Here is a 120,452-nt window from a genome sequence, read left to right on the forward strand (position 1 = left end):
AATGCCATCTTAGTTGGAGGAGAGAATCTCTTTGATTCTGAGAGATGATGAACTTTCAGACTTTTGTCTCTTGGGGCAAAAACAGAGTGTCTTTTAACTTTTAAAAGGTCTGAGTCACAGAATTGTGGATGCTCCATTCAAAACCTGAACAGCACTTTTTAAAAAATAGCTTTTACTTAAAGGCGGGAAAAACAAAAAAGGCAGGGATTATCACTGAGAGTTTGAAACAAAACAGTGAGAATTATGTTCAAACAGACAAATATCTCTCTCGGCTTGACTTCGCGAACGAAGATTTAAGAAGGGTGCAGTAGTCCATGTCTGCTGCAGGCTCGCTGGTGGCTGACAAGACCAATGCGGGACAGGCAGATCCGGCCACAGTGGCTGCAGGGAAAAAATATTTGCAGACAAATATAATGTTTGGGTTAATGTGCTTCTGACTTCTGGTGACCCTATGAATTAATCCCTCTCAAACATCCTATTGTTAACAGTCTCAGGTCTTGCAAACTGAGGGTCATGGCTTCCTTGACTGAGTCAATCAATTTCACCTCAGCTTCTTCCCTCTGCTTCACCCTTGGAGTCCACCCTGTGCTTTCTCCTGTCCTGTTACCAGGCAACTACTCAGCCTCCCTGTAGAAATTACCTCTTTCTAGAGGTTTACACAACAAAGAGTCATGTAACACCTTAAAGATTGCCAAATTTATCTTGGTAACTGCTTCTAGCAGCCAGAGCAGCTGAGTGAGTAATTTCAGTATATCATGGGTAGAGAGAAAAATTGACAGTTTTTTAAAAATAAATGAATCCATCAAGTTGTGACTAACTCATGGCAACCCCATCTGCAGGACTTCAAGGCAAGAGATTAACAGAGGTAGTTTTTCGATCAGCTTCCTCTGCTTAGCAACCCCAATCTTTCTGAGCCAATTTGGTGTGGTGGTTAAATGCATGGACTCTTAGTGTTTGACTCCCCACTCGTCCACATGCACCTGCTGATGTGACCTTGAGTCAGTCACAAGTTCTCACAGAACTGTTCCTCTCAAGGGCAGTTTCTGTCAGCTCTCTCAGCTCCACCTGCCTCACAGAGTGTCTGTTGTGGGGAGGGAAAGAGAAAGGAGATTGTAAACTGCTCTGAGACTCTTTTGGGTATTGAAGAGTGGGGTATAAATCCAATCTCCTTCTTCTTCATGATGGGTCATCCAAAGTACTAACTACAGTTGCCAGGTCTATGTTGGAAAATACTTGGAGACTTTGGGGATGGAGCCAGGAGGGAGAGGGTTTTGGGAAGGGGAGGAGCCTCAGCATGGTACAATGTCATAGAGTCCACCCTTCAAAGCAGCCATTTTCTTCAAGGGAGCTGATCTTTGCCAGCTAGAAATCAGTTGTAAAAGTGGGAGATCTCCAGGTCCAACCTGGAGACTGGCAATCTCAGTGGCTGACTATTGCTTAGTTGGCCAGTTTTGATGAGTGCAGGCTAAATTGGGCTATTCAGGATAAAGCTAGGAGGATAAGGGATTTCAGGATATTGCTACAAAGTATACAAATGTCAACATGATCCATTCCAAAGAGCCAGTGACTTAAATCACAATCCTTTTTTTCTTTCTGTTTCAGTGGGAGGAGAAACATAAACATAAAGGCCCGTAGGCATACAGCTAAAGTTCATTTGAAGAAGTGGATTGGCCCACAGGACAAGAGCTACAACATTAGTTTCGTTTCCTTTGACAGATGTGTTTTTTCACCCAGAACTTGAACAGTTTGCGGTTCAGTGAGGTCACAGTGACCTTGGAGTCCTTCCTCCACAGAGTATGGCAAGAATTTTATCAGTATGGTTACACAGTGAATCCTGGTAAATAACTTGTCTGTTTTCTCACTGACAGAAGATTCATGCCATCTGTGGGTTTGCATGAAGGACAGATGATGGTGATGATCATAGATTAGACCTTAACAGGTCATACGAAATTCTCCCCTCCTCTACTTCGTTCTCACAGCAATCCTTTGAGAAAGGTGACCCAGCACCAAGCAGTGCACTTCACTGAATGACATTAGTCTGAAGCAGATCTTATTCTAACATTCTCTCAAACTGGGGCTGAGGGTTCTCTGAAGGCATTCCTGAGGGTCCTTGAGTCCTTTGCAATATGGATCCATGTCCTTCTGGTTAATGGAGAATGGAGCCCTTTGGGGGTTTAGGAAGTGGGGAAGTGGGGCCAGAAAGGGAACAGAAGCAGCTTCCCTTTTGAAGGTGCAAGTTTGCATAGCCACTGACACCATAGTCACCTTAGAGCACTCACCAGCGGGGAGAGGGGGGGACACACGGGCTGATTACTGGGTGCAATAGTTCAACCCTAAGAATTCTGAGTGGCACCAAAGAGGCACAATCCGGATACATAGTGATTTCAAGTATACAGCTGAACTGGTATTCTATTTGCAAATGATTTCAAGGGTAGAGATAGATGCCATAGACAATATTAGCTACGGTATTCATCATAATACCAGAAGGTCAACTTTAGTCTGAAACTGGTCTGTTTCCAAGTGCAGCTCTTGAGAGTTTATCCAGGTCACTTCTACCCCTGTCTAGTCAGCCTCTGGCTATAAATTATTAACCAGTAAAGATGATTACTGCTGTGTCCACTGCAATGTCTCTTTCAATCAAGGAGTGAGATTTATTAGAACATGGAGCTGGACATTTTACATTGTAGCCCTTCAGAATCAGCTATCCTCTGAGACCTGAGACCATGTCTGGGCAATGCATGGATTTTCTTTAAACTTATTTTCAAATTATAACCAATCTGGTTCTCACTGCATTGTTCTGAGGGTACCAGTGTGTTGGCGTTTTTGTAATAAACACATATACTTTTGTCCTTCACTATTGATGTTTTTAACTTTTGGCCCCATAATATTCGAAACTTCATTTGGAGGTTTTTGCTTGGTTGGTTTAGTTTTTCTTCCCTTGTCTTTGTGGTTATCTTTGGTTGAAATGACCAGGCAGTAGATACTGTGAAAGACCTCTGCTTCAGACCTTGGAGAGCAGCTGCCAGTCCAAGGAGACAATATTGACCTTAATGGATCAAGGGTCTTATTGTATAAGGCAACTTAACATGTGTTCATGTGACCTTGAAGGATCAAGGGTCTTATTAAGTACCAGGAATAAGGCCCGTTGTGGAGAAAAAAATACAACAGGCTCTAGAAAGAGGCTCTGTGTGAGTGCCCCTCACCCATGCTGTCTTCCCATCCACCCAAATGAAGGCATTCATTCCCTCCCCACCTCAAGAGGAGCTAATCTCTGCCATCTGAAGAACAGTTGTAATACTGAGTGATCTCCAGCCCTCACCTGGAGATTTGCAACAGTGGTTTTCCAGGAGGAAATGGCATTGTACTTACCTGAGATCCTACCCCCTCAAACCTCACCATCTCCAGGCCCCACCCCTTAAATATCCAGGAATTTTCTAACCTGGAGTTGGCAACCTTATCTTCCCTTTATCTGCCTTTCTGACTTCAGGTTTCCATCGCCTTCCTCCTCCCTTGAGCCTCTACATAGGAAAATGACAATCTTTCTTCACAATGTGGGGGGGGGAGGGCAAAGCAGTTTACATCATTCTCCTTTCCCCCATATGATCTGAATAACAACCTTGTGAGGCAGGTTAGGCTGGGAGTCTGTGACTGGTCCAAAATCACCCAGTCAGATTCCATAGCAAGAAGCTGGGTCTGGCAGATCCTGCTCTGAAGCCTTAACTCCCATGCCACAGTGGCTATCATGAGGGGCTGCTGCTGAACAGTAGCAAGCAGCCAGGTGTAGGATAACCAACCTCAGGTGGAGCCATCCCTTTACCTGCCACTCTGACTTCAGATTTCTATTGCCTTCCCCTTCCCTGTGGCCTCTACATAGGAAAAGAACAGACTTTCTTCACAGTGTGTGTGTGGGGGGCCAGAGCAGCTTACATCATTGTCCTCTTCCCCTTTGATCTGAACAACAACCCTGTGAGGCAGGTTAGGCTGGAAGCCTATGACTGGTCCGAAGTCACCCAGTCAGCTTCCGCAGCAAGAACCTGTATCTGGCAGATTCCACTCTGAAGCCCTAAATTGTATGCCTTCCTCAAATTCCACCACAGAATCAACAGGAATTTCCTACCAACCTGGAAAGGTATCACTATAGGCCTCTGGGTTAGTGTCTCCCCACCCTTGCTGTCTTCTCAACCACCCAAGTGAAGGCATTCACTCCCCCACCACCTCAAGTTGAGCTGATCTCTTCCATCTGGTGAACAGCTGTAATTCTGAGTGATCTCCAGATCTCACCTGGAGATTGGCAACCATAGTTCCCCAGGAGGAAAGACCTCTCCCTCAGAGGCCTGTAGTGACACCTTAGGAATTCCCCAACAACTACTAAAGGCCTCTGGGTTAATGCCCCCCAGCCTTGCTGTCTTCCCACTCACCCAAGTGAAGGCACCTCCAGGGAAGCTGATGGTCTATCATCTGGACAGTAGTTAATAATAATAATACAATAATAAATTTTTATTTATATCCCACCCTCCCCGCCAAAGCAGGCTCAGGGCGGCTTACAAGACATAATACATATATCATGATATAACAATAAAATACAATAAATACAATAAAATACAGTTAAATACAGATTTGTAGATTTAAGTTAAATAATTTAAAACCGATATAAATTAACGGTGCTACAGTTTCAGTACATATATAAAGATGGCTGGGTATCATTGCCAAGATTCCACCTTAGAAGGCAAGTTGGAAGAGGGCGGTTTTACAAGCCCTACGGAACTGATTAAGATCCCGCAGGGCCGCACCTCCTCTGGCAGCTGGTTCCACCATAGCAGTGGCTGCTATCTGGGCCTCCATTGTCAAGGAAGGCTCCAGTAGCACTCCCAGGCTCTTGACCCTACGCACTGGTATCAGTGACACACTGTCAAAGGCTGGTAGGGGGATCCTGACGCACCATCAAAGGCTGGTAGTTCTGAGTGATCTCCAGCCCTGACCCGGAGATTGGCAACAGTGGTTCCTGGGGAGGAAATTGCTGGTAGCATCAAGGCACCCTGAGGTGCCTTGAACTATAGACAACATATCTCTCTCCTCATCCTGCAGAAAACCACTGCTTTTGGAGGGTGGTCTGTATGCCATTCTATTTGCCTGAGGCCTCTCCCTTTGCTGAGAAAAGTAGCCTGGGTTGCCTAGCAACAAGACACACTCCAGGGGGCAGGAAACACTCCCAGCAGGGCTAGACCTTGGGTAAGCTTGGGACAGAGGGCCGTTGCTGGCAGCCATGTCAAAATTAGGCTGCAGGAGCTGAAGGCCTTAAACTTGGGCTTCAGAGCAGCTTTGTGCCTTTTTTGCTGTGAAGTGGAAGGGCCCAGATTTTTGCCACACATGGTCGCAGGAAATGGAGAAGCAGTGGAGATGTGTCTCCATCTGTGGCAAGTTCATTTTGGTGACTGGGGGAGCATTTGGCAGTCTATAGTGGGCAGGTGACACGGAGTAGAACCAATATGAAAGCCAAAGTTTGCAGAAGATACTGGAGAAGCAGCAGAGATGTGTCTCTGTCTGAGGCAAGTTTGTTTTGGCAGTTGGAGGAGCATCTCACAGTCTACAGTGGGCGGGTGACACTGAGTAGAGCCAATAGGAAAGCCAATCTGGTGACGGAAGCTTCATTATCCAATTGCTGATGCAGTGCAGTCTCACCCAGTCCCAATGAATGAGGGAGCTGGGATTTCCTAACATTAAACCAGTTTTATATCTATAGATAACGCAACTTCACATGTGTTCATGTGTGTGTTCCTAATGAGCAGCACTATCCCTTCATACTAGGAAGTTTTGTAGTATGTGCTAGTAGGGTTGCCAGCTCCAGATTGAGAAACACCTGGAGGGTGGAGCCTGAGGAGGACAGGGATTTCAATGGAGCATAATGCCATAGAGTCCACCTTCCAAAGCAGCCATTTTTTCCAGATGGTAATATATGACAGGTACCGGTGTATATAGAGAGAAAAAACTGCAACTGGATTATTCTTGCAGTATTTTCTCCAGATGAACTGATCTCTGTCACCTGGAGATCAGTGTAATAGCAGAAAATCTGCAGTTACCACCTGGAGGTTGTCAACCCTATTGCTAGGCACCTTCCAACCAAGAATAATAGAGATAGCTTGAGAAATTGGCATTGTACACAAAGTTAACCCCATCTAACCCCTCAGTGTCTTTGAAGGGTGTCGGCTTTGTTTAGGATTACCCCTAGAGCAATCTGAACTAAGAGCATCCCTTGTGACAATGCATTACAAGGGAGAAGAGCCACATTGCTGTAACCTGCCTCCTTGTCTAGGAATTTCCCTGAGCCAACTGCTGTCCTTCTTTCTGGCAGCAGTTGATCACACCCCTCCTCCAGTGACGGCCCCTCCCCATGTGGCTAGGTTTCCCATGCTTGGTTTCCCTTTTTTGTCTCTTTTCCTGTACCACCTCCAGCCCTTCCCTCTTCCTCCCTTTTTACAGCCACAGATTCACACCTAGGTCTTGTGTTAAGTTCTACCCTCCTGTTCTATGCTTCTTAGCCTCCTGTTTGCCATAGCCATGCTTTGCCTGACACCACTTGGGCCCAGCCAGACTACTGTGTGAATTGGCAAAATTCAATTGGAAAGTGCATTATTTAGTGTGTGTGATCACATTGCTTCCTACTCCAGGCTTGCCTGCAACCTTCATGTCTGATGCACTAAGATAACACATAAAAACAAACAGGGAGCTCAGCTATGCTTGACCAGCTGTGCAAATACAACAGGATTCTACTGATAGCTTCTCCCCCTCAAGCTCATAAGCTTTGGCAGTAATAGGGAGGGGAGTGCACAGTCAGCTGGGTGATCAAAACAGGATGTAGGGGATGGTCCTTTGCAATATCATTTCCCAGGATGTCTCTGATTATTTGCTGAGTATATATGAACTGCATACACCAAATAACCTTCGTAGCAAAGTGCATACTTATTTCCTGTGCATGATGCTGCATCGGCATAGGGAAGGGGAAACAACTGAAGGTGGATGGGAATGCAATGCTCCCTCTAAGCCAGGGGTGTCAAACCCATTTGTTACAAGGGCCAGATCTAACATAAATGGGACTTTGTGGGGCTGGGTCATGCGTGTCATAAAATGTAATGCCAGATAGCAAAGATATAAACTTTATGCAAGATGCAGATAAATACAATTATGGATATTAATTTTTTAAACTTAAAATACATACATGATTAAAACTCTTGCAGTATTTTGTTTTAAAACAGAAGGGTGGGGAATTGTGGGATTTGGCAATGTAACTTTTAAAATAAAATATCAAGCAAAAGCACAAGGATCACAGCAGAAACTAAAAATATAGAATGCTCTGAGCCTCAGAAAATATTAAATGGCTGGGCATTGCAAGCTTCTCTTCCCTCCCCCTCCCCAGGTCTACTCAGATGGGCAATGGCTCTCCAGTGTAATATCCCCCTTTGGCTGTGGGTTCCCAGGTTAGAGTACTCACTAGGCACCAGTTCTCAGTCCATTCAGCAGAGACAAATTGGCTGACAGTATCAACCCTTTATTTGCAAGGACACAACTCTGCAAGCAATGGCTTCAATTGGCCATACAAATACCGAAAAGTGAAACTACTTGAGCTCCACTCCATTGAAGCACATTGCAACAAAGACAAAGTTGCAAGGAAAATGCAGAATGGATTTTACATTAAGGTCTCTATCTCTACACCCAGATAGACTACTCCCACATTTTCTTTGAAGCTTTGCAAGCCCAAAAGAGCTTCCCACTGAAGCAGACAAAGACAAAGTAGAAGGAGCTGGGAACTTCAGCAGGCCTGATTAAAGCCCCGAGTAAGCCAGTTCTGGCCCACAGACTGTAAGTTTGAGACCCCTGCTCTAAACTGTAGAGTCTTGTGAGCAAAAATTCAATCTCATGAACTACTGGCATTAAAGTTGTGAGCAAGCAATGTGACTACTGCATAAGTTTGCTCTGGGGCTAATCTTCCTGAGCTAAGGCAAAACTCTGCGAAATGAAGGCTAAAAATCTATGAGCTGGTTCACCCTAACTCAGCTTAGAGGGAACACTGCTTGCAGGATTTGATGAGATTTGGTTAGGCTATCTAGGTCAGGGGAGTTTCACTGTTTAACTGCTACTGTTTAACTGCTTTTTTTTTTTGTCTGATGAAGTCTGCTTAAGAGCATACGAAAGCTTACATTCTAAATAAAACTTAGTTGGTCTTAAAGGTGCACTTGTCTACTGCTTTGTTCTAACTGCTACTTAGTTATATATATTTACTACACAGCTTATTGATCCTCTAATACCTTTTGAAATCTAATTAGTTATATTCATTAAACATGAGGCAGTCATGAACTCATATAATTGACAATAGGTGGCCAGCAAACATCATTATACTGCTTATGGTCAGTTACATTTAGACCAGTGTTTCCCAAAGTGGGTGATACTGCCCCCTGGGGGGGCGCTGGAACGATCCAGGGGGACGGTAGTAGCCTTGGGTGCAATCAGGGGGTGGTGAATAAAAATAAGGGGGCAGTGGAAGCATAAAGGAAGAAGGGACGAGAAGAAAAGAGAAGAGGGTGGTAGGTGTGAAAACATCACGTTTCTGGGAGGTATCCAGAATTTCTAATTTAGAGAAAAATTCCCATTAACAAAAATAGAGGGTTCTCTTTTGTCTGCTACTTAGTGCAAATTCACCTAATTACACTGGTAATGGGAACCAGAACTCCTTCCACTTAAAATATAAGACGGATGCAGTTTATTTACAAGACAGAATAAAAAATAGAGGTGTACAGACAAACAAGTATCACAGAAACAAAAAACCTTACTAGCTGTCCTAGCCAATACTTGCTACAGCTAGCAGCTTCTCAAGGTTCTTTTCAGTTTCTCTCTCAGCAATACAGTTCAAGTCAGGACAGTGGAAGCACTGAGGGAATTGCACATACTTCTCTGAAGAGTTCCGTCCTGCAGCTTTCTCCTCACAAGGTTTTCTGCAAAGCATCAAGCTTCTTGCAGTCCTCTGGTTACCAGGTGGTTGCTTCTGTTGATTTTAGTCAACTGCAGTGCCCCAGACACAAGAGTGTCTTCTGCAGGGGCAATGTGTGGGAGTAGGACCCACCCTGCCAGGGTCGCTGCTGGGCACCCTCTTACTCCCCCTTCCCATGTGGCACAATCTTGCCAGCCAGCAGGCAAGCCAAGAGCCCCGGACGACACTGCTGCGCCGCCACTTTTCTTCACAGGGCAAACACTGCCTGTGCTTGTCAAAGGCTTCCAAGGAAGCCTTCAAAGAGAGCACCATTTTACGCTGCCTGCTGCTTTCAGGCTCAAAGCGGTTGGGCGGCAGCACCTTCCCATTGCGCTAGTCAGAGCTGATGAGTGCAATGGGAAGGTGCCGCCTGCCCAGCCGCTTTCAACCTGAAAGCAGAGGGCAGCAGTAAAACGGGCCACTCTTTGGAGGCTTCCTTTGAAGCATCTGACAAGCACATACAATGTTTGCCCTGTGAAGAAAAGTGGTGGTGCAGCAGCATTTGTTTTCGCTGCCAGGGCTCTCGGCTTGCTTGCTGGATAGCGCAATTATGTCATTGCCAGTGTGCGAAGAATATCTCCCCCCCTTAGGAGTGCCCGGGGAGGGGCATGCCTAGGGCAATGGAACCCCTAGCACCAGCACTGATCTTCTGCTTCTCTTCTTGAGTTTTGATATTTTACTAATCCACTTATATCCCTGACTGGCTGTCAAAGTGCTAGAATTGTGCTACCAATCATTGGTACAAAACAACCAATTTAGCTGGGCCCATCTAGATCTTCTCCTGTTAAATACCTGTCAAACTAGATGGCCTCCTGTCAGTTGGAATTGACAGTTCACAGGTGTTTACTATTTTACAAGTGTTTACCATTAAGAACATGGTCTGTAGGCTTTCTTAAGCACTTACACACATGGTTGATGAAATGCTCAATTTCTTGACAGGAGGCTTCTGCGACTTGTGGATGGGGCACCATGGCAATCTAGTCTGCCCTCCCAACCCAATCCTGTAGCTATGACACAGTCATTAAAAAACTAAGCAATACCCAACTGGCATTGCATCAAAGAAGCCTCTCTCTCTTTATCTCCATAGTAGTAAAGCCTCTTCAAAGAAATTTCCTTATTCTTTCATGTCATTCTGGAAGCAGTTAAGTGTTTCCTGAATTGCCTGAAGCCAGAAGCCCACTGTTGACTGCCTGTTTCATTCATTACTTCATGTTTCCCATGCTCTGACCTTACTTCCCTTGGAGCTGACTGAGATAAACAGAGAAAAACAGCTGCTGCTTCAGATACTACTATAATCTCTGCACTGCTGATGGTAAGAAATTGCAAAAGTGGCCTTTTCCCAACTATTCATGTGGGGGTAGGGTTCCCAAGTCTGACTCAAGAAATATCTGGAGATTTTGGGGGTAGAGCCAGGAGACCTTGGGGTGGAGCCAGGTTGTGACAAACACAATTGAACTCTGAAAGGAGTTCTGGCAATCACATTTAAAGTGACTGCACATTGTTTAAATGTTTTCCTTCCATTTGAAACAATGAAGGATAGAGGCTCCTTCTTTGAGGCCTCATAGAAATGGACCCCCTGGTCTGACTGTTTTGAAACTTGGTGTTTTGAGTAGTGGCACTGGATGCTATGCTGAATGTTTGGTGCATCTACCTCAAAAAACAGCCCTCCCAGAGCCCCAGATACCCATGGATCAATTCTCCATTATACCCTATTTTAATTTTAATATTATCCTTTGTTATCTTAATTTTCTGCGTGTATAAGTTGGAGACTGCAGGGCTGCCAGTTTGTTGGAACTGAATTTATTTGAAAGAGAAGTGGATGAGCAAGTATGAGAAGTAGGACTTAACTGACCACAATGTTTTGCATGCCAGAAGGAATTGGTGAATTGAACTCAGACTGCCTGTTGCTTTTCCCGTTTACTGCTACATGCATATTTCATCTTCATTGGTTTTGTTGCATTGTTCTGTATGATGGAAGTGATTAGGCTTCCCAACCCTCCCGCCTGGCGGAGGCCCCCAGGATTTCCCCCCTCTTCCCCCGCTCCCCCAAAAAATGGAAGCGGGGGGAGAAGGGGGAAACGGCGCTAAGGAGCGTGGCAAGCCACCCCATCCCAGAGCAGGCGCCGCCGCTGCGCAGCTGCCGTCTCTTCTCCGTAGCTGCTCTTCCGAGATGGGCTCAGCCTGAGCCCATCTCGGAGGAGCAGTTACGGAGAAGAGATGGCAGCTGCGCAGCGGCGGCGCCCGCTCCGCCTCTGATGTTAAAATCAGAGAAGGGAAGGCTGGAGGCAGGCCAGGAGCGTGGCGAGCCGCGAATCTGGGTCCTTCTAGGACCCAGACTCGCAGCTCGTCACGCTCCTGGCCTGCCTCCACCCTCCTTGTCACACACCCTCTACCTTGTCACACGCTCTGTCTGCGGAAAGGCAGGGAGAGGTCGAGCAGGGCCGCGGGGGCGACGGGACGATGCAGCCGCTGCTGCTGCTGCTTTCCTGCCCGGGCGCGCAAAGGTGCCCGGCGGCCCGGAGGAGGGCCTTGCGCGGCCTGCTGCCGCTGGGGCGCCTGCCCGGGCCTACTGCTGGGATGCTCCGCCGGGCCCTGGGGGGGGTGGGGAGGCACAGCAGGCGGCAGCTGGGGGCCGGGAGGCGGCAGGGGCTTGGAAGAGGCGCCTTGGCAACCCTACTCCCGAGCCACAGTTTGGCCACCCTGTTCAATTCTGATACTTTTAAAAATGCGCCAAAGAGTCTCGCCTTTCTTCCGCGTAATCAAGCCCCTGCCTGCCTCGTCAATGCCCAGGCTGCAGAGCTCGCTCCGACAAATGGGAGGCACCGCGGAGTCCACCAAGCAGTTCACCGAATTGTCCCGCTCGAAGGCACCCAAGTCCATATTTACATGCGCGCCCTAGAAACGCCGCCGGAGAAACACAGAGCAGGAAACGCGCTCCGAAGGTCTTGAGAACATTGCCTTCTGGCAATAGCTGCCCCTATGAGGAGCTTCAAACTTGCATTCCGACCTGCATAAAAAAGGTTACTGGTGTTTCCATCAATTAATTACGGTATACTGTGCTATGGCAAGAAGAAAATAGCCCTGGTTTCTGCCCCGAACTCTTGAACTCACACATATTGGCACAGAATTCGAATAGTAAGATTAAGGCACAAAACCAGAGTTGCAATTGTTATCATTCCCATTTTAAATCTCATTGCAATTGCTTTTTAACACATGCTCACAAACAATCATAAGAGGCTATTTATTATGCTCTGGATGAGCAGCTTCAAAGTTTAAAAAAAGGTTACTGGCGTTTCCATCAATTAATTATACTGTGCTATATGGCAAGAAGAAAATAGCCCTGGTTTCTGTTCCGAACTCTTGAGATTTATCCCCATTGAAAATCATGGAGAATTGATCCGTGGGTATCTGGGGCTGGGGAGGGCTGTTTTTTGGGGTAGAGGTACCAAATTTTCAGTATAGCATCTAGTGTCTCTCCTCAAAATACCTCCCAAGTTTCAAAAAGATTGGACCAGGGGGTCCAATTCTATGAGCCCCAAAAGAAGGTTCCCCTATCCTTCATGATTTCCTATGGAAGGAAGGAATTGAAAAGGTGTGCCGTCCCTTTAAATGTGATGTCCAGAACTCCCTTTGGAGTTCAGTTATGCTTGTTGCAACCTTGATCTTGGCTCCACCCCTAATGTCTCCTGGCTCCACCCCCAAAGTCCCCAGATATTTCTTGAATTGGACTTGGCAACCCTAGAAGTGATACATTGTATACTATATTTCAACTGCTGTTACCTGCCCTGAGCCCACTTGCAGAAAGGGTGGGATAATAATTATAAAGAAATTTCAAATTCTCTGTGTATGCAAATATTACTATGGTTGATTTTATAACATAATTTTAGAATTTCAAGCTTCAAAGTGTCTTCTTTACAACATCTTTGTTTACCCTGTGTGCAAATATGTCGCTGCATCTTTTAGTTCACTTCTTAAAGGTAGATTTCCAGGGGGGTGCTGAGTAATTTTTTTTCTAAAAAGCGGGCATTCGGCCAAATAATTTTGGGAACCTCTGATTTAGACCTAAAACCAAAGAGAAACTTGCATTTACAAATTGCTTACACATGTTCACCATGCATATTTGCTTCTTATATGAATGTAGGTACTGCAAAGGAAACAGACCATTCTGGACCATAAACTTCAGTAGATTTAGAAGGACATAACTCTGTTTAGGATTGAACTGTTATTGTTTTGTTCACAAACTGGGAAAAGTTTGGTTCTGCAACTTGGTTTCCTCAGCAGCACTGAATGGGTCTGATCCAAGTTTTTCTGCTGGTGAAAAATAAACAAATGCCATCTTTGTCACCATTCGGAAAGGCTATGTTGAAAATCATGTGGCCTGCAGGTTCACAGAATATGTGGGATGGCTGTTGTGGGGGGAGGGGGGAAACCAGGGCGAGATTGCATGAAGAACCCAGCCAGATGGAACTTCGCTGTCTTGTCTATTTCCTCCCAGCAGTTTCTTTTCCTTTTCTTCAGTACAACAAAGCAATAAAGCAAGAGTGCCACCCATCCCCCAATAAAGTAAACTGTGTTGCAACAACACTGACTCATGCTGTTTGCCTTCTCTGCCTCCTCCAAGCTGGATAAAGTTTCTGTTCTTGCACACTGCACAATTGATTGGAAACTATGCACATCCCATGACAGATCATGGAAGAATAGTTAAGGACAAGAAGACAGTTTTATTAGTAGAGATGCAAAACAGGCCTCAAACGTTTTTTTAAAAATTATAAATGTTTATTGAAACAAGACACCAAAGGTACAAATTCCAAATAAACAGACTCACTGGAAATATTACACATACAAAGTACAAAGCACCTGAGAGAGAAAGAAGGAGAAAAAAAGTGTAGTTTTACAATTGCAACAAGTTTATAGGGTAAACATGCCTTGGAACTTTATCTAACATTGTCATATATGTCATATATGGTGACCATATTTTTTGCATTCTCTTTTTAAAATTAAACTGTTAAAAATGATATATAGCAAGTACAGTCAAATATTCACAGAATACTTAACCCTTTAAATCCTCCCTCCCCCCAGGCAAAACCACCCCCTATAATAACACATCTACACCATTATCCTAGGATCAGATTCAGACAGGTGAAATTCAAGAGGTAGATACAACAACAAACAAATAGTTTAAAATAAGCATGGAAGAAAGTGTGGATCCCTCGTTTGGTGATTAAAGGATAACAATGATGGCACAATAGTAAAGAGTCCAGTAGCACCTTTAAGACTAACAAATTTTATTGTAGCATATACAGCTTATGCTATAATAACATGGTCTTAAAGGTGCTACTGGACTATCTACTATTTTGCAGCAATAGACTAACACGGCTAAATCCTCTGGAACGATGACACAGAATTAATTTCAAAGGGGTGAAAACTCTACAGCCACCTGCTTAACTTCTGAAAGGGGGGACAACACCTTGGACAGGTTCATGTGGCTGAAGGCAGTTCTTTAGAACCCCTATCTCAGAGGCTTTAGGTCACACTGAATTATACTGGTACACAAGTTAGCCAGCCACCAATAAAGATCTTTCAGCATTGGAGTGATGTGATCACCATGGTATACCTGTCTGCTTTATTTCGAACCAGCTGAAGTTTTCCAAACAACTTTGGAGGACAGCCCCACATGCTATACATGACACTAATTAAACCTGGATGTAACTAGAGCATGGCTGGCTGATCAGGACACTTCTTCCCTAAAGGAGGCACAGTTGGCGTGCCAAATAAGATTGATGGAAAATATTAGTATGCTGGGCTCTGACCTGGATGGCCCAGCCCTGGGTTGGAAAATACCTAGAGATTTTGGGGGTGGAGCCCAGGTAGAGCAGGAGTTTGGGAGGGACCTCATAAGAAGGGTACAATGCCATAGAGGCCATCCTCCAAAACAATCATTTTCTCCAGGTGAAATTATCTCTGTAGGCTAGAAACAGGGCCAGCCCTGACACTAATCAAACTAGGTGATAGCCTATGCTGCTGGCCAAATTGGGTGCCCTCTCATGTGACTTGGCAATGTTTCAGTGCGGGGGGGGGGCAGAATTTAGCCTTGCCTAGGGTGACAGAAAGTCTAGGGCCAGCCCCTGCCTAGAGATCAATTGTAAAATCAGATCTCCAGGCCTCACCTGGAGGTTGAGCAGCACCTGGAGGTAGTCAGCTGTCAGAAGCTAAGCAAGATTGGCCCTGGTTAATATTTGGATGGGAGATCACAAAGGAATTCTATGACCGTCCTGCAAAAGAAAGCAATCGCAAAGCAGCTGTGAACGTCACTTGTCTTGAAAAAACCCTGCTAGGTCATCATAACACAGCTGCAGCTTGACGTACCTCTCTCTCTCAGACACACACACACACAGAGGACATCACTTGTGTATTAATTTGCACGACTAGATTTAGAATCATTCTAAAACTGCAAAACAGACATCTCAGGAGTGAAACCCCCATTACGGTTGCCAACTTTCCAGTGGGAGGCTAGAGATCTCCTGGAATTACAACTGATCTCCAGGGCATAGAGAGCAGTTCCCCTTGCAAAAAAAAAAAAAGGCAGCTGCTTCAGAGAATGGATTTTATGGCATTATGGTCTACTGAGGTCTTCCCATCTCTCCTATTCTCCCACTTAAAATCTCCAGTAAATTCCCACATTCCCAAACTGGAGTTGACAACCTTAAATCCTACCCAGAATATTACACCGCCCTAAAAACACACACCAGCATTTAGAAGCCATATTAGTTAAATACCAGGGTGACACCTACGTAAAGTTGTATGCGTTGTAATCTGATTTCAGCGTACCTTGATTAGGAATCAAAACGCTGCCACCGTAAGCTTAAATTCATCATGCCTTGTCATTTGGTTGCCTAGACAAGTTACGAATTATGGTTGTATATTTGATGGGAAAGGAATCTATATTACAATTCCACTGTGCGGCAAGTAAAAACCCAGAGATGATAAGCATTACACAAACTGCTTCAAGATGAAATGCTTTGTTGAGTGTCCGCAGCCTGTGATGGAGCTAGATCAAGATGGGTAGCAGCAGGGCTTTTTTTGAGCAGGAACACATTGGAACGCAGTTCCAGCTGGCTTGGCATCAAGGGGTGTGACCTAATATGCAAATGAGCGCCTGCCGGGCTTCTTCTACCCAAAAAGCCCTGGGTAGCAGTGTTAGTCTGTCTGTAGCAGTAGAAAAGAGTAAGAGTCCAGTAGCACTTTAAAGATTAATAAAATTTGTGGTAGGGTATGAACTTTCATGAGTCACTGATCACTGAGGAAGTGAGTAGTGACTCAGGAAAGCTCATACCCTACCACAAATTTTGTTGTCTTTAAAGTGGTACTGGACTCTTTCTCTTTTCTACTGTGACAGAGATGTCTGCAATGAATCAACAAGCATGCCATAAACAGCCATAAATACACATACTAGCATGTGTAGATGACATGAGGCGGAGATCTCAGAGGGTGGGGGACAAGCAAGAAAATCCTGTCTAGTGATATTAAACAATGACGCTTCCTGAAGATTTTGACAGTAACATAGATGATTGGCCTAGGGAAGAATGCTAACCATTTAGCTTGTTATTTCCTAGAAGAATACCTGAGACACACTCTAGAGCTATAGTTACATTTTAGCTGCGGGTCAGAGAAACTGCCTTTGTAAAAGAGCTTAGTTACAAATCCAGATACAAAATGCTTTTACAAAAATTGTTGTTCATAAAACCAGAAATATACATCTATAAAGTAGCCTTATTTTTTTTCAAATCACAGTACTTGTATACATTTGCTGTTATATCCCCACCTGCACTTTTAACTAGAACTGTTGATATGACTGGACATCTCTAGAAAATTTGGAACCAGAATGCTTTATTGTGATGCAAAACCCTACTCAGATATTTCTGTTCATGTGTGTTTTACAAGCTAAAAAGGTTCTTGAATATGAAAACTATGGAATGAACTGTGCAGTTTGATTACTCGAGAAGTAGGTTCCACTATGTTCAAATAAGTACCACTTTGAGTTTGCTGTCATGGTAGAAAGGCAGGCATGCACTCAGGTGAAGCTGTCTCAGGTTTTCCCATATGGATGGCTTGATGGATTACCAAATTTGTAATCAGGAAAAGATATTCCTGGGTCTGATTAATGGTGTTGGCAACAGAGGCACTATCCAATAGGCACCTATGACAGCCAGCAAATATGCAGAAGAGTTCTTCCGGTTTCCACTCCCTCCTGGGTTCTTCAACAGACCTTAAAGTTGGAAAGCTGCTATTTAGTGATACTTTTTGAGATGAAGCACTGCTTTAAAGAAAGAAAATGTTATATCAGGGTTCCCCAATGCGGTTCCCCATTAGCACCATGGTTTCCACCAGTACTTCTGCTGGCTAGTTTTTCAGAAAATGGGCAGGGCCATTGCAAGGTAGGGCTTCGTATTGTCTCCCCTAAGGGAGGAAAAAAAGGCATATGTGTCTATGGCTGCAGTACCACGGTGCAGTAGTTCAGTGCTGTTTACAAGAATCCCAGCACGTGTGCTAGGCAATCTCCCTAAAGTTATTATGAAACTTGGAACAAACACCTCCCAAGGACTGAACAGGGATATTGGGTTTTTTTTATCTCATTACAGATGCTAAACCCACTCTCAGAACTTCAAGAACATAATGGAGAGGGGAATTGCTGAGTTACAAACCATTATGAAACTTGGAACAAACACCTCCCCAGGACTGAACAGAGATGTTTTGTTTTTTTTAATCTCATTACATATGCTAAACCCACTTTCACCAAGTACGGTGATATATCCACAGCATTCCAATGTATTTCTCTTTTAGGATAGTGTATCAGAATAATGCTTTTGTACTGACATACTCAAACAAGGGATATTGGCTGTTTATCTCATTACATATACTAAACCCATCTTCCACTATATTTTAATGTATTTTTTCCTAATGGCAAACTAAAATTATGTATATATTTATGTTACATGTTAAAAGGTAAATTAGTTGGACAGGAAAAACTTCTGGGAAAGAAATGCCTTCTTTTTGACCCAGGTTTATTAGCAATAGAATAATTAACAGGCATTCCCACATTCTGACATGTTACTGTTTTATGGTTTCCCAGGCTAACGCAATCCAGATCAAAGGTTTTCTGAATTTGTTAATTTTACTATTGTATTGGTCTTTAACTTTGTACCACTTGGCATTCCAAACCCCACCAGATATGCTTACTGTACTCTGCTTACCTCATTCCTCATCTGAAGAAGTGTGCAAGTACATGAAAGCTTACGTTCTGAATAAAACCACGTTGGTCTTAAAGGTGCAAATGATTCCTATTTTGTTCGACCACTTCAGACCAACACGGCTGCTTATTTGGATCTCCCTAAAGTAATGATCCTCAATGTGCTGCCTGCTCACTTCGCCTCCCCATAGTATCTCCCCACCCCCCTAAAAAAAAATCAGACCGCTCAGGAAACCTGCTTGGAAATAGCTGCCTGCATCATACTGGGATGCTTGGCTTGCAACAACGGCCCTACATTTTGCAATGGTTCCTATCAACCGTGCAAACCGATTTCGCTATGGAGCTCACTATTTGTTCTCAGAACTCCAAAAGCAGCTCTGCAAGAATGTAGCTCCCTACCTTTAAAAGGTGGCAATGTATCCTTTCTCTCAGTTTACTAATGCAGAATAAAGAAATACAAAGAAAGAGCAAGTACAGGGGGCTATCAAACAATAACCCTTGACGACAGGAACCCTGTATGCGCTCTACAAGTATACAAGGCTTTTCTTCTTTTCACTGCTAAATGCACCTATGTTCAAATGTGACAGGCGTCTGATGGTATAACAACAAAAAAGCGCTTGTGATTCAAACATAGAATTTCAGGGCGAGCTCAACGCCCTCAACTTTATGCAAACGCTCTTATTAGTAGAGAAACGCCGAGCGAAGCACATCCAAACCGCCTCAGAGCAAAAGGACAGCTGCGCCGTTTAAGCCCTTAACGGAAACACTTCCTCACCGCACGCTTTCTCAGTGAGCAGTGAATTGTGGGAATTATAGTCTTTTCGCCTTCTTTCCCTTTCGACGGAAATACGTTATTTGTAGAAAAACCGATTCTCCGCCTTCTACTCGATTGACATCCGCGCGACCCAATTAACAGCACGTTCGAGCGTTTGCCTCAAGCGGCCTGTTGTTTTGGCGGGAGCCTTGTCTTTGCTGCTGGGTCGCCTGCTTGGAGGGTCTCCCCGGGAGGCTCTTCCCACACAGGTGGAGGTGAGCTTTCCGACCGCTGAGGTGAGAGGTTCAGGTGCATTGGCTTTCTTTTCTAGGTTTAATTCGCTTGGCTTGCCTCTTCTCAGTATCCTCCTCACGAGCGACCGGGAGGGTGGGATTAAGGAATAGTTTTCCCCCACCCCATTCTTTTCGTAGCCCTTGTGGACCATCTTGCTTGGTCTTCAGGTCCAGAATCGGCATTTTTTGCAGAAAAAGCCCAGCAGGAGTCATTTGTATATTAGGCCACACCCCCTGACACCAAGCCAGCCGCAACTGCGTCCCTGCTCCAAAAAAGCCCTGTCCAGAACCATTCCATTAGCCTGCCGAACCTTCTCCCACCCCATCACTTATGCAACCCCAAGTCTCTGAACACTCCTCAGTGCATTTGGGTCCCCGTTGCCAACCTCCAGGTAGGTCTTGGATCTCTCCTGCAATTACAGTTGATCTCGATATGTCAGAAAATTACTGCCTTGGAGGATGGCCTGTATGGAGTTATAGCTGCCGAGAGCCTTTCCTTCCCAGACCTTGTGTTCCCTGCCATCCCATAAATTCAAGCTGTACAGGTTATATTTTTTTGCAGCAGGTTTATTTTCTTCTGCTCTCATGATGGCTCTGATGGCTGGTATGATCCGGAGGTTGGATGAGACTGTGGTGAATCGCATTGCTGCTGGAGAGGTCATCCAAAGACCAGCTAACGCCATTAAGGAGATGATGGAGAACTGGTAACTTTGTGCCTGTTGTTGGAGGCATCTGCTTTGTGGCACTTCTGTCTAGAGATGTTATGGTTTGGGAAACTTTTATAACATTAGATTTTTTTGATATGACCCAGCAGATTTATACAAGGAGCATCAAGGTTTCAATATGCTGATTGTAAATAAATTAGCATTTTTGTTGAAACAAGTTGTCTGCTAAGACACTAGGAGTGGATTTCTATGATAGGGCTTTTTATAATCTAAAACCTGTAAACAAGGATGATGTCACAGGCCATAAAATACCTTAAAGTTGCTTTAATAGTAACTATAGTGATTGATGCTTCCTTATGGAGGTTTTGCTTTTTTATGGGGGAAAGTGTTGCGTCTAGATCTTTGTGGGAAAAAGCATTTATCTACATAATAAGTAGTCCTAGAATTGTCTAGTTATTTGCTGTTTCCTTGTGCAAATAAATGGTGAAATCAGGCTCATTTGGAATAGAAATTGAATTGAAATAGAATACGTTGTGACAACTCACAATTTGTTTCTGAAGGCTGAAATCTGTTTCTTGTGCTTACAGCTTGGATGCCAAAGCTACTAGTATCCAGGTGACAGTTAAGGATGGTGGTTTGAAATTAATCCAGATACAAGACAATGGGTGTGGTATTAGGGTAAGTAAATCTAGTTAACACTACAGCAGTCAGTCTGTGTTTAATGCTAGCAACAAACTGAGAAAACTCAGAAGAGGCTACCTACTAACTGTCAAGTCTGCTCTGGTCAGGCCTGCACCTAACATTAGCTCCGGAGAAGAGCACCCTGGGTAAAGCCAAACTGTATTACATTGCTGCTAGCTGAAACTCTCCTTACCCCCTTCTTTTCTTTGTTATGTAGCCTTGCTTTGAAATGGGAATATGTGAACAGTTTATCTGCGCCTTCTCAGGTTTGGCACCGGGGGAGGTTGGAGCCAGGGACGCTCAAGGCCAAACCAGGCCTGAGAACCAAGTTGTAACATCAGTGTGTGAATGTGCCATGCATAGTACCCCTCCCTCAAGAATCCCTTTGAAGTGTACCTTATATGATTGCATTCTACTGTATGATCTTTAGTCTTTCAATCTTACTGCAGGCGAGAACTATGATATCAATAAACTAGTTACTTTGTTTCAACGAAGACTCGTTATTGAATCTACCGACTTGACACTAACATCTGTTTTTTTCTGCAGAAGGAAGACTTGGATATTGTATGCGAGAGATTTACAACAAGTAAATTGCAGACTTTTGAAGATCTATCTAGTATTTCTACATATGGGTTTAGAGGCGAGGTAAGTTAACCATGTTTAGAAATAGGCTATTATGAAAAAAATACAAAGCACCAAAGTTCTACTTGTTCCCTTTTCTCTTTTGTTCCATCCAGAATACATCAATTCCATATAGGAAACAAAACATTGTTTTCAGAAATTTAAATACAGTACATACTTGTTGCTTTGCAAGGACAGTAGGATGGTGCTATCTGTTGAAATGTATGAACTTAACCCCAAATCCATTACTAATACAACAAACTTACACATGTTCACTGTATTCAGTGAGGTTTACTGCCAAGTCAATATGCATAGGATTGCAGCCATAAATAGTGCTTTCCTGTTTGCACTATTGCAGCTAAAACAACTCTGAATGATTGAGATTGCCTCCACTTAGGAAATATATATAAAATATTTGCATAGCATTGCCCCTGCTGAAGGCTTTATATGTGATGGCCAGTACCCTCACCTTTTATTTGCAGTTTTCAAACAAGAAAAAAGTACCTTGAACTGTAGTTTAAAAAAGATATATTAAAATACAATGATTATGAAAAATCCAAATGAGAAAAAGAAACTTTCTTCAGTTGCTGTACACCTTGGTTTCTTTGTAGAGTTATCAAATATCTGGATTACTGTGTTCTTTATTTTTGGAGTTAGCCTTTCAAGAGAACATGAGAAGAGCCCTGTTGGATCAGACTAGTGGTCCTTCTAGACGAGCATCCTTTCTCACATAGTAGCTAACCAGTTATTACAGAGGGCCATAAAAAGGTCGTGGAGGCCAAAGCATCACTGGTAACCTTTAGTTACTGAAGCTCATAGTAGCTGATGGACCTATCTTTCATGAATATACCTAATCTCCCTTTAAAGCCATCTATGCTAATAGCCATCACATATTGAATAGCAGCTTAAAGCCTTCTAAATAAAACATTTTTTCCTGATCTAATGAGATTTTTTTCCCTTGTCTAATTTTGGAGATGCCAAATAATTAGATTATAAGAGATCTGATTAGAAGATTTTTGCTACCATTGTTATTGGTACAGTGAACATATTCCAACAAGGTAGTAGGTGTTGTCTTTTAAGAGTTTGGCAGTACCATCCTAAGCAGAGTCAGACCTCCATTGACTTAAATGGATTTTAAAAACTGACTCTAATTAGGATTGCACTGTTAGTTGACTTACTTTGTTTTAAGCATGCATTTCTTCTCTCTAGGCACTGGCTAGTATAAGTCACGTTGCCCATGTTACCATAACAACTAAAACAAGTGATGGAATGTGTGCATACAGGTACGTATATTTAGTTCTTAAATATAAATCTTCTAAATCCAGTAGCCACCTGCTCAGTGTTTGCAGGCTTCAAACCATGAGCTCTTCGGCTCATGCCAAAAAGACTCATGCCTCTTTCTGCATCTAGACTTTGTAACTACAGGCAGGAATGAGACAGAAACACTTCTGAGATGGGTGCAGGTGAAAAGATGTTTCCAATGGTTCCCCTCCCTTTGCTGTTTCCTGTGTTGCAGGACCAATGCAGAGGTACAGCCATGTAAGCTGGGGACTGCAGTAAGGAGGGGGAAGGGAGTAAGATCAGTCCCTCCTTTCTCCTCCCAATCAAATCAGGCCCTCATCTGCTCCATGTTCCATCTCTGTGCCTCGATCCCTGGCATGCTTAACAGTGCTTAAAGCAAGCGCTGGGATCGGAGGGCGGAGGGAGCAATCCTGGCGCTTGCTGTAAGCGTCAGAGCTGGAGCCAGGCAGACAGGCACGGAGGAAGCACGCTGTCCCCTCTGCAGCCGGCGCTCGCGAAGCGCTGGGTTTGCGGTGGGGCAGCGTGGAGCGATCCCAGCGCTTGCTGGAAGCAGAGCTGGAGCCAGGCAGGCAGGCACGGGGGAAGCGCCGGGATCGGAGGCAGAGGCAGCAGATCGCCCCCCAGGAGGAAGGTGTGTCCTATGGTCCGGAGTGTCTTGCTCAGGTCTAGTCTGATTCTGCTGTGTAATCACAGTCTTTAAACTGAGGACCTCTGTCTATATATTATGATAGTGATCTGCTGTATGGGACTGATAAGAGGACTGTTGAAATAATATATGCAAAAAGACTTTAATGCTCTAAAATACTGTATCAGTGTTGAGTATTAATTGCTTCTTTTACTATAAAGAGCCTGTGAATTGATTGCAAATCTTATGTCTTCAGTTAGAACAGGGATGGACAAATTGTGGCTCGGGAGCCACATGTGGCTCTTTCACACATGTTGTGTGGCTCTCAAAGCCTTCACTGCCCCATAAGCTGGCTTGGAATAAGGCATTTGACTTTTTAAATCACTTCTCCAAGGCAAGCCATCTGGTGGCTTGGATAATGCATTTAAAGTTGCTTTCTTTCCACCTCCGCCAGCTATTTTCCTCCTTCTCTCCTGTTTTGTGGCTCTCAAATATCTGATGTTTATTCTGTGTGGCTCTTACATTAAACAAGTTTGGCCACCCCTGAGTTAAGAGTTTAGTGGCAACTGCTGTAGGGCGTACATTCCTACCATTGTGAGTATTCTCAAATATGATTTTCAGCATTAAGTTAAATGCATGCTAATTTTGCTAGCAAGACTGAGATGCAAATTAGTACATGAGTTCCACTTCCACCCAAGGGATTTGGAGCACTTCCTTGTATTGAAAAGTAAATCACCCGCCCCCTATGTAGATGATGATTAAAACTGCATAACACAACCACTGACGCACAAAGGAGATGTCTCTACTTACTTGGAAACTTTCTAGATGCACAGACCAATATGATTGTAAATTAACAGAGAGAGAGAGAACTTGAAAAATGACAGGGTGAAATGAGTTAGTAATAAGTTGAGGGTAGCTGAGTGATTTTGGAACTTGATCTCAAAGAGAAACTAAGCTGCCCCCTTCGGTTGCAGTCTTCTGCCAATGGGTAAAGACTTTCTTGTTTTGCTTGGTGTTCCCTGAGGAGATCCCTCTTTCCTGAGTTGTTTTTAATTGTTTTTGTGTATGTGTATTTTATTACACTGTATGTGTATTTTAACTTTTTATTTTTCGAAGTGGTTTTGTTTCTGTTTAAATGTTTTTTATTGCATGTTTTTATATTATGTATGTTTTATTCTGTTGGTCCTGATGAGGGCAGAAGGGGTATATGTTTTATAAATAAGTAAAAAAGAAGAAATAGAAGAAAAAAATGGAGGCGAGGAAAAATCAGCCAGTTCAAGTTCCTAAACCTTAGAGTAGGGAGATTGCCGGGGGGAGAGTGTTTCAATATTTTTCCCCCTAGCACAATTCACTGTAGCCCCCCCCCCCCCCCCCGTTTGTTGTTTGCTAATAGGAAAGCCCCATACTATTTTGAAGTATGGTGTGGAGGTCTGTTCAGAGAAGAATTCAAAATTAAGAATACATAACTGTCCTAGATATGAGTTTGGCAATGCAGCTAAAATACTGAGGAGTATAGCACTAGAGTAATATATCATACAGAAAGAACTGTAATTCTGAAGAACTTGCACTGATGGATGCTCCAGAAAAATTAACACAGCTGTGGTAGTTTAAAAAGGGTTTTAGCAAGAACCGGAACTTCAAGGGATCAACAGTCTTTAAGCAGTCAACTTCAGAAAGAAAATTAGCTTCTCCCTTTCTCTTCAGCATTATGCAATCCAGCATTTAACCACTAGAGGTCTGTTGTATTATTGATGCAAAGAACAGCAATTATTTTTCATATGTCCCTTTAAGATTTTTTTTGTACAGTGAATACTAAAATAGTGCAGGTTATATCTAATCCACTGCTTCTGTCTGAATTGAGTGCAAAGTGTAAAATAATCCCCAGCCAGCACTGTTTATTAAATTATAGGTATTCTATGAGGAACTGGGACCTGCTATGCCTAACTTAGCTTAGTTTGCGATTATTCCAAAGTAAGTCACACTGTTTAGAGGGGCTTGCACAGAATTACAGGTCTGGTCCCCTTTTGGGATGAAAAGTTGTTGGAGGCATTTTTGTTACAGTGGTGGTGGCGGCTCTTCCTTCCTTCCTTCCAACTGAACGTATGACTTCATTAATATGAAGTCAGTACTGTTCAGTTACTGCTCTGCGATCTGTTAACTGGCCTCCATATGTCCTACAAAATGTCCTATAAAATTTTGAATATTTGAAGAATCAAGCAAGTTGGCTGCACATGCTGGCTGATAAAAGTCTCTTTTGAAAGCACTGCTAACTTGTCACAGTACTTGTGGAGTAATCTAATAGTGACTTTTTAATTCTGTTTTTAGGGCAAACTATTCTGATGGAAAATTGAAAGCTGCACCCAAACCTTGTGCTGGAAACCAGGGTACTCAGATCGTAGTAGGTTATCTACCTCTTATCAACATTTGCTTTCCAGGGCCAGAGCCATTCGCACTTAGTCTTGTAGCTTTTCTTTCATTGTAGCAAATTCCTAGTATAAGGAAGTTGCTGCTAGAAACAGACCATAAGGGCACTTTGGAATGTCTTATAATTGGAGTTAAAGATTTGGTCCTTAATTTACCAAATAACCAGTGTCCCCCCCTTCCCCGAATTGAAGCTGTAATAATGAAAGTTCTGCAGATCATGCGCAAAAGTTTTTGCCCTCATCAGCATCTCAATTGTTTAGGAAGTGGAGCTTTTAGATCAAAAGATGAGTTTAGGGAAATCTGAGCCCTAGCATCTCTCTGTTCATTTAGAAATGAAGTGTTAGGGAGACTATCCATAACCTTGAGGTTTATGTATCCCATTGTGGAAGTTTATAGCACTGTCTCTGGAAATAGTGTTATTCATAAAAGACACACATTTGCATGTAGTAAAGTGGAGAATTGTCTCTGTATGTCTCAATTTCTTGCAGCTCTCATAGCGTTTTATGGAATTTTTACAATTTTTAGTTGATTTGCATTGTTATACTGAAATAGTCACTCTTTATATTAATGGTGCTGAGAATCCACTAATTTTATAGTTTCAGCCTGCATTTAATTAATCATATTAAAAGCTTTAGTTTTCAGTGTGCTCATCCTATACAAGCTGTACTTAAAGATGGACATTGTATTTTAAAATTTTAGTAAGTTTTAACTTGTAATGGCCAATGACCACATAAAATAACCTTGACCACTATTTCTGTACAAACTGTAACTTTCTTTATAGGGCTCGTACCTGAATATTTATTGTTGAGAATTCATGTTAGATGTCATCAAGATGTAGGATTTTGAGTGAAAAATATTTCACTGTTGGGATTGAGAACTGGAATTTTTCAGTAATCATAGTTATAAAATTCTGGCAGCATCTTTGTTGGGTTGGCTCTAAAGGATATTGTGAAGGTGTCTGTTTTCTGTTTTAATCTGTCTATTTTTCTTTGCAGGTTGAAGACTTGTTTTACAATGTAGCCACCAGGAGAAAAGCTTTAAAGAATCCAAGTGAAGAATATGTAAAAATACTGGATGTCGTTAGCCGGTAATATATTAAAATAAGAGGCTTTGGTTTCTTCTATCTGCATGGTGATGGAAGCTGCTTTCTCCCTATAGGGTAAAAGAATGGATATAAATAGAAGTAAAGGAATAATGAGCCACCCTCCCAAATTGCTAGGTTGAGACATTGTCTTTCTAGTTAAAGCCAAGAATAACGTTCTTGAGTTTTTAAAAAATCATTTATTTCCCACCAACATAAGCATATGTTTGGGCTGTCAAGTCACAAACAACTTATGGTGACCCCAGGAAGGGGCTTTTGAGGCAAGTGACTAAACAGAGGTGGTTCGTCATTGCCTTCTGCTGCAGAGTCATCCATGGCAGTTTCTCATCTAAGTACTGACATTGCTTAGCTTCCAAGATCTGACGAGATCAGGCTATACCATGCTGCCTTCCTTACTGTCTGAAACATACAGTAAAATAAAATGTGTGGTATGATGCCGTTTGATTTGGAGCTTCTCTCCACTTCACTGTTAGAAAAGGGAGAGATGCCAGGATGATATGGCATCTGTGCAGAAGAACTGGATTATCAAGGGGGAGGGGAAGTAATGTCATGGTGACTTCACTGTGGGGGAAATAATGTGTGTTGAAAATCTTTGCTATTTGCTGTTTTATGTGCCCTTGCTCTGAATTTAAAAAACAAACAAACCAAAAAAACCTTTTCTCCCCAGATATGCTGTTCATAACTCTGGCATCAGTTTTTCAGTTAAGAAGGTGAGTTAAATAATTTGCTTCTTTAGTGTTCCTAATATAGATTGTGTCCATGCTTCTGTTGAAATTACAGAGGTACTAGGGGGTCTCTATAGCTACTTTTTAGCCTCCCTATGTTTGTTCTGGTGGGGTGGGTCCCATGGTTCCCCTTGGCTGCATCTGATGAGAGAAGTCATCCAAGGATTCGAGGTGAGGCATCATTAATGTGCAGATGACACCCAACTCTGTAATTTTCAGGTGAGAGAGTGGAGTAGTGTTTGTTGTATCATTGTCTATAAATGGTAATGGACTGGATGATGGCATATTGAAATTCAAGCTATTCCTTACTCAAACACTTAAAAAAAACAGACCCCAAACCAACAACCCTGCACAGCTCAAGACCGTAATATAACAAAAATGCCATTTTGTTTACAGTATGTTAAAATTGTTTGAGTGAGAAACTTTTCCTGCATATTGCCAGGGAGATTGCTATGTAGTCTTTTTCTTCAAGAGTCTAGCAAATATTGGCACATTGGAAAAATGTGTCAAAACAAGTTTGATTTTTCTGGATAGCTTGCCACTCAGTTCTTCATAGCATGCATCATAAATATTAGTAAATGCAAGGTTACTGTTTTCCATTTTCAGCAAGGTGAGACAGTAGCAGATGTCAGAACACTGTCAAACGCTACAACAGTAGACAATATTCGGTCCATCTTTGGGAATGCTGTTGGCAGGTATGCCAATCCCAGATGTAATTTTGCTTGCAAGCAGATCTTGAACATTTTAAAGTAATATTTTAAAAGTTTTGATTGGAAGCATTCTGTGTTGTGGAATACAGTTAGAAGTTGACCAGCAAATTTCATATTGAAATGACCTTAGTGTATAGCATATTTTAGTGTATTTGCCAAGAGGGAATAAGAAAAAGAAGCTGAGGGAAGAACTGTATAGTATTTTTGACTCAAAAGACTCTGCATATTCTCTTCCTTATACATATCTAGAGGAGAGTAGATGGTACTGAAACTTTTAGGAATGCCTTGTTTTATGGGTGTTCAACATATGGTCTGTGGACAGCATGCAGCTTGTGGAGCTTGCTGTGTGCCCCCCTCCACTTCTCACCATGACACTGATCTGCAACATGATGAGAGGTTTCTCCCTCCCTGCAGAGAAGGGTCAGAATGGTCACTATTATGGCCCCTCCCTGCATGAAAAACTTCCTGTATCTCAGAGCAAGGGAGTGGCAAATTTTGTGTGGAGGGGGTGGAAGACCAACTCTCAGTTGCTGTTTGAGCCTATGGGATATCATGGACAAATCTTCTTGGGGGGGGGGGCGGGCGGAATAGAACTCCACCTTCCCCCATGGGAGCTTTCTCTGTTGCATCCTGGGGCTTGCATTCCCCCAGTTGGAGAAGTTAAGAATTTCAGTGTCCCCCCCACACACACATACAGTTACATGAGCCATCGTGGAGCTAGCTGATACGTCAGGGTGGCCCAGTTAGCTCCAGTCAAGATCTGATATGGCCCATATCAGCAAGATCCACAAGCTGCATGCTGAGTTGTGCACTCATGCCTTGATGTTTGTCTGTACAGAATATCCTCTAATTGCACTGGAACTCCTATTGCCTTAATTTACTTATAAATTAACACTTACATTTAAATTAGTATTTAAAACACTATTTAAAGACAGGGTCTGCTTTTAAAAAAAGACCCCTGAGCTGTCCTTTAAGCACTTTGAGACTTTCAGCTGTAGTTGTAGAAAGAATGTCTGCCCTGTAATTGCATAGACGACCTAGAACAAATAAGCAGAATCACTTGCCGGCCTGTTCTCTAGGACTTGTGCCAACGTTGGCAGAAAGGTCAGTGAGAGACAGTTTCTAAATTTAGAAATGACAGTTACAGCTCTAGGGGTGAACAGTCAATTGCATGGCATGCTAGTTGGAGTGCAGAATAGAGGGCCTTGCTTGTCTGGTAGAAGCTGGATCACTACTGAGTTATCAATTCAAAAAGGCTTACATGGCTTTTAATCTCCCTCAGCCTAGTACAGAATCTTGCATGTTGATCACTTGACCATTGATTTTTTTTTTGTCAAAGGATGTATGTGAAAGTTCACAAGCACATAGTAAAGGTTAGCATGTTAAGATATACTGGTATGTAGAAAGAATAGTGTGCTATTATTCATATTTCTGTTCAAGAGACTAGTAAGTCTTCAGTTGAAATAATATCTCCTTGGGTTGCCATTGTATTTTGAACATTACGTTTCAGTGGGAAGTTGTTATAGGAGCAGTGAAAATTTCCACAATGGAAGGATTTTCATGGTCACGATGTGATTTCTCCACTGCTCTCTATGACCCCCTCTACAGCCCAAAATGTTCTCTGAAATGCTGCTGCTTGCGGACAAGTGACTTTCCAGGAATGGTATAAAGAAGGAGATAGAAGTTGGGTGTGGTGTGGTGCAGAAATCTGCAAAAATCATTCCTTCCTTTTATCAGCAGAAATGATTGATCGGCGCCAATTCTTAAGATTCAAGCTATGTATATTACATGAGAGACCTGGGTTTGGATTTTAAATATTTCAAAGCAGCCCAGGGGTTGGGCATTAATTGAGTCATGGTATGTGGGAAGGTTTTTAACCTTTTTCATAAGAAGCTTAATCCCAGAGTCCGCTTTGAAACCTGTGATGTTCTGTGAGGGCACAATTTCAGGGAATGTATAAAGCTGGTGGGTGGGGGCAGAGGCAGAAAAGTTGCTGTTTATGTAGCACATCTCTGTCTGCTCTGTACAGGATCGAGGACAGATGCCAGTGAGTCTGGCTGAAAAGCATGGTCTATGAACATGTTAAATAAACAAATTTACCAAGAATGTATCCTGTACTAGAAAAGCATACCTAAGACTAAGGAAAAAAATGAATTGCCATTTTACTTAAAATATCTCTAGGGAATTGATTGAAGTGGGCTGTGAAGATGATCCACTGGCTTTTAAAATGAAGGGCTATGTTACCAATGCAAACTATTCAGTGAAGAAATGCACCTTTTTGCTTTTTATTAATCGTAAGTATAAAAGTGTGTGTTTCTCTTAGTCTGTTTTAAGGAAGAATATTCTTTTAACAAGAAGCAGCAGTGCCTGATGCAGAGTACTGTTTCTTAAAAAAACAACACTGAAAGGAAAAGCAGGTGGTAATGAATGTTTTCTGCTTGCAGAGTACATTTTGGGGGCTTTGAGAACTGGAGTGCTTTAGAGTCCCAACATTTTGCTGTTTGCATTTGCAATGGTACAAGTTTGCTTTGATAGCAAGGACCATTTCAGGAGTCTGCAAGCTGAATCTATGTGCTAGGCAATGCACATGGATGCTAGCAGTCGGAATTGCTGCCTGATACCCACAGTTATAAGGTCAAGTGGTGTAGCAGCTGAGGGACTAAGCTACAATTGTAGTGCAAGTTTTCCTTGTGATTCCTATTTAGCACTGAAATAAATGGCCGTCTGGAAGAGATTCAGCTTGTATATATGGGGTGTATCAGAGTGGTGGATGCTGCTTCTTTCCTACCACTCAACTGAACAAAGTTTACTTGTTTATTAAAATACTGATACTCCACCTTTCCTTTTGGCTCAAGATTGAAGACTTTCTCCAATTTCAGGAGGTGTCCTTCAATTTAAGAGGCTCTTCTGTTGGAAGGAGGGTTGGATCCACTCCAGTGTTTATATTTTGCTAACTTTACCAGCATTTTCTAATTGGTTGCACAAATGAACAGTTGAAGGCATGCTGTTTTACAGAGATGAGTATAGAAATAAAGTTGCAGAGAAATATCTACTTGTTCATTTATATCTTCGATTTCTAACCCGCCCTCTCCACAAGTGGGCTCAGGGTAGGTAACAACAAATAACATTAACAACCAGGAAGATAATCATAAAACCGTTTATAATTCAAGTAAATTTAAAACCAGTTTAAATCAGTTAAATACTGAGTAAAATATTAGGATGGCACCATAAATTTATCAATATCCAACCCCATAGCTGGGCTATGTAAAACTGTATCTGCTCAATGTTGGTGATTCTGTGGGCACAAAGTGGTGCCATTTTAAGCAGGGAGGCCAGCAATGTTCCCCCTAAGCTGCAGAGTCTTGTGAGCAAAAATTCTACTTTGTAAGCTACTGGCATTAACGTTGTGAGCTGCTGCATAAATTAGTGTGCTTTGGGGACATCCTTCCTGAGCTAAGACAAAAAATGTGTGAGCTGGAGGCTAAAAATCTGTGAGCTAGCTCAGGCTAACTCAGCTTAGGGGGAACACTGGAGGCCAGATGTTTTCTAGTGCACCACCTCAAATAAATAAATAATGTGACCATCTCTCCACTCTATTTGCAGATCGACTGGTTGAGTCAAACGCTTTGCGAAAAGCAATAGAAACTGTATATGCGGCTTATTTACCCAAAAGTATGCATCCGTTCTTGTACATAAGGTAAGTTAATAAAATATCTTCTCCATTAAAGGCCAAATGGCTGAGAAGCAGAAAGAGGATAATGAAGTTAACTGAATGAGCATAGTCACATACTGACATTTATCAAATAGAAACTCAAGTACAGATTGAGAGAGAATTCTAACAATTAAAACAGTGAATATGGGTTTCATATCATTCTGATATCCCAATAATGGCAGCCTTAGTGTTTACACTTCTGGTATGCTACAAAATTAGCCAGAATTCAACAGTATTCCTAGACACTGGACCAACAGTAGAGCACAAAAGTGTAGGGATGTATGCCGAGTCTCCAGTGTTTCCATTTAAAGTATCTGGTAATAGATCATGGGGAGGGGAGGTGTCCTTTCTTTGCCTGTGACCTTAAGCTAAATACTGAGTTGAATGGACCAGTGACCTGACAGTGTAATACAGTTTCGGATGTTCATCTTGAATAACTTGAATAGCATTTTAATGCCTGAGGAATTTTACAATGTAACCTAAAAGCTCTTAAGCGCTGCATTTTTTTTGAGAAGCACAGCTCACCTTGAAATCAATAGGTGATGTCGCTCACTGTGACAGCTCTGCTGCTGAACATGCCAACTTGATAGTCTTACATGGTGATGTTTCAAAAATCCTTTGCAGCCTTGAAATAGCCCCCCAGAATGTGGATGTGAATGTGCATCCTACAAAGCATGAGGTTCACTTCCTTCATGAAGACAGCATCTTGGAGCGTGTGCAGCAGCACATAGAGAGCAAACTGTTGGGCTCAAACTCCTCAAGGATGTATTTCACCCAGGTAAGTATATACTTATAACTAGAAGAAGAACAGTTTGCTTTCTTCGTGGCAGGCATTTATTCTGCATTCATGACTTGCATTTGCTGTGTTGTAAATGGATATTAATGTTCTGACTGAGAGGCACAGCTTTTCAGTGCATGACAGAAGAACAAAATTACTCTTAGGGCCAAACTAAATATTACTGTTTTTAAAGAGTTGGGTCTGGGTTTTGTAAACTGTAATGTTTAGTTGGCCCTCAGCTGAAAAATATTCAAGTGAATTTTGCTTCACCTTGTTGCTGCTTTATAGCCACGTAGTTGGGCACACCCTGGCAGATGTCAAGACTGCAGTAATTCTGAAGCAGCCATGATTGTCAAATGTGAGGGTCTCCCAGGCCGCGGCTGGAAGTGTTTAGCTAGAGATCCATTTATATGAAAGCTCTGCATCTGCTTCAGTATTTAGTAGTTTTTACAAGGGCATGCTGGTGCTGCAAACCAGCTGATGTCTCTTAACAACATAGATTTTCTATACTGCACAGATATATGACATGTGGCTATATGAGAAAACAGATATGGAAAGAACTTTATTTTCAGTAGCCACTTTGCATATTTAAGTTCTGTAAATTATTCTAGCTATACAGTAACCAGTGTTCCCTCTAAGCTGAGTCACTATGAGCTCACAGGTTTTTTAGCCTCCAGCTCACACATTTGGCTCAGGAAAGAAGGCCACAGAGCAAACTAATTCATACAGTAACCAAATAGCTCGCTTACAACTTTAATGCTAGTAGCTCACAAAGTAGGATTTTTGCTAACAAGACTTTGCAGCTTAGAGGGATCATTGGCAATAACCCAGGTCTTGCAAATAAACCCATAGTTCCACCTGATGTTGGTTCTACCTGATTATAAATGTCATTCTTGGAGACAGATTCATACAGTTCCTGACAAAACTAAATTGCTTCCCTTCTTCCAACCATCAATGAAGACATTGCTTCCAGGTATTACTGCCTCTTCTGCTGATGTCATTAAACCTGCAAGCTCTTCTTCAGCTAATCAAGGTGTAAGAGACAAAGTCTATGCCCATCAGATGGTCCGCACTGATTCCAGAGACCAGAAACTAGATGCTTTCCTTCAGCCGGCTAACAAATCCAAGACTTCAGGACTTGCTGCAGAGGAGAGCAATAACAAGCAGGCCTGTGAAGAATCTGGACCACAAGATGCTGAGATGGAAGAATGCAGTGACTTTAGTGTGAAAGCTACAGGAGCAGAAACTGTGGAGAAACCAGAAGGTTCAACAGAAAGACAACAGATGTCTCTGGAAGATACACCTGCTAGGTAAGGATTATCTCTGCTTTGTCTGCTGCTGCATATTATTCTAGTAGTAAATGCTATTACCCTGGGGTGGTTTGGGGGAGTTCTACCTTGTCCTTCTTTCTTCTCAAGCAATGGCACAGACTCTGATTGCTCTTATGTAGAAAACGAAGGTCCAAAAGAAATCTGGATTGTTTCTCCTTAGGACTTGCTGGAATAATCTGGATCCATACAACTTGGGGACAGAAAAATGCTTCTGATAAATGGACTATGAACAATATTCTTGAATAGTTTTCATGAATGGAGTCTCTCGAAGACTGTCTTGAATTCATCATAGCCTTCTACTATAATAGCTTGTATGCCTTTCAAAATGGTATAGGATGTATTTCCTCTGTATCTGTACTGCAGAAAGAAACAGCGAAGAGATGATGATATGGAGATGGAGGAAGATGCAGGACAGGACATGACTGCAGCTTGCACCCCTAAAAGGAGAATTATTAACCTGACTAGTGTTTTAACCCTTCAAGAAGAAATTAGTAACCAGGCTCATGCAAGTAAGCTTGTTGCTCATTGGTCCTGATTCGTATATTTTAATATGTTTCTTGAACACCTTTCATAAATCTAGAAAAACAAGTTTACCTTCTGTTAATGGTTTGCTGCTATCAGTATTTGCATCATATCTGTTTCTTAAGATACATTGGGCAGAGTAACAGGGAGTTAAAACTACTGGCTAGGCTAAGGTATTTGAGGTCAGCTTTGGCATTAACAGCTCTGTTTAAAGATCTGCATCCCTACATACTAAACAATTTACTCTTTAGTCTGCAAGTTGAATTTAACATGCACCTCTACCAGAACTTCTAGGTTAAAGGTCATAGACCAGACTGTTTAGAGGATACTATGCTGATATTTACCAACCAGTTTTTCTTTATAAGGTATTAACTTGTGTTCAGTTGCTAATGGTCTCCAAAATGCTTTCCTGGAAAAGCAAAGCATTATTTGTGTTCTTTGGCTAGAGATACAGGAACAGTGAGGTGTGCAACACTGGGAAGTGTCAATGTTGCTTTTGGAGGCTAGATTGCAGCCACATTCTGATGCTGGTTTTGAAATGCTCATCAATGAAGGAGGCACTAATTGATTGAGAGCATCTTGGCTGCCGCTTGTGCCTAGTTATGGAAGCAGGTCAGAGACATCCCTGGCCCAGCAAATATTTTGAAGGAAAGAAGATAACTTGCGTATTCTTCTTAAGCTTCCTCTTAACTGTTCTTAACCTGATTTCTAAGTAGACATCCTGTGGACATAGAGTTTTCTTCCAAGCAAAGGCTTACTAACGTTTGCAAATATGGTAATGCTTGGAAGCAAGATGTAGCTCCCTATATATGTAGTCTTAAGCAGTTAATTCTTTAATAATAAAGCTTAAGTAGTAAATCTTCAACTGAAAGACATGATAACAGGGGTCAGCTGAATTCACAGGCCAGGTCAGCAGAGTTCTTTGGTTTGAGGCAGTTTAAGATGGCTTAAGTCTACAAACTTTGGTTAACTGTGTTCATGAAATGGGCTTTCTTAAGATTTGTAAGAGCAAAACACCAGCTGTCTAAAGGCAATGGAAACATTTTAGCTTAAATCCAAGAAATTCTTAAAAGTCCAGCACTTTAAAGACTATCAAAACTTATGGCAGAGTATGAACTTCCATGAGTCATCATGCACTTCCTCAGATACAGTGAGCAGTACTCAGGAAAGTTCATACCCTGCCAGAAATTTTGTTTGTCTTTAAGCTGGACTCTTGCTCTATTCCAGGGGCTGGGGCTGATGGGAGTTGTAGGCAAAAAAGATCTGGAGAGCTACCGTTGGCCACCTGCCCTATTCTGCTACAGACAGCTAACATGGCTACCCAGTTTGATCTGTCTTTCCAGCTCATTGGCCCAGTCCCTGTACAGATGGATGTATTTTGAGGGAACTCATGCTTGGTCAGCCTCTAGGTGAAACTAGATTGGCTGCAGTAGTTCTCTACAAAAGACTTCTGGGCCTTAGCAGATTGCCACAGTAAATAAACAGCTTTGCATACTTCATGGGCGGCTGTGGTCATGACAAGTTCTGTTGGGGCTGTGTCTCTGGCTGACACTGAGTTATGCCTAGCTCTAAAGCTAAATTGGCTTCTCAAAAAGTACTTTAAGAGATGCAACCCACATCTCAGTGTGCTGCTACCAGAAGGATTTTGAAGTACTTCCATTTGAATGTGCTATAGGTGATCATTGAGAGCCATTTGGCATCACTGGGCAGAGTTCCTTTGTGACCAGTCTGCCTGGTAACACTGATAGTCAAAGAACTATGAAGCTACCTTGTTTAGTGGACTTTGTGTGTTGTTGAATTCAGTTTCTTTCTACATGAGAATACCCTTGCATGCGACAAGGACACTGGATTTTTCTTGGTAGGAATTGTGTTTATTGGCGGTTGTATATGCATGATGTATGATACACAGGTCCCACATAGACTTTGTTCACAAAATATACCCTATGCACAAAGAAAGTAATCATATGCAAATATAATACAATGTTTTATCTCTTTTGTATCCTACTTGGAAATGCAGGATTTCCACAAAATCCTCAAAGTTAAAATTTGGAACCCTTGACAATGCGTGAAGAGAAGGGAAACGTACCGTATTTTTCACACCATAAGGCGCTCCGGAGGATAGGATGCACCTTCCTCCTGGGGGGCGATCTGCTGCCTCTGCCTCTGATCCGGCGCTTCCCCCGTGCCTGCCTGCCTGGTTCCATCTTCTTCAGGCAAGTGCTGGGATTGCTCCACGTGGCCCCACCACAAACCCAGCGCTTCGCAAGCGCCGGCTGCGGAGGGGGCAGCGTGCTTCCTCGTCTGTCTGCCTGGCTCCACCTCTGATGCTTAAAGCAAGCGCTGGGATCGCTCCCTCCGCCCTCCAATCCCAGCGCTTGCTTTAAACATCACAGCTGAAGCCAGGCACACAGGCAAGGAGGAAGCACCCGCCCCCTCCGCAAACCCAGTGCTTCGCGAGCGCCAGCTGTGGAGAGGGCAGCGTGCTTCCTCCTTGCCTGTGTGCCTGGCTTCAGCTGTGATGTTTAAAGCAAGCGCTGGGATCTGAGGGAGCGATCCCAGCGCTTGGTTTAAGCATCACAGCTGAAGCTAGGCACACAGGCAAGGAGGAAGCACGCTGCCCCCTTCGCAGCCGGCGCTTGCGAAGCACTGGGTTTGCGGTGGGGCCACGTGGAGCGATCCCAGCGCTTGCCTGAAGAAGATGGAGCCAGGCAGGCGCGGGGGAAGCGCCGGATCGGAGGCAGAGGCAGCGGATCGCCCCCCCCCCCGAAGGTACGTGCCTTCGGACCATAAGATGCACACACTTCCCCCCCACTTTTTTGGGGGGGGGAAGTGCGTCTTATGGTCCGAAAAATATGGTATATTCTGAGAAGCTTTATAGAAGGAACAGACAAGTCTAGGAACAGCATGAGCAGCCAAGTGCAAGGTTTTTGTAGTGGAAAGAACTGTCAGTTGGATTATATGAAATAGACTAGCTGCTTTAAATTTGTGTTGTCTCAAGCAGCTGAGCTCTTAAAGAGATCTTTGATCCTGTGAATTGTACTGAATGCAGACACTTTGTCTTCTTCAGGTCTTCAAGAGATGCTTCGCAATCACTCCTTCATTGGATGTGTTAATCCTCAGTGGGCATTGGTGCAGTATCAGACAAAACTGTATCTTTTGAATTCCACAAAACTCAGGTAACCACCTAAGCAGTGTTAGCTGTATATGGTGATAATAATTGGCATTTACCAAATAAGCAGAAATAGGCACACTATTCACTGTTGTGGGTTGTGGCTACACTTGTAGTACTTGGCTTACTGCACTGAAATGCTGGTGTCATGTGTTGCATTCAGGGCAGGTCTGTGCTTGCTGTCTTTGATAAGAACACATTTCAGATATTACGGAGAATGAGGGAACAGTTGGTCATTAGGAACCAAAAGGCATTAGTTGAATTATAGCCAGTTGCATAAGATGAGAACTGAAGAAACTTCTGAAGAGGTGGAATAATGTGGATAGGTGCAACGCATTCTTTAGTTACCTGTGAGAGGTAGGTGTTAAGCTGAGGGTGATTGAGACCCAGAAGCCACTTGGTTTGAATTCTTCTAGAGCAGGGGTGTCAAACATGCGGCCCGGGGTTGAATCAGGCCCGAGCAACTGGCTGTCATCTGCTTCCTTTTCTCTGTCTCTTGCTTTCTTCTGTATAAAAGCTTGCTTTGCAAGGCTTGCTAAATTGCACCGGAGCTACAGAACCAAACCTATTTTCTTTATTGGGCTGAGGCTCCTCCCTTGAAGAGGAAGGGGGGAATGCAGAGCTTGTTTTTCCAGGCTCTCACAATCACGCAGCAGAGCTACTGAGCCAAGTCTCTCCCTTCTATTGGCTGAGACTCCTCCTCCCCGTCCCCTGGGGAAGGTTCCTTTGCTCAGTGCCCTGGATTCCATGGGAGAAATACAAAGAAATCACATTTAAGACCAATGAGTGCTAACATTTTAAGCATGTTTTAATTTTTTAAAAAAAATATATATTTGTGTTTGTCTGTGTCTTTTATAAAGTTTATATCTCTGCTACCTACCTAGGTACACACATGGCCTGGCCCAACATGGCTTGGCCCAAGAAGGTCTCATTTATGTCAGATCCGGCCCTCATAACAAATGGGTTTGACACTCCTGTTCTAGAACTTGGGATGATGGCACTGAGTGGCTCAGGAGCTTAAGACAGGAGCAAGAACTTTATCTCCTTGCTGTTTACATTGTGCAAACATGTTTTTGGTCAAGAAAGGTAGTTCTTTAAAAAGAAATCTGTGCTGGGTTTTAGTGACTTTTGGAATACTTGTGTGTCAGTACTGGAAACTTACCAACTTAATTGAACGTATGTTTTATTTATGACAAAATATCCTGTGATAGCTGCAATAGTCTTCAAAAAGGACCCACATATGTGGTTTCAGCTTCTAGCTAAATATCACAGATTCATTATTAGCGTTTGATAGCAAGACTTTCCTTTTTGTAGATGCCCAGTGCAAAGAAAAGAATGTGAATAGAGCCAATTGACTTTTCTTTTCCAGTCAGGAAATGTTCTACCAGATCCTTGTTTATGACTTTGGAAACTTTGGCATTCTAAGGCTGTCCGTAAGTATATGCTGCTTGGATCCAAGTTACTTATTTATAGTGCTCCATAATGAAGTGTAGTTTCTCCATTTGTATGAGGATCAGTTAAAAAAAATTGAAGGTAATTGTGGTTGGTGATTCTGCAGCTGCTGTATCTTACCAGAACTCGTTTCTTTTCTAAGTACCATAAATTTATTCTAATTACTAAATACTTCTGCTAAAAATACATCTATTTCCTTAGGCACCATAATGTAGGCCTTATTTATGCTTTAGAATTTTTGATAGGGTTGATTTTGATAAATGCTATTATGCGTGAACACATTTATTTCAGTATAGCAAGCTTTAAAATGGAAATCTCTTGTAAAATAATGACATGCAATACATTCAAAAGGATTAAAAACTATTGTGAGAAAAAAAACTAGTTTCTGAGCATTGAGTGTAAAACAAAATCATGAATCCTTATTGAAAGAAGGGGGGATGATTATTATTTTTTGGACTTGATTGGTTTTCACACTAAATGGGGGAGGGATAAAAGAGTCTCTCAGATGGTGACATCTAACTCCCCCATAGCCAGTACTTTTTAATAATACAACTGAAGAGGAGGAGATTGGATTTATATCCCACCCTTCACTACCCAACAAAGTCTCAGAGTGGTTTGCAATCTCCTTTCCTTTCCACAGTACACACCCTGTGAGGTAGGTGGGGCTGAGAGAATGCTGAGAGAAACTGTTCTTGAGAGGAACAGCTCTGGGAAAACTTGACTGACTCAAGGTCACATCAGCAGGTTTTTAGTTCACAGTGACAAGTCTTATGGATGCAAATCTGAAACATGGATTTTAAAATTTTTATTCTGAGTGCAAGCATGTGTGGTTATATTATGCGTTTCGTAAATCTAGGAACCGGCTCCTCTCTATGATCTAGCCATGCTAGCTCTGGAGAATACTGAAAGTGGTTGGACAGAAGAAGATGGTCCAAAAGAAGGCCTTGCTGAATACATTGTTGAGTTTTTAACAAAGAAGAGTGAAATGCTGAAAGACTATTTCTCCCTTGAAATTGATGAGGTAACTACAGGTTTGCTTAAAAAAACTTGCCAGTTATGTGTTATATCCATTATCCTACTGGATAATACATTTCACAATATTCAGAAAAGGTAGAACATATGCATTAGAGAAAAGCTGCATATAGAACACATTATTTTCCTTGCAGAATTTGAAGTAACTGGAAGACAGCAAATCACCCATAGTTGGTTCATTTTTAATTCTGCTGTGTAGAAATTTTAGGATGGTTCCCATGGACACACAGTGCTATCAGAGGCACTTTATGCTAGCAGCATGGATCAGTGGTATCCAGCCCCTTACTTTTTGTTTTTTTATTTGGTAACAGTTGCAATAAACAAAAGAATGATAATGGCTGTGCTGATTCCTAAGAACAATTAAAAAATGAAGTGTGACAGACAGCGGGTGCATTTTACAAATATGCAACTTAACTGGTTTATAGGCATTAGTTCTTATCTTGTTTACAAGTATGTACTTGAAAGAACACTGGACGTTCAAGATGAAAAAATTCTCTATTTACAGCATGGGAATCTTACAGGATTACCACTTCTGATAGATAATTACATTCCGTTGTTGGAAGGTCTACCCATGTTCATTCTTCGATTAGCAACAGAGGTATGTTGATGTTCTTTGATGGAACCCACCTTGAACCCTGCTTTGCAGGAAGGGCAGGATATAAGTTGAAAAATAATATAATGTTTGGCCATATTCACCTGAACAGTAGTTTCATATTAATGCATGGATTTGGTCTTCCACCATCTTCAGGGCGGTGTCTAGTATAATTGTATGGAAATGTACATAATCTAAATCTGGTCTTGGTAGTCTTGTGTGGGAGCTCCCCCCTCCTACCTGAGAAGTTTTAGCAGCCCTGTACTTACACTGTCCTGGAGAACCCTTACAGAAATGTTTAGTGCAATTCACTTCCATGTGAACATAGTCTATTAAGATTCCATAGGAAAATCCAAAATGGAGTGATTAAATTAGAACTCAGAATCCCTGTTTGCCCTCCATTCAGGCCACTGATAAGTCAAGCATGGTTGTTATGGAGATGCCTCCCTGTGGGGAGTTCTCACCTAGAAACAGCTGCCACATGGAGTCTAGTCATTGTATTTCAGATCTCCAGTGACTCCATATTATGGTGAAGCTGCACCTTAAGAATTCAAGCTGGTATTGATATTGTAAGAGTTTAGCCTCCCATAGAAAGGAAAGCAATTCAGTATTTTAAAACATGCAGGTTGTCCTTATTATAACACAATATACTAAAATAAAAGGGTTTCTGTAAACACACCATTGACTATTTAAACTAGGCTACAACAGTATTTTTTCACATATTCTTTCATCAGGTAAACTGGGATGAAGAAAAGGAATGCTTTGGAAGTCTCAGTAAAGAATGTGCCATGTTCTACTCCATTAGAAAGCAGTATATAATGGATGAGTCTGATCTTAATGGTCAACAGGTACTGTACTCATTGGCTACCTTTAACAGATGACAGAATAAAAATTATCCTGTTGCATCAAAACTACACCTTGAAGTCGTAATGATGCAATATTGTGGAGTTTGTCAAGGCTGACTGAACTGAGAAAGGGTTGTCCCATATTTAGAGGTAAAAAGATCTACCCAACTTTCCATATGACAGGCCCTAGTGGCAGTCATATTTATTCTTGAGTAAGGAATACTAATGTCACAGTAGCTGAAATACCAAAATATTTTTACAGGAAAAGATAAGCAGAGTAAAAAACTCAACAGAAATATTAGTGTTTTATGTTCTTAAGGAAAAATCAGTACTCTTAGAATAAAGATTGCACCATTTGAAGCTACAACTATTAAGACATAACTTAAATGCATGGCATTTATTTAAACTTTTAAAAAACATTTTCAGGCTGATGAATTGGGACCTAGCACACATTCATGGAAATGGACAGTGGAACATGTGCTTTACAAAACTTTTAGGACATATCTTATGCCTCCTAAGAACTTTACAGAAGATGGAACCATTTTGCAGCTTGCTAATCTACCAGACCTGTACAAAGTCTTTGAGAGGTGCTAAATACAGACATGTGAATAACAGCCAACATCTGTTTATATACCAGTCTTTGTCCAAGAAGCATGTGTTGGCATATGAGGTTCAGCTTTGAAATAGAGAAAACTGGAGTAACGAATCTACTGGCTACTTTCCATGATAGGCAAAGTTATGTGGCAACCTGAATAAATAGATACAATGTGGTATATAAATTCAGAAGTTCTGCATTTTTTCTTGACATAAGGCTTCTCTAGCAACTCACAAGACGTCTGACAGTATCACACTAAAATGTGAGTAAGCCCATGGAAAACAGATTTACCAAATATCTTTGATTGCGGTGCTTATTAAAAACCGAAGCAGTTTGTCTTCTGTGAAGATAAGATGAGTTTAAGTATCTTCCCTTCAGTTGACCTTCTATGAGCTTTATCAGCACTTCAGCCACTGAAGTTGATACAATAAAAAGTAATAGAATTCTGTTGTGAAGTTGTATTGGTATTTTATCAAGTTCATTCCTATGTAAAGAATGTACATATTTGTGTCTTAATGCACAAGGAATAATCTTAAGGGAGAAGATATAACCAGACTTAGCCAATATCACTTTTGGTAATAAAGTGTCCATTTAATAATTTTTTTGCCACATTTCCCCCACCCAATGTTTCACTCCACCCTTAAGTAGATCACACCAGGTTTTACAGCATACAACACCCCCCCCCCCCCCCAGTTACTAACTTTCTCGTTGAGAGTAGCTGGGGACAGTACTTTGGGGAGTCAAGAACTCATGTGCATCACCCATGCAACAAAGCAAATTTTATACAGTCACTTCTATTTTATATAAATTTAAATATTTTACAAAAGTGTCTTCCATCAAAATGTATAAAGTTTAGCAAACAGACCCCAAGATGTATCTTAAAATAAAACATTATGCAATTCCAAAGGTATTTAATATAATCGCTGAAGTCTACATTGCACCATATAGAAGGCACTTGTGCCATGTGATGTCTTGAGCACGTAATTGGTTAGTTTGTAATGCAGCATCCTCTTCAATCCATGCACAGTTGTTTCCAAGAATCAAGCATTATTAAAGCAATTGGAAGTAGTTCAGTGAATAAACTTGATCTCACAACTGTGAAAAGTTTATAGCAGACTCTAGGATTAAGATGCTAAAAACTCATCATTCACATAGAAATTCAAACGCATTTTTCATTCTCTCAGGTTACAAAATATTCACCACTTAATTATGAACTAAAACTCACTGAACAGGTCAGTGTTCGAAGTTTGTGCCAAAGAAAGTCTGTATTAAAACAAGCTAAGGGAAGTTATTTCAAGGAGCAGTGCATAATTTTTTAAAAATTCCTTTCTACTGTTGAGATAACAGTGCTGATCTGTTTGCCTTCATCTTCTCCAACCTTTTTACTAAGTGGCTGTTGGTCATCTCCATCTCTTCTGCCCTGTCCAATGCTGTTCTTAGCTTAAAAATAAAATAAAATATACATTTATACAACATATGTTTGAGCATGCTTGAGCATATGTGTAGGACTATCTTAAAATCAGCATAAAGGAAACACTGCAGTATCAGTAAGGAACTTTTAAAAAGGAATCAAGGCCCAGAAATTTATTCAAAAACAACCTCTATCAGCTCAGCCCTGCACCTTTGTCCAACTCTGAATGGAGTCCAGGCAAGATGTAACTATAGGAAATGTATGTTTAGCCTTATATGTGCAGCAAAATCCATACGTGATCAGGAAGATTAGATCTAAATTTTAAACTAAGAGAGGGTGCATTCTCCTATTGTGTACAATTTACTACCCTTGCAGCACACTTGCAGGTAGGAAAGGATCATCCATGCACTCTTCCATTATTAAAATTACATCTTCCCCTTCTTGGTTACTGCATTACTTCAGCAGACTCAGCTATAAGCACATTAATCTGGCACTTTTATATCCTGCTTGGCTCGCCAGGACTGGAAATCTGTGACTCACTTTGACCTCATTCCGTTTCTAAACAAATGCATTATAAACCTGAATTCCTCTATGTGAAAACATCTGCTTAATTTGCAGGGGATAAAAGAGGCAGGGGCTACAGATAATAACCCCTCATGTGCATAAATTGTTGGTGCTTGGTCAGATACTGATCCAGGGAGTGAGAAGTCCTGTCCTAGCAACCCATTCACTTCCCACCCAGAAAACTGGAATAAATGTCAGCAGGACAAGTGCATAAGAAAACTAGCCAGCCACTGTCCAGTAAAGCTACAAAGGACTACCCACTGGCAGCAGCCCAGGGAAGGACAAAATGGCCCTTTCAGTTTATTACCTCTGAAAGACCTTTGAGTGGTAACGGAAGTAGTCATGTTTACTTCTAGAATCACTAAATATAAGAATTATCGGAATTGTTTATACAGGATTGGATCCAGTGCATAATTGGCCCTTGCACTAGAGCTTGTGCAGAAGTGGAAATACAGGAAAAAGACCACAATAACTGATTTCCATTTGTGCAAGAGCTTGCATAACCAATTTTTCATCACTATATAGGGAAGAAAGCGCTAAGTCTTGCATAAGTAGAACTGTGCTAAGACTTTTTCATGTGCTTATCACTGGATCCAAGCCATAGCAATTTTAAACACATCAATGAAAGGCAGGATATAAATCTAACATGCACAGCTGTCCCCTCCAATAGGATGTAGAAGTGCAGCAGCATCAATATTCCTAAATACATGGTGCTAGCTCAGGTAGAAGCTTTTGTGGGGGCAATTCCCTGGATACAGGTGCTTAAAACACAGAAGGCAGCATCCTTCAGGCTGAACTTTTTTTTCATTTTTGACGCAAAAAATAGCCCTGCCTCACCTTAAAGTATAGAAAACAGTCCTCAAGATTTGCTAATACAGGGGGGGGGGCATTACCTCTCTCTGAAGTTTTCTTTTTTCTGCTTTGAGTTCATCTTCTACTTTTTCTGCATTCTCTGCAGCAGTTTTGTATCTTAACACTTGTCCTTCTAGCCTTACAATCTGAAAGACCAAACAGGTTTAGAGCTGTGATTCACTGAACTTCACAGATGAGTGATGTCCACCTTTTCTGTCCTTGCTTTATATATAGCATTAAAACAAGGACATGGAAATTGGTTACATCTCTGGTAACCACCAGTTAGGACAAAGTAATACATTTGTGTGCTGAAAGGAATACTACCACAGAGCCACAAAGGATACCAGCCAATTAATTTATCAGAATTTGTGAACTGGAAGGTGGCATCATATATATGAGCAGCACTATGAACCTCATCTTTTCCTGTTCCAAGACTTAACACAATGAAGCAATTTTTTGTCTTAATTTTTTCAGCTTGAATAATATATGGAACTTAGTTCATATGTGCCAACTCGCCCATATACTCAACCAGTTCTCCTGTATAAGGACTGACACATTTACAAAACAGCTCACCCACAGGACCATGAAGTCCTGAGTGTCATTTGCTTGTGGAAGAAAAGGATTAGCATAGAAGCAAGAGGTTATAAAGAAGGACAGGGAGATTAAAGAGAGATATCTACATGAACAGCTATGTATATATACTAGCACATCCATGTCTTGAATACCTACATTTTGTTCTAAAGTAGTTATATCCTGTTCAGCTTTTGAAAGTTTAAATTTGAATTCACTTATTTGCCTGTTGGCATCTCCTAGATAAAAGAAAAACAAAACTATTTCAACATCAAATTCCTGGACATTATATAGGTTGCTACTTCAGTTTGGGGAGTATCTTGGGCTTGAACTTTTGGTCTAAGTCATGAACTTCTGTTTTTCAAGGTAAAACACTCATTAGTATCAGTTTGGTAAAGTTTGAGCTATGTACAAAGGAACCAGCTTTTCAGAATTTAGCCAATTTAGACTGAGGTCTTGGAAAGTTGAAAAATTAAGGTATCTTTTTTTTGGGGGGGGGGTGGCTATTTTGTTTATTTGCAACCCTTTATGCCCTGAGGCGCAGAGTGGTAAAGCTGCAGTAGTGCAGTTCTAAGCTCTGCTCACAACCTGAGTTCGATCCTGGCAGAAGCTGGGTTCAGGTAGCCGGCTCCAGGTTGATTCAGCCTTCCATCCTTCCGCGGTCGGTAAAATGAGTACCCAACTTGCTGGGGGGGAAGTGTAGATGACTGGGGAAGGCAATGGCAAACCACCCCGTAAAAAGTCTGTTGTGAAAGCAACATCACCCCAGAGTCGAAAACGACTGGTGCTTGCACAGGGGACTACCTTTACCTTTATGCAGTATCATTTTACAAGAATTAATGGTAAAGGTCATTACTGTTAGATGAAATCACTAGTTCCTTTTGTAAAAAACCCACAAAAAGAACATCCCCCAAACTTGTTATCTGAGACATTCTACAATACCCCGTTTATGAGCCTTACTCTCCCTCATTATGAGCTGGGTATAAGTGCCAGGAGCCATTTCTAACCACATTTAAAAGGGACTTCCCTAACACAAAAATGAAAGTGAGGTTTTCTAATTCGTTTTCAATTGGCTCTTAGACTGCATTCTATGTAAAATGGATATCCAAAATCTTCAAGCTCTAAGGCCTAATACAACATTGTATTATTATAAATAAAATGTATTATTATTATTATTATTGTACCTAGGTAAGTTTATACAGATATAGAGGACAACATGTGTACACCACCAGGCACATAAGGAATACATTAACAATTGTGCATGAAGACACAGCAAATAAGACCCTGCAATCTGTGTATGACAGCACACTGCATCTAAACCATGAGTGATAAACCTATGGCCTGTAGGCCAGAACCAGCCCACCTGGGGCTTTAATCTTTCCTGTAGCTCTCTTCTGCCCACCTCCCCTTCCTGTCCTTTGGAGCTACTACCGAGTTCTAGGAGCAGAGGGCAGGGCTGCTGAACTTCCCAGCTTGTCTTCACTCCTGTTGAAATACAATGCAGCACAAAAAAAAGTTGCAAAGAAAATGCAGAATGGATTTTCCATGCCCAGAGGCCTTAATGGAAAATCCATTCCACATCTTTGCAACTTTTTTGTGCTGCAATGTATTCCAATGGAGCCCATGCAAGTCAAGTGGCATTTCTGGCTCCCATTATTTCCAGTGGGCCTTCAAGTCTCTCCCATCTCAAACCACCTTGTTAAAAAACTTGAGACCCTGAAGTATGGTATATTTATTGTACATATGTAATGGTTTATTGTATACATGTATTGAAATAGTCTGCCATTCTGAGTAGACTGGGGGGTGGGGGAGGGAAGGAAAAGTTTGCAATGTCCAGCCATTTCATGTTTTTCTAGACTCAGCATTTTATATTTTTTAGTTTCTTTTAAATTTCTACTGTGATCCTTAGTGCTGGGTACCATCTTTATTATAACAGTGGTTTAACCACATTTCCAAGAGTATGTAAATGTTCCTTCTCTCATTTAATTTCACAGCTTCTCTGTAAGGCATTTAGGAAGGATGATAAGGCCAGGGAGTTCCAAGGCCCAACAGGAATCTGAACCATGTATGATCTCTTTGTATTCCTCCTTACACTTCATATACTGGATGACCTTGGCACAAAGTTGAACACTGAACTTTGAACACTGAGAGCTAAGATAGAAACAAATATTTTCCAGACATGATTGTTCCTACCATAAGTCCTCTTTGAATGTAGAAAAAAGTGTCAGTTTCTTCACAAATGTATGGAATTGCAGATTGACAATATACATACTCTGCATTTCAATTAACTGCAAATCAGAACCGTTTTCCAATCCTGTTAGATCAGTATTTGTGCCATCATTTCTAGAAGACTGTTGTGCCTCTTCCAACTGTAGCTTCAGTTTTTTAATCTGAAATCAAAATAATGCAATCAACATTTTGTGAGTAGCTTGCCACCAATCCATTCCTGTCTGACAAATTCATTATCACCAGCAATTCTTTTTATGGTCAAACCAATTTCCAACCTTAAGTCATTTCTGACTCTAGGGTGACATTGCATCATGATGTTTTCATGGGAGACTTTTTAAAGTGGTGGTTTGCCATTGCCTTCCCCAGTCATCTACACTTTCCCTCCCAGCAAGCTGGGTACTCATTTTACCGACCTCTGAAGAATGGAAGGGTGAGTCAATCTTGAGCCAACTACCTGAACCCAGCTTCCACTGGGATCGAACTTACATTGTGAGCAGAGCTTGGACTGCAGTACTGCAAGCTCACCACTCTGCGCCATTAATTTATCTGGTAAAATTATCTAGGGTGCTACTGCTGTTCTCAGAGGATGTAGATAACTCATAGGTAAACAGATTGCTTAAGATACAAAACACTAGCCCCATAGCTTATCAGCAGTAGTGGTTAGCAGTGTTCCCTCTAAGCTGAGTTAGCATGAGCTAGCTCACAGATTTTAAGCCTTCAGATCACATATTTTTTGTCTTAGCTCAGGAAGAATGGCCCCAGAACACACTAATTTATACAGTAGCTCACAACTTTAATGCCAGTAGTTCACAAAGTAGAATTTTTGCTCACAAGACTTTGCAGCTTAGAGGGAGCACTGGTGGTTAGTTGTTTTTACTGGTCAATGTTGAGTACCAATGCAAGATAGAGGGGTTCCAGAACTGCAGTAGGACAAGCCATCTTGCCATATGTGTAATTTACCTTTGAGGGAAAGTGTCAGCAATCTAAATGGAAACTAAAAAAAAGTCTAGGACATAGTGCATGTGTAGTGCATCTGACAAAGTGTTTTGCATATGTGCATGGAGTCCAATTCTCTATGGAATGGCCATTAATCGTTCCATGTGGATTTTGCAAGTTGTTGCACTCTGTCTCTGGTTCTTTAAATGGGAATCCAATCTAGTGCTATGCCATGCTAGGATAATTAGTTTCTTTCTGTTTATTTTCTGTGGGGTTTTCTTCAAGTAGATACTTTGTTTAAAGGACAGCCCTGGTTTGTCAGGGACTCAAAAGGGCTGATGTAGTTCAGAGAGACTCTTTCATAACTCTCATGTATTCTTCCAAGTGTGAAGCATAACTAGTCAGCTGGACAGGATCTCAAAAAGAAGCAGGCAATGCCATAGCATGTAAGAAGAATTAAACAATGCAAATGCACTGTCACTAAACTGCGAAGGCCTGTACGATAATCTTCCCCCCATTAGAGTTTTACAAAAATTGTTGAAAGTTTGACATTTTAAAAATGCTACTTTAGTGACTGATTCTGAGGGAATTTTTTTTACCTGTGACAATAACTCTTCTTTTTCTCCTGCTAGCTTTCGTAGCCTTACATCTAAAAGAAAATAATTAAATTAGAGGACAGTTTTTTGATACTGGAAGGCCGGCCTTTTTTGTTACAGCAAGGAACATTTTTGTATGGAATTTCATTTAAATGAAAGATGCCGGCCACGAAGAAGGACCTCACAAAAAGCATAAATTAAGGATGTAATGCTAACATACAGTTACCTCACCAATGTGTACTGTATTTTTATTTGGAAATGCATATAGCATAATGGTGGGAAGTACTATCAAGTCACAGCTGACATGGCGATGGTGACCCCATAGGGTTTTCAAGGCAAGTGACATTGAGGTGGTTTGCCTTTGCCTGCCTTTGTGTCACGGCCCTGGTATTTCTTGGTGGTCTCCCATCCAAATACTAGCCAGGGCCAACTCTGTAACTTCCAAAATCTGACTTGGGCTATCTAGGTTAGAGCAAGTACAGTATACCTTAATTAAGAAAAAATTGCAAAAATACCTTCAAGAATAAACCATGTAGTATTAAGATGTGCCAAGGGGAAAAAGCCCAGCAGGAGCTGCCCTGTGCCTTCCCCAGCGCACCTGCCGCAGCAGGCATGCTGGGGAAGGCTGAAGCCGTCAGGGAGGCATTTAAAGATGCCTTCCCCCAGCATGCCAGCCAGAGCCCTGCTCCTGTGTGCTCCTGCCCAAAAACAGCCCTGCCTGTATCCATGCATAGTTCAAGGCCTCTTTTTTGAGTAAACCAGTCAGATTGTGGTATGATACTAACTGCATTAGTGTGAGGCCACCATCGTTTACAGATAAAGACAATAATCAAGGCATATTCTTCTGTTTCTTGCACACAGATTTGAAATACTTCAGAAGTGCCCCAATTACTTGCTGTATACTTGCTTCAATTTTTTTTAAAAATAAAATGTATGGTTATATCATTTTATAATAGTATGTGGCCCTAACATGCTCATTTGGATCCAAAACACAATTTAGCAACATCTTAAGAGAAATGATTCTACGCATTTTACCTAGTGGTCCTTCCCCTGCTGATTTCAACACCTGAGCAGCTTCCTGTGATACAACTGTTATTGCACCAACCACCGGCTCATGACTGACATCGCCATTTGGAGTGCCATCTGGGATTATAACTAATCCATGTTGCTGCAGAAAAAAAGTAACGCTACATAAATGCAAGGTGGAAGTTGCTATTACACTAGTTAATTAATGAGAACAATATATACAAGCAGCTCCTGTTAAATGTTTAGGAGTAGAAGGATATGCTGAAGTAACAAATTTGTACTCTTCACCCTGGTGGTTGTGGCTCTATCCCCCATTCTTACAGTAGAAAGTGCTGCTACAGCTAACCTACCTCTCCTGTCTTCATTGCTTCCTTGAGGTCAGCCAGCTCATCTCTGAGCTCATCTCGCTCAATCCTAATGCAGTCAAAGTACTCTTTCTGTCTCTCTAGGGCCTGGGTGTAGGCAGTCAGCACAAAGAAAGTGGCACAGAGAAAGAACATGTGATAGGTAAAGAGAGATTTTCTTGCAAATGAAGATAAGCATTGAACAAAAAGAGAAGCAAAAAGAAAGCAAAGGTTTTTTACATCCCTGTGTTTCCATCAGAAGTGGAGGTTTGGCACAAACACTCTTCATTTGCAAAAGACCCGGCAAGCCTTAACCATTTCTTAAATTACACACTAACAAATCATTCCAAAAGGAGCCCTGGACTTCCTGCCCAGCACTTATAACCAAGCTGAATGGGCCAAGAATCCTTAAAGTGTGGAAGATATTTGTTTGGGCTTCTTGTTGGTTAAATCAAGGGCAGAAACGTATAGTTTTACAGCTGGCAAAGAAACAAGTTCCTAGAAACATTCTATTCGTACTACTAGCTCTTCCAACTTCCAAATAGACTAAATGGCAAATTCTTCTAGGGCAGTGCCTATATACAACTCTCACCATATCTGATAATAAATGTTAGTGCCTGCTCAGATGTTCTTTTTTTTCTTCCTAGGTTTAAACTCCCAGGCTTAGGAATGAGAGCTTGCATTCAGTTAAAGAATCTTTTGTTTGGCTATTAACCTGTGATAAGAGCAAGCACACAAACTAAACTATTAAACCCTAAAGAAACGTACTAATTGTAAATTTCATTTTCAGACGGAGGGAGTGCCTGAACTTGAGTTCAGATACTGATCGGCATCTGAGAACAATCCTAAGGGGAAAGTGCTGCCCAAACAAGCCTTAAAATTTAAACGCTGTATCTTTCCATTATGTTTTAAATCAAGTCCTACAGTAACTAGTTTTGACATTTTTAGATGCATATTATTGTACAAAAGCTCTTGCTCTCTCCAATCTAAACAAATCTAAACAAGATTTAGTGTTTTAATTTAACAAGAATAATGTGATTTCATTTCATCAAGAACTGCTGTATGTATTGAAGCCTTTTAAAAACATTTATTTTTATCTTGGTTTGTTACCATCAAGGAGCCTACAGAATCTAATCTACAGCCTATTCTAACACTTTGGAGAAGAAACCATTTTAAATGGATCAATAAGCTAAAGCTCCAAAGAAAGCTTAATAGTGCTGAATTCCTATTGAAGCCAGTGGGTCTTGAAACCTCCATATACATATTTGTACCTGATTAAGCCAAATCACTTCAATGTTTTCTCTTGAGTGCATAATATGCTTGAACTAGTGGATCAAATACGTGTATTGCGTGTATAACTAGCTGTTTCCCCCCCAGAATTCACTCCATTGTAGGTTTAGTTGGTACCATGTCTATATACAGAAATGGACACATTCTCTATTACAGCTGCTGCTTTATTTTTTAAGCAATACAACTTGTGGGGTGGATCCTAAACTTCACTCAGGAAACATAATTTGCTCCCCTCCCACGTCCTCCTTCTGCCTGCCATGCTCTTATTCTGGAGATGGAGCGTGGGGGTGCTGGTGAACTCTCAGAAACAGCATGCGGTGTTTGTAGAGGGAGGGCAGAATCAGCAAAAGTCTAGCACAAGCAGAAGTATTGCTTGCACTAATGAAGACCACTGAGCATATCATTCAACAATTCATTCCTCTGACCATCAACAATCCTAGTGCAAGATATACTAGTCTATTCCTAATCACTCTTCAGAATTGATCTCATACCCCAATTTTTTTATCTTTCCAATTAACTGTCTCCTGGAGGTCAAACACCTCTTTGGTTACAGACTCTATTTTCTGTTGCATGTGTTGGTTCTCCTGCAGTACACACAGGGAAAAGAATAAAGAGAGGGAAAAGAGAAATAAAGGAAATTACAAGACAAAAGGCAGGATGAGCAGTTAAACCAAAGACAAAGATGAAAGTTTTAAATAAAGACATGGGGTTAAGAGCTTTTCTTTCATTTGTTAAACAAAGTTACTGATGGATGTGTGCTAGGTATTTCATCTTGTGAATGGAAGCATTTTCTTTGTTGCACACAAAGTTAGCTCACTTATGACTTCATATTCATTACCATACTCAATCCTAAAGTGCACAGATGTCAGGCAGGTCCATAACAACCTGCATCAGCTCAAGAACTGTGAGAGAACCTATAGTGAAATGGAACACAAATATTTCATGTTGCTGCTGTTCCTTAATCATGCCACTTTGCACTGCAGGAAGAGAATGCATGACTGAATGCTTGCTAACATCAAGGAGCTCTTCATATCCAAACAAGTACATTGTGGGAAGAATGGTTATAGTTAGCTTCTTTCTGTGTGTGCATATTTCAAACAACTTAAAACCAAATATACAGTCTCTGTGCATACTTCATGCTCAATCTGTCCTGTCTTGAAAGAATTGTATTATAGACACTTATTTTTCAACTGTACTTCAGTTTTTTCCAAAATTAACTTAAAGCAACCCACTGCTAGTGCTCTTCAGATGTTTCTGCTATTTCAGCTTGTGCACATAAACCCCAGTGGTAGGATCTCACAGATGCCACAATAAAGCAGGACTGAAATTCCAAGAATGGTATCAGTTTTCTTCCAAGATGGCCTCTAAACTAAAAGCCATAGATCAATATCCTTCAGTGCTAGAAACCTCTTAAAGTCAAGGTACCAGACACTACAAGGAATGGTGAAGACCAAGCAGTTAGACTTGTGAATGTTAAGGCAAACTGCTTCCTAGCTATTTTCCAGGGCTGTGGCAGAAGCCCACCTCTGGAACCAAAATCACGAGATGGGCCAATTTGCTACCATGCCCACTTAACAATGGCAATCTGCACAAAACAGAAAGCAGTAAAATGATTTCAGATTGAAATTTGACATGGGAGGCATGTTTGGTACTGTTTAAAGTAACAAGCTTTGCATGAAATGAGGTTTGTGAATATTATGTATACTTCCAAACTTCATAAAACCTGATGAAATACAGCTATTAATTATTCAGTGCTACATGGTCTAAAAAAGTCACACCGGAAAACTGCAGAAAGTGTTGGGATTCATAGAACAGAATCATAGAGCTGAATTACTCAGAGGAAAGAGGTGAATCATTACAGTACTGGCATTGATTTCATAAGATACAAGAAAGATATATAATTAAGATACTGGAACAATACAGAATAGACTGAAAAGATAAAGTTAGTTGGTAAATTACCTCTATTAGTTCATCTCTTTGACGAAGGCCCTCTTTTAGTTCATCTACCTTATGCTGCAGAACGGAACACATGTGTTTTTGTCTTTCCAATTCCTATATTAAGAGAAATATCACCTAATCATCTCAAACTTAATACTGAGTATAACATTAGCTTAATATATACAACATTTGGTAATAAAGCAAACATGTTTGGAATATTAATATACATTGTCTGCTATTAAATCTGGGTCCTTTGTTCTGTACAATTCTCTCTTAAAATCCATTATGCATTATTATCCATCACTCTTCTGCCTTTTTCCTTAAACCCGGTTTTTTAGATTTAAAAATATCTGTATGCAGAAGTATATACAAGGATTTTTTTTCATTAGTTAATCAAGGCCATGCTGTCCATTTTAGAGGGAATATATAAACTACAAGTACCTTAGATTTGTCTTCATTTTCCCTGTAGTATTCTGCTAACTGCTCCTCTCTTTCCTCAATTACATCCTTCAGAGTATCCACTTGATAGATCAAATTGTTTTTCTCATTATCCAGCTGGGCATTAGAAACCATCGCTTTCTTGTATTTTTCTTCTACTTCAGCAAGAGATTCCTACGTAAACATTGGACATCATACTATTACACAATTATAAAGTTCTATCCAACTAACACTGCTTTTGTTCTTTTAGCACATTAACTCATTTTTAATTAGAAATCCTAATATCTGTAGCCAGTTTTTTTTAAAAAATTGCTTGACTGCATTATACTATCCTAATTTTAGAGCAAATACCAACAATCCAACCAAGCTAATAGAGATCGCTCCATAAAGCAGCCTAAAGAAACTGTAGTCTCATCTTCCATTTTTTGAGTATACAGATGTAAGGTCTCTTTCCCATCATCTAGTCAAGGTTTTTATCAGATAAAACACTCAGCATGCTGAACCTTTCCAGATCTAGGTTAATGTTACTTAGAATTCGTTTGGACATTATTCTATAACTTTAAAACTGCTTCACAAGAAATGGTATCTACAAACATGGTTACTTCAAAGACTTTTACTCACCAAAAAGAAATATTTTACAATAAAGCTTTCTTAAGAAATGATGGAAGCATCTTATTAATACAGGCAAGAAATTTGCTAGATTTTATCTAGCAAATGGAATCCATAAATATATATGAAATCAAATTTATAAGACTCCTATTACAGAAGTACGTTCTGATAAACTTGATAATGTTTTTGGAAAGTAAGTTCACATGCACATTTATTCATATTTATGCAGTCAGACTTCCCTTTTGAAATGTACAATGTGCAATTTTTATGAGTGCTTTTATGCAAGACACTGAGCACTATTAGAAATAATTTTCCAGTCTATTGCAATATTACTTTACTTCGAAATGCAATCCAGAGAGATGCTAAATGTAATACCCCCAAATGCCCAAAACATTTTCACTCCAAACAGATAAGAAACATCACAAAGCAGCAGCATCAACAATTATGAAGGTCCATAAAACTTCTACAAGATGTAGGCTAATATTTTCATACATGATTAGTTAGTAAGTAAAGAGGAAGTGACGAATGCAGGTGAGAGAGGGCTAAGGTGGAGAAGCTTACAAAAGCAGAATGATTAAAATATTAAGCAAAGCAGAAGGGTATATTTCCAGTGGCAAATTAATATTCAATTTGGATGCTGCAGGAGACAAGAGCAATGTCTGGTACACTAATTATTTTTAAGCATAAGCTTTTGTTTGGGTTAGAGCAAGGCACTTACAAATGATTCAATAGCAGAACACAGCAGCATAATTATCAAAATAATTAACATAAAATTAATAAAAATAACCACACAAGTAGTAATTTATATACTATCCAATCAGTGAAGCTAAAAGTACAGGGAAATTAATCTGAGGATAAAGAGGGCAGATGAGTAAGAATGTTGATTTATATTAGGCACATCCATGCTCCTATATTTCTCAGGAACACATTCATGGAAACTAAGGACTCTCATAGAAGGTAAAGAGGCTGCCATAATGTTTTTCTTATGAGCTAGAATCCTGGCTATCACCATCTTCCATCTCTTTATTCATTCATCATTGTATGGTGAACTGGTGGGGATATTTCTAATATCTAGTGATACAGAGATTAGATATACAAATGGGGACCTGCAAGAAACTTGTGACAAGAGTGCCTCCCTTCCCTGCCTTTGTTTTTCCCTACTCTAACAATCTTTTACCTCTTTTTCACCCCCTTCCCATATCTATCAACCTATCCCCATCTCTTTTGCCCCCTTCTCCATCATTCTAGCCCTCTCCAGATCTGTCAACCTGTCCCCTCAACTCTTTCACCCTCCCTTGACCATCAGTCTACTCCTCGCCTGATCTGTCAACCTGCTCCCATCTCTTTTGCCCCCAACCTTTCTCCATAGTGGACATGGAAACACAGTTGGCATCTTGGTTTGTTGCAGGCCCTGGCCACAGAGTCTGTGCATAAGTGACTCCTTATGTAGATAAGTACTCCTTATATGTAGATAAATAGGAGTCATCTTGTTCAAAGTACATAAATAATGTTGAGGGAGACAATGGACTGGTGGCATTGATCAGAACTTGACAAAACTAGGAAACCAGCCTCCCAAATAATTGGATGGTTAAGCTGTATCAGATGAAACCTTGCTGGGTTTCATTATTTTTAACCTGCAATCTGGCCAGTTAAAAAAAGGATTAAACCAGCATGGAAAACTTTTAACTGTCAAAAACTAGTGCAGAGACAAGCAAAATTCAATACCAGTATCACTGGATGGGGGAGATTTGGTGGTTTGAATTCAGGTATAATGGGGAAGTGCGTGGCAGTACACTGTGCTCCTCTGGTAGTAGCAGCTGCAGAACAAAGACTAGAAGTCAGAGATGAGCATAACAGGGGTGCCTGGTTCTTTTTTCACCTTCTCCAATAATCCCTTGATAGTGCTTACCATTTGATGACTACTTTCAGTCTTTAATATTCACATATTTTGCAAAAGAACACTCAGATACATTTGGAAGGAACAACTGAGGACTAGGGGTGGGCATGAACCAATCCACAGACCTAATTTTGTTACCAGGGGGACACAGTTAATTGTCCATTTGCCTGGTCCGTGCATTCGTGGTTTAGACGGATCACGATTTTTTTAGGGTGGTCTGTGAGCCAGACCTGCAGGTGCCCAGGGAACCCTTTAAACCATGCCACTGCTGTGGTGCACCACAAATGAGCTCAGCAGTGGGGTGACCCAGAAGTGGGCTTAGAAAGTATTAAAATGCCTTCTGAGCTCACTGGTGGTGCGCTGCATCATGGATCTCACAAACTGGTTTGTAAACTGGGGAAGGCCATGGAAGTTTGAGGTTCATGAAATTCACAAACAATAAACCTCAATTTTTCCAATCCGTGCCTGTCCCTATTGAAGATGCTGAATGGCAAAGCAGTTGGCAGAAGAGGACTGTCAATCTCATAAAATCTGGCATAGAAAAGTTTCTCCTTAAGGAATAAAGGAGGATCTGGCAATTTGTAGAAATAAGGCCTTAGGGAGACAGAGTGGCAGCATCTAGTTACATCACAAAGTAAGTAACTTCCTGATTGCTTGATATGCACTTAAGGATATGCCTTATCAGCATGAGTAGGTGAATGGGAAGATTATACTGCAGGGGTGGCCAATGGTAGCTCTCCAGATGTTTTTTGCCTACAACTCCCATCAGCCCCAGCCATTGGCTGAGCCATTTGCTGAGCAGACAGGTTAAAACGGATAAAAGGAAGTACTTCTTCACCCAAAGGGTGATTAACATGTGGAATTCACTGCCACAGGTGGTGGTGGCGGCCACAAGTATAGCCACCTTCAAGAAGGGTTTAGATAAAAATATGGAGCACAGGTCCATCAGTGGCTATTAGCCACAATGTATGTGTGTATATAAAATTTTTTGCCACTGTGTGACACAGAGTGTTGGACTTGATGGGCCGTTGGCCTGATCCAACATGGCTTCTCTTATGTTCTTATTGGCCATGCTGGCTGGGGCTGATGGGAGTTGTAGGCAAAAAACATCTGGAGAGCTACCATTGGCCACCCCTGTTATACTGAATTAGATGTCTTAGAAGAAGAGGTTTCCCCAATTAAGCAAATCAATCATACTGCATTTTTGTAGGACTCCTTACTGCAGACCGGATGGCAAGAAGGAGTAGGTTTCTATACCCCACTTTTCTTTATCCTAAAGAGTCTCAAAGTGGCTTATAATCACATTTCATTTCTCTACCCACTACAAGCACCTTATAAGGTGGGTGGAGCTAAAAGAGTCCTGAGAGAACTGTGACTGGCCCAAGGTCAATCAGATGGCTTCATGTCAGGGAGGAGTTGGGGAATCGAACCCGGTTTTCCAGATTAGATTCCAACCAGTACACCACGCTGGCAAGTAGCAGGAATAGGCCAAACATAGCTGCTGCTTCTAACAATCCTAGATGATCAACAAACTTTCTGTAAAAAGATTATTTAAATATATATTTAGGTCTCTCCTCTGGGGGACACCAGACCAGACTTCTAGAACTGATTTCTGCACCTTTAAAAAAACCCTTTTTAAAATAAAGTGTTTAAATAACCAAATGTTTCTGGAAAGAAGCCAACCAAATTGTGTTTAGTTTGAAATGAAATACTGTTCATGTAGGTGCTAATAAAAATTATTAGCCATTAAGTACATACTATACAAAGACAGCAGATAAACTTTTCATATTATTTACTGAAACACATTTTGTATGTGATATGAAATCTCACTATCCTTTTCATACAACAGTTTAAGCATAATAAGATTTAGTTAATAGCTATATAAATTATATAGGTAACTCTAGGATTTGCAGGTTAGGCGCATGCTTCAAAACAAAATGAAGTGGTATGTTAGTAAAGCTCTGTTAGTGAAACCAGCAAGAACTCCATCACCAACATATTACCATAGGAAAGCATGCTTGGGACAAACCCTGATACCTTTAGTTCTTTAAGGCCCTGCATGTATCTCCCCTCTACATCTTGTATCTGGTCCTTAAGATCATAGATATCCTGCAGAACATAGGAATGAACCACTGCATAAGAACATTAAGAATAACGTACTATTACACCGTGAGATTGAAACAAAAATAAATTTGCTTGGCACAAGTTTCAGTGGAACAAATTATGTAAGAGTTAATTTTTTATTTTCTATCTTAAGACATGCATTTTAAATTTAACCTTTGGTATAAATAAATAACCAACATTTACTATTTTTGTAAATTTAAATGTTAAATGCCTAAATTTCAATCCTACAAGTTATTTACCAAAAAAGAAATGGGCTTCAAACTTCAATTAAAAAATATTATACTATTCTGTGCTACAAAACCCATTAAATTATGGTCTGAGTATGACACTGAAAATGTAAACAGCGATAAGAACTTAAGAAGAGCCCTGCTGGATCAAACCAATGGTCCATCTTGTCCAGGATTCTGTCTCACACAGTGGCCAACCAGTTCCTCTGGACAGTCAACTACAGGCATAGAGACCAAGACCTTCCCAAGATGTTGCCTCCTGGCTTTGCGATTCAGAGGCTTGGTGCCTCTGAATGTGGATGTTCCCCTCAGTCACCATGGCTAGTAGCCACTGATAGGTTTATGGAAGACAAGTCTATCTAGTCCTTTTTTAAAGCTGTTTATTCCTGTGGCTATCACTACATCCTCTAGCAGTGAATTCCACATTTTAAGCACTTCAGTAGTATTCCCTTTTGTCCGTCCTGAACCTACTGCTTATCAGTTTCATTGGATATCCGAGTTCTAGTATTCTGGGAGAGGAAAAAATATATTTTTTTGTCAGTTCTGCTCACCTCACACATAATTTTATAAACCTCTTTCATGTTCCCCCTAAGTTGTCTCTTTTGTAAAGTGAAAGTCCCACATGCTTCAGCCTTTCCTCAAAGGGCTCCAACCCCCTAATAATCTTGGTTGACCTCCTCTGCACTTTTTTCAGCTCTGCAATGTCCTTTTGGAGATACGGTGACTAGAACTGTAGACAGTATTCCAAACCAAGACACACCAGAGAGCATTAAAATATTGGCTGTTCTATTCTCATGATGGTGAACTAGAATAAACTCTTAGATAACTTAACACTTGTGTCCTTCCCTAGACTTATGGGATGGAAGGTATTAGAACACTGAGCAATAATTATTCTACAAAAAACATGATATTGCTTTTTTATTACAAATCTAAAATTTAGTTTCACTCTGGAACAAGTCAAATAGTTGTGGGAAAAGACTCTTTAGTTTGTGGCCAATTTCCCAGCAAAAATAAAAGCAGCCCAATGGCTGTGAAGGAATAGGGGGAAATAAGCCTGACACATCATGTTCATGGGGTGGGAGACAATTTTTCTCTCACGTCTGGTTGATAGTGACCCTTTGAAAATGGGACGACTCAGGACAGCTTCAGCTGGCTATATGGCTAAAACTGTACAGGGCAAAACAGGGTTTTTAATTCCAGTTCAGGCATCATAAAACTTTCTTATCACAACAAGGGAATCATTGGCCAACTGGATCTTTGCAGGAAGAGCTCTGCCAAATCCACAGAATTCTGATTTGGTCTATAAAGATCCTACCAAGATCGATGCAAAAGAGTTAGAATCATCAGCTTGGTTTGCTAGTGTGCACTGAAGAAGAGGAAAGTCTGATGCCTGGGCCAAGGCTCAGGGACAGTCTGTTATGTTTCTGCTGCCTTGAGCCCATTTCTTATGGAGAAATGTAAACTAATGGTCAGTTCACTAAAAAGAGAGTTACTCTTACTCTGCAGCATCTCTAGCTGTGCTCTAATTAATTCCCATTTATCTCTGTTTGGCTTATATAGACTCCTTTCTTTCCTTTAATGATATGGCTCTTTTGGCTAAAGCCTTAAGCCTAATCACACAGAGAGAAGGGAAGGGGGAAACCTCATTCCAGTCACAATTTTTTTTTTAAATTAAGCTGGGTTGCTAAAAGATAGGATGCCAGTGACCTGGTGATACATGGCTCCTTATCTTGTAGAAGAAAATAAAGCTTTTGATTAATATATATTCTATATCTTTCATTATTAAAGCATTTTTTAACTTTTAAAGAAGCTGGCAGTTACTGACTCACTTAACACTTACTTATGCATTCAGGATTCCAGGGAACTAGCTACATGGACAGCTCTGGCTAAGAGGTGAAGAGGAGTTTCATCCCTGCACTCTCATACACTTAATTTCACCTCTAGAGATTCAGGGCACTTAAGGGGAGCTGGGGGCTAGAACACCCAGGGTGGAAGCAAGCTAGTGAAAAGAACCCTAAAATCTCAGGAATGGGGATTGAAGGGGAAAGGATTTCCATAATGGAGTATAGATACCCATGCACAACCACAAATTACTCACTTGCTGGAGAGAGTCAAAGTGAGGGTCCGGAGGGTGACATCATGACAGTGGAGTTGTTTTTAGCAAAACTGAGGTTTTGTTCCTCTCACTTATCATACAGACATCTGAAGCAAGTCATTCCAAACACCAAAAGAGCCCTCAGTTGTATTTTAAGCCTATTTTGCCTTCTCAAAGATTGCAAAAAGGTAACTTTTTAGGCAACCAAAGTTTGCTCACCCGCAATTCACTTAATGAGGTATCAGGATCCACCAAACTGCCAGTATCCCCACTTCCTCGTCTAGAAGAATTTCCACTCAACGGAGTTGCTGAATTGCGAGATGATGGCTGGAATAAAAGAAACGTTATGTTAAAGTTCCTGCATGTTTTAATACTATTTTATTTGACAAAATTTATCTCAGAAGGTAGGGACACCCTAAGCAGGGCCTCCAAACATGACGTTAGTGGTTGAACAGGTTCCTAAATGAAGTAGGCAGTCCTTCAGGTATGTTGGTCTCAAACCATATAGGACTTTAAAGATCAGAACCACTCACTTAAATTGTATCCAGATCAAACTGGGAGCCAGTGCAAATGGGACAAGACTGGAGTGATATAATCCCCATGACATACTCCAGCAGGACCGGATCTACATGTTTTCTGAGGGGGCAAGATTAAAAATGGCGTCCCCTTATGGGCCATTTTATTTTATGGTCCCATAGAATATAATGGACAACAAACCAAATTTGGCACCCCCCCCCCTCTGTCAGCACCTGGGGCAAGCACCCCCCCCCTCTGCCCCCCAATAGATCCGGCTCTGCACTCCAATCAATATCCAGGCTGCAGCGCCCTGACCTGGATAGCTCAGGCAAGCTCAATCTTGTCAGATATTGGAAACTAAGCAGGGTCAACTGTGTTTAGTGCTTGGATGGGAGACTTTCTTGAAATACCCAGTCAGAATACAGAGGCAGGCTTTATACAGTTAGCTCTCTGAATATCCTCCAGGCTCCCAGTAGGGGCCAGAGGTTGAAATGACTTCCAGGTGCAAACACATAAATACACACACACACAGAATTAAAAAAAAAATCCAGGCTTAAGCATTCTGCACCAATTAAAGCTTCCAAACACTTTTCAAGGGCAGCTCTATGCAGAGTGCACTGCAGTGATCTAATCTGGATACAACCAGGGCATGAACCATTTCTTTTCTGCCCAAGAAAGGCCACGGCTGACTAACCAACTGATACTGGTAAATGGCCTTCCTGGCCACAGCTGCCAAGTACTTGTCCAGTAGTAGGCCTAGATATACTATGTAGTTAGCTCTAGATGTTTCATTTAAAATTTCAGGTGTAATTTTAATATTTTCCAAGAAACAGATTTCCTAAATTTCTTTATAGCACAGTACATCCATGCACTTCATAACTTTTTTAGGGTTGGATTTCCCCTCAGCTGAATTCCATGGATCTGTTCTGCTAGCAAAGGTGCTTTCCTCCACTGGGAAACAGCTGCATTCTGTTTCCATCAAAAGAAACTATTTCTATTAGCACAACAGACCCAGAACAGCAGCTTAAATGTACAGAGCTTCTTTATACTTAGTTTTTCAAAACAGGATATGGATTCATCACGTTACCATCTAAACTATGATCTACAAATTCATTTATATACAAATGAGCGGTATCAACAAAAACAATCACACTACATTTAAATTATTCACATATTTTATGTTTCCAAGGAATACTAAATCAAGGAAATCCATGAACAGGTTTTTAGCATACTTAAATCACACTTGAGCCAGATGTAAGCAAAGCAAATATTCACAGAAAATACTATCAAGAAATACCAAACACTAGTGAGCCACAATTTCCTGACACATGTGCTTGAGGAAACTAAAGCACTGAGCCTAGGAGGGGCTGGGGAGTGTTGCTGACAGACAGTCAAGGAAAGCACGGCTATGCTTCTGCAGCTATCCCAACATTAATCTTCATATGGCCATCCATTTACATAATCCAGTAATCATTAAAGCTACCTGTAACAAAAAGTGCCCAATCTGTTTAAAAACTCACCCTTACATAGAAGTCAGAATACTGCTTGTCACATTTGTCTTCTTGCTGAAAAAAGAGAAATGTTTGTATATTAAATATGGTCCATTTATTTGCATTACAAATCTGGATACTGAGATGCTTCTTAATTTAAGAGAACACAAAGCCAGATCAGCATTAAAATGCCAAAATTATTATAAATAGAAGATTCTCCTCTTTGCTTTTCTCCTTATATGAATCCAGAAGTTTTCTTTAACTCAGTAGTATAGAAGAATCTCGTACAATATGGGATACCAGTCCTATAAATCCATGTCAAACAAACCCTGAAATCATAGTACTTTTTAATGGACAGCCTTTTATCAAGCTTATAACCAGGAATCATTATATATACACCACATCCGTGAAATATTACATCAGTGAAATAAATGAAGGAGCTGAGACTCATAAGGCAGTTGCTTCTTGGGCTCACTATGCAAGTCCCCTTTCATTTTCAACATCCGCAATTACAATTCACAAAGGCAAGTTATCCTGCTTCTTAATAAATAGTCTGGTTGAGATAGTTTTTACATTTCTTGTGAAACAACAAAAATATTCTGAACTACTGAAAACATTAAGAGCTCGAGTCTGCAAACTACCTTGCATACATTATGCACATCCAGACCAGGATACAGGTGGCAAAGTAAAGCACGAATAAGGGCATTTTGGCCTCCATCTTCCAAGATAGCTCCAATGCTTCCTAAAACATCATCCCTGAAGATTGAGTACCCTACTGCTCGACATTCCAGAAGGCATGAAAGGATGCCACCAGATGGGAACGAAAAATCAGCAACACACAAGTAAGCATGGGTATTAGGGTCACAATTCAGTATTCTGCTTTGGCAAAGAAAACTCCCGGCATGAATCTGACTGTCCTGTTCACAACATTTGTTTTCAGAAGTAGTTGGTATTTGTTTTTAAGAGAATAGTTAATATTTTAAGCAGAAGACTCTTGACATCATCTAAACTAAGTTGATCTGAGCCTCTCAGACCATATAACTCTTCTCTTGACAACTTCATTTTCTTAAGAAATGGGACACTTATGAGTCAGAGATTGGGTATCGGCAGCAAGATTCCTTGTTCTCTTCATCTCATACTCACAGAGAGGCAAAGGCCTCGGGAAAAAGACAGGGAGGGAAATGGGAAATAAACATTTTTTTTTCCAAGGCCCCTTTTTCAATTTTTCTGACCCAAAAGCTGAACTATTTGGAAGAACAGTGGAACTGCTATGATTTTCCCCCCTTTTACAATGAGTGAAATGCTTCTGAAGGTGATGTTTTTCACATTCAAAATGTATAGCATGGAAAAATCTGAGGGTTTTCTCAATTTTGGGGAACACTGCTATACACACAAGATTTTTTTTGTTCAAATATAATTTTGGCAACTGTTAATATGACATAATTTGTTTAATAATACATTATTAAAGAGTTTAGTATTTTCAACGTCAGACTTTTAGCTTAATATTAAAAAATGCTGGCAATCCTACCTATTGTCACTTTATGGGCATTTGTCCTAATAATACACCTTTTGTTTACTATGGAATTTGTTTTCTGCCTTCAACTTTTACTCCCCCCTTCTCTCAAAAGGCACGTGCAAGTATTGAGTATATTTGCCTTATAAAAAATGAATATATTTATAATTTTTCAAGCCTAAAAAGTATGCAAAATACAATTCATTTGTTGACAAAGATATAAACAATACATTTCATGCTGTTAAATCAGTAAAAGTAGCTTAAATTTGATAAGTAAGCACTGCATACATTTCTATTTTCCCCCCAAACTTTCTACTTTTTCCAGGGGAGGGGGGGGAATGGGAAAAATGCCTCTCCCCCACCCCCTGGCTTCAAGGTTTTGGGAAACTTTACATCTCTCTAGTCATGCATGAACTGGCTGTGCCAATCTGACTGAGGATTACAGCACTGTCCTTCCCATGCTGAATGATAACTAGGCTTCACAATTAATCAGAACTTGAAACTATGAAATAAATGCACAATGTTGGTATCAAGAGTGTCATGTCTGCACTGCCACATTAAGTATTTTTCTCTATGTCCAAGATTACATTTAGTTTCATTATGGTAAGCATAGCCTCCCTACAGAACCCTGGGGGAGGGGGTGGGGTTTAATGTCATACAACAGGGGTGGCCAACAGTAGCTCTCTAAATTTTTTTGCCTATAACTTCCATCAGCCCCAGTCATTGGCCATGCTGGCTGGGGCTGATGGGGAGCTGTAGGCAAAAAAACATTTGGAGAGCTACCGTTGGCCACCCGTCATACAAGTTTAAGTGCAGTTCTGCTGGATGAGACAAGTAGTTCATCTAGTCCAGCATCCTGTTTCACACAGTAGCCAACCAATTACCTTGGAGGGCCAACAAACAGGACACAGAGGCCAAGGTCTTCCCCTGAGAAAAATTTATTCATGCAGAAAAAACAATCAGCTAAAGTTATCCAAGATCCAATAATTCTGTGGTAACTACTAACAGGCTAGTCATCAACATTTCATAACTTTAAAAAATGGCAGTTGAATGTCCTTGTGAAATCCCTGTTCTTATACATACAATTACAACTTCAGCACATCCTTCCCCCACTTACACATTGCTGAAGGATTACTGTTCACCTTCTGTATTCATTTATTCTGCATCTGCTTCAGAAACAAGGTGTGACTATAAGCTGTCTATCTATTTTAAGTTTCTATAGAATGCTTATCTCCTGATCCTACGCATGTTTACTCATAATATGTATGTGCAGGATTTTATGCACAATACTATCAAATTAACCAAAGGAATTTCTTACCTGCCCCTGCATTTAGTTTGAAAGCACCAGTCATACAAGGAATGTTTCCTCTAATTTTTCCCCAACTGAGCACAGCAGTTCACATCATAAGCAGTTCACACTTATATTCAACTCCTGAAATCTTAAAATACGCAATGGGCAGTGCAAGATCTTGCCTGACTCCAGATTGCTTCCGAGGACGGACTTCCTGAGAGGGGCCACTCACACATAGTTTAGAGAAACACTGCATATAAGTTAGATACTGTATTTTAAGTAAGTCCTGTAACTGTGCTGCTAGCAACAAATATATATTATCAAATCATGTTTGCTGCTAAAGCCAAATGTTAGTACAATGATGGCACCAATCCCCAAGGGGCGGGATAATCATTAGTAAAACAGCGATGATATCAGCACAATGCTAATCACACTCACACTGTTCAAGTCTGGAATGCTGACATCATCCAAGTCAGAAACAATGCTTCCCCTACGATTTGAACGGCTAAAATAATCAGCTGCAGTTTCACTATGATCTGAAAAGTCAGTTGACTTCAGTGACAAAGTCAACAGATGGAAGGAAAAAATGGATTGAATAAAACATTTCAATTACAAATCAGAATATTTCCACCAGACACAGCTACATCTAAAACAAAAATTACTGATATGTTGTGGAAAACTGGAAAATCACAAGCACATTCTCATCTTTTGACTACAGAGCAGAACAAAAATGACAAAGAAAAGATTTTTAAAAGACCACAAACTGGTACACACTGAGTTTATAGTCATTCAACAAGAAATTGAGCCACGTTATTCTTATTTCTCTGTAAAGGTTAGTTTAGAGGAAGCTTTCCTTTGATGAATAAGGTTTACTATTCAGTAGGGAAAGCTTAAGTTCTTCATGCCAGTGGTTTCAAACTGTATTTGTGAAGCATGGGGGTTCCATACTGAGATGCAAATGGGTAACAGTTATTCTGCTATAGTAAATAAAACAACAGTTCAACAACATATATTTCAATATTAGCTTTGGAGAGTCATAGCCCACTTCTTCAGATATATGAAGAGAAAATTGTACAGGGACATCTTGGCTCTCATTCCCAACCTTATGTATAAAATTTCCCATACTATCCACCCCCTTTCCCAAAAAATATTTCCCAGTACGCTTTTCCCTTTCTTTTAAAAAATTTATTAGCTTCCTTTATCAATGGTCTTAAGCTCAACATAAAACAAGATATTGAATAACAGAACTACAAAAGAAGTTGCAAAGCAGAATACAAAAATAATTTGAAACAAAACTAGATCACCTAGAGAGAAAGAAAAAAAAACCCTAATTCTAATATAAACCCCCATAACATTATAAAATTAGATTTTCCCTTCACATATCAATCTGAAGAAGTGGGCTGACTCACAACAGCTTACATAGAGCTAAATGTTGTTAGTCTTTAACGTGCCACTGGGCTTTTGTTTTATTCCCTGTACTATGAAAAGCACAACTACCATTACCAACTTTCTCATAAAATGTGAGCTGAAAAAAACAAGTGAACAAAAGATGGTGATAGCACTGCCATGTGAATGAACAGAATTAAGGATACAACAAGAACAATATATTAACCCACTTTGGGCCTTTGGGATGGGGGATTAACACATGTAACGACCTTTCATACATTGTAGGGCTGATCTTCCTTTTGGAATCTAAACCTTTGCATTTACACACACAGCCAACCTACATCAGCGTTACCTCACTTTATTTCTGCTACCTTACTTTTCCAGATAAAGAACCAGTATGTGATGCCTTTCCTCTAGCAGCACAACAGCCAGCTATCTTCAGGTCTTTACCTAAAGAACCTCAAATACTTTCTCGGCCTCAAATGTCAGAACAGAGCAAGACAGCTCATGCTGTGGCAACATGTGCTCCCACAATATTTTTCCTATCATTTCTTACGTGGCCACAAAGAGCAAGCAAAACGTTCTCCCAGTTACCAGATTCACTGAAACACGACAATGACATTATGTTAATAATAATTATAAATATCAAGAAAATCAGAGCCTATAAATGTATGTGTTTTAATAACAGAATAGCAGATTAAATAGTTACTGAATCTATGTGGAAATTCTAAGTTCACTTACAAAGTCACAAAAAGTTACTGTATTTATCTGAAAAGAAGGCAACCCTGAATGTAAGATGACCTTCTCACTGTGGCAACCTGGGGGAGACTAGAGCAAACTGGAGGGGAGGGGTGCTAAGGGGCCAGATCTCAACAGCAAGACAAAGTGGACACCAGGTGAAGTCCAGGGCTGGTATAAGCAGGCACTCATAGGGATGCCCATGATTGGGCACAGATGACTGATACATACCACAGCTGTGTGAGAGGAAGGAGGCCCGTTAGGACTGAGGGCAAACTGGGACCAACAGCTGGAAGGCTGGAAGGTCGAAGTATGGATCCAGTTACTGGGCCAGGCACTTAAGATGGTGGTGCAGCAAAGATGGGATGTAGCAGGAAGCATGTGTGGAACAGGACTGAGTACCTGGGGGTGTTCTGAGGTATTGGGAGTACAGAGGGAGTTAAATGCTGCTTAACTTGGCAGATCCAATAAAGACATCAAGAAGATGTTGCTTTGGCTATGGAGCCACAGTTCCATCTTAGCCAGCTGTGGGCATTCTCATTGAACCTGTGTCTCCCTGCCCCACCCCAAAAGCCTGGGAATAGTCACACACAATTTTTAAATTATTACTGAAATGCAATTTTAACTTGCAAGTTAATATAACATGGTCCCCTCTCTTCCTTCCTTCCGCTGGAATACCTGGGGGGAAAGTCAGTCTTGCATTTGAGTAAATACAGTAATTTGTTAACATTGATATCACCACTGAGTGCAATTAATTTCTTCTCCATGCCTTGAACACATACTTTTACTAGTAGTAAAACAGCTTTCATTATTATGGATGGGCTTTTACAAGAGAATGCCAGAGCAACACAGACATATTTCTCAGCTGTAAGACACAAGTGCCATGCAACTCCACTTTACGCAATAATAAAACTACTTCATATGTACACACAATGTGAGCGTGCCAATCACTTTATTAATCTTGCAATCAGGACTATGGTATTCCATGTGCTATAAGCTGATACCATTAGAACATTGCAAACACATGATATAAATCATGCAACCCAGCTCACCACGCTATCCCTCCGCCCTCGCATGGCACGATCAGATGATACAGTGCTCCCTGCTTCATCATCTGTAAACTATAAGATTCAAAGACAGGTAATTAACTACGTTTCAATTAGATAAGCATTTTATTGGATCTGTATATAATATTAGTGACTCGTGCATATTAAAATATGTAAAACCAACTCAATGTGCTGAGAAATGCTATCTTCACAACACCCTTAGGACATACTATTGCTTAACAAAATGTTTGTTCCTGACCATAATGGGTGGAATGTATGCACAGGAACAATTTTATAGGAAAAGGACTGAGGAAGCAATGTACCTCTCTGTAATTCACACAAAGATATAACAGAGTCCATATAGGATCACTATCAGTATAGAATCTACTTAGTATAGAAATTATGAGCAAGTTTTGCCTTGACTGCTATAATGTCTCCAAGAGTGGCTTTTGCTTTTTCCTATTAAGAGTTACTGTAAGTATGTGGTTTAAACTAATTTAGATGTTTACTTTCAAAGTAAAAATAACATTTCAAATATAGTGTCCAATCTTAACTGCAGTTAAGATTTGTGAGTGCTGGAAGTCAAGCACAACCCAACACTTCAGAAAGGCTTGCAGAACAGTCTGGAAGGAATTCCTGGTGGTTCATTTGTACAAAAGAGTAAGATGTCAGATAGCATGAGCAACTGGACATACTACCATAGAGCATAACAAAGCATGCTGCTCTTTGGCAGGACTGCATGTGTTTCCCCTATCCCGATCCAGTTGGTTAAAAAAGTGAGTTCAGAGTGGGTAAACAGGAGTAAGGGAAGTAGTACATAGAAACTTTCCATTCCCCATTGACTGTCCAGGTTGGAGAAATGACTGGAGATACACTTTTCATGCATGGAAAATATATGTACACAAGGAAGTATCATGTACCAAGTGTACAGCTTGGAGATAAACACAACAGATTTTGCCTCCTTGAGCCGTTACCCAGAATGCTATCACAATACGAGCTCCTGATATAGTTTGTACAGAAAAAAAAACAAGACAGTCTATTGCTAAAAGAGGAAAGTTACACACCCTTTTCTACTTCCCTTAGTAAACTCACTCAAGAACCAGTACATCACAGGTACAACATTGGTGATGACATGTTTTACACTTATTTACACATTAACAGTGCAATCCTGATACACCCTTTTAAGTCCCCTGAAGTCAATGGGCTTAGATGTAACCGTGTTTAGGATTGCACTGTTAAATTTTTTTCTAATTCCCATGATAATTTTGCTATATATTTTATGTCTATTACTTTTTAAGTCTGATTACAGTACATTTACAGTAACATCCAAAAAGAGGTCTTAGTGACAGTAAAATGTTCACAAATTTTCAGAACAATTTATATTTTTGCTTACGTGAATTACCTGTATTTCTCAGTGATCTACAACCCATATATTCCTCAGATTAATGCAAATGAATAAAACAGGAGAATGTTAGTTACGAGAGGAAAACTTCAAGACATGCAAACAAACAGAAGCCTCTCACCACTGGACTACTTCGTGCTGAACTTGCTCTTGAAGAATAATTGTATTCAGAAGGCTAAAACCAAAATTACAAAGGAAGGGAAAGGGAAGTGTTTGATTTTCCAACTACCGATTTTAAAAAAAATTATGTAAACACCAGAAGAAACCCCTGTAAACTTACAGTATAATAGTTATATGAATTATGCAATCCATCACTGCACAATGATGCCTAGAGAACAAAGAAAACATTTGGTATACTTTTGGAGAATAAAGGTCATATCTGTGTGTCTTTTGAACATTCTCCTACCATGCAACTCAACAGCACCTTTTTGAAAATGCAAGTATAAATGGCTAAAAGCTGTGTTTTTTGTCAAGTGAGAATTTACAAGCATAAGCCTACAACAATGAATACGTGGTTAGTCTGTCAAGCCTATCTTCAAAAACTCTTGCTGCATCAAAAACATTCAAACTTCTGTTTTACTTATATATTATAAACAACCAAGTTGAAATTGAAATATATATTGGGTTTTGTTTTTTCCAATTTAGTTTTCAGAGTCACAGACAAGGAACCTAATCTAATCCATTATTTCATAGCACAAATTTAAACCTGATGGACCCCTATGATTACTTTTCACCTTTTTTGCTGAAAATCTCAAGATATTGCAGAAAATACAAATAGCTTTTACTTAGAGGTTCTGTAACAAGGTCTTTGTTGACCATATATACAAAAGTGGAAACTGTCACATTTTTAAGCAGCAGAACCACTGTACAAAGTTCCTGCCACACTAAAAGAAAACAGCGCTGTTAAAGGTGTGATATAACTTCATCTAGTTTATGAATTTTCTTTGTATATTTATTTCCTACGAGTTTCAATATGGGAGAGGCATTCTTTTCTACAGGCAACAGAGGGTCATTCCCCCAAAATATGACATTCTAAAAGTCTGTGACACATCCTATCTTTAATTAATTAACTGTTTCTGGAAAAGCAGAAAGCAGTACAGCTTCAGCCTACAGAGCCATTTACCAAAGTCTAATCTTCCAGGTTTTGATCAAACAGTCATGAATTTCTTAGGAAGCTGTTTTCCAGTAGACAATCAAACTGGATCTCAATGTGCTAGATTTTTGTCCCACCACTGTAGTAGCCAGTCCTGAACTGGCCTTCCCTTTCTCAACCTTTATCAGCTTTAAGAGCACCTAGCAACTAAGGCTTTCCCATCTTCAAAGGGAAAAAAACTTTCACTTGATAATGACTTGTTGGTACAGATCAAGTCCACTGAAAGGGAGGGGTGTGTGTGTGTCAGCAATACGACCCATCTCCTGTTCCTTGCTTTTCCTCAGGCCTTTTATTACTACATCTACTGCTCCTTCCTCACCCAACCTCAGCTTTCATACTTCCTGGAACTCCTTCTTACTGAGCTTTACATACTTCAGCCTCCTGTCCTTGCCCAGAGCTCCTCCTCTGAAAAGGGTTGGGTGAGGGTTTTATCATCAGTGTGGCTGAGCCTTTGTTCCAAATGATAAAACAAGTCTGATTCAAACTTTCTATCACTTCTTGCAGGTAAATATATTCCAGAACACATCAATTCAGTCAACCGCTGCCAGAGAAGGCAGCATCACTAGCACTACAAAATTCAACAGTGAGCCAAGAAAAAAAAAGCCAGAGAAAAGCTACAATATAGATTTTGTGCATGTCATCCATTATTTTCTCCTTTGTGAAATCAGTATTCACTGTGCCTTTGATGTTGTCCTCATACCATTCTTAAAGCAGTAGAAACACAAAAATATGGACAGCCACAATCTATGGACTATTACTTGAGTCCTAATTATTTGACAGGTCCCACATGAATTAAAGCTGATGCAAGGCAGTCTGTATAGGCCACTTATGAAAACAGAATAGCTCAGCTTGCAAATCTGATGCACCCTTGATGCATACTTATAGGTTATGGCTCAGGGTAATGGGTGCAACAGAACGTATCTCAGCACCCAAAACTCCCACTCAAAGTCCAGCAAGAGCAGAAATGAAGCTTGAGTACCATGCACATAAAAAATTAGCAAAGATTGAAGCAACTAAGTTCTAACATACGTATTTACCATTTGACAGAGAGGCAAGCTCTTTGACATGACTCAACTGTTACACAACAATGGTAACACCAAATATGACGAACAGTCTCCAGTTTACATAAACACTGATTATCCCTAGGACATGCCTGTACTCTTAAAATATTTTCCAACACCATGCTTTCAAGCCCAAATATCCTTAAGGCGGCAAGTTTAAAACAACCATGCAGATCTGTATACGAACCAAACTGGCACTTCTTATCAAACCAGCATTTACATCTGGAGACACCTACAGAAGAGAGGTGGCTTTGTTTATGCTTCTCAGACTTCACTAAATATAAATGTAGACTATTACATCATGTTGTACTAACCCTGTAGCTCTTAGATGTTGCCAAAGGATTGCTGTAGAGAGAAGATGACTGTGACAATAAGAAGATATTGTATTACTTTTGACATTGTATGAATTAAGCATATTGCTTACAAAAACAAGCGTTAGCATTATGACTAGAGTGGTAAAATAAAAACATGCAAAGGAATGATGCAAACTGGAAAAAGGTATCAGACTAAAATTCCTTCAGTCAGCTGAAAATGTTTTACTGATCTCAGAACTGATGAGTGATAGTTGATCTTCTGTAAAAATGAGTATGCCATCTAAAAACCAAGATCTTTACAATATTAATCACAGCTCAGAAATCATATTACCCCTCACATTCTTGTGAATCACGTAAAGGACACTGACTTTGCAAATGGGCAGATATTAAAAGCATTTTCTAATTTCCAGTACCAGAATCTGAAGGAATTTGCCTCAAAGCCTACTTTCAGAATTGTGGAATCTTTGGAAGGAATTAAAAGGCCTTTTAATGGAATGAACTTTCAATGTGAATAGCAATGCAGAAATTTGCTAACTGTATCATTGCAACACACAGGCAACTTCAATCAAGCAATGCTGTAAAATAGTAAAATGCAGGTCTCAATTCATAACCTAGATATACTTCCAACCCTAGCTTAATTCACACAGTAGTAATAGATGCAGAACAAAAGGAAGTAGTGGACATTTTGCAATCTTTTAAGTCCCCAAACACGTCAAGCAAATGATTTTTGCTATGGTGATGTTAGTGCTCATGCTCCAAATCTTAATTAAGAAAACGTCTCTCAAAGGTTTTCATTCTCTGAACAATAAAATCAGACAAACCCGAGGGTGGTAGGTGGAAAGTGGTTTGCTATGTCTAAGGCTGCTGTAATTTCTTTGGTCATGGTAAAATCCACTCTGTCAAAAAAAAAAAGTAATATATTCACTGAATCACATATTGCATTTTGCTCTGATGTACAGGATAGGCAACAGCTTATGATGTTCTGAAAGGGTGAAGTAACTTTAAATTTAGTCCAGAGAACAAGTCTTAATGTAAAGCATATCAATATGTTACAAGCATGGTCAGGGCATGGAAGTAGGCGAGTTAGATGGCCACCTAGGGCGACACCTCACCCATGGGGTGTAGCTGGGCACCCCTTCACCTGCCCTGCCGCCCTCAGCTTCCCAGGTTGCAGACCCAGGAAGCTGAGAGCAGTGGGACTGCGTGCCAGTGTGTAGTCTCCTTTGAGCTCAGCTTCCTAGCTAGGCTCGGTAGAGAGTGGCATTACTCCCAGAATGAGGCAGAGCAGCCCCGCGCCTCTTTCGCCCGCCTAGGACCTGGGTGGACGAAAGAGTCAGCGTGGCCTCACTCCGACGCCCATGCAGGCAGCCTGGGGTGGCAAAAACCCCAGCGCTGCCCCTGGTTACAAGATGATTCTCATACTGTATACACTTGCTAAGGGCAGCTGCCCTTTTCATGCAAGGTATGGTAAATATTTTGTACTGACCTACAGGTATCATCAATTTCTTTTACTACATAAAGTGCTGACTATGTGTGTCTAACAGCAGAGTATTCTAAAACTTATTTCATTATATTTAAATAAAGAATTTAATCATGAGTTAAAATGTGAAATTAACTGCTATACATTTTTCTAAATGGAAGCTGAATTGTAACCAGATTAATTTATAAAACTCAGTGACTTAAATCAGCTCCAACAGACGTTACAACCAGCAGTTTCAGCCCACAAAAACTATTACCCTAAAAATCCAGATCACATTGTTCTGATATGTTTTCTGTATTTCAGCATCTTTCATTTGTGTTGCAATAACTCATGAAGTCATTTCAGATGTTTACTTTGGTTCAAGCTTCTGACCTTATATAGGCTGTCCTTCAATGGCATTTCAAACACTCATTACTGAGGGGGTTTAATGACCTGCATTCCCATGCTCATTGAAAATAAATGAAAGCAAAAATTGTACTAGTTTTTAATGGTTTTAATATTAATGTAAAGTATTTTAAAAGCCTCTGAAAAATCTCAAAAAAGAGCACAAAACCACATAAGCAAAACCAGTGTATTCAAGACAAAAACGAAAGAGTTCTAATGGCCTTTACCAGCTTAAGGTTTACTCGATTTATATCCCACCCTTCCCGCCAAAGCAGGCTCAGTTTACTATCCTTGTTATAAATCACTGTTGACTCTATCAGTTTTATTGCCATCACAATATACATAACGAGTCTGCCCAGTCAGCAAGACTTAAGATGGAGCTTTTATAAACACGATACAACCACGTACATATAGGAGTACAGTGCATACAGAAGCCACTCATGAACACTGATAAAGACCACTAACCAAAAGATTTTTATGTGAGCTGGAAGACTTCTTCCCACCATGAGAATCACTATAACCGTGGCTCTGCTGAGTAAAAATGTAGAAAGTTATAATCATCCAGGCACAGTGGTGTCAACAGAAATATAAATTCTATACTACCATGTGATTTTTATTTTAACACAATATTTTCTTAAAGATAGAATTCAACCACCAGACTTCTCTCCCAGGGGAAAAACTGGGAAATGTACAATACTGCATGGTTTATCAGGGGTGTCGAACTCATGAGGGCCGGATCTGACATATATGACACCTTGTTCGGCCAGGCCATGCATGCCAGGTAGCAGGATATAAACTTTATAAAAGACACGAACACAATTAAAGATTTTTTTTAAAAAACTAAAACATGCTTAAAGGATTAGGACTCTTGAAATATTTTGCTTATTTAACAGTTGCTGGTAATTGATACCTCTTGCTCTAAATTACTGAATCAGAATCTAGAGACAATGTCTATGCTGTAGCAATCTTGAGTATGCTGTTAAGCTGTAAATCTTTAAGTTGAAAACCAACTTTTGATTTATTGACATTCATGACAGAAATCTCATGGTCAATGGTTTGAGCCTAAGACCCAGAGGAAAACATGAAATGGCTTTCGTACGTAAGTTGCTTCATGCACTTGTCAGTCAATAGAGAAAACAGAGGCTTTGCTCTGTAGCTCCTGTGTGATTAAGCAATCCTGGCAAAACAAGTGTTGATGCAGAAAGAAGCGAGAGAGAGAGACAGAAGGAACCAGATGACAGTGAGTTGCTTGTAGGCCTGATAGGAGCCCTCCGGGGTCTAATCCAATCCTCAGGCCACACATTTGACACCTCTGGTTTAGCTTGTCCCTCTATTAAATGCTGAACCCATTTATTTCACCTCTACGCACTGGCAGACATTCATGAGTCTGATCACAACATGTGGAGCACAGAAACATGCCTTAGGAAGTCACAGCTGAGGTTTTTTTTTTCAGGTGGTGGGCAACCTCCATCTTGAACCACAAGGGGATATATGCAGAAAATGTCATGTTTCCCTGAGAATATGAGGAAAGTCACTACTTTGATGGCTTTTCAGCATCTCTCACAGGTTGAATTATTTAAAATACTTTTCAAAACATTAGATAACCAGTATAAACATCTATATTAGTTTGTTTTTAATTCTGTTTTGTATATTTTAAATTTGTTATTTTTTTAAGTTGTAAATTGTCACAGATCTCCTGGTAGAGAAGCAAGACAGAAATGTTTTTAAGAGGCTACAGAGCAACATGAAGGGAAAATATGTAAATTAATGCACTTTAATTAAACTACATTTAAGTGTAAGTCTTTGATGTGAAAGCAGTTTCCTTTAATACTCAATAAACAGAACTGCCATTGAACCACAATTCACATTCAGTAGCAGGAATCTAGAAAATTAAAGCTAAATTAAAGCGAATATGATAAACTCAACTGAATAAATTCATTTTGAATTATACAATATCAGAAAACACCTCAGGTTATTACAAGGACCATGCAGAAAACCCTTGGTAAAGATGATCAGCAAACTCATCACCCATGCAGAAAAACCTGCCACACTACATCATCTCAAAGTATATATCCACAATTTCATTACAGATTAACAGCAAAGACTACTGATCTATCAGTACAACAATTCCTATCGTCCCACAGAGCAGAATCTATGTTCTCAGAGCCACTGTTGGGGTGAAGGGTGAGGAAAGCCACAAATGGGACAATGTACTTAGGCCAGGGCCATAAAACTCCCTTACACAGGCAACTAAGATCTTCAAAGCAATACTCCTAAGACTTCTATCTACTACGTGCAGAAAAACTCCACCTTTTTAAAAGCTACCTTCACCAAAAGGGGGGAGGGGACAAAAGTAGAAGTGGTTTTGCCAAAGAAAAAAAGATACCATGTCATCATACAACAGATACAATTGAGGGGGGATAGGCTTCCCAATACCCCGCGGCGGATCCCCCGTTTTTCAAGCCCCTCCCCTGCTGGTCAAAAATCCAGTAGTGGGGAACAAGATGGCAGCCGTTTTTGTGCCGCTCTAGGATTACTATGGTGTTAGGGAGACCTCCAGGGAGTCACATGGTTGGTTCCCTATATGATGCACTGGCACACAACTTTTATTTTCCCCAACGGCACTGCCACCAGCCAGTGCATTTCCTGTCTCTGAGGAGTGGGCGCCACTATGGGGGGGAGAACTCTCAAGCCCCTTGCTACCAGCGGGACCTTTGGAGAAGGTAAGATTCCAAGTGCATGGCTGGATTTTCATCCCTGTTCCCCAGGCTATGCTCCAGCCTTTGGAGAAGCCGTGGCGGGGGGGAGAGGCACATGTCTGCTGTAGGGTCTGGTAACATTGGCTTCAGAGATGGAGGGAGGCAGGGGAGGCTGTGGGCGCCCTCCTTTCCCCGTTCTCGGCATTGCGTTTGACCCAGGAGCACCTTTTGGTTTTAAAAAAATTGCCTTCAGTGAGTGTGTGTGTATTTGTGTGTAGAGAGAAACAGAGTTTGTTGCAGGTGGGGGAAGGGAGGCTGAGTCTGTCGTCCTCATAATCGCATTTGACCCAGCAGGAGCACTTTTAAGGTCAACAAAGTTTTTTTTCTCTTCATCTGTGAGTGAGCGAGTGCGTGCGTGCTGGAGGTGAAGGGGAGCTATAAAGGTCCCCTGTGCAAGCACCAGTCGTTTCCGACTCTGGGGTGACATTGCTTTCACGATGTTTTCATGGCAGACTTTTTACAGGGTGGTTTGCCATTGCCTTCCCCAGTCATCTACACTTTCCTCCCAGCAAGCTGGGTACTCATTTTACCGACTTCAGAAGACTGAGTCAACCTGAAGCCGGCTACCTGAACCAGCTTCCACTGGAATTGAACTCAGGTTGTGAGAGCAGAGGGTTCCGACTGCAGTACTGCAGCTTTACCACTCTGCGCCACGGGGCTCTTAGGACTCTACTATGTCATATTTTTCTCAAGATTTCACTGTCTCAGGAAACTTAGCAGTTCCTCTTCTAGCTTTCTTAGCCATGCATACAAAGGTGTGACTTCTGTTCATATAGTGAGAACCTCAGAATTAACAGGACGGCTTATTCTGTGGGTTGATGTCTAACTAGCATTCTTTGATTTCTTTGTTATTAAATGGGCTTCTCCATATTTCTGAATACTGTTTATAAAACATAAAGGGCTGGTTCAACACTCTATTGTAGTGGTTTAGAGAGTACCAAATCAGGAGCACAATCATGAGGAGAGGAGAAGGTGATAGGCATGTTAACCTCCCAGCCCACCCTTCTCCAGTGGCCAGCAAAGATATTCCACAACCATTTGGAGAGGGGTGGGGAGAGACACAGTAAATCAGTTTTGCTAACTATTTGGAAACCAAAGAAGGGAACCGCCTGGGGATCCTAAGCTTAAAAGGGTAAAGTCTAACCTAGCGTGCTGGACTAGGGTCTGGGAGACCTGGGTTTGAATTCCCACTCTGCCAAGGAAACTTGCTGGGTAACACTGGAATACTCTCAACCTCTGATGGAAGCAGCTTTGGGTTCCCATGGAAGGTAGGATATAAACTAAGACCGCCAACCTCCAGGTGGTGGCTGGAGATCTGCTACTCAACAAAGGTTTGAGTAGCAGAAAGCAATGTAAGGAGATAAATTTGGAAGGAGGAAGTGACATCACAGGAAGGGAAGGAGTTTGGGTGCAGTGTGCTGAAAGTGACACCAAGAAGTGGAACGTGGAAGTGACATCACTTGATCTTTGACCTGGAAGTGACATCACAAGATATGATATCATATCCTGCTCCAGGCTCCATCCCCAAAGTCTCCTGGCTCCACCCTCAAAGTCCCCCGATATTTCTTGAGTTGGACATGGCAACCCTAAGGGGGGGGGGGGAATGCTGTTTTTTCAAAACAAATTCTTTTAAATGACCATGATGGGTTGGCTCGGTTATCTGTTATGAACTAGATTCTTTTTCTTATCAATTGTTTGCTGGTCTGAGGACATTATAAATAAATAAATTCATTTATACTAATTCATGCTGAAGTATTGATCATTAACTGAATCATTCCTGTATTCTCAGGATGCCCCTGGAAGAGCACTATACTCTGGGAATAAGAACCTCCTGGTGGTCCCTGATCCGAAAGAGATCTGGCTGTTTTTAACTATGGCTGGGGCCCTTTTGGCCCTGGTCCCCGCCTGGTGGAACTTCCTGCCTGAGGACATCCATGTCCTGTGGGATTTATTACCATTTCATAGGGCTTGCAAGGCAGAGATGTTCCATCAGGCATTTGGTTGAGGACAGCAACAGTCTGGCACTCCCACATCCCAGCCTCCTCCTTTTTACCTCCCCACATTCCTTCTATCCCAGGACATAAGTTGGTATTGAAACTTATTGTTTTCTTACGGATGTCTAAATAATTTTAATACCGTTTTATTTTTTGTTATTTATTGTATTTCCCCCTGATGTAAGCTGCTCTGAGCCCTGCTTGCAGCGAAGGGCAGCTCAACAAGTAAAATTTAATAATAAATAAATACTGTAAATGGAATGTGGATTTTTTGCACAATACTTTCTCCATAATCACACATTTTCAGAAATGAAATGGCAGCCTTAGAACCCATGGCAATATTAATTAGAAAACAAAGTTTAGTAGAAACTGTAATGAAAGTATAATGGAAAGTAAAAATAAAGACTAGAAATTCAAATTATTAATATATATTATAAATGCTATTTTTAGTTGTTTTGTAGACTTTCTATGGGTATTCCAAGATACTGATAACCTCTCCCACTGCCTCATTTTAGTAGTCCAGTTCTTACAGCTCCCTAGCTCAGCATTTCATTATTTCCCAACCACTAATTCTCATTGGTGTGTACAAAATACTATTTGAACCAAACAAAAACATGTTAACTCTTGACTATGCACCACAAGATCTCTCTGTCTGGTGGTACTTGCTTTGCTCCTGTGTGACCCACTGACATCCAATGAGGAACTCTTACGAACAAAATTGTTAGATAATGAAACTCAAAGTAAAATTTACCTGCAAAATTTTGTTTTAAACTGAAATTTTGTATTTTATTTCTATGAACGTCTACATTTTATTTTTGTCTGTTCACCTGAGGCTGTCACGTCGCATTAATGAAATGCATTTCACACTAACAAAACGCACCATTTTTTTAGCTGATTGAGGTAACAGGATATAACTCATCCTGTCTGTTACTGTAATTCTCATGTTTCTCTCACCATATTTGTAAATGCATACAGATGGGGCATTCCATGCCAAATCAATGAACACTACACTTACATATGATGTACTAAGCTGGCAAATTTCTAAAAAATGCAAACCATTCTCCATTTTTTTCCATCTCAAGCTTGCATGTGTGCATGATACTTTAATAACTAAGATACATTTATTTGGTAGTTCAGAACATGTTTAGCAACTCTAAGAAGTCTTCGTCTTTTAACTGATTTTTAAACTTATGTTATCATTAGGTATTCTCTACTGCCAGCCCTAACACATCACTCTTAATTACTGTGTGCATACTCTGCTACCTTCACTGAATATATAACATAATATGGATTAAATAATCCAAGTTAAATCTCACATAGTATGTAAGTCATTCTTTTTTTTTACATACTTTATAGCAATAACATGCTAGCAAAGTATGTTTCAGGACAGGATTTCTTAAGAATTTCTGCAATTTGAAATTATATAAAATATAAAAATGATCTGTATGAATATGGAATTTAAAATTTTATTTACATTATTTAATCCACAGTATATTACATATTCAGACACACTCCAAGTAAATTTGAAAAGAGTTGGGTGAAATTTAGCAATTGGTGAAACATAACCAAAGCTATTAATTGGTGCAAAACATCCTAAATGCTGTTATATTCTGTTCATTTTGGCACCACAATACTTTACATTTTTAAGGGGGAGCCCAAGCCTTGATGGCTTTTGTACAAAGAGTACACCACATCTTATGACACAAAGAATGATCATATGTTTTATGGGAAATATGAGAAAATATTTGAAGGGCTCTCTGCCCCTGTGACAGAGCATGGTGATCCCCCAAAGTGCTAAAAAAACCCCACTTTTTCATATTATATAGCTAGTCCACACCTTGAAAACGTACTGCACAAGGAAGGAATTCTGTCTGTGTATAACTACTCTGACTTAGGTTTGTGTGGAAAGGAATGCTTGCACAAAAGCCAACAGCATGGACTGGTGTGACAGAATCCAAACCAAGGAACCCCTCTCCTTTGCTACGTGAGAATCTCCTGCTGTTAAAGGAATATTCCTCAAAGAAAAAAAGAGTCCTGGGATCTTATTCATTATCCTTTATGCATTTCAAACATTATATAATGCTACAAAAACATAAAAGATACTTATGAACTTTACCATAAGCAAAAACTACTAACCCGGTGGCTACCAGCATTCCGAGAGGACACCAAGCCATCAGCTCCCTAATTACAAAATTAAACAACACATGAAGTGACATTTAATAGAAGGGGAGGGAAGAAAAGGAAGAGAGACTTATATTTAGTACAAACCAGGTATGACCGATGGCTGGGCCGGTGTGAATACTTAGCTTTCTCTGAATCATCCTACAAAAGGGGATATCAAATATCAAATTATTTATGAAAAACAAAAGCACAAGATCCAGAAGAATAATAATAAATTTTAGTCCAATACAGGGCCATGCTGATCACAGAGGCCAGTCTGATCATTCTTTAAATGGAGTCTGCTTCAATTTGCCACGTATCGCTATTTCCCCTAAATTTGTTTCAGCAATGAGGTAAATAACTGGATTATTATAAGGATTAATAGCAGGCATGCAACCATTGCTCTTTAATGTAACTAGCAAAGATGGACAGACATTCATCATTTTGCAATAAACTGCTGGAAACACTGTAGCGTTTCCATGATGAACAGCCAGTGCCAACTTCTACTTCTTTAATAACTTTATATTCTAATAGTAAACTGATCATCACTACACAATTAACAAAACAGGAATGGGAGCATTTTCAGGGGACTGACAAAATATGACTTTCTAAATTAGCCAAAAAAATAAATAAAATGGGAGGAGAGGCGCTAAAAACAACCTAAGATCCAGGGCTTTTTTTTTTTTTTTTAAGCAGGAACGCACAGGAACACAGTTCCGGCTTGCCTGGTGTCAGGGGGTGTGGACCAATATGCAAATGAGTTCTTAATGGGCTTTCTCTATAAAAAGCCCTATGTGTAACAATGGTGATATCAGGGAGTGTGGCCTAATATGCAAATGAGTTCATGCTGGGCTTCTTCTGCCAAAAAAGCCCTGACGAGGACTGAAAATCTGCCAGCACATCAACAGCTGAGAAATAGCAATTAGTTTACTGAAGTCCCTTAGCTGAGTACTTCACTGGGTGCTTAGTGAATCCTGAAGAGGAAAATCTTGGGATAGGTCTCTCCAAATTATTCTGCTCTCCCATTATTCCTCACAGACAGAAGCTTGTAATAATTACTATATTGCACATTTATAAACAGGTGTAAATTTTTGCTGATGTAAACTGTGATACTATCTTAAGGTCCAACATCAAATGCCCAGGGAAATATACTGGAAAATGAACATTTTAAAAATCAACTACCAGTTAGGGTTTAATTATAAGAAAGCAAGTCTATTTCTACATGTGGTTTCCAAACATAACCTTTATAAGATTTTTTAACCTTTATTGGCATTAATAATTAAATAGATATCCAGATTTTATATCTGATGACATCATACTGATTTTAGGGCATAGTGCACTAAGAACAGAAAATGTTTATAAAACATTATATGGGACACATATATATGGGTATCCTGGAGACATCTCTGTATTATTATTGATAACAACTATGAGTGTTCTTTACAATGTACTGAATTAATTCCTACTCTATTAAGAGTCATTCATAATCTTATCAGTAATACCAGAAAGTCCCAAAGAACAACAGAGAATGGCCAAGGAAAACTTGGGGTTTATTGTTTTGGTTAGAATATAATTTATGAAGTATGGTAAATGAAGCATAATATGAAATTCTTTCCCTGAGGTTTCCCTTATTCAGTACTATTATAACTCAGGGTATGATCCAGCCAAAGATAAGCAATTTAAGTCCCATGGGACAGCTATACACATGCTTGTAATTTGGATCAAATTTTATGTCTTTAGGAAAAGCTATTATTGTTTTTATTTATTGGGTGCATAGAATTCAATTTAACTTATTTCAACTATGCATCTGCCTGCCTTTTTCCCAGACAAATGGAAACAAAGATGAGTAACAGAAATAAAACAATTCAAAACAACCAATAAACACAAATAATACACCTACAACCACCAAAAGCAGGCACACAAGCACCGTCCATTTTGACCAAGAATTTGACCAGAATTCTGACCAAGAATTCCCAGACTCCTGTAATGTTTTATTTCATCATGTAAATTTATGTATATAAATTTAAGCTTTTACTCAGATGCACATTACTGTTCATGCAAGTTATATGTGTCTATATGTACTCTACCACTTAAACCACACACACTATACAAGCTATTAGTAAGTCGATCACTGCAGTCATATTAGTGTTCTTATAACACACAATGGGCAATCCCAGCCTACCATCCACTTTTGGATATGTCCCCATTTTCTATCGTAACAACGCTGAGAAAGCTACAAGAAGGTAAAAATAATCTTACTTCATAATAAATAACACAGAGGTTCCAACATCTGCATCCTGCTCACAGATTTTTTTTTAAGTATAGAAAAAACTCAAGACATTCATATTCAAAATATCGCATGAAACAAGGTTAGAATCCAGTAGCCCCTTAGAGACCAACAAGATTTTTGTATTTTGAGCTTTTTGAGATTCAGAGTTCCTTTCATCAGTATGAAAGAAGCCAACTTTAAAAGTTGCATCATGACTGTCCTTATTTCACCTCCACAGTTTTATTCCATTAGCATAGGGTATGTATGAATAAAACATCTAGTATTACAAAAAAAATGAATTGGATCCACATTAAGGGTTTTGCTACAAAAAAGCCCTATGTGAAACAACTGTGACATCAGGGGGTGTGGCCTAATGTGCAAATGAGGTCCTTGGTTGCAACCAAGTGGATACAGACAACTGCTAGCATCACCACTAACATAATGGAACTTTCTTGCTGGTCCCTTCTACCTGCAGCTACTTGCAACCCCTCATGGTGTAGTGGTTAAGACCGGTGGGCTCTAATCTGGAAACCAAGTTTGATCACCCACACCTCCACATAAAGCTTGCTGGGTGACCTTGGGCCAGTCACAGTTCTCTCAGAATTCTCTCAGCACCACCTACCTCACAATGTGTCTGTTGTGAGGAGACGAAGGGAATGTGATTGTAAACCCCTTTAGGTAGAGAAAAGTGGAGTACAAAATCCTACTCCTTCCGTCTAAAAAAACTTCCCCAAGAGATGATGGACATGCAGGAACAGAATGTGGTGAAACACGGGAAGCTGCAGCTCTAAGGGGGAAACCTGCTTGCCAAAGTACCTTCTAGTTGCGCAAGAGCTATTCTGGACCTAGCTTTGTTACCTAACATCTCATATTTTTATTTTTTATTTTTGTTGCATCACTGCAGAATACAGAGAACGGTCCCCTGCAAAAATCCAGTGATCTTTCTTTATTCTGACCCAACATGTATTATGTGTTTGAAGCCCTGTCTGAAGCCTCTGCACTACAAAAGAGTGCCTCTTCATGCTCAATATACTTTCTAAAGAACTATATGAACTCTATCCAACCTAAATCTCAAATATTCTTTGCTTCCCCATGTTGCAATAGCACCACTAACAAAACCACACAGTACTTTTGTCAGTTTTAATAGAGAGTAGTAAAACAAATCCTATTTTGACCACCCCCCCACAAAGTTAATCATTTAAAGCGAATGTACACAAAGTTTTTTTGCAAGGCAGAACTGCGTGCTAAGTTCTGAGAGATACATGTGCAATAGCTATCAACATACTGGAAGCTTTTTCTGTTCCGGATTCCAAAAGCCATGCTGACAGGTCATTTGGTCAGCTACCTATTAGATTTCATATCTTGCATTAAAAGTACACACAGTTTTCAATTATGTCTGAATAATGTTTATTTACATATATTTATCATACTTTTAGTTAAAAACTTAAGTCAGGCAAATAGTTTTTTAATAGTCAAACATAATTAACATATAAGAAACACTAACAAAGAAAACAGAGAAGAATTAGAATATGACATAACCAAAGACAGAAATCAGCAAAACTAATTATTATGTTAGTTTCAAAAGGCTATCTGAAATCTACAGAAAGCCAGAAAAATTGGACCCCCAAATGAGAAAGTTCTGCTCGTTGCAGAGGTCAGTGTTGCCTCTGAATAAGGTGACACCTGGAAAATCAATTCGAAAAATGTAAACTTTCAGAAATCCTAAAAATATGTAGAATGTCAAATAATGACAGCGCCAGTTCATGTTATTCTGATCCAAGTTCTGTGGTAAAGTTAAGATGATCAACATTTTGGTAAATAAATAAATTTTGCTTTAAGTGTTAACTGTATCAGTCAGTACCTCTTTCTGTTGTCGTTCCAGTTCCCTCATGCGGATATCTCTTGCTTCAGCTCGGGCTGCACGTTTGGCTGCAAGCCGTGCTTCTGCCTGTCACATTGAAAGAAAATGCTTTTTAAAATGGTCGCACTCAAAGAGAAAGATTACTGTACTATTTTTAAAATCACTAATTAAAACATAACAGAAAAAACTAAAAGGCCTAAATATAGGAGTGATGCATTGCTAAAAATATTACTTTTTAAGGGAATAGAGAATCGCATGTGCAAAGAAAACCCACAAGGCTATTTATATAGGGAGGGTCTCTAGTTCAATGGCAGACTATCTACTGGCATGAAGAAGGTCCCATGTTTAATCCCCAGCATCTCCACTTAAGAAGATCAGGTAGTAGGTCTGAAGGACCTCCACCTGAGAGCATGGAGGGCTGCTGCCTGTCTGAATAGACAATGCTGACTATTATGGACCAATGGCTTGAGATAAGACAGGGTCTTATAAGACTGCTGCTCCTGCATTGCATTTTCTAACTGATAAATCATATTCAGTTATCAATCATTTACTATATATACTGTCCATATACACACTACACAGTTTTCCACTAGGGAACAAATGAAATGTCATGGCCTTTTTAATTTCTCGTTTATTTTCCTAGAAACATTTATATAAAGTCAACTTGATTGTTAATATTATCTTCCAAACTTTGCCAACCATACCTTAGCTCTAGGTAAATAACCTTGTTACAGCTTAATGTTCCCCAAAGAACAATTACGCTCAGAAATTTTGATCCAACACCACAGTACTGCAGATCCTAGCTCTGTACCAAGCTGGATCAACAGCAGATTCTCCTCACTGACACTGAGGTGCCTAACATGCTTCACCAGTCCTTTATCTTTGTCACTGTGCTGCCATACTGCACAGTTTTGTTCCTGTGCTGCCAATGTGGAAATCACTGGATTCCCTTTCCCCTTTTCTTCCACACTACCAGATGCTGAAATGACTGCAACCTCCTCAGCAAGTAAGAGTATACTTTTCCTGATTCCTTTCATAGAATTTATTCCATCCACTAGCTTCATAGCATCCTCACTTCCTCCTGTTTTCATTTCAAAGTCTCCTTTGTCTCAGTTACCTTTTTCTGGATGAGCCAAATGCGAGGGATATACTTTGGAGTAAAAGTAACTATAATTTGGTAATACAACTGAACATTATGATACAAAGTGATTTTAACTGGAATATCATATGTAAACTGTTGCTGTATTCCATTGGACAGTACAGTCTTACTGCACTGTTTTGCCCTCCCTCTCTTATTCTTTATCTTGATTAGGTCTATTTTCCTGTTAAGTATCTGTCTCCCTTCCATTGTTCATTTACTGATTTGCTGTGCTGAACTGGGAACTGTGTACAAACAGGTGAACGGTACTTGTTCCCTATACCCTCAGAAGACTAAAATACTATCTATACAAACTTTACATTCTCCAACAAAGTAAACTCAAGATCCAATAAAATAGTATTAATCTGTTTCAGTATTTCAATCAAGAGTCAGTTATATTAGTTTTTTTTAATTGACTTTGTAAAAACATTTCAAAATCTTTAAGTCACCCAACAGAACATATATTCTGGATATAAGGCTTGTTGCAGTGGAGAATTTGAATTAATGCTCACTGTTATTTGAATGTATTAAACAGACACTGTTATCATTTGAATATATCTCTTTACCTCAAAAAGAGAGCAAAGACAGTATACTGGCATTTCCCAAAGGCAGGGTCGCGACCCGGCAGCAGTCCGCGGAGCCCTCAATGCCGGTCTGTGGGGCCTCCAGTCCCCTGGCCGCCCCTCCCCCCGCCTTGCACCTCCCTCTCCCGGGTCGTGTGCCTCCACGCCTCTCCCTCCCTTCCCCACCTCAGGCAGGTCAATTTCATCTGGCATAAAGAAATCGGCGCAGAGCTCATTCTACACTGAGCCAAGTCGGAGGCAGCTCAAACAGACTGCGGCTGCAAAGGATGCATGGCTCCTCCCTCCCTGGCACTTCTTTCCCATCCAGGAAGTGCTGAGGGAGGAGCCACACACCCTTTTCGGCCGCGGTCTGTTTGCGCTGCCGCCAGCTTGGCCCGGCATGGAATGAGCTCCGCACCGATTTCCAAGCGACTGGGCCGTCAGGCGGGGTGGGGGGCTTTATGCCAGATGAAACTGACCTGCCTGAGGTAGGGAAGGAGAAGAAGGCGCGGAGGCGCACGACCTGGGGAGGGGGGTGGAGAGGCGTGATGCAGGGGAAGGTGGGAGAATGGCCAGGGGATTGGAGGCCCTGCAGCCCGGCATTGAGGGCTCCGTGGCCGGATTTTCCACCGAGAGTGAGCAGTTTAAAGGTGAGTTGCTTCCGTTTCTTTTCCTTTCTTTTCTTCCTTTTGTCTCTCCTTTCTTTCACTCTTTCTCTCCCTTTTCCTTCCTTCCTATTTCCTTTCTCTTTCTTTTTTTCTATATTTGTTTCCAACTCTCCCTCCCTTTCTCTCTTTCTTTTCTTTGTCAGTCTTTTCCTGTCTTTCTTCCCTCTCGCTCTCTCTCTTTCTGTCAGTCAGTCTTTTCCCTGTCTTTCTTCCTTACCTCCTTCCTTGCCATTGCTAATCTAAGTAGACCTGGGGGGGAAGGGGTAAGAAGAAGCTTTAAATGCCCTGCCATTTCATGTTTTCCCAGACTGCCATTTCATGTTTTCTCAGACTGAGAGCATTTTATATTTTTAGTTTTCTGCTGTGTGGTCCTTGTCTTTTTCTTAATGTTTATTTTTACAATTGCATTGCAAAATCCCACCTTTCCTAAACAAAACATTGCAAAAGTTTTAGGCTTGTTTGTACATCATTTCCTGACTCCCGGCTCCACTCCCAAATTTTAGTGGCCCACGAAGAAGAAGTGTACCATTCATATTATCTAACAGCCATAAATATGAATAGGCCTTCCCCAGAGGAAATACAAAAGCCTGAATAATGTCAGTCTCTGCCATGCCTCAACTTTCCCAGTTTTACTAACTTTTTGAAACTATAAATTGTAATTATGGGGAAGAGTTTGGGAGCCAATAAGGAAGAAGATTTATCTTAGATCCTGAGAACAGAGCCAACTGTTCTACCAACTAAAATAAAGCAGAGAGGGCATTTCAACAGAGGATTGTACATTTGCCCAGCAAATGGAACACTGGTACTCACCATGAACATCTATCTGGAGTTCAAGGACATCATTTTGAGTACTGGGAGACTTTCCCATCATCCTTTGGAGGCAGGAAATGAGATGTAATCCTCCTCCCCCTTAGAGCCGTTGATCCTTAGTTCTGAGACTTCCAAAACCCCAGCAAAGAAAAACACATACACAAAAAACAAAACACAAAAAAAACAAAAACAAAAAAACCTCCCACACAACTCCAAATAGCACTGTACAGAGACAACTCCACATCAACATGAGGTAAAAGACATGATAGGGAAGAGAGAGACTAACAATTATAGATTGAAGACAGAAATTATATAGACTATGTGACAGCAGACATCTCTGTGGCTCCCAACCCATAATCCCCCTAAAATCAGGGTGAAGCTGGATACAGATTGGCCATGGAGTTTTCTTGCTGTAGTTGTGTGACTGGGGCCTCAGCCAGTGCTGGGGGATTAGTGTGGTAGGCAATAGCAGGCTGGGTAAGGGTTTTCGTTCCATCATGCTTTTATCAGAAGACTACAAAAACTGTCACATATGGATAACAACCTTTATTCCTCTGTTGACAAGATTAATAAATCCCTCTTGCATTCTCCTTGGAGACATTAATTCAGTTCCCCCACACCCATGCCCAGAGGAAATTGCCTCACTCCCTCTAATCTAGCTCTGTCTTCAGTTCATGGTAGGCTGCCCTTTTCATGTCTTACCCAGACATATGTGGTCCCTCTGCATGTGTTTCAACAACCACCACACCCCTCTGATACCTCACCCTTTTGCCGAGTTCCTGGAAGTACCAGGCTAGCCATCCCTGTTCTAGGAAACCAATGCATGGTCACATCCTAGATACAGGGGCTTCCTCGTCTTTCCCTGACCTCTGCTGATCTAGACTTCTGCCATGATGGCCTCCACTTGCCCCTACTCTCCAATCTCCTGGGGTTTCTGGCTGCTGGCATCCTTTCTGAGCTGCAGCTGCCCATGCTGCATCTGGCCTCAGCCTCATTGTCCATAGCTGCCACACTGTAGAGGTATGCTATTCTGCGGCCTGGCTCCGGGAGAATCGTGGTCAGTGCCCCAAGTAATTGTGCCACTGCTTGAACTGGCTGGCCATCACCTCACCTATTGCTGAGACAGTCAACAATGATTGTTTGCGGAGAGAGCGGGATATAAACATAAGGTAATAATAAACAAATAGTTTTTAAAGTGAAGACACAAACAAAATAATGAAGACAAGGAACTTGAACGTGAAAACTACAAACGAGAAAACATCAAACACATATAAGAAAATGAAGCAGAGCACTCAGATTTCCCTGTTCCCTTGATGGAGGCAGGAAAAAGCTGAGGATCAACAGCTCTAAGGGAAAGAAGTCAAAGGATTCCAACTAATTTTCTCCAAAGGATGATGGGATAGTCTTCTGGTATGAAAACTGCTCTTAATAGTCCCCAAAACAACAAAACAGGGAGCACAGGATTACGGCATGATATTTTTCAACACATGAACTGCAAGTCCACTATAACATAGCATGCTTAATTCAAGGATATTTTAAAACATACTAAAAACTTGTTAAATATACATCAAATTCTATTCTACAATGTCAAAGAGCAGAACAAAAAGAGCAGGAACCTAGGCAACACATTCACCATCCAGGACATTTTACACAGAGACCAGTTTTTAAAATAAAGTTCAGACTTGGAAATTAGAGGTTCAAGATTGTCTAGGTTCAACGGGCTGTGGCTCATTGAGTAGAACATCTACTTGGAATACAGAAGGTCCCAGATTCAATTCCCAGTATCTCCAGCTAAAAGGACTGAGTAGCAGTAAATGTGAAAGACCTCTACCTGATAAGCTAGAGAGCTGCTGCCATTTGGTGTTATCAGCACTGATGATGGAACAATAGTCTGATTCAGTTTAAATCAACTTCGCATGGGATTATTAAACCAAATTTCCTTAGCACCGAAAATTATGCTAAATTATGCTATTTATTTAAAATATTTTATGCTGCCTTTTCACCTAGTCTGGTGTTTCCAAGGCAGTGAACAATAAAAAAAATTAAAACGTTTTTTTTAAAAAACTTTAAAAATACACACACATATAAAACAATTGAACAGACACATTAACACAAGTGGGAAGGAGGAAGAAATGCCAAACAGAAAAGAAATGTCTTCACCCAGTGGTTGTGAAGAAATGTCAAGCAAAACAGGGAAGTCTTCACCCAGTTGCAGAAGACAAATGATATATGGGGATAGACAAATTGCCCTGAGAAAGGAATTCCATAATTTAGTGCCATTAGCACAAATATCCTCTCTTGCCACCTATCTAGTGTCAGATGGCAGACTACTTGAAACAGGGCCTCTGGAGATGACTGTAGTGATTGGACAGATTCATAGGTTTCAAATGTGACCTTAAAACAATATTGAAGTATTTGCTGTATTTTTTTTCATTACATCTTTTACATGCATTTGAATACAGTCAATGCACAAAAATTCCTCTTTCAGTCTGAATATCTCAGAGTGATTTCTGCATTATTCATTTTGAATTACCTTCAGTATAGTTAAGTACAATTTCTAATTTTCCACAAATACATCAATTTTATACTTTGCTTAAGTGGTGCTGCAGGCAGGTATTCCACAGCTGTATGAAACGAAGTCATTACATATGAATCACTGACTATTCTTATATCTGAATCTGACTATTTTTACTGATGTTTTATACTGCATATTAGGTCATCGACAAATGTGTTTATGATTGATAAACTGATGTGAAATATGGTTTCAGAAGCCAACTTTGTTCAATGCATTATCATCTTCAGTAGCAGCTCCTTAACATAATAGCTAACCAGTAAAATATGGAGCTCATACCAACCACAAAAGCAGCAAAACTAGATTATGCCATTGCCAGGAAACTTCACTCTCCACTTGATTGGTGTAAGTCTCCTCCCTTTGGCTTGTAACCAACCCACTTGCTCTGTCAAACTCAAGAAATTCAAGCAGCTCCTTGTCTTGAAGAGATAATCTTATGGAGATTCAAGCTTGTCTACTGGATTTCAAGCAAGCCCAGAGAAGTGAAGTTTGGCAAAATGAGGAAATCAAAGATAAACTAACCCATTCCGACACTGCTACTCTAAACATGTTAATATAATCAAGTGCTCACTGCACTAACAAAAACAGTCTGTGTGATGTAAGCTTCAAAGAGTGGTTTCTTCTTTATAATGATTGAAGTCTGATAGGTTTTTTGCATTCTTTGCCTTCACTGAGCTCCCAGTGATGTTACAAGGTAAAGGTAAAGGTGCAAGCACCAGTCACTCTGGGATGATGTCATATCACATTTTCACAACAGACTTTTTAATGGGGTGGTTTGCCATTGCCTTCCCCAGTCATCTACACTTTCCCTCCAGCAAGCTGGGTACTCATTTTACTAACCTTGGAAAGATGGAAAGCTGAATCAATCTTGAGCTGGCTACCTGAACCCAGCTTATGCTGGGATCAAACTCTGGTTGTGAGCAGAGCTTCGACTGAAGTACTACAGCTTTACCATTCTGCGTCATGGGGCTTCTTCTTACAAAGATGTTACAAAGATAACCTTTAATACAACTTCTTTCTGTCCAGAAAATCCCCTCTTTCCTTATTTGCAAATTCCCTCATAGCCAATCCAGAGGCTTGCCCCAAGTTCACAGGAATCCCTCTGCCTATCTCCATGCTCAAGAAAGCCAAATACTGTGTTTCCCCATTATTCCTTTTTTTCTATATCAAAAATTCCAACAAACCTCAAGGTTCATGCACACTCAGATATCGAAACTCTGTTCTGCTGCACACCCTGAACTCTTAGTCTTGCGTTTTCCCCCATCTCCAGCTCCCATTTGCTTTTCCACTGGACTCTGTCCTGGAACTCTTCCTGCAGTTTTTACCTAGATTTGCTTTCTTGGATGCTCAAGTGACCTTGCTTAATACCCTCCTTGAACCACAGACTTTCCAGAAGGTTTGAAGGCTGTCAGCTGTCTACAGGCTTGGAAACTACACCATGTTATATATATTTGTTAAGTTCTTAGTAAATAATGAAAAATAGCTATTCCTATTCTAAAGAGCTCAAAATGAGCTTCCAAACTACTACTTGCATCTGAGAAAACCATGCAATTGACTAGTTCATGTGACAGACACTGCAAGTACTAGATTTACAACATATTAATACCACCTTAAGAATTACAGAATATACTGAAATAGAATAAGTGTGCCCATTCAACAGAGTAAAGGATTTAGAATCTAAAAGATGCAATGGAAAACAGATAACACATCAAGATGATTGATTCTAATACAGATGAAAAACTAGAATTTAAAACAGTTTATAAATTGTGATGACTAATAAGGAGATACTAATTTGAGGGTATCAGTGGAAGGATTTTATATGTGAGTGCTTTGATTTAAAAATAATGATTTATTTTATGGTTTCTATGAACTTAGTATTTCACATTACTTTCCATAGCAAAAAATTAAAAGATGAAATAAATAATACAACTGATGTTTCTTTAAACCAACCACAGAGACAAAAATTGTACCTCTTAACTATCCTCCACCTTTGTACTCAATCTTCTCTACCTGTCTCCGAAATCCTTCTTATAGCAAATCCTGCTTTTCCCCTAAAGCAACTGTATACCAGCATCTGCTGAATACTGCAGTCTGTTCCACCCCCACTCCCCAACTGCCACCTACATTCAGTTTGGCAACATTCCAATGTTATACTGCAGCTTTGCCCAGCGTTGTTGCAACACTGTGAAGGCCTACACATGTCCTACCCCAAAATCTCTTCAGTTTACAAAATCATTAATGTGATGCAAATTGCAAGAAGTATACAATAAGGAATTTTCAAGCAATTTAAATTTTACCACAAACTTTCATAGTGCTCCGATTTGTTTTAAATTAATAAAAATTGCAGCTATGTAGTCTGAAGAGATCAATATACACATAAACAGTCTTCAGATCACAATGCAAATATAGGATCAACTTTTTAGTATCGGGACAGATAAAAATCTGCCACCATTTAAATCATTTTTAATATCATTTTAACAGGGAATTATAGATGTACCAACCTCTCTGGCAATGTGACTCAAGGCTTCATCTTCTGCAGAGAATCTATCTTTCACTGGTGTTCTTTTCCTTCCCGATCCAGGAGTCCCCATGTTTTTAAAATATACCTTCAGTAATTCTCTCACAGGATTGGTTCAGTTCAAGTTGCCAGATCTAAAATGAAGTTAGAAGATAAACAGGCTTATTTTTAGATACATATTGTACTACCAATTGTTCAAAGATCTGAGCAATCAAGAACCATTTTTATAACGTGACCTTCTCATACACATATTCTTAATACCGACAATATGGTATTATAAAATACCAGCTAGTTCTTTTACAAGCCTGGATTCTAAGCTCATAAGTTTAAATGCAGTAGAGATAGAAACACACTTAAGATTGCATTAGACAAGTTTCAAAATTTTCTAAGGACACCTCATACTGTTATAAATGTATTTCTAGGTACAAGTCGCCAAGAACTACATGCCTAAAAATAGAACTACAAGCCTAACTTTACTTATTCCAAGTCTAAATCTTTCATGCAATCGATGATGTGACATTTCTATGTCCACATGCCCTATATCCTAACAAACAAAACAGTTTTGTTTCAAATTATTTTAGACAGCCTAAACCTATTAACATTTTCAGTTCTGCAGCTTAGTTTAAATGAAGGTGCTTTAAAGAAAAGCAGCTCCAGATATTTTACAATAAGTCACTCCATACCAAACCTTTCCAATAAGTCACTCAATATTTTATTGGAAGGAACTACATATGGTTTGCTTACATAGTATTTTAATGACCTAAGCACACCTGAATTTTCTGTTGCATCTTTTGATTCTGAATTTTCTTTAAGTCATTTTCATTCTCCACATTCTGTTTGCTCTAATGCCTAAAAAGTTCACTACAGATCTATAATATCTCACCTCAGTTTGGCACTACTGTCTATTTAAACTCCAAGCACTCAAGACTGTAGGTTTCTCTAGTCTCACCCAGTGAAAGAGAAATACTACAGGACATAGTACTCTCAGGCTCATCTGGTATCATCTGCTCTGGTGGCTGGGCCTGTGCCAGCAGAATGGGTATCAAATATAAGCAATGCACTGGGTATCCTAGTTAAGAATGTACTATAAATACACAGGCATACCATTTTTTATGCACACATGTTCTTTAAAATCCACCTGGACAGAAATAGTGACACCTGCTAATTCTCTCAGTCAATTAAATAGAAGGCCAATTTATAAGTTAACATGAAACTGCATATACTAACTGAAAAAACTCCTCCTTTTCTAAAACACATTTTTATGTTCCTAACAAGGAATGAACCTGAAACCTTTGACATTTCCCTATAACATGGCTATGGATCTTTCAAGGTGTTCCTACATAATCAAAGACCTCAGGAGGCAAGCACAAAACATATCCTAAAAGGGTTAAAAGACTCATCACTTAAACACACAACTACTCCTTCCATATTTGTATTGACATGAAATAGGTAATACCTGGATTAATGGATTACCTTTCTATAATGGCCCTCACTGCCTCCACAGTGGCTAGATGCTGTGACATCATGGAATGTTTATCCAACATTTGTTTCTCCAGCAGAAATGCTAGATCCTAAACTTTTAATCAACTCAGCAAGGGTCAGCTGAGCCCATCAAAAATAGGAAACACAATGTTTTCCAACCAGCATCATTTTCATCTTGGCTGGGTTTACTTATAACCATTTATAAGAGAGCCAGTTTGGTGTAGTGGTTAAGTGTGCGGACTCTTATCTGGGAGAACCGGGTTTGATTCCCCACTCCTCCACTTGCACCTGCTAGCATGGCCTTGGGTCAGCCATAGCTCTGGCAGAGGTTGTCCTTGAAAGGGCAGCTGCTGTGAGAGCCCTCTCCAGCCCCACCCACCTCACAGGGTGTCTGTTGTGGGGGAGGAAGGTAAAGGAGATTGTGAGCCGCTCTGAGACTCTTTGGAGTGGAGGGCGGGATAGAAATCCAATATCATCTTCTTCTTCTTATAACCATTTGACCACAGCAGTCAGACAGCAGCTCAAGACCTCAACTGCATCACTGGTGGATGTTTATGGACATACACAGCCATGCATTATCTGTATATTGATGACATCCAGTTCCAAATCTACAAATGATTTTTCTCAAAGGCTTTATGAAGAGGTTGAATAACATGAGGGAGAAGACTGGAACTCCACAAGAAACTGGGGTCACCAGGGCCATCCCTGTCTCATAACCCAGCCTGAAATCAATCTAAAACAGGTGCAGAGCACATGAGTTACCTAAGAAGATGGTCCACTACTGGTCCCTCAATCACATAGGTCAGTTATCACCCACATAAATTAAGAGACAGGGGTGATAACTGATCAAATCATTTTTCTGCAGGGATGTTTTTTAAAGTAGTGGACAGATAATCACCACAGGAATGTGATATCAGCATGAATTAAATATGAATGCAACTAACACAGATGTGAAGGAAGAATTCACAAAGAATCTAGGAATAGGGAAAGTGTGCTGCTAGCCAAAAATGGATGGACTCTTGGAGGTTGATCAAGGAACCCGAAGAGGCAGCAAAGGGGCCTAAATTTTAATTATTAGCCAGCAGTCTAGTTATAAATGATTACAGAACCACTTGCTCTATTGTAATTATATTTTAATAATGCTTTAAGCAGCTTCTGATGGATGAGCTAATAAATTGTTTTGCCACACCCGAGCCAAGCAAAACTTTTATGATGAGGTATATATTTGCCTTACAGGACCTGGCCTAAGAACAACAGAACCAAATATTTAAAATAAAGGGCAGACTATTTGCCATAAAAACTAAAGAATGTCACTACAAGTATTTCCATGATAGGATAGAAAATCCACATGCCAACAAAGTGAAAGTACATCTACTGGACTGTACTACCATAATCTGTAGAAAAGCATTCTTCATAGGTCTCAAAGTGGCAATTTCTATTGCGACAACACCTATACAAAATGATTTCATAAATTCAAAATGAATATTGCACATGAATTTGTACAGCACCTCCATTTTACACTTAACCAAAAGGAGCATTTACTTGAAAGTATCTATACTGAAATTAGGTGTCTTTATCCTTCTTAAACAATTTCTGAAGCCTAAAACACCAAAGACAAGTTTCAAAATGATACATCCAATTAGCTTTAACTGGAACCATTACGTAAACTGCCAGGAAAATTGCCAAGGATAACTCAAGTTGATTCCCCCCCCCCCCCCTTTTCTTATTGAGGCTAAGGAATTACCATTTTTGAACCACAATGTATTTTAATAATCTGTGAAATATAGTTTCCATTTAAATTATTTATGGCACTAGCTCAACATCAAATATATTACAATGCCTGCTTGCCAAAACCAGAATGGTGGCCTTAATTCTGAGTTATTCACTTTCGCATCCCCTTGCTTTTGGGGAGCTTTGTCTTAACATTATGCCACATCTTTTCCTGAATTTAAAGCACTGCCATTCTCCTTGTACAACAGTCTCCATTCCTTCAGCTCAGATGAAAGAAAACTGTGTTATAGGTAACCCAACAAAGATAGGCAAGGTGAATAGGTTTCCTATTGCTACCTGCTGTGCTGACAACTAGAGGGCTAGCTGGCACAGTGTTCCTTACCCTCATGTCGGATGAATGACTACTGCTAAAGGGTGTCACTTTGAACAGAGCCCTTTTCACTAGGACTATGTTTTTCATGGGCTAAATCCTCTGAAACACTGAAAGGTGAAGTAAGAACTCTTTATAGATCAGAAATACAGTTTCAGCAGTAATATTTAACTTCTATATCCTTCATATTATAAGGAATTTTTAACAGACTTTTAAGTTTAGCTTTCCGCTTCCTCACAATCTAGATGATTCCTCCATATGTTTATGTATGAAGGTTTGAACATTAACATCATATCTTGAAATTTACCTAGTTATAATTCTTGTATGACAATGATGTTTATAGTTTAAGCTACTGTGTCCCATACTGGTCCAATTAAAAGTTTAATGTTATGTATTCCTGTGGACAGCATTTGATTCCAAGCACTGCTATTTTATGTGGCTCTGCCCTCTGTGTCCCTGGACAGTAGTAAATACCTGAAGCCTTGGGGGAAGGGAAGAGAGGCAGAGAAATGTGAAGTCTCCCAACTTACCACCCGATTGCCAATAACTGGAGAGTGACAGAATGAAGGAGACAATAGTCTAATGAGAATTTGGCTTGGTGACTCAAATGAACAACTGTTCAACAGAGAAGATAAAAACACAGTAAATTAATCTTAAATAAAATCAACAGTTACACAGTGAAATTACTGTCAAAAGTGCTCTTAAAGCCCAGATCTAAAACTTAATCTACACATCTGTAGTTACTGCATTTTGCCTTTACCAAAAAGTGACACAAGGAGCAAACATAAATCAGCTCACTATTGTTCTCTTTCGCACCCTTGAACTATTTGGCAATAGCCATGCCATCACACATTTTTGGCTCTATTATCTTTTCATTACATAACGTACACAAACTTGGTTGTCATAGCTGTCAGATGTGGTTGTTTTACGAAGTTTGTTTCTTGGGTTGCTTCTCCCTGGACTATACTTCCATACATAAACAAGATAATTCAGAGACAAAGATCTTACTTGTGAGAGCACTAGCCATTATTGAAATCAAGGTCTTGTGAGAAGAATTTAAAAATTAGAGACAGATTAGAAGTGATTATCTTGCTTTTAGGCAAAGCTCCGGGAGAAATATCTGGTTTTTTTCCATGATTATCTTTAGTTGATGTATTTTAAGTAATGGGATAATGTTCTCACCAACATCTATTTTAGAAATATTCTGTATCATACAGCAAACTTCATTAGAAAGTTACTCACCTCATAACTTACTGAAATTACCACAGCTAGCTGTAGAATTATTCATTACCAGAAAACAAGTACAATTAGTGCTACTCCCATAGATGTTTCCCAAGGAATTTAAAAAATGCTGCCATTGTAATCATAGCATAAAGGATACTACAGTACCAGAAATCACTTAAGAATTACGTCCTTAGACAATTAATGATCTAGATAACAACTTAAATACTGGAAGTCTAATATATATCATGGAAGTAAACTCTCAGTCCAACCACAAATCTGTAAAACCAGTGGCCCTCACTCCATGGCTAGTAAAGAGCTGCATTCACCATAAATAAATAAATAAATTACAATTTTAACTAACAGAGCTAGGTGATTACTGCATGCATTGTACACCACTCCACACACACACATTCGACACATAAGAAAAAGAAGAGATTGGATTTATACCCCACTCTTCACTTGGATTCTCAGAGGGGCTCCTTTCCTTTCCCCGCTGCACAACAGACACCATGGGAGGTAGATGGGGCTGAGAGAGGTCTTTTGAGAATTGCTCGAGAGAACAGTTCTGACGGAACTTGTGAGTTACCCAAGATCACACCAGCAGTTGCACATGGAGGATTGGGGAATCAAATCTGGTTTTTCCAGATTAGAGTCCATGCTCCTAACCACTATAGCAAACTGGCTCTTAACCACTACACCAAACTAACCCTAACCAGAGGCTGCAGAGAATGGTGAGGGGGTTGCTGGAGCAGACTGGCCCTTTCCTTCCACCCCTGGCATGAGGTCCACAGCTCAGGAAAGCTAGCAGCTCCAGTCCTTCCAGGAGCATCTCTTCCAAGGTGTGAAGCATCTCCTAACCACAAGCCCTACCAGGCAATGGCTTTGCCCAATTTCCTGGCACCTGGGGCAGGTGCCACACTGGGGATGCAGTCAAAAGTACTAGACATGTGAAAAAGTGTGTTCAAATTATTACTCTTCAGTCAGTCAGTCAGTCAGTCACATTTTATTTGTATCCCGCCCTCCCCGCCAAAGCGGCTCAGGGCGGCTAACAACAAGAACTTAATGCATACATTGTACAATAATAATAAAAAATAACATTTTAACTACAATTGATTAAAATCTATTAAAATTCTAAAAAACATTAATGTATTTGGTGCTATGATCGTTGGCAAGTTTGCTTAGCAGTTTAGCAGTTTCAGCTGGTGAAGGCCATTCGGAACAAGGTGGTCTTGCAGGCCCTGCGGAACTGTTCGAAGTCCCGCAGGGCCCGCATTTCTTCTGGAAGCTGATTCCACAGCTGTGGAGCCATAACAGAGAAAGCCCGAGTACGGGTACTCTGGAGCTTTACCTCTTTTGGCCCGGGGATAGTCAGCAGGTTCTTCCCTGCTGACCTCAGTGCTCTCTGGGGTTCATACGGGGAGAGATGGTCCCTAAGGTAGGCAGGTCCTCGGCCATATAGGGCTTTAAAGGTAATAACCAGCACTTTGTAACGAATCCGGTATTTAACTGGCAGCCAGTGCAGTTCGCGCAGCCCCGGCTGTATGTGCTCCCTCTTTGGGAGCCCCAGCAACAATCTGGCAGCTGCGTTCTGCACTAGCTGCAGCTTCCGGGTTCGGCACAAAGGCAGCCCCATGTAGAGGGCATTATAGTAATCTAGTCTCGAGGTGACTGTTGCGTGGATCACTGTTGCCAGGTCCCGACGCTCTAGGAAGGGAGCCAACTGCCTTGCCTGCCTCAGATGAAAAAAGGCTGACTTGGCAGCGGCTGCTATCTGGGCCTCCATTGATAATGAAGGCTCCAGTAGGACTCCCAGGCTTCTGACTCGGCGCGCCGCTTTCAATGGCGCCCCGTCAAAGACCGGGAGAGGTATTTCCCCTCCCAGAGCACCCTGACCCAAGCAAAGGACCTCTGTCTTCACCGGATTCAGTTTCAGCCCACTCAGCCTCAACCAGGTTGCCACGGCCTGCAGTGTCAGGTCCAAGTTCTCTGGGGCGCAGTCAGGCTGGCCATCCATTAGTAGATAGAGCTGGGTGTCATCTGCATACTGGTGACACCCAAACCCATACCTCCTGGCGATCTGGGCAAGGGGGCACATATAGATATTAAATAGCATCGGCGAGAGAACTGCTCCCTGAGGCACCCCACAATGTAGTGTGCGTCTCTGGGAGAGCTCACCCCTGATTGCCACCCTTTGTCCCCGATCCTCAAGGAAGGAGGAAAGCCATTGTAAGGCTGAACGCAGCTGACAGGTCTAACAACATCAGCACCGCCACACCGCCTCGATCCAGATGCCGCTGGAGGTCATCCACCAAGGCGACCAGCACTGTCTCTGTCCCATGGCCCGGGCGAAAGCCAGACTGGCAAGGGTCTAGGATGGAAGCGTCATCCACAAAACCCTGTAACTGCGGCGCCACTGCTCTCTCTATAATTTTACCTAAAAACGGTAAATTCGAGACCGGTCGGTAATTTGCCAATTCGGCCGGGTCTGCTGTACTTTTTTTCAAGAGGGGGCGGACCAAGGCCTCTTTTAAGGGCGTTGGAAAACGCCCCTCCAGGAGGGATCTATTTATGATGTCCTGTAAAGGACATCTAAGCTCCCTCAGGCAAGATTTAATTAGCCAGGAGGGGCATGGGTCTAAATCACAAGTTGTTGGGCGTACAGAGAAGAGAATTCCATCGACTTCCTCCAGGCTGAGTGGGTCGAAATGATCCAGGACTAAACCTGAAGACAGGCACGGAGCCTCCAGTTCATATACTGTATCCAATGTGATGGGCAGGTCCTGGCGGAGCGACGTGATTTTGTCTGCAAAAAATTTCGCAAAAGCCTCACAGCCTATTTCCAATTCTCTAACATTTGGCCTGCCCTGGGGCAGTGTGGTTAAATCTCCAATTATTTTAAACAATTGTACCGGGCGCGAATTTGCAGACGCAATCTTGGCTGCGAAGTAATCTTTCTTCGCAGCCTTGAGTGCCATCTCATATGACCTCATAAGCGTTCTATAAGATGTTCTCGCCGCTTCGTCACGAGTGCGCCACCACTGCCTCTCTAGTCGTCTGAGTCTAGTCGTCTTTATTACAGATAACAACACCTACTCTATTCCACCATGTTTCAGCCAGTATGGATGTCATATATATGCAGCTGTAATAGCCATTATATGAAGCTATCATAAAAACTTAACATTCTAACTAAATAGCTATAACTTAGCAGACTATTTTCCTTCTACATCTTATAGCCTTCATTGTCACAAGGGAAAAGACAGTTTTCCTCCTTCCCCTCTATTTTTAAAGGCTTTGTGACACTCATCTTTAAGAAGGTGGATATACTACTTTTGTCTAATTTGCTGCATTTGAAATTATTGTTGCAGTTCTAAACAAAGACCACTATACTGTGACCCAAACTACAGAGTTGGATACAAGCGCCACACAAATCAATGAACTTATTTTTGAGTAAATGTGTTTAGGATCAGAATTTAATAATGCCATTAACAATGATGAAGTTCAATTATCTTTGTTTGCATCCTAATGAAGGAAAGGACAGCAGCTACTTGCCCAACACTTGAAAATATTACTGAGCATCACAGCTTCTTAGTTCTCCAGAAGACAAAGTCAGAACATACCTTCTTGAACTGCAATTCCCAATATGCTTTCCCAAAACATACTACCACTAAATTGGCCTCCTTCCTATTCTTACTTCATTCACCCAGTATTAAAAGACCAGTTTTCATTTATGGTATTGGGAACAAGGAAAGATTTCCACTGGCCCGGAACCAGAAAGAAATGCCCAAGCATCTAGAGCAGCTCACTTCACATTAAGATTGCCAGTTCCAGATTCTGAATAGACTCTTGTTATCTCCACGGCTAAAATAATTTCTGTATGTGTGAAGTGCTGTCAAGTCGCTTCCAAATTATGGCAACCCTATGAATTAATTACCTCCAAAGCATCCTATCATTAACAGCCTTGCTCAGGTCTTGCAAACTGAGGGCTGTGGATTCCTTGATTAAGTCATGTTGGGTCTTCCATTTTTCCTACTGACTTCAACTTTTCTTATTGTCTTTTCCAGTGGCTCTCGTCTTCTCATAATGTGAACAAAGTACAATAGCCTCAGTTTAGTCATTTTACTTTTGACTAAACATACTATTTATTGAAATGACAAAATCTACATACACTGATGAGAATCCACTCTGCCCCTTCTTCAGTGTTAGGCTCCAATGCCACAGATCTGGCTATTCCCCAAATAAACATTCAATATCAGCAAATGGGCACATTCATGAGTGCCCCTTCCATCCTCCTTCCTAGCATATTTTAAGTTACTGCAGTCTTGTACTCCTACCTCAGGAAACTGAAATAACTGACCAAATAAGTCCCACTTCACCTATTAGCATGTGCTGAGATCTTTTGTCTGCAGATTTGCTCTTTAATTTTTCTGTCCATTTCTGCCCCTTAGTTATAACAAAAATACAAAGACATTAAATAACAATGTATTTAAAGAATGAAAAAATCTTACCCACTTTCCTATGCTCACTGTAAGCATAAACTGGGGGTTAAAGACTGTTGATAGGATCTACCTTAAGTGATCTTAAGCATACTGCCTCACATGATATTAAAGCAATGCTTAAAGAGATAACATGCCTGAAGCCATGTTGACAAGTTCAGACCTTGAAGGGCTTCTGTAACTTTTCACCTCCAGTTCTGAGAACACATATTTTAATATTATCAAGATTAATGCGACTCATTTCTGAGCAAGCAAAATTTGGGCTTCTGGGGGGCAGGGAACTCTATTTTGGTTTTCCCTGTTATGAAGCTACCTCCTTGAAGTTCTTCCACATGCAAGCCCTTTGAACACCATCCTAGACCACTTTAGGTTTCAGTACACCTTGCAAGCCCTGACCTGGATGGCCGTGACTAGCCCAATCTCAGAAGATAAAGAGGATTGTCCCTGGTTAGTGCTTGGATGAGAGACTACCAAGGAAGTTCAGGAGCACTATGCAGAGGCAGGCAATGACAAGCCACCCCGGAAACTCTACTGGGTTCGCCAAAAGTCAGCTGCAAGCAACCTGATGGTGCTCACTACTACAACTTGCTAACATCTTGGGAGCCAAGAGACCTGTCTTTATTTGTATTTTACTTATTATCTTTGCTTTGAGAGTTCTGCAGCATAAGTAAACGCTCACCACTACAAAGAAATAAAGGCCGTTGGCTAAGGTAGGGCTCATTTCCAAGTAAGCATGTTTGTGATGGTTACACGAGAGATAGCAGGGCTCTCCCCCCTGAGGATCTGGAACAGCCGAGCCTAACATTAAAACGATCTTCAGCAGATGCCCGGAAATAGTTTCCACTTCCACACAGCGCCAGTGGGAGCTCCTCCCTTGTCCCCAACACGGGGGCAACGGAAGCCCTCCCAGCTTCCACGCTCCTACCAGATTCCTCCCACACACCTTCCTCCCTGAGCGGGGGGGGGGGGGATGTCAGAGCTCTCTAGGCCACAGAAATCCTCCTGGCAGCAAACACGCCTTGGCAGGGAAATTAGGAGCTTCCTGCGGCGGCTCTGCTGCCTCTTTCTTCTGCACGGGGAAGCAACCCCTTCCCGGTGCAGGAGCGGAGGAGTCTCAGAGGAGCGAAGACAATCCCCCCACCCGCGATGTCTCGAGCTCAGGGCAGGAGCGCCTCCTGTTCTCGCCCGACTGCGGCCCCGCGAAACCCCAGGCGCTCTGAATTCCCTCACCGCAGGCCACCTCCGTCCCTTCACACAAAGCCAGAAGCCGCCAGGGCGGGGCAGCAACCGAGGGCAAGGATGAAGTCTCCCCACGGCCGCCACTCTCTCCCCACAGCCAACCGGAAAGAGAGAAAGGGGAGGGGGGTCCCTTCTTCACCCGTTAACGGCCACAGCAACGTTCTCACCTCGCGCCGACGCTGGAGTTCCAAAGGGACCTCAGGCTCCCCAAAAGGCCGGAGGAAACCGGCTTTCTGTCACCGGCGCCGCTTGGCTGGCAGCCGGCCGCTCCAACCGTCAACCCAGCGATCCGACACTTCAGCCGCGGAGAACTCTTTCCCCTCACACACGCCACAGCGCGCATGCGTCACTTCTGGGTCCAAAACAGGAGGAGGAGCCGCAGGTTGGGGCTGTGGTCAAGAAGCGCATGCGCAGAAGTAGCGGGGAGCGGCGGGGCTGGGTTGGCTGAGGTGTGGCGAAGCGAAAGAAAAATCTAATTCCAACGGCACTTTAAAGACCAGCAACGTATATCCCAGTATGTTCTTTTCGTGAGTCAGAGTCCACTTCTTCAGTAGGTAAACCGGCCTCCAGAGATAGGAGAGGCTTCTAGTCAGTCGCCAGCTTGGTCAGTAACCTGCCGTGGCTGCTCCTGTCCTAAGGGGGGCGCTTTTCTGGCATGGCCGAGATGACATTCGAGAATATGAATGTCAAATCCGATTTCCCTGTAGAGACTATTCTGGCCCACAGACGGTTGTTATGTTTAGTCTGTGCGGTAATTTTCCAAACTGGAAGATTCATCTGGTTGGGGATTGAAACGTAAATGTTCTCCGAACAGCTCTATATCCCGTATTAATGATATCTACTACCAGTGGCAGAAATGACACAAGGAAGATAGTCACTTGAAAAAAAACCCTTCTAGAGAATTTCCCATTCTAAGCAAGGAGCCTACTGCTCTGTGCACCTGACAGGCTCTTATGTTCTAAGAGCGCTTTTTCACTGTCTAGGGAAGTACTTAATTTAGTGCCATAATATTTTGGGACAGTTAATATCACCATCCTAAATGCAGGATTTTCCTCCATTGCCCTTCCTTGATAGGGAAAGAATAACATCAAAAGGGGGGAAAGATCCTGTGGATGCCCTTGGGAATCTTTTCCACAGGTGGCACTTTTTTTTTTTGCTTTCCCTACATTTTTTAAGATCACTTTCCATTTGTCAGTTTTTATCATGCATAACTTACCCTTAATCACTCAGACGGTCCAGGTTTATAGGTGTTGCTGGGTTTCTCATTTGCCTACGAAGCTCGCACTCTCCCTAGAAGAGGCTGGGCCGGTAAATGATAGCCTCTGCACATCTTTGCCAGAAACGTGGTTTAACTCAGGCAGTGGGTCACAGTGTCATCCTCACAATTCAGTAATGTGATGTTTCTTCAATTCCTTGAAAGTGAATTAAAGATCCATGAACGTGGGATTACCCTGCTAAACTTCAGATGACCTAAGAAATGCCAGAGCAGATTGCAAAGGCGTATCATTTGAAGCAGAAGGCAGACTGAGTCAAAATAGTTGGAGAGAGAAGTAGGTCCATAAGTGTTTCTGTTTATAGAAGCTTTTCTATGTTTAACAGAGTGGTCTGCTTATACAAGCATTTGGCCTAGAGATTATAAACCCAGAATCTTTACTTGCAGGCTTTACTCATTGGCTTCTTCTGTGGATTGAAACTCCCCCCCCCCCAAAAAAAGCCTTTAAAAACTGTGCAGCCTGATCCCGTGCATGTATTTAGAAGAAGAAGATATTGGATTTATATCCCGCCCTCCACTCCGAAGAGTCTCAGAGCGGCTCACAGTCTCCTTTATCTTCCTCCTTTATCTTCCTATTTACACAGGAAGATTTACTTAATGTGACTTCCTTTCAAGTAATCACACATACAATTAAAGATAAAGACATGGGACCAGAACTCCCAGCTCAAATCTCCCAGTTGCCATCAAACTCAATGGGTGACCCTGGGCAAGTCAGCCTAGATAAAATGAAGGCAAGGAGTTGTGTATGACATCCTAAGCTCCTTGGAGGAAAGGCTGGTTAAAATTATAATAACCTTGCTAGCTGCTTATCTTAATGGTTGCCTCAGCATCCTTAAATTATCTCTGACCCCACTATTCAGAATGTTGTACCATTGCTCATGTGTAAGCAATCTGATGAGCAATCTGGGCAATGTACATTTTACATTCATAATATCAAGTTATTGAAAACCAGAAGTATTCTAGACCTCGGGAATTAAAATATCAAATATTGTGACTGTGTCACGATAACTGGAGGAAGGGATTCAAAATACATGATTGTTGTGTTCACACAGTCTGTACAGTTTCACAATTCATATGTTTTTTAAGTGTAGTAGTATATTCCCTATACAATGGCTGTAGTGTGGGCCATTTTGCACATGGCTTACTTGCCCTGGGTCCAGTGTGCTGGGAAGTGGGTTCCTTCCTTGCTTCCCCACCACATTGGAGTGCATTAGCGTACTTCCCATGGTATCTCTTTTCTCCAGTTTTTCCAAAACCCTGCTTTGTGGTGAAGTTTTGGAAAAGCCTGAGCAAAGCCTAGAAAGATGGGTGGGAAATTTTTGTCTGGGAAAGTCCGAATCACATGGCAGCCAGTTTCCCTGCCCATCTCCACAGTGGCCTTCTTCCCAGCCACAATGGAATTGAGGGTGGTATACATGGGGTTCCCAGGAGGTCTTTCATCTAAATATCAATCAGAACAAGGCCTATTTAGGCTCAGCAAGGCTGCTGGATCATGTGACATATCACCCCTCCTCACACACACACCGTGCCCTAGGCTGTGCTAACAATGGAAGGGAGAAAAGATGTAAGCAATTTTTGTATACATAAATGTTTTCCTTTTCTGTGCCTTTAATTTAAATAGTTTTAAATCTGGAGTTCCTTATCTCTGTATCTTGCTCTCACATCAGCAATATTCAGTAGTCAAGACAGTCTGGTCCAGGGGTGGGCAAACTGTGATTTGGGAGCCACATGTGGCTCTTTCACACATATTGGCTGGCTCTTGAAGGCCCCTCTTCCAGCTTGTTTCTTTAAATCACTTCTTCAACCCAAGCCAGTCAGCGGCTTGGAGAATGCATTTAAAGTTAAAGTTGCTTTCTTTCTACCTCCCCTCCCCATCTATTTGCTTTTCTTCCTCCCTCCCTCCCTTCTTCCCTCCCTCACTTCTCTCAAACATCTGATGTTCATGTTTGCGGTTCTCAAACATCTGATGTTTATTCTGTGTGGCTCTTATGTTAAGCAAGTTTGGCCACCCCTGGTCTGGTCTAAAATATAGTCTCTTCATTGCATCACTTATGAGAATATCCCTAGTTTTTGAAGTTTTTACTGCACGGAAGATTTGGATGAGGAAATTATTTACCTGTTTTTTTAAAGTGCCTGGATTATTTACTCCAATGGAATCAGATTCAGTTCATTCAGAATAATTAATAGTAAACACTGTAAACATTGTAACTTTAATCCAGGGAACCATATTTTAGGTAAATACATTTATGTTAAATGTCCTCATCTGAGATCAGAAGTATTTGCTGTGCAGCCTGCGTTATGCCGTCAGATCCAGTAGTTCTACTACAACTGGAAGATTACAGCAGATGATATTTATCACAGTAGCAACCACAGTAAATTAGGTTGCAATCTGAAAGTTTGACATTTTACAACAATATGATTTTTGATAAAGAGCATAATAGTTAAAATTGCTTCATCATGTTAAGTAATCAATGTGCAGCACTGCATACATTTGGAAAACAGCAGCATATGTCCTAACAAATTCAGATTGATTGATTATTTGGAAGACATTTTATTCTCCCACTCAGCATACTGCTTGCTTCCAAGGCTATTTACAAAATAAAAGCACTGTGAAACCTGCTTGTATGAAAGACATCAGCCTTAGATAACCTTAAAAAACAGCTTAAAAGATATAATTTAAACTTTTAAATAAACATTTTAATAACATGATGATAAATCCAAGCAAAAAAGTTCAAATAATTTATTTGTTTAGATATTTATACCCCACTTTTCTCCCTCACGGAGACCCAAAGCCGCTGATAACATCATTCTCCCCTCTGCCATTCCATCCTCAGAACACCCTGTGGAGTAGCTTAGTGTGAGAGAGAGTGGCTGACCCCAGGTTATGCAGGGAGCTTCCATGCAGCATGAAGATTCAAAATCAGCCCACCCCCCTCCTGACCCCGAATCATAGTTCAGTGACTACTCCAGACTTGCTATCAGAATCCATCAAATCAATTACTATGAAACACAGCAGAGCAAGAGATGGGAAAGAATAATCCAAAAGCCCAGCTAAAAAGATGAGTCTTTGACTGGAATTTATAAACTACAGAATTATCTGTTACAGGCAAAGGCCTTTCCAACAGATCTCTGTTTTGATAGGCAGATTCATATTAATGAGTCAGAAACAGTATTAGGCAAGAGGAACTTTTGCATCGTAATACAGACAACTCCTTTCAAATACAACTCATAAAAGCAAGGGAAATTATGCTGAATGTTTGTTATTTGCATGTTTGAAATATAATCTTGCAAACTTTGCAGGTTTTATGATCGCTTAGGAGATGTCTTTTCCTAGTATTTTCAAAAGCTTTTTTTTAACTTGGTTTGCCACATTTCATAAACTTCCCATTTGGAAATGTGAACTCATTCAGGCCTGTATGAGATCTCAGCCCTGGCTGCAGAAGGATTGTGGAACAAAGCCTTTCAGCTGGGTCCCCTCCCCCCACTAAGGGATGTGGATTGCACAAATATGTTCCCTGTAGATCACAAGCAATACTTTTTATGGTGCAGCAAAAAAGTGCATTTTACTTTACAGCATACATTTTTTTGGCAATATTATAAAGGAAAATTGTTTAAATTGTCTTCAAATGGTAGGACAATAATAATTCCTAATCTGGATTTTTTATTGTGTATTGTTCAACATTTTAAAATTCTGTATAGCCATCCCATCTTGGGCCAAACTAGCCTGGAAATCTAAAAAATACACAAAAGTACTTAAAGGAGAAAAATATGAAGAAAGATGCCTAATGCTAATGAAACTGCAAAGTGGTAGCAACAATAAAAAGGCTGTGTAACTGTATTATTTATGATCCTTCTGCATATAGGGAGCCCCCTTTTATGCAGTATTTCTAATCAGAAGGGAAAAAGGGGAAATCCCCTTGTACAAAAAGTACTTCATAAAGACATTGGAACTACAGTGACTATGGAAGATCCATCTTTTTGAACTGTGCAGAGGAAGGAATTATTACTGATTGTGTAATTCTTGGAGAGAGGACCTGTCTTTTTATTGTTATTCTGTGAAGTATCATGCACATTGATAGTGCTATACAAATAAATAGCAATAATTATAATTGGCAAGGTTCCAGAAAAATCCATAACCTGTTCACCTGGTTCCACATGTCCATGCCTGAACATCATAGTATCCTAAACCACATGATGAATAATTTTTCAGAAAGTGGCAACTTTCCAAAATGAGCTTGAAGTTCAAAGAAAAGAGCTTTAAAAAACAAAACAAAAACAAACCTCAATGACAGCGGTTATGCACAAACCACTGAATTTATCCAAAGTAACTTTTTAGATCAATGGGACAATTTTGTCCCATTTATGCATTTATAGGATAAAATTTTCTCCTTGAATTCTTCAGCACTGGGATTTATTTTTTCCTCAGCAGTATGAAGCTACAAGTAATCATTGTTCTTGCTGTATGTTAAACAAACAAAAACTCCTAATGATTTGTACTTCCATCACTCTTTGTTTTTACAAGCAAATAAACATAAGACACACTTGAAAGAAGAATCCGTGTAAAGAACCCTCCTCTCTAACAAACATGTTCTAAGAACTAGTTTATTTAGATTCTTATGTCCTTTTCAATCAATGGAAAACTAATTTACCTTCTGAAGGATTTTGAATCTAATATACCAACAAACAGAAATTGGCCCTTATACAAGAACTTGCTTACATTGTGAATCAGGGAACAAATGCTCACCCTCCTCACTTAACCCATCAATATATGGTTGTTGTTTTTTTTAACATAAAGGCCACATGAGCTGGATGCACTGTCTTATGCACCTAATTAGAACAGCTTTGCAGTTTTCCTATTGAGTGATGTTGATGCATGGACATAAATGCTGGGGCGGGGGGAGTATGTGCTGATGGCACCACCATTTTACAGATATAGCATGTGCTTCCTTTATTCCAAACTCGTGTCACAGCTGATTTATGGAGACCCTTTAGGGTTTTCAAGGCAATAGACATTAAGGTGGTTTGCCATTGCCTGCCTTCACATTACAACCCTGGTATTCCTTGGAGGTCTCTCATCCAAATACTAAACCAGGGCCGACCCTGCTTAGCTTGCAAGATCTGACAATACTAGAGTACCCTGGGCTATTCAGACATATTAGTGCTGTGCTGACAAGTATAAAAACATCAAGTTGCTAGTAATTTTTACTATTTTAGAAAAATATGAGAGAATATTGATTAATTTAGTAGAATCTACAAGATGCTCTATGTATATGAGCATTTGGATTGAGCAGCAATATAGATGGAGTATTAGAGAAAATTTCTCACAAAATATCAGAATGACAAGTTTCTGCTTGTGCATCTATAATAAATATAGCATTTGTATTTTTAAAAAATCTCAAACCACCCACCCACCCTTCTTGCTTCTGTCCCCTCCTTCCCATCCCCTCCTATTCCCCTGCCCCCAGCCCCTCCCTGTTCCATTTTCTTTTCTTCTCATTTCATGTTGGATTATGTACTATAATTGCACCTCACCAGGTAGCTAAAGTAAGTAAAAAAACAGGTAAAGTGTGTAAGTGAGTAAACAGAGGAGTTAAAATAATTAAAATAAGAGAGCAGAAAGTATGGTCAAGTGCATATATTAGAGATTAAAGTGAATTCCCCTTCTGAAGTTCCGTATGACATGCTACTGTCAGTGGTGTACATTAAAGCTATTTCATGTTACATTACAGTTGGCCATCTGGGAGATCATAAAAACGTTGTCTTAGGGAATATTCCTGCTTCCTTCAAACACCCGTTCAGCTCAGCCTCAGATTTACAAGTTGTTGCTTGCCACTTGCTTGAGCTTCCTTTCTCACACTGTGCATGTTTGACATTTGCTTTAATCAAACTCCCTGAAGGAAGGGAGCGTTTCATTCCCTCATTAGGTGGAAAAACTGAAGGGGCAATATGTTGTAGGAATTCATGAATGATAAAAATTGTTCTTTAATTACTTGTTTCCCATTGCATGGAGCAAGAGGAAAATGCCTTAAAGGCCAAACATCTCTTGTGTTGTTAATTCCCACAGGATAAAATGAATAGGTCTGCCTTATGAATTTCAGGGGAAGACAGCAAGTTGTATACAACCAGTAAAGCTGGATGGAACCCATTTATTCCAGTTTGCAAGTAATTATTTCATATCATTAATTTTCTATATATCTTCTGGACTTTCAAAAATGTGAAAAAGAGTTGGAATGAATAAGTCCTGATGGGCCAGCATCTGAGCAAGATGTAGTCTTCTCAGTGTACATTCAGTTCTCTATAGTATGTGTACATCAAGGCTTATATTTTTACTGTACTGTACTATATGGTGTTGTATTTGCACAAGATTTTTAGAAGTATGGGAAATGTAGGCCATAAATTCCAAGTGCCCTTTGATCCCTTCAGGATATACAGTATGAATCAGGCCCTAGGAGAAGACTGTATATAGAAGAAGTCTGTGAAGGCCAGGATTTTAAATACCACTTAAAATTGAGGTAGCATGCGGTGTTGTGTGACAAGTATGGTTTGTATCCCAACCTCCACCCAACAAGGCTCTTAAGTGCTTCTGAAAGCAGTAACTCCAGCTGAGGCTTGAGATAAACAGGAAAGAAATAGTAACTTTTATTAGCTTGATTAAGTAAAAGAAGTTAAGGAAGGAGCTGTGGCTTAGTGGTACAGCCTCTGCTTGGCATGCAGAAGGTCCCAGATTAAATCCTTCTGTGTGTAAAGCAGAGACTCTTCCACTGTACAACAGACCCTCTATAACATTTCAGTTAACAAAGTAGGAGTGCAGAAAGCAGTTCTCAGCCAACCTTTAATTCTTCAGTTTAATCCCTTTTTCCAGCCATAGAAATCTCAGAATATACTGTAAATGTGGACACCTTCTGGAAATTATGGTACCTTAGCTTGCAACATCTAAAAACCAGGCTCTGAGACAGCAGTCTCTTCTTTTAGTGTTCACTTAAATTGCTGTTCTCTCTTATAGGAGTGCTGGATGGGACCTGTGGGTTATCTAATCCAGCATACTGTTTCTCACAGTAGCCAATCAGTCACTCAAGAGTCAAATAACAGGGTGCTGAGGCCCTTCCCTGCTGCTGCTTCTCAGCTCAGAGGTTTGCTGCCCCTATAGATAGAGTCACTCTGGCTAGTGACCATTGATGAACCTCTTCTCCATAAACCTGTCTAATCCCCTTTTGAAGCTATCTATGCTCATGGCCATCACAACTTCCGCTGGCTTTGAATTCCACAGTTTATTTACTCATTTAAGAAAATATTTCCTTTCCCCTAACAATTTCAATTGTGAGCCCATAAAGTTCTAATATTATAGTAGGAGAGGGAGAAAAATCTTTACAACTACTAGAATTTGGCCCCCTTTCGCATCCGGCTCCTTCAGCAATTCAAGGGCCTTGACTGGCTTTTACCCACTCTGCACTTATAACCAAACAGGAACATGTGAGATTAGGATCCACCTGTCACAGAGTCTTCCTCACCATTCTTGCTGCTTTCATGGAATTACCTTGCAGCCATGAACTTTTCTAGATAACAGTGCACAGTAGATAAAGTTGGTAAGACTAGGATCTGAGAAACACAGGTTCAAAGCCCCACGTGTGCATGGAAGGTTGCTGGGTGACCTTGTGCCAGTCACACACACTCAGCCTAATTTGCCTCACAGAGTTGTGAAGATAAAACAGAAGAGAGGAATATAATATAAGCCACTTTCACTCCCCATTGGGGAGAAAAGTAGGATATAAATAAAGTAAAATAAAGAACTGAGTAAGTCTGTCTCAAAATTGAAGCAGACCTAGTAATCAACCGCTTGTCCAGATATGCCTTCTGAATCCATGCGAACCTGGATTTTGGTGGTATTTCTAGCTGTGAATACTTGGAGAACATTGGAGACTGAGAAAAATGTTCTGCATTTTGAATACTTATGCTACCTTTCTGTGGTTCAAGGGAGCTCACATAAACACAACATAAATCAGCAACACAAATAAACCAGAGATTAACCAATTTACGCAAGAACAAAATCAGCCAAAACTTTCCAGAATACATGAGTTTTATAACTGTTACAAAACTCACATATTCCAGAAAGTTTTGGCTGATTTTGTTCTTGTTTAAGTTGGAGAAGAATAGTCCTGGGCCTCCTCAGGGAGCTCACACTGGAGTCTTCCATGCCCATTCTTGGTGACCGATGTTATAACTTTACATTTTAAAAAAGCTTCATTTGCAGGAGAACACAATAATAGAAAAAGATTTCCACTGCCTATCCAACCTGTCACTGAAATGCTGTTGATTGGCCTGGTTTGCATAATAGACAATTATCAGCAAAAGCAAACCCTACAGCAGTGTAGATTTAAATGAGGTCTTCCACATGTTTACTAGGCAGCAGATTCCAAGAATAGAGACGTGCATCTGTGGGTGCTGTATGAAGTTCCCTGATTTAATTGAGTGGCAAATCACTGGGCTGAATCCTACCTTAGGCTGGAGGAACTTCCTCTAGCCTAAAGAAATTCCTCCCAGCCTAAGGAACCTCCCTGCAACTTCCTCTGTTGGAGGAAGAGCCCCTTAAGTTGGAAGAACACACTTTGCTTAGCAGAACAGAAGTGTACAGGCCACTGTTTCCCCACAGTATTATGAGGATATAAGGTTGCATTTACACTTGTGTTTATAATTCCTGAACTTTGCTTATTCTAAATCTTACAGAACCATTCAGGGTTGAGTTATCACATAGGGAAAGTGTTTTGGTGATAGAGATAATCTCTTGGTTCCATGCCAGCTGTCTTAATACCTTAAAATCTTTGTCTGAATTCTTAAAATATGACAATTGAATGGGAAAGCTTCATTGTATGAATTGGTCTTTCAGACCCTGTATGCGCACACCTGTTATTGACAGCTGCCCTGTAGAACTCCTGTGCTGTGAACATAATATAAAAGCAGTAGGAATGCACATGTTAGGGCACAGTTTGATTGACACCAGGTTTATTACAACTGATGATGCAAGAACTATATTTCATTTTCATATCTGGTCTCTTTTCAGGCCAAGCAGGTTGAAATACTTTCTTAGTTGCCAAACTGGTTGAGGATTACATATGAAGTCTCCACTCTATGACTGATACATTAGGCTGGGGAAAAACCTAGAAAAAGGGCAGGGGGGACCCTTCAAGAATAAAATTGGATTCTGGGGATTTTGGTGCCTATATCTTTTTATATTTCTAAATTATTTAGTTTATGTAAAGTTCAAAATTTCTAAATTGTATTTCTAAATTTCTAAACAATTATATTTTTGCTCTTCTTCCTGTGCCATACATGTCTTCCTACTGTTCAGCCATTAAAACCAAAGGATCCCTGTTGGATGGGGGGGGGAGCAAACAAAAACAATAACAAACAAGAGTTGGAATAATTGTCCACCCCATAATCTTTTCCCCTTTTGCTTGCCATAGCAAATTATCAAGCTACTGTGCAACATCTAGTGACAATTCATAAACAGTTATTATATGCAACCTAGTGACTGTCTCATTTCAAATTATAGGGTGTCTTTTCCCTGAAAGTCCACTGAATTGTCAACTAAAGAAGATGAAAGTATTCTATCCCCGCATTTGTTTCATTTCCTGGCAACAATGTCATTGTGGCTCAGTTTTATGATAAAAGATTGTAAAATGACTGTCTTTATAGAACAGCCTCGTCAAAAAATTACAGTCCTGAAAACACATCAGAAAACAGCGGGTGCACTTAGAGAAGGGCTCATTGTTGTGCTTTTCCACTGAGCTATTTTCACGATGAAGGTTCAGTCCTCAGCAGCTCCAGTTATTTTTTTAGGTAAAAATATTATTCAGCCAAAAGGAAGTTGGAGCAGCAGCTCCAGATAAAGGTTTCAGGTAGTCTGGCTTGAAAAGACAACAGGGATCTTGGAAAGCTGCTGCCAATCAAATTAATTTACATGTTTGGACAGGTTATTTATAAGGTAGCTTCATATATTCATAAGTCAATTACCATAATGTATGTATAGTAGGTGCTGAATAATCCTCTTAATGATCTTGGAGTAATTTGTGCCTGAGACTGTGAAAAAAAATGTTGCATTTCTCTGTTTCCTATTGGAAAGAGAGGTGGGGTATAAATGAAATTTTAAAAAAGCACAAGTGAATTAATTTAGCCAGAGCAAGCCAACTGGGGCAATTTGCCATGGGACCCTATAAACCAGAGGTTTATACTATAATAGAGTATGTATAGTAGGCGCAGTATCTTGATAATTTGGACTTCTTGGAGTAATTTGTAACTGAGACGGTGAAAGTAAATGTTGAATTTCTCTGTTTCCTATTGGAAAGAGAGGTGGGGTATAAATGAATTTAAAAAATAAAATAAAAGTGAATTCTTTTAACCAGAGCAAGATAACTGGGGCCATGGGTTCCTATAAATCAGGGGGTTCCTGCCTCAGCTCCCACACATACTTTTAGTTCTTTCCCAGCCCTGCCACTTTAAACAGAATAGCAAACATTCCAGTAAATGGGGTTTTCATTAGAAAGAGGAACTAGTGTAATAGAATGTAAGATGATACTAGTCTCAGCGTGTAATTGTGACATAGTGGGATGTGTCCCAACCATGATGAATAGCTATCTTTGCCGTGGGAATAAGTAGAGAAAGTCCTTTTGTTTGAGAACAGTGAGGAGCCACCTGCAATAATACATGCACATAATCTGTGCATACAAGAATCCTTGCACCTGGCCCCTCAATTTTAAACACACAATAATGGGTCCTTGTAGAGTTAGTGGTACAGGGCCTCAGCTTTAAGGATGGGCACAAACTGGGACAATTCAGTTTGATTCACGGCCAAACCATGAACCAAAGCAAGATATTTGTTTTGTGAACTGAATCAGTTCATGGCCTGGCAAACCCTGTTGAAAGGGACCGCAGTCCCTTTAAACAGGGTTTGCAGAAAACTCCCCAAACAGCTGAGTGGCAGGGAGCATCTTGCTCCCCACTGCTCAGCTGTTTCTGGCTGTCTTGTGCAATCTTTTAAACTTTAAAGGGACTACAGAAGACAGCCCAAAAAACAGCTGCACGATGGGGAGGTCCACCTTTCAAATTTAAGGGGACTGCACAAGGCAGCCTGTTTTTGTGGCTTTTGCAAGGAAAAGAAAGAGATTTAAAAGAAGTCCCTTTTTTCCTGCTCCATCCACGAACCACCAAGAACTGCCACAAACTGCTTTAAAGGTTTGTGGAAGTTTGTGATGGTTGACCCATCATAAACTTCTGTTCACGAATGAATTTTGCTTTGTTGTTCAGTTCATGCCCATCTCTGTTTAATATCACACTTGCCCTAAACCCATAAACCCTCTGGTTGCGTCTGCATTTAAATTCTGTCAATTCATTCACTAGTTTCACACTTAAGGTCAGATTCTTTTTGGAATCATTTGATCTGTGCTTCTCATTCCATCAAGCAGTTGAAAGTTCTGTGCAATCCTTACAGGTATGTCTGGGACCATGGAGGCCTTAATGATTTCAGGGTCCTAGGAAGAATTCAAAGATAGGGTCCTCAGGCCCCCTTTATTCATATCCAACCCAGTCTGAACAAGATCATGGGAAGTCCCTGATGTACCATTAACTTAACCATCAGCATTAGAGAAACAGATCTCTGTTTGGGCTAGTTATAGAGTATAGAGTTGCCAGCTCCAGACTGCAAAATAGATGGAGATGTTGGGGGTTAAGCCTGAGGAGGGTGGAGTTTGGGGAGTGGAGGGGATTAAATAGGGTTATAATGTCATAGAGTCCCCTTTCTAAAGCCATCATTTTCTGCCATCTGCAGATCAGTTGTAATCCCAGGAGATCTCCAGCAACCACCTGGAGATTGGCAGCACTAGGTAATGTCATGGAAATGAGAAATCACTTTCCCCTCTCAGAGTGCAGCTGTTCCACCTGTAAACACAAGACTACCCCCACTGCACTCATACACTTGAGTCACTTAAAGGCACCAAAGCAGAATTAAATCTGCCAGCACATACAAGGCCTCCAACCTTTTAAGAAGGCCTTTTTCCTCCCCATCTATCTTGCAATGGGCAGCACTTGAATCGTATCTGTGACTGTTTGCTGTTACTGTCCTGGTGCTGTTCAAACATAGCTGCTGCATATGCCATGGGCATGAAGGAGGAGTACAAGTTAAATCTTTGTTTGTGTGTGCTGCCTTCTTTCCATACCGATGCAGCCTGGAGTACCAGACTACTACACAGCAAAGGCAACTGGCTGTGCAGGCATAATAGGGACAGCAAGTAGAATGCAGTGGTCAGCTGGCCCCCCCCAGGCTCTGTCCCTCCTCTTGCTGCCTCTCAGGGGCAGCTGTGTGGTGGTTAGGGGCAGTATAGGGCCGCTGCCACAGTTGCCCCATAGCTAAGACGGCCGATTATAAAGTCTGTTTAGAAATGTACAGGTAAATGCATTACAGGATAAAGAAACAGATAGACAAAAGCCAGGTTTTTGTTTAGTAACTAAACCTCCTAAAGCCCTAACAAAGTTCTTGAGGCAAAATCAGAATTCCATCTTTGCCATCTCTCCTATATATTTTTCTTTTGCCCTTTTCTAAAACTGCTTCTAGTTATACCCTGGCAAGTTGGTGTGACACACATCCCATATTAACAACCAGGTTTAAAAGCGACCCAGATTTAAAATATTATAATGAGCAGTTCTTGCCCTCTAACATTTCCGGTGAAAACTGGGATACTCTTATGTACTTCTAAAACTTCTGTTGTCGTGCAAGCTCCAAAACACACTGTGATGACTCTTCTCCTCCTGGACACTCTCTAAATACAGGTTTTGAAAGAAGGGATTTATTTATTTAGGATAAAGATATACTAGAAAAACACAATTGCCTTATAACATGCCCTCAACAATTCAACATGAAATAAGCATGTGAAATGGCAGGCTGTGCACTACGCTTCATGGTGCCACTGTGCATGGATCACTAAAAAAGACCTATTTGTTTTTATTCAGCTATTTATCTTCTAGAAGGACATTCCCTGCTTGCAAACTGAGGCAAAACAGGGACAGCAATTCCACTAGCAGAGTCACTCAACAAAAAATGGCCCATGGACTGCTGAATGAAATTATGATTTTTTTTAACCAATACAAATTCATAAATGTATTTTATTTAATTAGATGATTTATATACTGCCTCTCCAGGGACCTATTCCAGGTGGCTCACAAGTAAAAAATAATAAAAGCATTAAAAAAACCCAATATAGCAATTATCAATGTTTAATCAAGTTATTAAAAAGAAGACGCACTACAAGCAATGAATATTCAGCAACCTAAAATATCCACAAAGCAGACTATAAATAGCTAAAAACAGATGGAACCTGTAAGTTAAAAGCCTGGCACCTAATGGATATGGAGGTAAACACCAGGAAAGCCTGAAGGAGTGGGAGGAGAATTCCAAAGGCAAAGTGCCACCACTGAAAAAACCCTGTCTCCAGTTGCCATGTGCCTGAGCTCAGACACAGAGAACAGAGCTTGGGAAGAGAATCTTAAACTGTAGACAGTATGGTATGAGACAATTTGAATTGTGTTTGGAAACAACTGAGCAGGCAGTACAAATCTTTCCGCATAGAAATGATGCAATTCTATGATGCACCTTTCTTGGAATGGACAGCCCTTGAATCATCATGTACCTGTGACTGCTGCTACTGAATGAAACTATTGGTCTATCGAGGTCAGTATTGCCTATAGAAACCCTGCAGAGCCATTGCAAGTCATCCACATCATTTGCAACTTGAATGAAGATGACAGGGATTGATCCTGGGAATTTCAGCATGCAAAGCAGATCTACTACCTCTGAGCCATGGCCTGTCCCCTGTAGCTAGCACCTGACGACAGCCTTACCACTGCATTTTGGACCAACTGGTGTTTCTAAACAGTTCTGAACGGCAGCCTCACATATTTAAAAGAAAGAGACAGCATAACTCACCATAATATGCTTCTGAGAGTGTGGTCTGATTACAGCCTTCTACACCCCTTTTACTGTACTTCAGACCAGAACCAGGAAGATGGGGAAAGACCACCAATTTTTGTGCTCACTATATCAAGTGGGATAATCTGCACTAATTCCTGATACTATATGATAAATTGAAACAGTGTATCCAGTCATCTGCATGGTGAATTTCTGTGTTCTCAAAGGTATTTTTACCCCAGCAGCCAAAAGCATATTTTG

The 120,452-nt window shown here is 40.7% G+C and overlaps 2 protein-coding genes across 8 annotated transcripts; one reads left to right on the forward strand and one right to left on the reverse strand.

Moving 5' to 3' along the window:
- Positions 1-19,871: 19,871 nt before the first annotated feature.
- Positions 19,872-42,642, forward strand: MLH1 (mutL homolog 1). Of its 2 annotated transcripts, none has more exons than XM_060247606.1 (19): positions 19,872-20,017; positions 20,566-20,656; positions 21,206-21,304; positions 22,490-22,563; positions 25,533-25,605; positions 26,627-26,718; positions 27,401-27,443; positions 28,065-28,153; positions 30,350-30,462; positions 31,772-31,865; positions 32,505-32,658; positions 33,619-33,968; positions 34,353-34,498; positions 37,561-37,687; positions 39,050-39,113; positions 39,989-40,153; positions 40,670-40,762; positions 41,491-41,604; positions 42,028-42,642. In XM_060247606.1, the coding sequence occupies exons 1-19, from the start codon at positions 19,899-19,901 to the stop codon at positions 42,193-42,195; spliced, it is 2,268 nt and encodes a 755-aa protein (XP_060103589.1). In that variant the 5' UTR covers positions 19,872-19,898; the 3' UTR covers positions 42,196-42,642. The 2 variants fall into 2 exon arrangements, with proteins under 2 accessions (XP_060103589.1, XP_060103590.1); XM_060247607.1 differs by having other exon boundaries at positions 37,579-37,687.
- Positions 42,643-42,766: 124 nt separating this feature from the next.
- Positions 42,767-105,357, reverse strand: LRRFIP2 (LRR binding FLII interacting protein 2). Of its 6 annotated transcripts, XM_060247608.1 has the most exons (28): positions 105,135-105,332; positions 94,412-94,562; positions 86,160-86,246; positions 84,212-84,262; positions 82,138-82,191; positions 82,006-82,050; positions 80,506-80,574; positions 75,582-75,644; positions 74,074-74,148; positions 73,253-73,300; positions 73,126-73,170; positions 71,005-71,052; positions 70,846-70,899; positions 69,329-69,397; positions 66,591-66,704; positions 63,379-63,423; positions 61,562-61,669; positions 58,934-59,005; positions 54,394-54,564; positions 53,974-54,066; positions 52,506-52,598; positions 50,731-50,832; positions 50,390-50,522; positions 49,358-49,407; positions 47,866-47,983; positions 45,753-45,832; positions 45,065-45,169; positions 42,767-43,636 (listed from the first exon to the last, which is right to left on the reverse strand). In XM_060247608.1, the coding sequence occupies exons 2-28, from the start codon at positions 94,499-94,501 to the stop codon at positions 43,526-43,528; spliced, it is 2,193 nt and encodes a 730-aa protein (XP_060103591.1). In that variant the 5' UTR covers positions 94,502-94,562; positions 105,135-105,332; the 3' UTR covers positions 42,767-43,525. The 6 variants fall into 6 exon arrangements, with proteins under 6 accessions (XP_060103591.1, XP_060103597.1, XP_060103596.1 ...); XM_060247614.1 differs by lacking the exons at positions 58,934-59,005; positions 80,506-80,574; positions 105,135-105,332 and having other exon boundaries at positions 94,412-94,572; XM_060247613.1 differs by lacking the exons at positions 52,506-52,598; positions 58,934-59,005; positions 80,506-80,574; positions 105,135-105,332 and having other exon boundaries at positions 94,412-94,572.
- Between the last annotated feature and the right edge of the window lie 15,095 nt (positions 105,358-120,452).

The sequence above is a fragment of the Heteronotia binoei genome, chromosome 10 (genome assembly GCF_032191835.1).
Source record: "Heteronotia binoei isolate CCM8104 ecotype False Entrance Well chromosome 10, APGP_CSIRO_Hbin_v1, whole genome shotgun sequence".
Lineage (NCBI taxonomy): Eukaryota > Metazoa > Chordata > Lepidosauria > Squamata > Gekkonidae > Heteronotia > Heteronotia binoei.

What these genes read in the sequence shown, in the direction of transcription:
- LRRFIP2 (XM_060247608.1), bottom strand. Translation starts at nt 94,501, where the DNA reads ATGGGGACTCCTGGATCGGGAAGGAAAAGAACACCAGTGAAAGATAGA. An exon ending in CCAGACAGAGAGATCTTGTG is followed by an intron (nt 75,645 to 80,505) that starts GTGCATAGTCAA and finishes TTTACTCAGCAG; the next exon opens with AGCCACGGTTATAGTGATTC. An exon ending in AAGCAATGAAGACAGGAGAG is followed by an intron (nt 50,523 to 50,730) that starts GTAGGTTAGCTG and finishes TTTTTTCTGCAG; the next exon opens with CAACATGGATTAGTTATAAT.
- MLH1 (XM_060247606.1), top strand. Translation starts at nt 19,899, where the DNA reads ATGATGGCTCTGATGGCTGGTATGATCCGGAGGTTGGATGAGACTGTG. An exon ending in TCAGTTTTTCAGTTAAGAAG is followed by an intron (nt 27,444 to 28,064) that starts GTGAGTTAAATA and finishes TTCCATTTTCAG; the next exon opens with CAAGGTGAGACAGTAGCAGA. An exon ending in TAGTAACCAGGCTCATGCAA is followed by an intron (nt 34,499 to 37,560) that starts GTAAGCTTGTTG and finishes TACTGAATGCAG; the next exon opens with ACACTTTGTCTTCTTCAGGT.